At 37.4% G+C, this 121896-nt stretch overlaps 1 protein-coding gene across 10 annotated transcripts; it reads right to left on the bottom strand.

Annotated features, from left to right (window-relative positions):
- Positions 1 to 2100: 2100 nt before the first annotated feature.
- On the bottom strand, positions 2101 to 87173 carry SORBS2 (sorbin and SH3 domain containing 2). Of its 10 annotated transcripts, XM_050895339.1 has the most exons (23): positions 87122 to 87173; positions 79864 to 79956; positions 78237 to 78263; positions 77115 to 77239; positions 62993 to 63137; positions 60445 to 60620; positions 55207 to 55273; positions 54059 to 54103; positions 52660 to 52846; positions 49469 to 49583; positions 42017 to 42100; positions 39816 to 39872; positions 32960 to 33012; positions 32081 to 32268; positions 27794 to 29353; positions 24647 to 24732; positions 21993 to 22039; positions 20550 to 20664; positions 20325 to 20453; positions 18325 to 18528; positions 6486 to 6535; positions 3266 to 3372; positions 2101 to 2469 (listed from the first exon to the last, which is right to left on the bottom strand). In XM_050895339.1, exons 1-23 carry the CDS (start codon positions 87129 to 87131, stop codon positions 2408 to 2410), a joined length of 3732 nt encoding a protein of 1243 aa, XP_050751296.1. In that variant the 5' UTR covers positions 87132 to 87173; the 3' UTR covers positions 2101 to 2407. The 10 variants fall into 10 exon arrangements, with proteins under 10 accessions (XP_050751296.1, XP_050751297.1, XP_050751298.1 ...); XM_050895340.1 differs by lacking the exon at positions 42017 to 42100; XM_050895341.1 differs by lacking the exons at positions 39816 to 39872; positions 42017 to 42100.
- Between the last annotated feature and the right edge of the window lie 34723 nt (positions 87174 to 121896).

Below are 121896 nucleotides of genomic sequence, written 5' to 3'. Positions count from 1 at the left end.
AGTGTAAGATGCTCCCCAAAAATCTGTATTTTCCTTAAATCTTACTTCTATGCTGTCACTTTACAGAGGAGTTCTTGTTTTGCTTTTGTTGAAGGATTAGGGTGTGGGAACTTTTGCCAGGTATCAAGGGTTTACCATCGTGTGTTTTACCTTTGTGCTTCTGGAGTGAAGGGTGCCTCTGGCAACAGAAAAATTCTCAGATTAGCACAGTCAGTGCAGAAAGTCCATATCACTGCTTTTGCATTCAAGTGTTTTAGGGATGTCACTGAAGTGGACCAACTGAGAGCTGTGTGGGCAGTGCTAGTTGCCCATATATATATAATCGGTGTATGCTTGGTAGTGGAAAAAAAATCTCTGTACAAGGCAAAACTATTTGCATATAAGCTTGAAGAGTTAAGCGCTTTGCAACACTTAAGTAATATGTTACGTGTATTTTGAGAAATGATGGGGGAAACAGTTGTGTACTCCAAGCAAAATTTATTAGAAGTCTATTCAAGAAAAAAACCACAGAGACCTTTTGCTTGTAGGAATTCAAAGTCAGTTACCTGAAAGCCAGGTATGAAAAACCTGTATTTTTCTAAAATCGGATACAGAGTAGAAACAGTACTTTTTAAATATCACAGGCAACAGATATTTAAGTCTTCAATCATAAATGGCATCAAAGATAGGTATTAATCTCACAGCAAAGCTGCATGCAGATCTAGTTTAAAATTGAAAGCCTTTGAATATAAAGCTTTTGCCACGAAATCTGCAATAATAAAGGTATGCTTCACAAAGATGTTTCTTTACCTTTGTCTTAATGACATTTCTCAGTAATAAAGACATATGTACATTTAGATTTGGCTGGTAAACGATATTTTAATTAATAAAATTTTGCATAAAATGCTATCTTACAGAATTGCACTATCCAGATGTGCTTATGGTAAATAGAGCAAGAAAAGAAAAATGCATTGAAATGTTCTGTATGTGAAGAGGGAAAGATCAAATAAGGAACTTAATTTTTTTAAAATCAATAACCAAATGGCTCTGTACAAAAAAAGCAAACATATGTACAAAATGCTACAGAGACTACATACATTTTGATAATTTCAATCCTTTACCCATGAGAAATGCAGTAGAAGCTTTTGCCATCTATAAGGTGCTGAAGAAACCAAATCTGAATTTTTATAAAGCCATAGTCATTATCATCCTGTGCCTTAATTTCATTTGCTATTTATGCTTACCTTTGCTTATGGAAAATGTATGTTTTCAAATACTTTTTTCGTTCAGGGAAAAAAACAAAACCTACCTCTAAAATGTATCAGTTTTAATACTCGTGACTTTTTTTTTTCTGTACTAAATTCCTAAAAAGAAAGTGTAACTCAGGTTTCATTAACATACATATATATATATATAGTGAAGTAAATCAGTACATGATACTTGTGAATATTTTTCAGGTGGCTATGTTAGGAAGAAAAACCCAAACCAACAACCCTTTGCACTAACACTGTTTACTTCCTGCTTCTTAAAATTCCTGATACGTAAAAACACTAACCTCTCAACTTTCATGTTGCTTACTATGACAACATTTTGATTACAACCATTTAATGTCAGACATCAGTAGCAGGTTATTGTTGTCTATGCTTTTATCATTGTCTGTCTCTTCACTAAATCCTCTTTCCCAAGGTTTTATGCCTCTTGCACTTCTTACCTTTTAACAGAAAACACTACAGCTTTATTAGGGAAGAAAGAAAAAAGGTTTAGCCAGTACCATTGCACCCGTTCAGAACACCTGCAGTTCTTCCATTTTACGCTACGCTTGCTTGAGATTTTACAATCACTGTGCATATGTTACAACATACAAGTGCAGGCATAAAAATCTATATTATAATTTGTCATACATTGTAAACCAGTACAATAGGCGAACCTGTGATACGGCAAAGTGAAAGCAACAAATGCTGCCAAGCTAATAAGAACGTGGAAACTCAAACAATTTTTTAAAAAATAGTAAACAGCAACTTCCCCCTGTATTACACACATGCTGAAAAAATCCCATCAGACTTTATGATAGTACCACAAATGTCCAAACCAAAACCAGTTTCTCCCTCTCCCCACCCCCCCCATGGCAATTCATCTGTGTACCTGTCATCAGACTTTTCCTATTGTTTCAAGTGAAAAGACTGTAAAGCAGGGAGTATTTAAATGTTGAAACGATTCCTCTTGTTTCAGAAAAGCTTAGTTATTCACACCGTGTTCGTTGCTGTAATACTGCTGGAACAGTTTGGCGGGTGGGATGGGATGAGGATGAACTAGATGGCCTCTACTTGAGACTGCAAGCAAGAAAACAGAAGGTCAGCGTAGCATGTTTTCTAGCAGCTTTATGCAGATGTGTTGCAGAGATGCAGCATAAATAAGTAGAAAAAAAAATTCACAGCCTCTTGACATAGTTTCCAGGGAAAGTACCAAAGAATTTGGTTCTTCTCGAGGTTCCTGAAATTAGAAGCAAGAGATGAAAGATGGGAGTAACAACAGGAAATCACTATGTAAGCATGGCCTTTTAAATTTTTATGTTTAATATTGCACAAACAGAAATATCTACAGTTCTTATATTATAACTTCAAAAAGTTATTTTGAATTTCATTTGTGAGCTGTGAGTTTTAACAAATTATAACTGCAGGAAGGAAAAAGCCAATAAAGAGACATATTTGATTAAACAGGCCTGATTAAAAGCTGTGCTAAATTTTGACTTGGTACATAGAAATAATTCAATTTCAACAACATCAAGTCTATTTAAATAATTCGAATTTTTGAAATGCGGTGGACTAATTAGATGATTAAGTTAGCCACTGTGTGCATGAGGGTTTATGGAATGATTAAGCCACCTTATCTAGGCCTAGTTATGAAATCCCTGTTTGTTCAGTAATACTTGGTTCTCACACGTAGTAATTCTGTAGATGTATTCATGCGAGTAAGTTTTACGTTACCCAGTCTTTATGAAGAGAGCAGTAATACATAGTCCATTTTGTGTCACATGAGAATGACAACAGTGCTGTACAACAAACTGGGGGCACATGTCAATTTGTGTCCATCAATTCCAAAAGATACAAGTGAAAAATCACCCATTAATTTCAGTGGATTGTGGTTGGGATTTCTCCTGATAAAGCCAGGTTCAGGTTTATTACACTGAATACCAAAAATTAATTTGTTTAAAAGACACCAAGCAAAGAGGGCAGCAAAGGTCAGGAAAAAAAAAAAAAAAAGAAAAAGCAACCAAATTAAAACATACCCACAAACCATCCATCATCACATTTTTCCATCACATCAATGACATCTCCCTCTCTGAGCTCCAATTCATCTTCGTTCCTAGGAGTATAGTTATATAGAGCCTGAAACCTTAAATAGGACAAATGATGCATTTTAAAAAGAAGTAAGAGTTCTTTGCACCTTTGCTGAAGTAAAGGAGCTCATTTAAACATTACCTAATAAGTAAGACTTCTTGCAAATATAGGGGAAAAGGGTTTATTTTGCCTGGTGGACTTCAGGGCTAGGTACTTATTTTAGTAAATAAATAAAACTGTCAGAAAGGTAACTTACCAGACACTAAAGACTGGGGACTCAAGGCAAGCCTGATAGCTCCTCAACCAGTTGCTTTGAACACAGAATTCTAGGTTGTGGGTTTTTTTTTTTTTTTTCTTTTAGCATTATTTTATAGTTGAGTCACCAAAACAGAGGACTTCTGGAGGGGAGTCTGTAGATGTGCTAGCCCCTTAACCCCCCATGATCAGTACCTAAAACTGTGGCTGTGCCTTTAAACTCGGGAAAGCTGAACCTAGTGTATGCATTCTCTGCCCCAGCAGAGCAAAGTGCCACACAGCATAAGCAAGGTGCCTGCTGTCCTTCTGCAGTCGGCGGAGGAGGGTGCCCGGGCGAGTGGCTGGCACACACTACCACTGTGACTGGGGGACCTCCCTGGGCTCCTCAGTAGCAACTGCTGAGGCGAGAAGTGGCACTATAGGAGCTCCGCATGTAAAAGAGGTGCCTTCCTCTGTGGGGAAGGTGGAGAGTAATTGCTGTTTGGAAACATACAGCTGTAACCCCTTCCCTGGTTAAAACTGCCCCTGAAATATATATATAAAAATATCTCTGAGAGTGAGGGAGAGGCTGGAATCAAATCAGGGGACATAAGGATGGAAACTCAAACAGTATTCAGACACTGACTTGTACCTCCACCCTGGCCAGGGGCTACAAATTGAAGGATGTAAGGTGGATAAATGGAAACAGGTATGAGATTACTAAATTTATTATCTATCATTCCTTGTCAGCTTTTAATTGAGTTTCTTGGAATTGGAAGAATGGCAATAAACTCTTAATATGGGGAACTGAAGGTGCTTGGGCTGACAGCCCACGGGAAGTTTGCTGCAAAAGCCTGCAACTCCTGCAGAGTCAGAATCTGCCTTTTTTTCTAACCAGCTGTGCCCCAGCTATGACTGACTGCGTGTAAAGGAGCAGGGTACAACTACAGAAATTGTACAAAGGAAATAGTCTTAATTTCAAAATATTGAAACAAAACATAATCATGTCCATTTTCCCCCTCTTAACAACAGTTCACTGACTTTAAAACCTTAATGCCCTTACGCTTCCCCCAGTAAAACCAAAATAACTCCCCCTTTCGTGTGTTGGTACTGAATATTTCCATCAGCTCTGTATCATTCAGGCAAAGTTTCCATGGCTTAAATGAGATGTTTATTTCAGTAAAAAAATTCCTGCTCCTGAAAGCCCCATTTGAAAATCCTATATATGGACTGGTGCTAGGCTTAGTGTAATGATGGTCATCTTGAATAAACTACACTTATTTTTCATATTGCTGGTTTGGAGGGGGGGAAAAAAAAAAAAGACAGTGTTCCAAGAAAAAAATGATTTTAACTTAATTTCTTGTGACTGGCAGTTATCTCCCCAAATCTGAAAAGTCTAATTTTATATTTTAATCACACTAACAAAATGGAACGGGACTGGTTAGGACTGGTTATTTAAGCAACTACCTCTCGTAATTTGTGTAGCAGGAATAAGAACAATCTGTGCAAAAAATTAAATGGCAATAACATTTTCTGTCATGCTTATTGTTATTCCAGGAAAGCAGAGCTATGATGATATTCCAAAACTGACTAAATGCAGCTTCCAAAGGTACAGGAGTTGCAGATGTAATGTGTCATGAATAGGATTCAAGCCAATTACTTACTCAAATACAGTAACAAGAACTTCCCAATTAGCACTCTTTATACTTTAGAAATCTAATCTTAGTCATTTCTAGATAATCCATTTTAATAACTCCTTTGTAGTCATTTCATTCTCTCTTTGCTAATTTAAGAACTTCTTAAATATGAAAACTCTATTACCATTTACAACACTAACAGAATACATATTCAAGACAAAGAATGGTTGGTTGGCAATTTAATTATATTTCTATTTTTAATTTTAGGAATAAGTAACTTTGGTCATGAAGTACTTAAACTATATAGAACAAAATTAATTAGATAATTATTGCTTACAAAACAGAGTTAGGTGCTTCAGTATGCTCAAGAAAACCAACAGGAACTTGTGGTTTTAGTGAGATTGAAACCAAAATGTCCAATTTTCACTATATATTACCTGTGGCATAGTTATTTCGTAACTTTTTGCCCCCTCTTCTCTCTTGCCACTTCTTCAAGTGACTAACAGGTAAACTTTTAAATATTTTTAGATGCTAAGCCTTAGTTACATTTAGGAGAATTCATCTATTAGGGCACACTGCAAAGCGCTCTGATGCTAGAGGAAGAATGGCTGCTCCTTTCAATGATCACTGAAGCAGGACCCAAGTGCAAGACTGGGGGAAAAAAAAAATATCGAAACAATCTTGCACCAAACTTGCATTTTAACAGTCAGCACTGAAATAGCCTTACATGTTTTATCCCAAGTGCTTACATTGTTTGTGAAAATAAGACTTGAGATCTAGGTTCTTCTCCAGTTTTCAGAAAGGCTTTCTTGTATCTGATTTTTGAATTGCACATGTAAATTACACCAAAAAGCGTGAGCCTGTGTTCCTGTGATCAACGTTATCAAGTTATTTTTTTCTCTGTATTCACATCCAGAACTGTTTCTGAATAATTTGTGTCAAGTCAGTAAAGCAGATGAGTTAAATCAATGTTAAATCTTGAACTGGCATTCTGCTGAGATGTAAAAATGGAGAGAATAAAAAAAGTCAAGCTTTATTTTTACAAAATTGTTATCCCTTTTAAGTATAAACTATGGAGGACTGTAAGTTGGCACGTCTGTCTGAGTTTGATGCAAGTTAAACAACTAAGGCTTGGTCCTCTGGGACCTTCTTGGATATCTTCCTGCATCATGTGGTTATCTGTAAATTTCTGAAATCTCTTCATAATTGTACTTGGCAGGTTAACAAATTATTTGACGATGTGCTGGCTATTGCTTAAATGTTAGGTTTTGGTTTAGTAGACAAGAAGTATACTTACGGTTCCCCCCCACTGTGTATGTTTTCATGAGCAAGCACAGGGCGCTGTGGCTGAAATGAAATGATTTGAAATGTAATAAAGATTTATAGTCTAAGGTCCAAATAGTTGGATAGGGACATGATACATAGTTGCTTGAGAGTTCATATTCTACCTTGCGTAAAACAACAACGCCCCCCCCCCCCCCCCAACTCACAATAAATTCTTAAGAGACATGGCAAGCAACAGAAACTTGGCAGGTTTAAAGAACTTATTTTTTGGAGGACATAATAAAAACTAAAACAAAACCGTGAACTTTATCAACAGTCCATTCTATTTATAGTATAGTAGAAAGTTGGAGTAGAACCCTGCTGCCTCTTCACTGTGAAACAGAAATAGCATTAGAAAAATCAGATGCAACTGAAGAACATTCCTTGGGTGAAGTATATTTTTAGATAAGCAGAAATAAAATCTCCTATACGTAATGGCAGAATTTAGAATATTCATAGACAAACAACATACCAATTTACATTACACACACAGAGAGTACTAACTTGGCAGGCATAACATGCTATGCTTTAATTAATTCTTTCATCTCAAGGGGGAGCACAAAGCCATGCAGACTGTTGGGAGGCAAAGAGCAGAAAGAATTTTTGAAAGAATGCATGTAATTGTGTGAAAATAACAATTAACACTTGTACTTCAGAGGAAAAAGTAGTTTGTATTTCCAGTGCAAAGCTTTATGAAAGGAACTACTTTCCTTCTTAATGGAGCATTACCCACAACTAATATCCAATAAATCTGGACACAATGGAAATGAAAAATATTAACCTCCTACAGAAATCATATCCTGCTTAGAAAGACATTGACTTATACCGATTAGAATCTGGCTGGGGCCAGAAACAGCGCAGGAGCAGCTGCTTGGGAGAGCTCTTGATGTGAGCAGTGATCATATTCTCTGTTGACTGAGGATGCCCTATGGTTGTGCTGTAGAGACTGACAGTCTGACACAAGTCTGGGAACTGTATCTGTTTTGGGAGTGTGGATATCAAACACAGCTCATAGCACTTTCTTTCATGAACTGAGTAAACTGCAATCTGATCTTGAAGCCATGGGATTTGTCTTACTGCTCCATGGTTCTCTCTTTCCCAGGTTTGACTATTTCAGTTTGTCTTGCTTCAGTTTACTCTTGAAGATGACGCAGTGTTCCATGAGAGGAGGCTGTGGTAAACAACCTGAAGATATCAATTGAATGTTAAAATTCACTATGTTTTTTTTTCTTCCCCCTTCCCAACATCTCCAGATGAAACTGAAGTAATTAAATTTCTTTTGATCAGGTTTGTATGTGTACATGCAGAAAACATTGTGAACATCTCTGCTTCGTTTTTACAGTCTGTAGAGCATAATTTTAAAAAGGTGCCTAAAGATGCAGGCAGGTAGATTACAGGACTTTTATTCATATTAATGACAGCTAGGTGGGAAGGAGGTTTTCAAAGTCCAAAAAAATTTGTTTATACTCTTTGACTCTCTTCTCTCCCTCATTTAACTCTCCTCTGCCAGTGTACAAGACAGACGGATAATCTTTACTGAAGAATCCAACAATAAAGATTGCAAATTAGACAGTTCTCAGTAAACACCCTTCAACAGTTGGCTTGTCAAGTAAGAGGAGAATATTCCACTGGGTAGATTGCTTGGTATTTGGATTGGAATCTGACCTTATTCTCTGCTAATCTTTCATCAGGTCCATAACTAAGCTGAATGCCAAAGATAGTCAGAGATGCAAGAGAACTCAACCGAGGTTAAAGATTTTTCTTGCAAACAATAAAAGTCAATGTCCTAAACAATACTACAAATGATTTAATGCTTTGAACATATACCAAGCCAAGAAGAAATTAGGTAGGTCAGTATTATCTTCTTTTTCTGTATATGCTTCAACGCTTTACAATGTTTTATTGCTAGTTAACTGCTGTAGAAACAAATGATAGAAAATCAAGGTGAGTGAGGATTTTCAACTCTATGTTATTGCTACAGAGAAAACTTTGATGGAATTAGAATTGGGAAAACTAAGGTGAAGTAATCTGTGCTATGTCTGAACAGAGGGACCTTGGAGCGCGCTCTCTATCCAAATGCATTCCTCAATAGTACCCCAGCTGACATCAAGAAGCTTTCTCCCCGTTTTCCTTCCCTAAGCTCTCATTCCCATATACAGTGGCAGTGGCCAGAATGGGGACTGTTGCAAGGTCTGGCTAATTGTGCTCAAGAGAGATCATGAAATGCATCACCCTACGGGTAGCTCCTGGTGCTTAGGATTTCTAGTTTCCAACTACGGCTCAGTTCACTACACTATCCTGTTTCCTGGGAAAAATTGTAGGACCTAATCCCAAAAACATTAAAAAGTGTGCAGTCAAGTCAATGGTCCCAGTTGTACACCTGATTTTCATGCATGATTGATATGTACTTGCATATAATAGTTATGTATAGTCCTGAACACGCAAATTAGGTGTACAATTTGTGCTCTTGTAGTTTTGGAATTAAAGATATTAAAGTCACTAAACATTGACCAATACAGTCCTCTCAATATACTGATTACATGCCATTCATTTGGAGGAAACATGCAAAATTAAAATAGGGCTTAATCCCTTTTTTATGGATCTTATTCCCAGTTGGACTTTCTTTGGGATGGTGTTGATCTGCTACTACAAGAATCCTGGCCTTCCTATGATTGAATTGTCTCTCTTCAGTAATGAAGAAAGCACTGTCCCCTCATAGCTGGTAGCAAACAGAGGCCTGCCAAAAAGCCGAGACTTTGAAAAGTTACACAACCCTGCATATCTTAAATAAAAATTCAAATTTTAAAAAGGGAACCAGCAGAAAGATGATAACCTAAAATCAGCAGCAACAGCATGGAAAACAGTTCATCCTGTTATCAGTTTTAAGAGCCAAATGTTAAGAAACCAGTGCAAAGAATAATTGAGTCCTAAGAATAATTGAGTCCTAAACTGAAAGTAAAACATAACCCATAAATTCTTATTCTCATGTAGTTTAGGTTGGGGTTTTTTCATAATTTAGAACACCTTTTTGAGTGAAACACATGTAAACACTGAACAATGTGATTTTCTGGCTAGGTAAAATTGTTACAGTTATGTTACTGTTATACTACAGATATGAAGGGAAAGGCTAAAGAGTATGAGAGTCTGGAATAACAGTGCTTGGATAAAGAGGACAGTACTGAGTGAACATAACATAGCAGCAACAGAACATTTTGAAAAGAAGGACGTAGATTCAAAATCAAGAATTGAGCCTGTACACATGCAATGAAGTATAAATTTTTGACTCTTAGAAGCTGTAATTTTAGTTAAACTAGAAATGCTTTGAAACAGAGGAGTAATTTAGGAAAAAACAGTCTAAATATAAAGAACTTTGATCTCTCACATCTTGTAGCACTGGAAATACTATGCAGTACTGCAGAGATACAATACACTAATGGATTTATAAAATAAGTTTTGGCACACACAGACCTGTTGGCTTTACTCGGACATAGCACAGAAGCACAACAGGAAGAAAACACGGCATACTGATAGTATTGAGACACTTGGGCAAAAGCAAAATACTGAAAGACTAGACACTGAGCTCCTTGTCTATGGAAATGCTGTTATTGCACACTGGGCATTGAGTACCATACCCTGTGTGAATAGCTGTGACCTCTGACAGGTGAGCTGCAGGATCTCTTAGTCATCACTGGGCTACGAGGAGGTTTACCCATAACAAATATCTCTCTCTTTAAATTAGCCTAGAAAAACCACAAAAACTATGTCAAGTGAGAGTTTAAGAATAAAGCATCATGGGATTTTTGTTGCTTCGTTCATACATGCAAACTGGACATGCTTTTCTTGATAACAAAAAGCAGGTGTGTTACAAGTGCAAATAACGGTACTATTAGTATATGGTATTTTCATTGTTGCCACTGCATCTTTTTTCCAAGGGTTTGCTGCTCTGGCACATGCCCTTACACATTACAGTTAAAAGATTAATCACACACAATGTATGCAGTTGGAGTAAGAACAGTTATTGCAAGTCTATCCACTGAAGTAGCTCAGTTAATAATACAGAAAAGCTCAACAGCACAGAACAGAAATACTATCTTAGAAATACCAATGACAAATGTTGTAATTCCTTGCTGTTAAACAGAACATGGACCTTAAATTTGCATTAGAAAGCAAGTAAGTACTTGATGGAAAGTACTTCAAGGAAAAATCCTTGTTTTGTTAATATCACTATAAATCAGCTAAATATTTGTCAGAATTCAGCTCCTAAGGGGTTGTGTGTAGCAAAAGTGAATTCTCAGGGGCAGGGGTGAGTCGGAGGAAACGTGAGAGGAGTGGAGTGCAGACACTGGAAACCTTTTCTTTGGTATTTGTGACTGTTTGCCAGTAGAATGTGGCAAGACAGAACAGCCCCCTTTTAGAAGCTGAGAGGGTGAAGAACAAAAAAAAACCCCAAAACCCAAAACAAACCAAAAAAAGGATACCAAGGGACGCCAAGGAAGCAGGAAAACATCAGCATTTCTCCTTGGGAAGTGTCTTCAGAGTTCTTCCTTTGGAGGACACATCCCACCCACCAACATGGAGCAAAGTGACACTTCCCACCCATAGCTCCTTGTATTCTACTGCCCAAATCCCTGGTCATGCTTTAGATTTGAGCCACATTCCAAATATATATATACACACACACACATATACGTATGTACGTATGTATTCTTACTTCAAAAAAAATTACCAAAGTATCAGTATACAGTTTCAAGAACTCTATGAAGAACCCCCCTTCACTTGTGATATTTGAGTCCTGGAAATGTCTCATGCTCTTTCTGCTGTAGTGGTTGAGAGCAGACTTTAATTATGGATGACATCCACAAAGAGAAGAGGATAGGAACTGTCCTTCCTTCTCAAGTCCAGCCTGTAGACTAAATAGCAAGAAACAATGACAGCCAAACCCTGGCTACACTTATTTTAATCCAAAACTCTATCTTGGCAATGGAGTCAGTGTTGATTGCTGAAAAAAGTTTGCTTACCTTTGGCAGGAAATAAATCTTTATCTTGTTTTGGAAATACTGTACAAAAACTCTGTTGTCTGTAGGAGTGTATCTTACAATTTAAACAATTTTCAAATAGATAAGTCTATACTGATTAAGTTTATAAAGGAATCTGTTCCCTAGGCTTAAAAAATAATCCAGATTTGAAATGGTTTGAAAACAATAATTAGGAGCTAGAACTCTGTAACAACCCCCCAGACCTCTAGTTCTTCTCAGTATTCGGCTTTTGTGTCTGCAAGATGGAGTCATCTCCTTTGGTTACTCAGCATCTTGCTTCCTGCCATGCCCAGTGAAGAGCAGTACACTGTCTAGGAGGTTCCCAGGAGTAGATCTTTTAACTCTCAAAACAGATATTCCTTCTATTTATTTTCAGCTGGGATTAACATGCCTTGCTCAAACAAGGGCAAGGAATATCAGGGTCACCTAAAAAGAATTTCAGTGTAGATAAGGAGTTTTCTGAATTTTGTCAGTTAGGCTAAGCAAAAAGTACCCATCAAAAGCACTGCACAACTGATAAATTATTCAGCGTTGCAGAAACAAATGCAATACTGTGTTTTACCCCTTCTTTGAGGTGAAACATACCTATGCCCATGACAGATTCATGCCCTGGAAAGAACTCTTATGTCTCTTCCCTACTTCAGAAAAAAACCCCAACAGATCTGGTGGACCTTAGGACTTCTTTAAGTCCATTATGTCTGGGTTTTCCATGAACACACATTGTAAAATGTGGTAGATTTTTTTCTTAAAAATATGAGTGTTTTTTTGTCCTAGATGTAACGATCACTTTTTCTAGGATAGTTTATCAAACTTTTTATGCGAGACTCTCTTTTTCATGAGCAAATGGACTCTCTGGAAGTCAGCACTGGAAATTGACTTTGTCTATCTAGAGCAACTTTCCAGATTTCATTTTTCTGTCACAGAGCTGCAATGCTGACACAAAGTGTAGTCCTGAAGATGGAATAATCTTTATCCAGTCCTTGACTAACAGAATTGGTATTTAGAACATCACCCTCTGCAGCGGTGATTTACTGTGAAATTTACGACTGTTCTCCCACGCTTTGGATTGAAATTGAAAACCCTTTTAAACTACAAATGTTACTTAGTTTCTGCATACTTGAATATGATTCTGTTTCTTTCAATTAAATAAGTTACTGATGTCCTGGTATGGACTTGAAATAGAGTTGAGGGCTTTCTGCTTTCCTGTCACTGGTATCTCCTTAAGCAATTTAATTGTATCATAATGGTTATAGTTTTACCTTGTGTTTCATTTGAAGAAGGCCTATCTTAATACTCCATGTGCTATGTTATTTAATATTAGTAAAGGAAACAATACATCTGAAAAGATCAAACTCAGTGTTAGCCTTGCAGTTATTTAATATACATGAAGATTTGCAACAATCCATACTCAAGAGGTGCAGTTACCTTTAACTTTGGTGAGTCTTTCTCCTGCTGATGTAAGGGTTTAGAAAGGAGAGGAGGTGAGAGGGAAGCAGTGGACGGGGATGTTGTAGGAACAGAGCGAGAAGTTGGTGCCTTGGCAGAGTGAAATGGAAGGTTAGAAGAAAGGTAGAAAGGAGGATCAGAGTCTCCTGATGCTCCCACAGAAAGTAGAGCGGGCTTAAATGTTTAAGAAAAATGAGAAGTAATTGTGCTATAAAACCAGCTGTGAAGGACAAAATGCTCAATAAGGAGTCATGTAACTAACCTGAACGGTCAGAAATGTGATGCTAATTTTATTATTAGTCAGTCTACTTCTCTGGAAGAAAATTCTTTGCTCAGAAATCAAAACAAGTTGCCATTTGTGGCCACGGATTTCACCTCTATTCCTACAGTTTTCTCCTGTGTTTTTCAGGTCAAGTAAAGGTAGAAGCAGCCTGCAAAATCCTTCTAATTAATTAGTTTTACATTTGGCCTAAAACATATTGTCCTAAGTATCTGATTTACATGTTTGCGTGTGCCAGCCAAAGCAACTGCCTGAACAGTCTGTTGAAATAAGTGCTGGACAGAAAAAATCTGTTCTAAAACTTTGCCTAGAAACCACACAAACTGTGTAGCGATATTGTGGCATTTAATGGCTAGCACGCATTTAGGATAGTTCAGTGTTGTACTGTCCCAAAGAGGAACCGGGGAGGGCTTTAGGGGGAAGCATTTGTTTAACTGCCAAACATAATCTGACCTGTTGTTATTAGTCACATTCTCGTAACAGAGTCTACTATAAATATATCAGCTGGTGAAGCAACATATGTGAAGTACAAACCGCTGAGTCTCTGCAGGAGGCATGTCCCTCCCTTTGAAGGCTGTTCATAGCATTTGCTTGCTGGAGCCTCTGGTTCCAAAGGGGTGTCATGTAATGGGCCAGTGAGGAAAATGATTCACTGGCTTTTCGCATCAGAAGCTCGACGGCAGCTAACAAGGACAGAAGGGAAAGGACCAGCAGAATTGATACACCACAGAACTTACAATGGTGTATATGCCTGCTTCTGAGAAGGGACTATCCCCTAACACTGACAATTTTTATTGACTGCAATAGTATAAAACTCTGCCTGTGCACAATACAAACACGTAAATACAAGAAAAGGCAGAGAATAATTATACTGAGTAAGCTATCTGAACATAGAAGCCAGGTTTTTCAGAAATTAAAATACCTTATCAATATTCGGTGAAGTGTATCCTTCATAACATACCATGGAGTCTCCTCCACCTGCTATTGGGAGCTCTAAATTGTCATGTCCCAGATCCTCCTCTATATAGAGTCTTGTCAGTTCTTCGGTTGTGTCTTGTGCTCCTCTGTAGAAATCTGATTCTTGAGGCTTTGACTGATCCCCTATATTAACTGACAGATCTGCAGTACAGACTTCTTCATTTTCTGCAGTTGCACCTAGCACTCTGGAGATGGAGCCATCTTCATGTGGCGAAGGGATGTTACAGATAGCGCCAACATGTTCACCTTCTCTTGTAGTATCTGACAAGTCTCTAGGTACTTCGATAACTGAAGAGTCAAGTATACCTCTCAAGTCTTTATCTTTTCCCGGTTTGGTAGTGTTGCTGGTATGCTTATACGCTGTGCCATGAGATGAGCTGGCTGAAGGTGAGACAGAGGTAGATACAAGAAAGGACAGAGGAAGAGCTGTAGGAGAGCTGAGAGAGACCTCTGTATTTGGAATAAAGTGATCATCCTTAACTCGGTGAATGCTATTACCTGGGGAGATTGCTACAGATTGGGATGTTGTTAATGCCAAAGAATTGAGTTCTTCTAAGTCACAAAGAAAACTGTCTGGAGATGTTGGAGGAGGTAAGATGCACACGCTTGAAGGTGAAAAGCCAACAGTCCTTGAAAACCAGTCACTAGAGGCAGCCTGGAGATTCTTTTGATCAATGTGTGACCAAGAGGAGGAAAGGTGTCTGGAAAGTGGGGACAGTGCTTGGGAAGGCAACTTCAAAAATAAGAAAAACATGGGAATTTAAATAAATAAATAAGCATGACAGAGAACCAGGATATGAGTAGACTGGAAAAGAAAAATGTCTGTGCCATCATCTGGATTATAGGGTATCATTTCAGTGAGCACGGGTGTCTGAAATCATTACTACATGAATCAGAACAGCAGGAAAGACATTTGAAAAATGAAACTGTATCAGGTTCTGGCTTGGGGCTTAAATGTCAAACATTAAGACAGATCTGAATCATTACATTCATGAAGGGGACCTGCATTTGATCTGCTAAAGTTATGTTACTTATGGTGCTCTGTTAGTGAGCCTGTCACAGGTTATTAAATCATACAATTAATATTAATGTAATTTTCCCCATATCATTACTGTTATTTTGAGAATAGCATTTTCAGAAGTACAATTCAGGTGTCATTAAGTATTTCTTTTGAACTATAACAACTGAGGTGATTTCTAATTATCCTAATGTTAATACTTCTACTTTTTCTTAGTATTTCTGAGTAAATGTTTAAGAAACATCTTTAATACATTGCATACTTTTATTAAGGCATGAACAGCTACAGAATGCGTTTTTTTTCAAAAGTAACCCTACTAGTTCAAAATGACATCAATATTTGTGAAAGGTACATTCAATTCTAGTTGAATGTAGGCAGCCGACAATGGTTTTAAAATAGTGACAGCACAGTACACAGCAGTATATTTTGAGTACCGTTACATAATATTGATTGAAGTATCCTTCTGGTAAAAGAAACGTCCTTTTGTAAGAATGAGAGACTGGTGAGTCATACGTACACAGCATCAGTAGATATCCATTGCTTCAGTAAATACTGAAAATGCATTTTTGTTACTATTAATCCTCAAAATTAAAATTGAGTGAAAAATATTTTGATCTCACTGTTAGAATTATCCAGAATAATTAGATGTACATCTCTAAGTTATCTGGACTACTTTAGACTTTAATTATTACTTTAGAATAGGAAAATAATTTCAGAAGGCTAAATTAATGTCACAGAATAGGAAGGTTAATTTACTTACCTTCTGCTTGAGTTTTCTTGAGGCAAATAGCTTTATTTAATAGTTAGACAAACCTTTGTTACAGAGTCTTCTGTACCAAAGTAAACAGTATAGACTGATACAATGCAGTCTGTTAAAACAGACCTAGGCTGTTACAAGCAACCTCTTTCCCTCATCTTTCCTCTTGAACAAGGGCCTCTAACCTGTGGTTTTAAGGTCAATAATACTGCCGAGGAGACATTGCCATTTTTAGTTTCCCGTGGCTACAGGCTGCACTAGAGCTAAAGATACAGATGGTCTAGGCCAAGTTAAGGAGAGCAAAGCTTGCTCCTGACTTGTATTGCTTATTTATTTTTATTGCCATTAGGCCAGAGAAGTTTAGTGCAATTGCTCTAGCAACAGGGAGTGATACGTGCTAAAAAACTCCAAAGGAATAGGAAAAGTGGTATCAGTAATTGTGGTAAACTCCAGACACCTTCAGGACTGCTAAAGTCCTAGGTAATCAGGAACAAGATGTATTCTTACATGGTATTGCCATTTCTGAATACAGTTGAATTCAGAAACAAGATTTCTGTTTAAGAGTGTCAGGAAGCTCTTTTTTTTTTTTTTTAACTTATGCTAGAACCAGATGATTGCGAAAGTTTCGTATGTTACAAAGAAGGCTTCTTCCACTTTCCTCCCCTACAGAAATAATTTAGTAATAACTAACTTAATAATAGTGGCAGGACAGTTTTGTGATCTGAATATAAATGCTCTGAAGCATCACCTATGCTCAACAAAGGCTACAGGGGTTACACAAACACCAGCTTTAGCTGCAGGATGCAAGCCTGCTCCATAGAAAATGGGGAGAGAGGCATCTCCAAATACAGAGAGACAGCTCTGTAATATGGAGCACTGAAGCTGCCTCGTACTCTTGACTTGCCTTCAGGAACCTCTGGATTCCTGTAATAATAAGGGGCCCCAGCTTATGAATATCTCGGTCTACAGCTACAGGATTTGATGCTACTTCAATTCAACAGTTTTGTTGGAATGGAAGAGAGAGGAGCTAGGTCTCTGTTGTGACGTGTTCTGGAAGACCACACAAGACCTGTTCTAGCAACTATCTAAAACCAGTTAATATTGTTTAGTCGTAAGCAGTATTTTCAGAGGCCACTGTTGTCTATAAATGACATTTTTTGGTTGCTGTCCCCAAAGCTGCAAATAAATGTGGAACTTATCTCAAAGTTGAAGCATGTAAATGAGTACCAGTATGCAAGTATATGAAAGTAGAAAAGGGGACAAAACCAACTGAAATAAGTAGAGATTAATAGCAGGATAAGAAGTTTATAATTACACACAAAACCCACTGCCCATGCTGAAGAGATAAACAACAAAGGTAAAGAGGAAGATTTAGAAAAGTTTCCATCTTGAGCGTTCAAAATCATCAATAATATGTTAATGCTAATCACAGTTTGTATGCAGAAACTTTCTTAGTTTCTATCACTGCCAAAGAAGTTATGTTCCCCACACAGGTGACTGAAATCTCACGAGTGAATGATAAATTGGAATACAGGAATCTTTTTGCAACATCCTGTAGTATGATTTGTGGTGGTTATATAGACTAGGAAGGAAAAGAATTCAGAACCTACAACAGACATTTGGTGTGAAAAATTACAACTATAAAGGTCTGAATCCAAGTTCATTGACAATGTGACGACATTTGCCTCACTACTAAATGAAACAATACTGTCACTGTTGTCGTACCATTCTGAAGAACCTCCCCGTTGTACCAACAGCCAACTTCTAGAGTATGCATGGCAAAAGGAGGAAGGTTATAGTACAGAATCATTAGCTGTTCTCCTTTACTTTGAAAGGCACAGAACTGGTCTCGGCAAGCTGTGTCCCCGTGCAAACTGCCCTCTCTTGCCCTTTGCACGCTTATGGGACTGCAGGCTTTTAGGACAGCTGTGTTATGGGAATGTCTTCACATTGCACTATGAAAAGTCTTCTAGACATATCCTTAATGCTCAAATTCTGTCTGAGATTCCCAAATAAATTTTGTTCTGTTGGCTTGATTTTTGTGCCCAATTTTGCCTGGCCCTACTCTCAATAATGTAATAGCTAATGAAGAAAAGAGCAAAAATCCTGGCAGAATGTAAGACACACTTGGCTATTAAAATACTTTAATAACAAGTTAGTAATGCAATTCTACCTATGCAGGAAAGAAAATGTAGTGTACTTAATGCATAAATTATGTATTATCTTATGTTAACAAAAAAATTACAAGTCCTTCTAAACCCTCTCTAGGAGTGTTAGCAAAGAAAAAAAAATTCTTACCTTAGTTGAACTTAAATGGTGTATTCTGTCACTAGAATAGCTTTGGGGTATTGGAGGATCAGGGTAGTCATCAACACTTTTTGATGCATTCTTTTTGATGACTTCTACATAGGAAACAGGGAAGATGCCTTGTCTGTTGGTTCCTGGTATTTTACCTTCATACCAGTTTTGATCAACTTGCTTAAGAAGAATTACTCTGTCTCCCTGAAATGCATTATGAAAATTAGTTATCAGCACATACATTGTAAGTTAATTTTTTGAATAGCAGGTATTATTTTAACACACAGGAGTATTTTCCGTGCAGCGCTGTTTCCCATCAGTCTTGAGTCATCTCAATTTTCACATTTCTCCTCCCATTTATAATAACCATGTATACAACTATCATTCCAACAAAATGGGGGGGCTAGTCACGGACTGCAAATGCTATTCTTTTATCAGAGGGGAATCTCATGTAGTCTCCTACTCTTGGTTGAGGGATTAACATCTAGACTTTTCTTTGGAACATAACCTGTTTTAATTGTTGGCTAAACCACTAGCTAATACCCTAACTGTAATATGCAATAGTGACTGCTATGCTCATTTTTCCTTAAAAGTAATAAAAGTTCAACAATGAAATCCATGCAAGTGCTTTTTTATCAGTAAAATTGGAATAAGTGGAGGTAGAAAGTTAAAAAATGAGTTCATGGGAAAGATGAGGGTAAGAAGTGCTTTTCCTGTCTAAAATAGATGGGCAGTGGCTCACTTACTGTTTTTAGAGAGCTTAGCAACTAAAATGGAAAACATCAACTTTCTATTCAAACTTTTCTCTGTAGTGAAACTTCATGAGCTACCCCCTTTGTTTTATGTGATGTGCTTTTTACCATGTGTCTTTTTGTAACAAATCCTTCCCTATCAGTTTTGTGTTCTCTTGAGCTTCTGTAACTTTGTTTCTGTAGTTGATTTGTGGAGTACCCTAAAATTATCTTTAGTGGGATGGAGCAAAAGAAAACCAGTGCAAGTTAACTTTTAAAAACAAACCAGAACTGGGCTGTCAAGATTATGACCACCGCAATAAGCACAAAAGAGAATTTTAAAAAGAAATGAATCATCAAACTACCCCCAACCTCTTGTTCTCTAAGTTCCTATTCCTGATTTTTTTTTTTAAACCTCTTTGATGTTTACCAATCTCAAATGAGTGGAAAAACACCCATTATCTTCAGTGACGCTGGATTAGGCTCTAGGTCAGCGTGAAAAAACTGCATCCTTACTCTTATTTCAAAAGAAAAACAAACCACTGAATAACTTCTATGAACTCTAATTCTTAAAAAAAGAAAGTAAGAGGCAGAACTTTCCAGTGGATAAGTAGTATATACTACTTACAACTAAGTATATAATATCTGCAATAATAAAGTTCCTCTACAGCGGTAATATTCCAGTGTCTCACAAACCTCAGAAATTAAACATTTATTTTGCTCATGTGCAATAAAGTATAACCACCAGGATGTGCATAGAAAAGATAAGAGAATGTTATAGAAAGCGGACTGTTATTAAGTGAAACATTTGCAAGAACCGGTACATTCACAAAAATATCGCTGAGCCTTTTTTTCTGTATCTTTTTTTTTCTGTATCTTGTATTTTCTGTATTTTTCCATTTCTTCTATATTAAAAACCTTACCATGATAATTGTGACAGCAACAAATAATTATTAAAAAAAGGAATGGATAATTGAAGTGAAAACTAGAAATTTAGGTGGGCAGTTAGCAGATGCTTGCATATGCTTGCATATGCTCATCTACCACAATCCGGTTTACATGCACAACATATTTAAACTATTTGCAGGTAGCTCTGAAAGACTGCAAGCCAATAAGCTATTACATTAGCAGTTTCCTACCATTACATTGCTTTGTGCACAGCAAATATTGAATGCAGAGTGCACCAAAGCACAGTATTTACCTACATATTAATTCTGTGTACAGTAGACACTATAACGGTATTTTGATAAAGATAGTTCTAAACTGTACCTTTCTAAGCGATAACTCCACGTTTGTGTCTGCACTGAAATTATATTTGGCAATAGCTTCTCCAATCTCTCCAATCTGTGCAGGGGGAGGCGGCCTGGCAGGCTGTGCTTTTTCTGGGGGAAAAAGTTTCTAAGGAAAAAGAAAAACCACAGATTTTCATCATTCTGATGCAGTTTGTGGACCTATTACCCAAACTAATTCAAGGAATTAAAACAGAGAACAAACCTCGACATAAGAAATCGGGAATATTCCAACTCTTCCATGGTGCTCACCCTCGTACCAGTTTTGATCAATTTTCCTGAGGATATAGACAGTATCTCCTTTCTTAAAGGACAGCTCTCTGTAACAAATATATTTAGATCAGATGTTTACAGCTTTACATTTAACTCTTCTACCTGCATAGTTTCTGAAATCTTTACAGTTCGGAACTGAAACAGAATGTAGCAACTAAACATCTGAAGAAAAAGTGTCACAGCTGTGGTACATGTACCAGTTGATTATACCATATAAAATGAAATGAGTCACATTTATGAATCCCAGGTACTATCTGTAAGTTATATAGCCCTGTTTTACACCGTGATTCCAAGGAAGTATTACTAGTTATTACCAGAGGACTTAGTATAGGGTCTGCATGCAAGTATGATGTCTTTTGGATTGCCTGCTTAGATGCTGCTCTTATGACAGGCATCTGAGGGGTGTTTGGTGTTCTTTATGTAATCAGTAGGGAAAACTATAGAATATATCCCATGTCTCTATGGCCTATTACTACCTTTTTGCAGCAGCACAGCTTGGCGTGCTTCTGCTCTATGCATTTTTCTTTCAAGACAGCTGTTCAGAATCACGAATAACACAGGATTATGTTCTCACCATTTCTGATACTCAGGGCCTGTGATATGCTTAATGTTGGATACCAAAAAAGGGAATTATCCAAATAATTAAGAATATTTTCAGATCCTGGCCTGGGAGTTCTTTGCTGTATCATCCATTTAGTTTTTCAAGAGCTAATCTGCTGTTCTGATAATTCAAGTTGTGAGTTTTCTACCAGACACAGCTAATGTAATTCTGGTGTCAATGCTTGGCCATATCTAAAGATCATTTAAATGCCCTGGATCATCAGAACAACAGCAGGAATGAAATATAGGCACTATACTTTGACTCTCTTGTATCCTAAGACAGTGTTTCCTGATTTTGTTTTTCTTATGGACTGCTGTGGTTTGTCTTGGTATGGGACATGTCGCATCCTGCAGAGAGCCTATGTATGTTAAGACAAACAGAATGATGCTGAAGCATTATACAGAATTTTGATAAGCACGCTATCTATGACAGTATTTTAAGCATTGTACCTTGCGTAACCTAAATACAATTCACAACAAATGAAGAGCGTTCAGTGGGTGACTCTCAGGACCCATGCTCTAGAAGGCTGAAGATGCACAGCCATTCATGTGTTCAAACAAATACAATGGAGAATATAATAATTTAAGACATTTTTATTACGAAATAACTTCTCACACGGTGCTAATGCAGAGACTACTGTGACAGCAAGCAGGGTCCTCTGCTTCCATGGCATTTACTGTTGAAACTGGCTAGAACAGCAGTTAGCTGCCACAAGTGCTAGAAAGAGTTTCCTTGAATTATGAATTCTTAAATGAACAAAAGTCTTGTACTTACTTAGAAGTCTGAGCTTTAAAGTCATATACAGCTCTAGCTGGCAGTTTCTGAAAAGCAGGCAAAGTGGTTAATACATTCAGGTAGTATCGGTAACTGGTAAACATGTTTCAGTTTTTAAAAAGGTGACTAAGATCCAAAAAGAAAAGGACCTGTGCCTTACAGTGGTTCTTGCAGTAACAGGCAATTAAACACACAGCTTCCTTTTTTAAGGCAGTTAGGTGTTTCGTACTTAGTATTTTAAAACGAGAAATAGCAGCTAAATTTTAATACAGACTGCTTTGCAATTTTATGTTTAAGAGAACTACAAAAGGAAAAAAAAAGTTAACTAAATGCCAATGTGATTGTAGGCAACTAGATCTCTAGGTACAATGGAAAATTCACATGCTTAATATTCTCTAACACTTTAGATGCCACTTCTGTTAAACTTGCTATCTTTAGGCTAATTTCAACTGCAAATACTGGATCACATTTTATATATACATACAAAGGAAAAATTACTCTGACAGCTGGAGAAGGTTGGGAATATTTTAAATTTCTATAATCACATTCATAGTTTTAAGAAAGTCTGAGAAACACAGGACTGGAAGTGATCTCCTGCGTCATCCGTGCAGCTCTCTTGCTATCACAGGCAATCACATCATATCATTCCTTTCATATATTTATCAAGTTCTATCACCAAGTATCTGTAAGCTTAATGTTGTTTCAAAAATAAAACTGTAAAACAACCCTACCTCTCCTCACCTGTGTGGCTGACACTTAACTTTCACTGTTTTCAAAGCTGTGCTGAAAACACGAACTGTGATCCGACCCACGAGCCTCACTCATCTAGTGTCTGTCTCTGACAGATAACCAGCAATAGATACTTCAGAGGAAGGTGCACGAAGTGATTAGCAGTATTATGTGAGGATATTTGGTAAAGTGATTTAGTCTTTCCCTGCAAGTACTTGCACAGATGAGATGATTGCTACATTTTTAAAATCTCTCTCTAGGATATACTAGTGACTAGACTGAGCTGATTATGCTATTTCTGAGAGATACTATTTGTAATGATGTAAGGGTGCATATCTTTTTGTAAGAGGAATAAAAAAGGACACTTCTAAGTGTTGCGTTTTACCTTTCTTCCAGGCCAGATGTTCTTGACTGGGTTCTTTCCTTTCTTGTCATCTAAAGGCTAGCAAATTTAGCATACCAAGAGCATTGTCTTTGCTATAATAAAAAAGTCCCTGAAGTTATTACAGGGATCCTGTCAACTTGCATTTTGTAATACTAATACAATTTTCCATTACAGGTCTCCTTCAAATAAGATAGCCTAAATTTAAAAGCATTTTTCTGTTCCCTGCTGTTAAAAATAGTCTTTTAGATGGGAGGGGATATTCCTATCATCAACTGTAGCTAAGCCCTTTTCACTCTTTCCTGATTTTGGTACAGCTGGTGCTGTAACTACTAAAGCAAATAACAATATTATAAGAACAGTGGAGCTGATTAAATACAAAATACTTTGAAATGTACAAAATATACTGGAAATAAAGAAGCCTTTCTTCTTTCATCTTTTTAAATTACAGCGATCTTAAGAATGGCTTGTAGTGTATTTTCAAATTGAAAGATCACTTTCAATGTCACAAAATTCTTTAAAAGGAACACACAATACAGCTCCTGGAAGTTTTTTAACCTTTATTTTGTAACGAGCAGTCTTTTTTTGAAATTAGACTCTTAATCAGATTGCAGCAATATAACCATGTCAGTGGGGTGTAAGTGGATCTGAATTCAGATCCTGTAACCAGTTCTAACCTGTACCACCATTTAACAAGGTAGATGGCCCAGAGCAAAAACTTAAATATTAGCAATTAAAATACAGCACTCTTTTATGCTGCCATTATTTTGTGCAATATTTTAATAAAAATCAATGGAAAATGTTAGCAGTCTATGGTCTGTAGATGTTGGTTAATATAAATGTGCTTACTTTATGATTGAATAAAATCCCTGAAGCATGTTTGGAGACCATTTATAGTTCTAGATCTAGAAATATTCTTAAGATACTGAATGATATACTCCATTTTTTTGTGTATACTTTGTGTTACTTTAAAGGTTGCATACCTGCTTCCATTTCCTCTTCCAAAGCATTAATATAAGCAATCAGTATATAATTACAATCACCAACTGTTAGAGAAATTATAGATCGCTCTTAGAATAAGTGGTTTTGTCTAACACACTAACATTATTTTCTAAACAAAAATAATGGTGAAATACAGATGTTCTTTGTATCAGTTTTGAAACTACTGAGGCAGTTTCTTGGTGTAACGCTCTGGTTCTCAAAAGAGCCTTTCCCCAGTCACATCTGCTATTTTCTGTTCCAAACACCCACTCTGGTCAACTTTGACAGAGCCTATCAATGACTGGTAAACTTATGTCCATATCTATTTAAACATAAATAGAAGATAGAGCTTATCTTACAAAGCTTGATACTCTTTTAATTTCTTGAAGTACCAATCTCCTTAATGAAAAAGAAGGATGCTGTCCCATCTGATGATATGATCAGTAACTGTCCCTTTGGTCTGTATCATTACAGTGTCTTAAAACCAACACAAATCTTGTCTCAGATATGTTACCAATTTTCCATATGGATGTTGCTGCATTATTTATTGTTGTTTCACTACCTCTTTGTCTGTAGTTCCTCTTCTCTCCCTTGGAGTACATCGTCCCACATCAGTGAAAGCAGAATAGCTTCCAGGAGACTCCTGGTCTACTGAAAACAGAAATTATGTGAAACTACGGTAAATTAAACAAAACCATTCAAATCTGTGATGCTGCTTGGTTTCATTTAGGGGGGTGAAGAGATATTGAAATCTATTATTTTACATTTAATAGAAAGAAAAGCACATGATATGATGGCTAAAGTGCACCTTTAAAGAAAAAAAAGATACAAACTCTCAAGCAAAGGCAAAGCTGTCCTCTGATCCACAGCAGAAGAATATATGAGAGAGGATTGAGAGAGCAAAATTATGCCTCACTGTATGAGGGGATGCACCCCTACTGGACCAAATGAAAGACATGACAGCAGTACTGGCACTTCATCAGGTTGCATGAAACTGTTTCAGAATGCCAACGATATAAACACATAATTACATGCACAAAACATGATTAAAGCATGCTTCAATGAGAAAATAGTGAAGAAAAATTGTTTCCTCCTAAGTGATCTAAGATGCATTTCTACTTCACCAGGGGTACATGTTAGGCAGCACAAGGGAACTTAAAAGGATGTTATTTCATAAAGACAATTCTGTTTTAAGAGATGGAGCACAAATCATTACTCACCAATCTATGTGGCAGATTTTCTCTAAAGCACAGTTTACTGATGTTTATTACAGGATGGGGTATTATAGGATGGTGAATATATCTTTTCATGTTTTAATAAAATCAAAATCTTACACTCTTTATAGCTCTGCAAGTTGCCAACGTGAAATGAAAACAGAATGGAATTATTTCAGACCAGAGGATGAAATGAGCTGCCTCTTGACTTCTGAGATTTACTGTTTTAGTCTCCTACTGCCACAGTGATACCTGCTAGTGGAGACATATGACTGACGTTTGTCTTCCTTTGACTTCATTCACACAATCTGTTCTTACCAAGCCCATACATTTCTAAAGAACTACAACTGGAAAAAAAAGAATTGAAAGCATCTCAGCCATTATGTTGGGGTCTTACAGAAGAAAGATGTAGATGGCCTCCAGTAGGCTGTTGGCTAAGCCACAAAAACTTTAGGCTATTGATAAATACAGTGGAGGCAAAAAATGAGATAACTGTATTATTTATGTCATTGGTTGCAAGCATGCCATCACCAACAAGTATATCACAGTCCCAGTTCTGGACAGCTTTCTTGATAGGGCATGTGTCTGTGAATGAGGATCTATGCTCACTGCATAAACCTAAAGATATAATGCCTCCAAACACATCTATTATTTTTTTCTTTAAACTCTAGCAGAAAGAGAAGGACATGGGAGGGAAGGAGTGGAAACGCAGAAGCTTTAGGAAGAACGATTTCCTTTATTTCTATACAGCTCTTTGTGCAGTCAATATTGGTAGTTTTCAGTGTTTTTTGCTATGACCTTGGGGCCTCCTTGTGGATGGTGGCTGTAAGAGACACACACAGATCCAATGAAACATGAAACTTCATTACAAGTAGAGCTCAGCCATGACTGGTGCTGATGGAAGTCAATGGAATATTCTGCTGTACTCATTCTTCACACTACTTTAGGGACATTAATGTGACAGAGTGTACCACTTCCCTCATGCCAGGCTCCTTCATACCTGCAGAAGCTATTAGGAATCCACGTTTACTCTGCACTGTGGCTTTCCTTATTTTCAAGGACTGGAAAATTCTCATTTAGCAACTGTGATGTGTGACCAGCGTAATTTGCAACAACTTCAGTCTCATTGTGTAGTACTGCCTGCCAGGGTTAATCATCATCAGGCCTCAAGTATGACTAATTCAATTCTGAACTGCGTTTTGTAGCTGTTTTTTTACCACATTCTCTGTTCTCAATATGTCTATTTCAACTACTTAAGAAGAGATGGTACAGCTTCAATTCTGATTTATCTTGAAATACATATTTACTAGTGTGATACTTGCAAAAGTTACAGAAAAAGATGTGAGATTAAAATAAGATGGGTCTGATCAAATACTGCATAATTGATATATTAAAGACATGCTCTCTTACATCCATCTGTGATTTCAAGAATAGCTTTGTAATGTCATTAAATTCTCAAAGATGCTCTTTCACAGAGGACTGTATGTCTAGAAGCAGAATTCTTTAACACAGAAATGTTACCACCTAAAAAGAGAAATAAATGACAGACTTGCCAAAGACATTAATCTAAATCATCTGGGATACACTTTTGTGCATTCCTACTGTGAATCTGGTTTGCTGCTTCTAGTATTGCAAGGTTAAACTTTAACAACATTTTAAGCTCAAGCAATTTTTTTTGAGAAAAAGAGAAGCAGAGCAATGAACAACTCAAAGTAGTAACTTTAAAACCAGATCACTGTCAAGACAGGCTTTTTAAAAAGTTATACTCACCCTGACAGTTTCATTCAAGTTTTGATTATTGACAGTTTCCCTTCTAAGAAGACAGGAAATTTCTCAAAACTTCATAGATACATTAAAACTCTATGAGAAGAACTAGTTTTACTGCCACAGAAATTGGAAATTATATTGTTTGAACAGTGGAATGGAAACTTTCTAAAATGACCTTAAGGTCTATTCACAAAAAGTAATATAAAGCAGCGGAATTAGTGTATTTCCATAAGAAAATAGAATCAACTTTCTGTGATACTGGCAGAATTAACACCATTTTTGTCACTTACATGTAACAAAACTATACAGTACAACATGTTTCAGATGCAGATTTTTTTTTTTTTTTAAATAATAAAGGACGGGCTATCTGCATATTGTTTTCTGTTTGACCAGCATCTTATGATGCATGCATTCACTTTCTGTAAGGTCTTTTCCCTGGGGAAAAACACCACATTGCTTAATTTAATAACACCATTGTAATTTATAGCACTAATAATCTATTAGTTGAAATACACTGTTACTCCAGTTGTCCAGATTACTGTATTTTGTGAATAGACAGCAAATTTATGTGTCCTCATCACCTATGTAAAAATGATATCCCTTCATTAAGAATTGTGGGATGAAAGCTTCTTATAGATGACACAAAAATGGAATGAGAAAGGGTGAGAAATACAGGGAGTAAGGCTGGGTAAGTAAATCACAAGGATAGAGGAAGAAAGTTAATCCACCTTGGAAACACAGTGCACTATCATTGTTGTTAGTTGCGTCCATGTCTGGAAAAGAGGCACTAAGAGGTAATCTTCCACAATCATTCTGGTACAGTGGGCAATGGATAGCACCATCTTGAGGCAGTGGATGAAAAGGCTGGTGCATGGGACTCTTTTTCAGAGCTTTAAGAGATGAATTCCTTTCTGGAATGTCTGGAAGCAGCTCAGTAATAAGTCTGTGTAATATACTGTTGTCAGGCAAGCTTCCCCTTCTTTTTTCAGCTTTAATTTGGTCACAGATGTCTTTAAGCGCAGAATCTAGTGCTTCAAATACAGATGACTTGCATTTTTTCTTTTCAGTTTGTTTTTTAGGAGCTGCACTTTTTTTCCTCCGGAAAGGCACTGGACTGACTAGGAATGCTATCTTAGAGAGGCCAGATTCTGCTTCCTGTCTCCTTGGATCTTCAGTGGTTTCTTGTTTAGCCCTTTCATGTTTTAGCATGGTGGTGAAGCGGGTGTAGGATGCTGGGCATCGTCCTTTGCAGGAGCTAATCAGATGCCTGTGGTGGTGGTGGTGGTGGTGGTGGTGATGGCCTGATCCATAAAAGCTTTCAGATGATGTGAAGGAAAAGTGGTCAAAGTCACTTTCACTACAAAAGGATGAACCCTCTATCTGGATAAAGTCACTGAGGTCAGAAACCACTCCATCTTGATCACTGTCTGAAAAATCCATATGCGATCGTTGTGGCTCATCACTGGTCACTTCAATATGAATTGGCACCAGGGTTTTAGACTTGTAGCTCCGTTGTACCTGAGAGGGATGTCTGCCTTGATTTTCTTCTTCCAGCAAGGATTCGATAGAAAATCGCCTCTTCGCACATAAGCCATTTTTAGGAGGCTCTAGTGTAACAGTTGACAACATTTCATCACCTAGGTTCGGCATTGATTTTGACTTCTGAATTAACTTTTCAAATTCAGATATTCTGGTTGGCACCATGTCTCTGGGCACCTCTTCAGTAGAAGACTCTCTCCACCCTTGAAGAATACTTTTGTGCTGTTCTTTTTCGTACTGCAGTATTCTGGACTTCACAGAACAAATCACCTCAGAATTCATCAAGTCCTTGCGATTGATGCGGTGCATCTTTTTGTACATTTTTAGGAAACCTGGGGCATCATGTGCAGATCTGTGACGAACTCTTGACCTACTACTACCACGGCCCTCAACATATGGGGAGGTCCAGTTCATTGAGCAAACTTCTTTGGAGTCCTCCTCACATAACAGAGAGCCCATGCTTTCAGACTTGGCCTGTGCATCCGGAAAGCTATCGCGATCATCTGTTAGCAGATCATCACAGCTACGAGATTTTCTCTTCGGAGAAGCAGTTTCTTCGGTGCTGCTCCAGACTTCTGCATTTTGACGAGTCATTTGCCAGCCATTCTTGTAGCTGATTGCCCTTCTTGAATCGTTTGGAACAGCTAAATGTTGCCTATAAGTGCTACAGTAATCTAATTCGTTTGAGGTGTTGTGGTTGTGCACTGAATAACTTAAAAGGGATGGATATACTTTGCTAATATCCCCACCTTTATAATCCATAGAGCAGCATGGTAAAAAAGAGACATTAGCAGAAATTAAAAGATTCAGAAAGTTGGAATTAACATCAGTAAGTATTAGAAAGACTAGAAAAAGGACAGCAATTAATGCATCTATCAACTTAGGTCAGTACACAGGTTGCTACAGCCTGGGGCAGCAGAGCTAATAATTAAGTTATTTTCCAGCTGTAAAAATGTACTCATGATAATTTGAATGTCAAAAAGAATTCCTTATGAACTATGGCGATGTTACTCCCCCTGCAACACTCCCCCCCACCAAAGCAACGTAAGAAAACAAGCATTAATATTGATTTTGAAGCAGGTCCACAGACAATAAAAGCTGTAAAGGATTTAAAAATGAAGCCAAACAACAAATCTAGACCTCAGGCAAATATTGACTGTTCCACCTGTGCATTCTGAAAGAAGCTGTTCAGAATTTTTGAGATGAATAATGCTCAGAGAGTTCACAGCAACTGCATATTCTAAGATAATTAAGATAAAGATAAATCTTTATATAATCCTAGAATCATAGAATGGTTTGGGTTGGAAGGGACCTTAAAGATCATCTAGTTCCAACTCCCCTGCCACGGGCAGGGACACCTTCCACTAGACCAGGTTGCTCAAAGCCCCATCCAGCCTGGCCTTGAACACTTCCAGGGAGGGGGCATCCACAGCTTCGCTGGGCAACCTGTTCTAGTGCCTCACCACCCTCACAGTAAAAAACTTCCTTATATCTAATCTAAATCTACGCTCTTTCAGTTTAAAGCCATTACCCCTTCTCCTATCACTACATGCCCTTGTAAAAAGTCCCTCTCTGGCTTTCTTATGGGCCCCCTTTAGGTACTGGAAGGCTGCTAGAAAGTCTCCCCGGAGCCTTCTCTTCTCCAGGCTGAACAACCCCAACTCTCTCAGCCTGTCTTCATAGGAGAGGGGCTCCAGCCCTCTGATCACCTTCGTGGCCCTCCTCTGGACTCACTCCAACAGATATAAGATCAAATGGGAAATTTCTCCCAGTTGTTCAAAGGTAGCATAGGTAGCCCGTTCTTTCCCTGTGTGATAGCACTGAAGGGCGTGGTGTTTTCTACAGCTTATGGAGGGCAGAACAAGGCGGCTGAGGAACTGCTATGTGGGTGTAAAGGAAGATGTATCAGTTTACTGAGCCTAACCAGCATGTAGAAGAAACAATAACCCTTAGAGATTGACTTCCATAACAAAGCCTAAGTTTTCAAGCAAGTTTTAAGACATATTTTACACGCATACTAGATCTAGAAGTCACTATGAGACAAATCTGAAACTGTGGTCTCTCATACTTGCACTGAACTTTCAAAAATGGTCTCAAGTGGCAACATTCAGTTCAGGACACATGCTTCAAACAGCTGAATCTGCTTTCTAGAACAACTTGAATTTGGAACAGAAACTGAAACACTTGAGTTCAAAATCCATGCTGATCAAACAGCTTACAATGTGCTGCTGCTTTAACAAAATGGTTAATTCCAAGAAAAATTAACATTCTAGTAGGTTTCACAATGCTGGGAGAGAATTGAGTGACACAGCTAGGTCACCTTCCGAAAGTTAATTAGCTGTGGTAGATGTTCTTAAAGGAAGGATTTTCAAACACAGAAGTGTTTAAGTCATGGTAAGTGCTCATTATTGGTGGTGTAGTCAAAGGTAAATGCAGGTAAATGGAGTTTACCAACTTTTCACTGCCTGGCCTGGTACACCAAATGGATGAGTTTACCTACTTTTTAAATTACTGCTATAACACTGGGTTTCAAATACATTTGCTTTTCTATTACTTCACTCTTAATATTCCTCACTGCTTTTCTTTGTCTGACGCATTCTGTTGCAGCCTGGATATTCTGTTCTTTTCAGTGGGAATTTACTTTTACAAAGGTTTACACAGTCCCTAATACAGCTATAGGCTGATTAGTATAGCTACAAAATACAGCAATTAAATGAATAATAATAACTTAAACAGAAGGAGACATATTGTATATAGTATTACTCTGTATATTACTTCCATCGTATGTTTTACTGGAAACCTTTCATCTGGCTAAAAAAACCCACCTAAAACCCCAAACCCAAATGAACAACTGATTGAATTATCTCTTTTCTAGAGAGACATGGAGAACAGTAATAGAATGGCGAGTTACCTGGAAAGAGAAGCTAATTAGATTGTATATGCTGTACTAAATACTTCAAGGATTTACAAAATAAAAAATCAGACTATGGATGTTTGCTTGATTAAATTAGGTCCTGAACTGACAATGTCTAAGACATCATCTATAGATTTGAAAGGTCTACTATCCTGGAGACACATCTTTAATCTTATATGCTATTTGTCTTGATTTACTTTATATATATACTGAAAACAGTTTTAAAATCACAATAATCTAATAAGAGCGTAGTGGAGTTAATAAAACTTTATGGGTTTATATATTGCAGTACAGATCATAGTCTTCATTTAGTCAATTTTCTTTTGTTAGAATAAGCAGTTGAAACTGGAAAATCCTTGTTACAAATCCAGCTTTTCAGCTTAAAATTACACACGTAAGAATAAACAAGTTAGCCTTTCATGAAAGGCCCAAAGCTGTTGCTTCATATGGTATATCACCCAGTGAAGTGCACTGAGCAACAGCAGGCAGTTGCATTTACTACCAACGTATTGTACAACACATCCTCAGCAGTTTTCTGCTAACAAATGTGATCTCCTCTTACCTTTAGCTCTTGATGGAGAAGAAGGAGACGAGCTAGTTAAAGGCTTTCTAAGGGTGGTATACGGGCCTTGCATATCTGTACGGCCTAGGCTAGGCCTGTTTGCGTTCTGATCACTGTGCACCCTCTGATGACTTACAGCAGGTTCTGACTTCCTTCTTTTTCTGTAGTCACTCGCAGTACTTGCAGAACTACAGAAATAAGCAGTATTAGCAGACGTCTAAGTCTGAGATCAGAATTCAGGAATTTAAAAAGTAAGCTTATAATTATATTATTGGTTTATAGATTAAACAATGCCAGAACAAATACATCAAAAATATGTAAAGGGGAGAGGCACTGGTCTCAGACATCTTACAGCATATTTCACAGAGAAAAGCTGAGTTTCTTCTTCACCTGGTTGTCTCAAAGTTTTATACAAAATTGTTATGTCATTTTCATAGTGAAGGCTTTGAAATAAATGCATCAAGTTTTTTTTACACTACTTTTTGGTACTAGAAGTTCAGCGCAAAGATAGGAAAAAGACACCAAGAACAGATGAGGTAGCATGCTTAGGGAAACAGCACTGAAAGTGGTGCAGGCAGTAAGGTTAAATGATAGATCACTGCAGTTGAGACAGAAGCTCAGGGATGTTAGTGGAAAGACCCAGAATGCAGCATGGCTTATTTTGAATGTAAACAGTAAGTCCTTGTAAAACAAAAGTAAAATTTACATTTCAGTATCAAAATACGAACACCCTCTCCATACATCTCTCTATTTTGTTAGTAGCTCACAAGGTGAATGTTAAAATCTGACTCTTTGCAACATCTGCTGGTTTCAGATCACAAAGAAAACCCTCAGGCTGTATAATCTGTGTCTACTGAAATAATATATTGTATTTCTTACCTAGAGGGCCTGTCCAGGCCTTTGTCTGTTGAATAGTGATGATATAAGGAAGTCTGTGAAAGCAAATATATGAATCTGTTATATGTCTGTATTTGAAAAAGGGGTGACAATTTCTGCTTATCATGTTTGATTATACTTTGTTACTCTGTGACAAATCCTGTAAAAACAGACTATGATGATTAACATCCTGGGCACTCTAGCATAGATACCGCAATATTTCATGAGAATATTTATGCAGTTTTTAAAAAGCATCACTAGATTTCATTTCATGTTCTACTTCAGTAACATTTTTTCTTTTAAAGCACAGCTAAATAATGATCCAAAGTCATACTTCTCTATACCCTTTTCAAAAATAGATACAGAGCAGCTGAAACGAACTTTTACCATAAAAACATAAAAATCTGAAAATAATTCCCTCATGCGCAAGTGAGGTCTGCAGAGCTTCTCCTCCCCTCCACTTACTCACCAAAATCCCACCATCAATTATAGCCAGAAACTTTTGTAAATCCCATGATGTTTGTGGCCAGTTGCTGACCACCTTATATTCCTGGTAAGAACAGCTCTTATCACAGAACATTAGTCATTGCTTATGGAGTTACGGAAGTAGCTACTGCACGAACCCTGGAAGATGGAATGGAGTACTGCTCCATAATTTTATCATTAATACAAAGTCAACCTTAAATGACCACTAATTTTAAAACAACCATTTCATACATTTCAAGCCTGCAGTCAGAATTAAGTATGAATCTAGAATGAACTGCATGGTCCCTGGGGTGTTTCTTCATGGGTACAAAGCAGTGTCGTTCAAAAGTTAAACTTGTTTCAAGTTTCTGGCATGTTATTTCAGAGCTAACTCAATGGACTGGAAATAGAACTATCATACAGATTTGTAAGCTGCAGGAACTATTTTTCTCTCTACAGAAGCCTTCTAGACTTCCTCTGTATGGAAAAATCTGTATAGACTTTCCTCTGCACAGAAGGACTGCAGAAGTAACAGCACTCATGGCCTGCGTAAGTGCTTTTCTTGTTAGATATTCTTTTTTCCAGTGATTTGAATTGCAAGTTCATGAATAGGACTTCACCCAGATTTGTTAACTGACACTTACATATAGTTCTACAAGTCACCCGTAGTCTAAGAATATTTTGGAACATATTTCATGGGACTGTGTACTTTAAAGGACATTCTAGAGTAACTGTTTAAACTACTTTTGCAGGTGAGGCACTATAAAGACAATACAATTGTTCAGTTAGAGTTCATTTGTCAGTAGGCTTCATTATTTAAGACCTGCATCACATACCAAGTGATCCCATCAAGACACTAACTGAAGTTTTAATTTCTGGATTATACTGAAACTTATTACACTGTGAGGCAGGGAGAACCACACAAACATGATACAATATGGAACAAATGTTATCTAAAACTTGAGCTAAGATCATTCTGATTTTCTCAGTAATTTTTAACTGTAGTTTAATTTAAATGACATTAAAAATCAGGTAAAAAACCTCCCGGCTTTTGGTAAGAATGGCAGCCGAGATGTAAACAGTTAAAAGATGTTAATAATTCAAAGACTTTAAAGTTACTTTCCAGAGAAAATAAGTCCTCTATAACTTATTTAAGGTGATCTCTGCATAGGGTTTCAAAACGTTTATTTTTTCTAAAAAGAAAGTTCTTTGTGGACAAGTATTCAAGTATTTCTTCTGTGTTACTACTTATTACTACTATTATTCTCACTGTTAAATAATGTTATGTTCATAAGCTCCAGCTTGGATCAGAATAACACGCTGTATAAACACAAAGGTAGAATCCCACCCCGAGTGAGATTACAAATATGAGATAAGTGATCTATAAAGAATATGCTCACTGCAAAAACCAGTAACAGAAACCTGACCACTAGAAATGGCAGAACTAGGTTCCTGATACTTCTCTCAAGTCATACGTGCCTTAACTTGTAAAACACTGTGGCAGAATTAGCTTTAACATGCATTTCTATTAGATTAAGCATTATGAATATGAGCTGTATCCTATTAGTAGTATTTGTGCACAGCTCTTGTTCCTCTTGATTTGAACAGAAATTTTGAAGGCAACGAATTTTGAGAACAATATTCGATTGTAACGCAAACAGGGTTATGGCAACTCTGATGTTTCACCAAGAGACAGCATAGGAACTAGCCTGTAATTGAAGGAATTTAGTTTCTGGTCTATTTCAAGGCTTCTTGGTGATCTTGGACAGTTCAACATGGCATGTTTTCATCCCACAAACTGTCACATGGTTTTCATTTTGGGGGAAATCTCAAAGTAAGCACATGTCCAGGAAAAAAGGAAACTCAAGGTTTTGGTTATAACCACTTTTCTGTTTTCTTCCAATTTATTATGAAATGGACTACTGGACTAAATAATGAAACCATGACGATTGTTCCGCTTCATTGTTTTAGTCACTTGTGTGTTTAAACTTGCTAGTCTTTGCATCTGTTCAGAATGGAATCAATGAAGGACTCAGGTAATACCTCTAAGAAAGAATCATGTGTTCTAGAAGTGATGCATCTTTGCAAGGTTTTAAAGTCTCTTTTTTAATATTCCATCACCACATTAGAGGCAAAGCTGAGGCAGTTTCTCTGCTTTGCAGTTTCTCTGCTGCTGCTGCAATTCTTACCTGATGGATACTGTTAAACTGTTCCTGTCAGAGCTCAATTAGCCCCAAAGCTCTGAAACTGCTTCCAAACAACAAATGTGATTCTATTGTAATGCACTACATTGTTCTGTATGACAAATATTTTGTTTTATAATAAAATGGGAAACCAAAAGAATAGATTTGCTCTTTTTCTCATCCTTATCCTTCCACTGCTGCACTCTATCATGGATTTTCAGGTTGTGGAAACTGGTGCTCAATTTCTGGCAACATACAACTCTGTTTCAGTGACTTATGCCATGGATGAAAGAGGGGAGCTAGAAATAAAAGCTCCAAAAATTACTCTAGTGCTACGCTAAAAAAAAAGGGCCACTTGTCATGCAGTCATTTTCAGCTCATCCAATACAATCTCCAGACACATTAGAGGAGACATGATCTCCTCTATTCGTCTGCATCTCATTTAGAGTAGAGAATGACATGCATGCAACCCACAGTGTGTGCACTACAGCAGGAAGGAGAAAGTGGTATTAAAAAAGTATCAATGGCAATATGTCCACCTGCTAGGAATTACTACTGTGTTTATTCTTTGTAAATTAACATGTCCTCAGGTAACACTCATCTGCAATTTCCAGCCTGCGTATGAGAGATCTTCACGCAATCTGGGAATTAAGCTGTTACCAAGAGGAGCAAGGTGAGGTAGTGGACGTAGCACCCATTCTCAAGGAAGAGGGAAGTGTGCATCAGTGATGTCAGGATGGCTCTCTCAGTGGGGCAGGTCTGCTGTAGCAACGGCCTGTTGGAAGAAGGCTACCCACATTACTGATCATGTGCCCAGCTTCTCCCAGTGTTAGGTGTTTCCATCAGTGAAGGTTTGCCTCACTCATACAATGATATATCCCTTTCCCAGGTGGCTTTCTGTGCAGTGGTGCTCCACAGATGCTTTTTTCCAAGATCGAGAGTACTGTGGAATACAATCAAGTTTTATCACAGCATCTGATTTTTATTTGCTAAATTTGCTAAAACAAACCTATTTTTCTGCAAACATATGTGAAGTTATTTCTTACAAGTTTCATTTTCCTAGCAAAACACAGATTTCAAGGTTTGGGTTATTTTTAATCATTTGTCACTGCATTGTTCTTAGGTGATAAACAAACTATGTATGACACTTCAAAATAAAAACTGATTTGTGGATTTGAATGTGAAGAACAGAAACAGATAATTGTTGACTGAAGTATTTTAAGTACTGTAACCTAGCTCATAAAGTCAATGGACTTAAACTTTAGAGAGAAGGGGTACTGTGAAACAAAACCATACCATCTGCTCTAGGAAAGGAGTAAAGAATCAAACCTCCTTTTCACAGGCAGATTAAATAGAAGCTTGTGTTTTGGAGCCAGTTCTGTTATGGAGATGTGCTGATGATCATCAGATATTCTCAGATAGAGACTAAATCTGCTATCAGCACTTAGGAAATTATCCCTATTTTATTTCTTAATATTTGGAATGTGTATGGGGCTCATGATGAGTGCATTAGTGTTCACCTATTCTGTCTAAACAAAATACCATGGTATTTGTTTTTTAAAATATAGAAGGTATTTATTCCCGAGTCTTTACTGTTCATACAGTTCATATTTTCAAGTTTTTCTTTACATCCTCTGAAAGCTGCAAATTACTTTATGACAATTCTCCCACCACTATCCAACTTAATGATTTTAAGATAAATATCTAATATTATGAGGTCTGCCCGCCATAGAACCATAAAAGCCAGCAGCAGAGTTGCTCACACCAACAGCTAGTGTAACCACAGTTCTCCTCACATTTCTACACAAGAGAGTGAAACCAAGGCCTCAGGTCTATGTGCTTCCCTACACTATCCACAAAACACACACTGAGCCTGTTCCGGAAAACGTCAGAATCTTATTTCAAAACTGGCCACAACTATCAACCTCATCTTTGTTGACCAGTCACTGCCACTGTCTGGTACCAGCAGAGGAAGGAAACTCAGGCTCACAGGTGATCTCTGTTAAAACTGTTGCATGAGGTGATACAAACATTGCAGATTAATTGTCATTACAGGGTTTCTTGTGCAGGCGCCAACCTCTTCCATTAGAGATGGGACTGAGACCATCTGTCACATGACACTGGCCAAACAGCCATGAAGCAGTGATTGCTTTCCACCACTTGCAATGGCTCCATGGCTATACAGACCATGATGTAAATCCCAAGGGCGGTATAGATCCCCATTGCCTCCTGTGGAAGGCAATGGGTAAATCACACAACTGAAACCAAGCCAGAGAGAACTTCCTTATCCACAGCATTCCCCAGGCCATAAATAGTGTGTTAGTGATCAGCCTAAGACAGCATGAAGTGTGTGTCATGCCAAAATTGACTGCTGGGTTACTGTATGGCTTTTGCTTTCTGTCCTTTAAGATACTCTTATCACCTTGAAGGTAACTTGCCCTTTTGCCCTTTCTTTGATGCCGCCTTTGAAGTCTTTTCTATATGAAAGATACTGTATGTTGCACATTGTACACTACTAATTTTTACCACAGGTATACATTACTATATATAGGCTGTGTGGAGTTTATACCTTCTACCCAGAGGCAGAGCTGCACTGATATAGCATATAGGGGAAAGATGAAAGCAAACAGTGGATATGGTTGTTTTTTACTGCCAAGAGTGGATACCACTGTTTCTAGCTTCCCATCAGCTCTTGGGCATTTATTGACCCATGATCCCTCCAAGCCACTGCCAGGTGGCCCAACAGAACACATCTCCCCCACTCCTCCATCTCCAAAGCTAATTAGGCATCTTCCAGAATATTCAACACTGCCCTATACGGATAAAGGCTGCCTGAAAAAAATAATTAAATATTGGAGGCAACCACCCCAAACTACCAAATACAGACTTCGTTGAATACTTTGATTCGGTTCTACTCAAAACCCCATATATATATTTACAATTAAGCTGATGTTTTAGCTGTTTTCATGCATCAAGGCTTTAATGGCAACTGAAAATGAAGTTAGGAAAAGCAGGCAAAAGTTGTAAACAACAAACAGGCTTGTTTGTGTGATGGTTCTAACACTTTAACAAGTTATTTTGAATATTTCCCCTCCAGAAAAATATTTAATTTGCTGTATTTTGTGAACATGATTTATCATATTCAAAGATTTAAAAAGTTTCAAAATAAAAGTCTTTGTAAATTAAACAAAGAGAAAACCAGTATTACTTAATAGTTGTTTTACCCAGACCTCCTGAACATGATAATATTTCAAATAATCATGCTAGGACTTTTAAATTGTCTTCTTCGATATGCAGTACTCTATATACTGAGTATATATAATCTATATTAGTGAAGGCCTAGAAGCTTATTGTCTCAGAGAACTGGGCTCAAATTTCACAACCATGAGGTTTTTCCAGATTTATAGAGCTTAAAACCAAACCAGAGTAACTTGCCAACAATTAACAATTTACAGTCACAATTTGTGTTTAATTTTTGGAGAGACTATGGAAGATGAGAGTGAATCATGAACATGAATGAAGTAAAGCCACCATATGAAGTAAAGTTATTACAGGATTCTCTGACTTTTGCCCTAACACTCTAAAAATGGGGAGGGAGGCGAGAAGGAATGAAAGCCCGAGTGTCTCCCACTCAGAGTAGGGCAATGACAGCCCACTACCTGATCTTGATGCATTTTATTTGGAGTAATGACAGCAACTGTCAATCCTGCAGTTATAAATTTACAACAGGATTATTAATTGCTGTTTTACCTGATTAGCGACCTTAGTCATAAATACTTAATTGGAGAAATGATAGCTTAGCCACAAAGGCTTTCACTTGACATATAGAATTTGCAGTCAGGTATTTTAATAAAAAAGTACTACTGTGCTGATGTATTAATTATGTCTGAAAGCAATGCACTTGCCCAACTCTGAAGAAGTGGGAATTTGTCAAAGAGTTAGAGACGTATGGGCTGTTGTGTAATTCTGAGTGTTAATCTCTGAGAAGTTTTGGGGATAAGGACTCACAGTTCCTAGGATAATAAGATCAACATCCAAATGCACTAGTGATCTGGAAAGATATGAAGACAAAGATACAATGATTGTGAATTAGAAACGTCTCATAGCTGTCAGAAGGAAACCACTAAATTTTAACAAACTTAAGACATAAATGGCGAGCACTCCAACCCTTCTTCCCAAGAGAATCATCTGAACAAGAATCATTCATTTACCTCATTGGAAACACCAGAAGAACTGTCTTGAACATAGTCCAAAAGCTTTTTAGGTGGCTGCATCATAAAAGCAGAAGTGTAGAGATGAAATGGAGTAGAATCAATGGCAGCAAGGAATGAAACGTGGAGAAGGTGACACAGTTAGAAACTAAGTGTTGACAACGTCAGATACAAAGAGTGACATATATGGGTAGAATGGAAGGAAGAATGTGTAACAATATTTTTTTAAATTATGAGCATCTTAATAAAACGTTAGTAACTTTAGGTGGTAAAATTTACAACTGGAATGGTTGAATCAATACCAGCAGTTTTTAATACTGATGAGACAGAAGAGTGTAAAGCATCACAGTTACATTCTGCTGGGGAAATCTCAATATATTTTATATTACAGGAGACACTATTCTCAGGTTATCATTATCAGTAAAATATTGTTGACATATTGTTCATCAGAAGAAGGTATCTGGACTGTTTCTGCCCACCTAGAGGGAGGAATGACAAAACAGCTTGAATGGCTAGATAAAAGGAGATAAAAGGTAATCAGTGAAAATGTGATACATTATAGACCACTGGACAACAAATTAAACCCAGATATATTCAACTATTTTTTTTTATTTTCAGGTGGTATTCAATGGGTAATTTTTTTGAATGTTATGATTAAAAAAATAAAAGTTTTAAAAGATGTGGTTTGCTTTCTCTTCTGCTCTCACTGAAGTAGCGGCGAGTTCTGATTTTGGCTTATGGCTAGCTACAGAAAGGGACTAAGTCCAGGACTAAGGTACCTGGTTCCCAGAGTGCCCTCCAGGGCCCTGTGTCAAGTGCTCAGGCTCCTCATGTAGCCTGGCATGTCAGTAATTAGCATGCTGAGGGGGGCTCCAGAGAACTGCTAGCTAACAGGGAAAGATAAGAATGGGAATGTTTTAAATCCTGATACTCTCAAGCTCAAATGCCATGTCTATTTGGGATTTCCTGCCTGTGGGCAGGTGCTTTTGTTTTTTTCCGCTCAAGCTGCCCAGGATCCTGGGGAGCTATGAGAATACCTAACCAGGCTGAGGAGAACGCTTGGGTTTACCTCCCTCCTTTTTCTGAGGGGGTTTGATCTCCCATCTTCCACCTATCTGGAAAGTACTCTAACCACCGTGTTAGACATTCTTCTGGGATGAAGACATTTGTGATCCTTTTTCCTAACGATGTTAGAGAGTGTACAGGAAAGAATTTGAGCTCTGTGGAGCCAGAGAGGGTGTGTGCAAAAGCAAGAGCAGGTGCATCTCCAGCCTGGTCGTTAAGGCACTGTGCAGGCAGGAAGTGAAATGTAGTTCTCAGTCTTGCTTCGAGGACAACGTTACTGTTTTATCCTTGTATAAAATATACAAACAGCGTTTGGTGCTTACAGCCAATTAAGTCTGTGGTATTTGCAGAAGAATTGCGAGTGCCTAGGCAACCAACGGTGAAAAACTGAGATATCTCTGATGTTTAGGTGTTTCAACCAAATGGAGCTTTTCAGGTTTATAATTTTAAACATAAATGCTTGCAGTAGGACTAAGGTAGCATCTGTTTGCCCGAGTCCTTTTTTTGGACCTGGCTACTTGTGAAAATCGGAGCAACACTGAATTCTGTCTGTTCAAGCAGGTGTCCAGCTTCAAAACAGCAAACCTGTATATCTCTGTGTTCAGATACAAAATATATATTCTGCATGTATGCATATAAGAGGGGAAAAAAAGGAAAAAAAATCCCAGTATTTACTGCCATAAGCAATTTGTATATGGCTGCGTGCATTTAAATTTAGACACATTCCTTCAAGTAAAATACATGATTTGTAACTTAGCATCCCTAATGCAAACTGACTTTTTTTTCTGTTCTGAAAGATTGATCAAAAATAATCCAGCCAAATGCAAAAGATTTAGGGAGACTAGTAAAGATCCCTGTTTAACATGCAATTTGTCTTGTTCTTAAATATTTACACACTACTATTTGTATAATATGTAGTCTATATTAAAGCTATTAAAGCCACTACTCTGGCAAGTTAAGGGTCCACTTGAAAAATAATAGTTATATGCATAAGATGACTTTATCGACCTTTCTCAAAAAAAAAAAATCATATTAACTTTACTGGCATATGTTTGCTGAATTTGGTAATTTGTAAATTCCTCGTTATAAAAATATTTTTCCTAATGTTTAAATATTAATATTCTGTCCTCACTTACCGGACGTCCAAACTCCAGTTCTGAAAAGAATTTATACCAGGATTCATTTTCTAAATCTATGTCATCTGGGTTTATGCGATCAGTCTGGAGCAGTTGTGAAGGAAAAGGGAAGGAAAAGGCACACACTGAGCAAAGTGCTAGAAATGCCATGTCACTTTAACAACAAACACACAAACACAAAACAAATACGGGGAAAGGAATGGAATAAAATCAAAGAATGAAGATGGTATTTAAGATAGAGAATATTCTTGTTCAAGAGCTGTCATTGACTGGTAGCTTTAATACTTTTCTTTTTGTTGCTGTTCTTCCAATGACTGGAAGACGTTAAACATTGTAAAATTACTCTTTTAAAGCTAAGAGGGCTCTTTGACCACTTTTGTAAACATCACTGCATTACTTAAGTACATTTAATGCTACTAAAGATTCCTTGTTAAGAAGATGGTTTCAATGATTGTCATCTTCAGCATAGGCAAGAAACTGCCCATCTGATCAGCAATAAAGACATAACTTCATCAGTATTGCTTTTGGTCATTCCTTGTCTTCTCACAAAGCATGTTTATTCTGGATCTTGCTGTCTTGAAGCAAGTGCCAAGCAGAGATAGACAATATGTATCAAGGAGGCATGACTATATTAAAAAGCCACTTCAGCATATGAAATGAAACTGGTATATTTTAAATCCTATGATCAAAAAATAGGGAACAAAAAATTATGCATTCCATATTTGTTTTAGCAGTATTTTGTAATGACTTATCTCCCACAGCCTTGTTGACATAGTGAAGCATTTTTTTCCACAGTGAAATACATTGTTTTCATCTGAAAATTCTCACAGCAAAGGGATAAAGTAGCAACTGAAGATGGCATTAAGAAAATTCTTCAATGAACAGAAGAATAATTGACAGATTTATTCAAGTAGCATGAAAACATGACAGTGCAAAACAGTAGAGCTCCCAATGGGATATCTAATCAACTGTAAACTTGGCTGCATTAATTATTTTCTAAATAGCTCCAGTTCCTTTGTAGGATCTGATGCAAGCTGTCATGCAGCACAGAATTACACTGAACTGTTGGCTTAAAGATCTCTGAAACAGAGAAAGCCTCTTGTTAAAGATATTTCTGAATTTAAAATCTGGTCCTCCATAACTGTAATTATCAGAACTTAGACACTAATTATGGTGTGACCTAGAAAGCAATCCTCAACAAAGACGACAGGGTCCTGCATAAAGAATGATACTGGTGATTAAGTACGTAACGCTTTTTCCTCCTGAGTCAAGCTGTCACCAATACACCAGAGCAATCACATACAGCTATTTCTGTTTTTTTGCAAGAGATAACACTGTGCTCTTGACCATTTCAGGTAATTAAACATCTTACAGCACTTTTCCTTGCTGCCTTTGATGTTACTGGAACAGACTGCCAACTTTGCTCTATTGAAAGGTCAACAACCCTTTTGAACTACCGTGGTGCTCACATATCTATGAGCTGTTCATGCAATATCTGGACACCAACTGTTTTATAGATTTATCTTCACAATGTCCCTTTCAAGTAAGGGAAGTATTATTCCTGTGAACAGAGTGGGAAGTGAATGCCAGTGATGAACAACTTGCTGTGCTCCATAGCAGGGTTAGGAAGTGAAGCTGCTCTGGAGTTTTGCCCTTACATTTCCACCATCCACAGCCGTAATTCAGCACTACTGACGACAACTGTTTCAACTCAACTATACATATCCAAGTCTTTAGCAGAAAAACACCACTGAAATTAGTTTCATGAACTGACCAGTAAAGATTTGTGACCTTAATAGAGACTATAATTGATTCAAAAAACAACATGTGATTCTCTTCTACAGAGAGATGAAGGCATGAGAGCAAAAAATGAGATTCACAATGCAGAAGATAACTTCAACTTGATCCCCATTACCGAGAATGCTTGGTGTATTCAGAGTTTTTTGCTTACCTTAAAAAAAACCCCAAATTTAGATCTGGATAATCTGAGAAGACAATACTAAACAACTGCTTTTTCATCATTTTTCCAAACTAAGTTACAGTATGTTGAAATATTTATAGCATGTTTTCATCTTTACATTGTACCAATGAATTAATTTTCACAGAAATGTTAATATCAACAATTGGGTGCATCTATATTAAATAAATAAATAAATCCCTTGAAACGCATATGGTGTTGAAATTGTGGAGCTGTTGGCACTACAAATCCAAGCCTACTGACATTACTTGCTTGGGTGGTGAGCATCAGCCTTGTGAGCCTCAAGGTCCCCTGGATAGCAGCAGCCCCACACCTACACATTGATGGACCGGTGTCCCTTCTTGCAGGGAGCCAGAACATGCTGTCAGACCAGCTGGGCTTCCACCCAGCTAGCCAAGGAGATAAAAATGAGAATCGGATTTGGCTTCCCTTTTCTCTTCAAATACTTTTGCAATTAGCTGAAAGCTTAACCCACCCCACCCCCCGCACTTCTGCTTGTAAAGAAAAAGCTAGAAATAGTGTATTTTATGTAGTGTCTAAGTTTTTGAGTCCTCCTCATGTAGTAGTGTGCAAATAAAATGAGAGCATAAGAAAGTGTGTAAAGCTAACTCCATGCACACAAGTCCTACTTCTATTTACAGCTTGAACCGCAGAGGGCAGCAAACAAAAAGAAACTGAGCACTAAAGTCTGCAAGTTCACTGCTGCCTGGCAGTTCTAGAGAGGACTCTGCATTCACTGTGCTACCAAGATCAATACATAGGCAATTGATTTCGCTTGCCTTTCGGATTCAATTTTGCTGATAGACCTTTTTGTATTATCTCCCCTTCTAAGAGACTTAAAATGAACAAATCATTTTGACTGAAAAAACTGAACTCGGCTTGGTCTCACAAAGTACCTCCCAAACTGCTTCAATAGAAGGAAAAGCAATAAAGTAAATTCCCTTTTTATGACTTGTCAGTCAAACCAAGTCACGTTCCTGTACTCTAACCTTCACCTAGTCATTTACTAACATTTTCATTACTTGTTGAAAATATACTACTAAAGACCAGTAAGTAACTTCACTCTCTTTGCCTTTTGTATCAGATGGTCAACACAGCACTGCATCAACATACTCAAGTACTGAAGAACACTGTCATTTAAAAAAATTACATCTATAGTGTTGCATGCAGCTTTGCCTGTGCTTGGTTTGATATACACAAGTAGACATTCGCAGGTAATAATCAAAAGTGTGCATTTAAATTGGTGAGTTAAATGGTTCTTATACTATCTGCATGGTCAAATTAATATTTTGCATTTGCAAGTTCAGATACCATACTGAAGCCTCTTTGGAACGATGGACTGAGATGTCTGTTGTAAATTTGGCTTTGGCATTTTATTAGCTCTAAAGCGTTTGCTTTTCCTTTTCCTTTTCTTGGACTACTTTTAAATAGCTGTTGTAGCTCCAAGTCCACTACCAGATTGACTTAGTCTCTCCATATCTTTATGAGAAGACATATTTTTTAAATGTCATATCAAAACATACCTATATAGAATTTCTGATTTCTTTTTAAAACATGCTGAGAAATTTTTTTCAGTTGACAAAGTATTACTCAGGTAACTCAACTAACACCGAGCAGAATATTCTAATAACCAGCTTGAGATGTGAAAGGTGACCAAACTTGCATATTCTAAAGAAAATTTCGAATTTTCCACTACAGTAAAAAAAAACAAACCCCAAACCAACAGATGTACAACAGGCTGCAAGCCCAGTCTATTTCTGGTATTTGACAAAACAGTAATATTTTTTAATTTATTCTGATCATGAAATCCTCTTGCATATAAACTCAGTAGAAAATTTGTATACTGAACATATATAAAAAAATCTAGAACTAAAATTTAACCTGAGAGTTTTATCTGACTAGCATATGTGTACTTTCATGCTTAGACTAAAACACCTAATGAAAATAAAGGCATCTATTGCTTGTACCAATTTTACAAAGTCTTTCTTTACAGCAACACTAAGATTTTTCCTTGCTTGTTTTATTGTAGAAATAGAGAAATGTACATGTATGAAGGAATTACTTCACATAACAAGGTGGAAACTCGTAAAGAATAAAAATTTAACTTCATATTCATATCAGTAAGATTAAATTATTACACTGCAATTTACTTATTCATTGAAAGTAAATATCCATTTTAGGAAACAAATCCATGGTTCAGATGGTATTAGAGAAAAAGAAGAGTGTTTTATTGAACTGTAGACATTGGAGATGGAAACATACATCAGAACAACTTATATACCACCTTATCAGTGCTATGTTATTAGAAGAAATGGTAACGTTTTACAGGCTTATTGAAATAGGAAAAAAGGAGCTGCCACATCATTGCTTGGAAGACTATTCAACAGCTTAGTGTCACTTTCTTTTAGCTGTAATCTCAAAGGGCCAAACCCAAGCCTCTCCTTTTTGTTGATGTTTTATACTCTTACAAGTTCAAATTACAGAAGAAAAAACATTAATTTCCTGTTTCATGACAGAAGGCTGCTACATGATACTGCAGCTTGAAATAACACTCATCTTTTTATATCCATTACAAAGATAATCATCTATCCCTAACCAATCTATCCATTTAATGTTTATTACTAGGTCATTTTTTTTAGGTTTATTATTTCTCACATTCTTTTGACCTACTGAATAAGGATCTGCTGAATAATATTTCCCACTAAATGTTAGTTTTACACTGAATCTCATTTTATTATATTCTTCCCATGTTTCTAACCTCCACATTAATCACAACTGGTTCCAATGTAGTACCTAACATCAATAAACGGAATGCTGACCTTTCAAACCTCATCTGCCCTGTTTATTATCATATAAGGTAGCTGTAAATATTTTTTCTTTTTTTTTTTCCCCCCAGATCATTTTGCCATCAAAACTGCAATCCTGTAGACATGGAAATTATTTAATTTCAGCAAAAAAAATTTTAAGATTTGGAGTGCTGGAGAAACTCCCTTTGACTTTTTGGTCTTGGCAAAATTAATGAAGTAAGAATTTCTAGTTCGGGTGCTATAAATGTCCATCTTTTACAATATTAATGAACTATATTTATTTTTATATTCCATATTTTGATTAATATTTTCTTTCAGTATCATCAGAACAATTTTTCAGACATTAAAAATGAAATCTTTTGAGATTATCAAGATGAAAGACTTAACTCACGCAATACTGACACAGTTGAGAATTTGGAGTTTTCATCTGAATTTGGAACTAATGCATTGTTTTCAGATGTCAGCTTTGCCTACACACACGGAAAAATCTCTTGACCTACTCTGCTGATCATCCTTTAAGAAGTTGTGAGTTTTGCTTTCCATATATCATTCAATGAACACAAGGAAAGTAAATGCTTCAGTGAAACCAGATCTTTTTCTTTTTGTAACATGGTCCAAAGGAAGTATCTAAATACATAAAGCTAAACATCATCTTTATCAACAGCAAAAATTCCAGACTGATAAAACTGTGATAGCTCACTTCAACTATTTTTATATCAGTTAATAACATTACAGTAGCGTCAGCACAACTTTCATCTCTTGTATTCTACATTAATTCCTGTTTTCCAATCTTTTACAGCTCTGAATCATACATAAACAAAAAATCTCTCCATTCTGTCCATGAATATTTCCTCAGCTTTTAAAATTTATTCCACAAAGAGATGTTTCTTTGTATTTACATCAGCTAAGTCTAAACTTCTAGCCTAAGCTTCAGATGATAAAGTGTGATCTTGCCCTTGACTGATGGTGCTCAGTAAGTACAACGTGACTAAGGCTTTTCTGCATGAAAATATTTTAAGGACTAAATAAAGCTCAAAATCCAACCTCTTGATTGAGAACATCAAAAATAAGATGCATAAGCAAGTTAAAAAAAAGGATTCAGGAACAGTCAGCAAAGCTCACTTTTTTGTCGTTTCATTAGTTTGCTAAAATTGAAAAATTGTATCTATGATCATATTCATCAGCACTGCAATTCCTAGATGAATTATTTTTTTCACATTGCATTAGTAGAAAATGTAATTTATTAGAAAAGTGATGCCATTCTTGAAACATCACTGTAATTTTCTTATTTTTAACTTGAATCTGCTGTTATTCTTTGGCACTGGGAAGGCTGGTAAATGACCTCAGCGTGTATAATGCAGCCACAGCAATCAAAAAAGTGCTCAGAACAAATGCCATCACCTTTTAAATAAAATTATGTTAGGTTCATCTTCACAATAAATACTAAATCCCATTTAATTGTATTGATTAATTAGCAGTTCGTATAGAAATGCCAATTTCCTCTTTGAAAAATGCATCAGTTCTGCAAGAACTTAACTTCACAGAAACACAGCTTAGTATTTTCTAGCTAACAAAAATTATATTCCTGCAAAGACCACAAAAACACAAGGGAAAGGTGCTTAGTACAGGTGTTTCACACTGCTGACATACTACATATTCTGGAATTCAATTATTTGCTTAATTTATTTTAAATTAGTAAAATAAATTCTGTGAACAAGCATGTAATACAGTAACACAGAAGCAAATAATAATCCAGTATTGATTACATAAACCCCTTCTTTAAAACTGGACTTCCTCAACCATTTCACCCTCAAAGTAAAAGACCAAGGAAAGAAAATATTGCCATTGATATGTAACAGTTTTCCTAAAATAATGAAGTATTGAGATAGCACAAACGTAAATTAGAAAGGCTGGGTGAATGTGTCTCTCAGCAAATGAAAACTTCTGTTAATGGTCATTTTGCATGCATTAAGCATAGCTTTATCAGACATGCTTGTGAAAAATTCCATAATAGCAATCACTATTCAGAAAGCAGGAATAAAGACTTCTAATTACACGTTAACGTACACTCAGTAATCACAGAGTAATTGAGGCTGGAAAGGACCTCCAGAGGTCATCTAGTCCAACCTCCTGCTAAAAGCAGGTCTACTCAGATCAGGTTGCTCAGGGCTGTGTCCAGGTGAGTCTTGAACACCCCCAGAAATGGAGGTTCCACAGCCTCTCTGGCTCAGCCTTGACCAGTATTTGACCAAAATCTCCCTACGTGTACAATTAGGCACATCCTGAAAATGCGAATAGTTTATTTTTATGCATTAATTAATCAGATATCATATGTGCTGTTAATACTACTGAAAATGAGTGCTGGAGATGCATGCCAATTAGAAAAAGCAGTTTCCATTAATTCACAGTTCTGCTCATCATCCATTAGGTTTGCACAGTGGTGGTTTGATTTCTTGGAAATACCAGAAGATACAAGTTTAGCAAATAAGCCAAACCCACATTTTCAACACAACCATCAGGAAAGAGCAAAGACAAATTGCTGCAAAATCATATTTAAAAAAGGACCTTCAATATTCATCTAAGTAGTTGTAATCAGTAGTAAATAATAAAAAGACGACCTCTCACCAAACCTCTTACTGTATTACCCATTTCACTTATGTGTCTTACCGGTCTTTCATGTTCAAGGATTGATGACTTTCCCGGCTCATATTCAAAAATACTTCTTGGTTCAGAACGGAACTTGCGGGTATCTACCTTTCTGTCAGGGGGATCCCAGTCATTTCTGAATAACAAATACGAGCAATTGAGTTAATTTACTGTCATCGCCATCTGCTTTACAGCTCCATGCAAGAGAAACACGCAACACCAAATGAATTTCAGCATGGTTTCTCCTTCCAGATTTCAGTTGTGAAATGTCTGGCCTAGCATCCCAATGTTTTAACCACTGTATCATCTTAATCTGTTTACAGCAGGTATATTCAGTATAGCAGGAAAAACACTAGGGATATCCAGCCTATGTGATCACTCACACTTTTGTTACAACTGGTAGACCAGTTTAAAAACTTCCCTGACATACTGTGTCAAAATACCATGACATGCCTTCTCAAATTGCAGATTTCCTATACTTGTTTTATGCACTATACTAATATAGGCAAGTGGTAGATATTTTTGTCATCACACAATATGATAGTAAGTCCATATTGAAAAAGTTACAAAATTGTCTGAGACAAAAAAATGAGGAATTTTTTTTAAAAGACTGTGAAAATCTAATAGATGCTCTTTATCCTGATCTGTAGTAGAACTGCTCCTGAATATCCCTGTAAGCAGGATACCGTTTCCTTGGAAATTCGAACAGATAAACAAGAACAAGAATTTGGCAGTTGACTTTGGGACGGAAATTTATCCATTTTCTCTATAATTATAAATTTGCTTTCAATTTAATAGCACTATGCAAAGAATAAGAAGTAACCCCTACTACTCTATTTTTTCAGTAATTTACCGTGTTACATTAATAGCTACCTACACATTTTTGAGGGATAGTTAGCTAGTTACTATCACAGTGAGAGCTGCCTTTTCATGGCAGTTTTTGTAGTCACTACTCACATTGCATTTGGAAAACTGTAGCTCACACATCTTTTTATTTAGCTCTGTGTAAAATGACCCACTAGTAACTCAAAAAATGGGGGAAAGGAAAGGGGAAATCCTGTCAGCTATTGTCTGTATTTACAATAAGAAAGAGCATACACTGATTAAATTCTATCAGTTCTATCAACCTTTCTGATGTGACTTGGTTTGATGTGACCTGACATAATAAGGTACGTGTCATGTGTCTTAAAAAATTCTATGGGGTAGCTTTTGTTTACAGTATGTTTGTGAGTGCAATTTCTGGGACACAGACACCTCTATTTATAAAATGCCCTACATTTCAAGGGAAGTAGTTCTACACGGCTCTATTGTTTATCTTCACTGAGGAAAAAATCCATTTCAGAGCAGAAAAGGTTGTATTTTTTGAGGATGAACAGGAAAATAGAAGTGTTCTGATCAAGTTGCATTATCCTGCAAGTCACTGAAGAAAAAAGGATGCTACTGAAATTCTGATTCACACTCGGTTCACTTAATTTACAACGTTTACGTTTAGCCTGTAATCCATTATGGACTATGTTAATGCAAACCATATCTTGCCTCCCAGCTATAAAACTGTGATACATGTGGACCTAAGCCTCTTATGTGAGATTTTAAATACTCAGGCTTTATAGGCAATTAAAAAAAGAATCTCCCAATGGCAGGAAAAGATTGACAAGCTATAGCTGTCAGCAGCAGGCAAAGCGTAACTAACGTGTTTGGCATCCCCTGGCCTGGAGAACATAGATTTCCACTGCCTGTCTTATCATGCAGGAGATTAGAAGGAGAGGCTAAACATCCAAATTCAGTGCTGAAGCGGTTATTTTCAAGCTTGACAAAAGGAACTGTATTAGGCCTCAGCTTCTGTGACCAAGGCATTTGGCCTAGCACAGGATGACAACTCACAGAACTTCAGAGATCAAAGCTAAGCAGATCTGCATTTTGGTGCCTTGCTAACAAAATCTACGCTTCCGTATGACTTGCTAACAAAATTAAAACCTCATGGCCTTTGGGAGGTAGCCCAACTCTAACCCCTAGCATTTCCTCTTGACAATCTGCCTTCAGCAACAGGAGTAGCCAAAATCAGTAACCATTGAGCAATCTCATTTTCCTCCGCAACATGTGTATCTGCTGGATTACCTTTTGGATTGCCACTACCTACGAATTTTTCAAAAAGCCATAGTCATAGTCTTAATTTTAAACACTTAGTATGCTCTTTTCTCATATTTTATGCAAACTGCAAATTATTTTAAACTGCTTAATATAATTCAATTTCTACACATAAAAATGTTTACAATGTCCAAGCTGACAAAATGGGTAAATTCTGTTTTGTTGCTTGAGTGTAACCAAGAAAGGTGGGCTTGTGGCCACAAATGGAACAAAAAATTACCCCTTTCATATATAAAATATATACATACATAGATACACATACACATATAAACATGTAATAACATAATATTATATTAACATGCAGTATTTATGAATATAAACACTAAAGAAAAAGCTTTTTGCTTGAGCTAGTAGCTACAGATATGCTGAAGAGTCTACAGAGTTTGTGCACAGGGCACTTTGCATGTTTTTATCGGAAGGATAAGCGTTTCTTTCCCAAGTTATTAAGTATTAACATTTTTTCAGACTGGACTCTAACCACTGGGATCTGGTTTTGTGCAGCAAGTTTAAAGCTGGAAAACCGTGAGAAAACTGAAATGCCCGTTTAATCTGTAAACACTTTCTTGGTCTACCAAAATGGAGATGGAGATTTAAAAAATGGGGATATAAAGCACTTCTGAGCTCTGTGGAAACGTAGGTTGACTGCTACACCCTTACAGTTTTGCTCTTCTTTGAAATTCAATTTACAACATCATTTAGATCCTTTCTTTTTGCTACTGGATACCATAAATGGCCTTTCCTACTCAGAGACTAACTACTCAAGACAGCTCCTAGAGCACTGACTGTTCTGAAACACAAGCAGGACAATCCAGCTAATGAGAATGAAAATCTTAATTGCTCACGGTGGTATCAGTTGTAAGAATAAGCACTTTAGCACATTGAAGAAATGGCAGCACCACGCATGATGCCCACACTACTGATGAAGATTACGCCTCATCACCTGATTGTCCCTTGAATAAAGCCCTTGAAGTCATATTATTCTATAGCTGCTATTTTATCCTTTGTGATATCCTGTAATTGGATTACTGTACATACCAAGAACACTTTTTGAAAATATGGTAACTTACTTTTCTGGTGTAGACCTTTCCCTCAGACGATGTGGTGGTACTGGAGGTGGCACATGTGGAGGTGGTAAAGGGGATGAGACCTTAAAGGCATCCGAGCTACTGTCAGAAGCGCTTTTAGACAACGGTCTGTATGTCTGCGTCTTTGCAGCTGGGTGTGCTTGAGCAGAGAACGATGGACTGTAGCTACCTAATATAAAACAAAACCAGAAACAGTCACAGCATGAGAATGAGTTTTAATAAAACACAACACGGAATGCTACAAGAACCCACAGTTACTCAATAAAGCTGCAAGGTTACAAAAATGTGTAAATGCATTTTTAAATGTACATTGCTGTATACTATGTAGCTCATTAGAATACTTTTTATATATTTCTACATAAAACTACAAACACACAGATAAAGTGCAGTATAGTTAAAATAAATTAATGATTAATTTGAGGGGAGGAAAAGTTAATGGCTGTATGTATCCATCAGAACTGTTAATGACAGCCTGTTATTAATCCCCAGGCTCATCCTGCCTTTCAGTTGTTCTATGTTCAGAAGGAAGAGAAGAGGCAGGAAATGCATATTTTTTTCATTGTTTTAGTAATTACTGTTAGTCTAGGACAACTAGGCAATAGCGTATCTTGAAGAGGATCACAAGAGTCCAAACAGATCTCGAACAACTGACCCACAACAAACGCTCTCAACAGTACACAAAAAGGCAGTACGAGAGCATGTCGAATGCAACAAACACTGAAATGGAAGAATTTTGAATGGTATTTTTGCACAAGGCACTCTGGGGGTTTTTGCACATATAGTCTTTCACACTTTCAGTTTTGTTCTTGTAAATAATTTTACCACGTGGTTATAATCTTCTGAAAGACACAACAATTATATACCTATTAGATGAATATGTCTTTCTTGCTAAATAACATCAACACCAGTGCCTATAGCAAAAATGAACAGGAGCATAAAACAGTCATCTTTATCAGGCACTCTAACTGCATATTTTAAAAAAGTGCTTTCAGTACAACCTTTTTGTCTTCCCATCTATGTAATCAGCATTTGTACTTTCACATAGTAGTTCCCTTTTCATTTTGATAAGGAAAGGAGGCTGGGTTACTCACAATCACTAGTGAAAATAAATGCAAAGTAATCAGAAACTACAATATTACAATGTATCCCATCTGCAGTAAGAGGCCCACAGCTGCAATTCATTTCTGTGGTAAGAATGAAACCAAAATTGAACTTCGTTTCATTTGGGAAAAAAGGCATGAAAAAACACCAACTGAGATCAAACAAGACAATAGAAATTGTTTATATAAGCAGTATAAAAGCAAGCATGAATAGTTAACTACCCCTGTTACTTGCTGACATTAACAAAAGACTCATTTTGAAGTAAGGGAATAATTCCTACCAGTACTGTATGCATATGCAGTATTATACATGTCTGTGTCGTCATCTAGAAAAAGAAATATGCATGTTACAGTAGTGCAATACGTGCCAGTTTATCACAGCAATGCAGCTTTGTTTTTGCAAATACAAACAGAAGAAGGGTAGGTAATCAAGCGCTGTATTTCTTTTCCTCATCTCATAGGTGTTTTCTGAAGACTCTTTCTTCCCGTTATACTTACCATAGGCTATTTTTACAATCTTATTGGTAAAATGGTATCTTCTTGTCACGTCACCCGTACTGTGCACTTACTGGTTAGCACCGAATTGCAAATTACAGCTTTTTGTCTGTTCTTCTCCCTTCCCCAACCTCAATTTCTTTCTTTTGTCAGCTCTCCTCTACTAGAGACTATTAAGTTGCTGTTCCTATCACAAAAAGCAACCTCAAATATCTACTATGTGACTAGTGCTCAAAATAGATCTTGTAAGCCAAAATTTTCCTGCTTACATTTTTTATTCTCCCCCTAATTCTGTATGACCATGCCGAATACAAGCTCTACCTCAGGCAAATAAAGTCTCCTTCCTTCCGGAGGTGTAATAAGCATAATTGCCCTTTATACAGTTTCTTCACATCCTTGGTGACAATCATGGTAAAGGATGTTAAATCTAAAGCAAGTAATGTCACCAAAGCTCCATTTCAGCAAAACCAAATAAGACATTCTATGAGAAAAATGCAATTCAGACAGAAAGTGTATCCTCAAACCAGCCTGTTTACTAGCCCATGCTGTTCTAACACATGAGCTCTCCAAAAGAAAGCTGCTATGGTAGGAGATCTACAGTGGCCAATTTCTCATCCCTCAAGCTGGAGATGAGGATCACTTCGCTGAGCTCCCCAGTGACATGGAATCATACTGGTTGCATACCTATTCTAACCACTTTAATTTTTATTTAGTTTTAGTAATAAAATAAACCCATTAGAAATTTTCAGCCTTTAGCAGAGGAAAATAGCTCTCTCCACAGTAAAATCTATCATCCAATTTACCCATTTGATTTGATTCATTATCTGACACTTGGTGAACACTTGTATTTTCACACAGCAGACAATCAAAATGCAGAAAAGCGCATTTTTTAATACCACTGAGAATCACCCAGCCAAGACAAAAGCATACTTACCAGGCTTATGAACCATATGGATTTGCTTGAACATTGTCTTGTACCAATCCTTTGGCCTGTCAACTGTCTAAATAAAATACAGTTTTTAACAATTAACAAAAAAATAAAAATACCTGTGTGTACAGATCTGATCAGACATTTAATGTTATTCTGGACACAAAGTCTATTATGTTTTGTCCCCTAGTTAATATAATTATTTTCATACCATCTATTTCAAATGGTGTATTTATGATTTTCATCTAGGAATTCCTGTAACAAGTTCTGGAAGACACTGAAGACTGAGTCAGTTTTGGACTCTGATCTTGGAGGGTACAATGGTTAGGAACATAGGAATTAGTGCCGGATCAAGAGTTTATCTTCTTAGTGCCCTATATTTGACAACGATGAATGCTAGATACTTTACAGGAAAATACAAACACCTCAGCAATTACATGCGTGTAAGAAGAGCTTCTTTTGAACTCCTGGCAATTTGCAACTTAAATTATCTTCAAAATGTAATTCTTAAGTAATGCAGAAAAAGTTTGGAATACCACTGAGAAAAGAATAAAGACAACTCTATATTTAAGAGTTAATGTTTGGATTGTAAACAAACAGTATTTCCTTTTATCAGTTTTAAATTCCCTTTCCAGGCAACTTAATTTTAACTTATTTTTCTATTTTGAGAAAAGTTAATACAATATACCTTTCAATAACCACTCATTAAATTATACTTACCCTTACTTTTGTAAACTAAGCAATCCCTAAGTTCCCAAACTCTCCTCATATCAACATTTGCTCGTGCTTCTAATTGTTTTTATCTCTTACCCTTCTGCATTTCCTCTTTTGCTGCGATTTTCTTTGAGATAGGATGATAATATTTCAGAAAAGGAGATAACACAAAGGCAAACATGTTTTCAGTATTATTATTCTTAGGTCCTAAAATTTTACTTGTTCCACAGTAGTCAGAAAAGCAAAAGTTTTAATGCAGATGTTCAAAATTATCTTCAAACCTCATGGTGCACAGGGATAATTCAAAAGACCCCTCTTGATGTGCATTATCTTGCATTAGCTAATACTAAATCTGCAGTCACTCTGCCCACTCCTCTTTACCAAGAACAGTGAAAATCCACAAATTCTTCTCTACAAAATAACTGACAGATCTGAGTGTGTTCACCTGGCTCCATGCCATCTTTAGTGAGTCACACTTTTGCCCTAAATACTTGTTACAGTTACTGTACATAATTAATCTGTTTTCTTAACAATGATGAGCTCTTACTGTAAGGGACTAAGCAGAAAATGCTTCTGTATTTTGAGGAATCAATATGAGCTCTCATAAAATTGCTACTAAATGACATTTAAAAAAAAATTTGTTTAAAAGAAGAGCTGACAGTCAACTGAAGAACTCAGGGATCTGCTGGGGAAGACAGAAATTTAAGTGGCAGGTTATGCTTTTTACCCAGGCCTGCTTGCAAGAGATGAAGGAGATATAGTTTCATATCAAGATCAGGTCCCTTCCCCCACCTACCGACATTCCTGACTTCCACCAAAGAGAAGATATTCAGAAGCAGATTTGGACCATTTTAACATTGTTTCCCTAAAGGTATTAAACATCTATGCTAGCGGAACTCTGGTAAGAATAACTTAGCTGGATTTGAAACAAGTATGCTGTTTGGTGCTCCAAGATCATGTATGTTCAGAAGTTTACAGGAAAGTCCAGAAGGTCTGAAGGAATTCATGCTGATGGGCATAACCTCCGTGGTACTCCTCATTTCCCACAGCACTACAAACCTGCAATGGTCCCATGATACCGCAACAGCCTTTCTGATTGTATTGGGCCAAGAACAGCCTTCCAATAGAGCTTGAATCAGTGATAGGTGAATAGATTGGCATCAGTGCATAAATATTACTGCTATGACCCTACTGTTTGTCAAGGGACAAAGGTGCATAGATATCTCTTTGCCAGATCCTCCCTATCAGTCAGGTCCTCCACAAACCAACAGGAGGCTTCCACATAGAGATCACGTATGGAGAAGCTCCCACATGACCAGAGAAGAAGGTCTCCCAACATCTTTCTGGACATTTGAATGTTTTTCTCTCATCATCTCCCCCTCAACCCCCACCCTGGGATTTAAAGCTTCAGCCAATAATTTGGCTTTACATTATAAGCCAGACCAGATTAGTTAAGGAACAGAATAAATTCATTTTAAAATACGTTTTCTCAATTTATATTCACTAATCCCACATACCAACATTTGTTTGAGGAATTAGCAGTATTCACAATGCACCAAGCCATTCAGATGCCATCCTGCTTTACATACATTGTAATTGTTGCAATTAAATATTGGAACATGGTATCATCATATGTGAATGAACAATCAGCCAAATGGCGTGAAGAGTACATAAGAAGTATCTGCAGTTAGTACTTCGGGGAGTCCATAATCATTGCAGTATTCTAATAATCCATCAGAAAGTATGCAATTAAAGGAGGCATTTGTGACTTTCAGTGGACCTCCTGTGGTTTTTTTTCTAGCTGAAATATTACATCACTAAGTACTGAAAAGAAATCTGGTGGGACTTGATTTTTTTTTTTTTTCCATTCTTAGTAAATAGAGGCTTTTTCACTCTACAGGTTAATTTTGATTGTTAGACATGAAGCAATCATTTTGGACAGTCTAAAACAGTGAAGCCATACTGCTTTCCATGAATCTGTTTCCTTTCCTAGGACGCTGTCAGTGATAAACTCTGGTGGTGCCATTTGACTGAATGCTTTTCTGAGTGAACAGCATTTTACCCTCTCTTTTCCCAAGACTTAATTTTTAATGCCTTGGAATTTCACCATCTTTGGGGCAGGGCTTGGCATGGTGGCAGAACTTAACAATGATCTGAATTTTCAGGCTTCAGACTTGCACTTCCCAGAGCTGGCAGGAGCTCAAGTGGTATGGAGGGAATATGCTAACATGGGAGGGAGGTTCTGAGAGAAGGGCAAGGTTTATAGGAATCCTTCCCCTCTCATCAGCTTTGGACAGAGAAGGTTTGCAGGAATAGAAAGAGAAGAGAAGAGAACATCACTCTGCTTTCCTTGGCTAAACAGCTGTCACGAACCATGTTCTGAGAGTAAAGACAGACTTGGAGGAGACAACCACAGCTTGAAAAATCTCTCTACTACTGAAAAGCACTCCAAATCTGAAATACAGATACTCCCAAGTTCGTATTTACAAGCTTACCTTTGAGTAGCACAGTGTTTCGGAACACAGTGTGTATATTACCTATCACCCGTGAATCTGCATTTACTGCTTTTTTGATAGACTGTTGCCATTTTCATAAAGATGGACAAATAAGAAACTTTCAAACTTTGCATGCAATGATAAACTTAACTAATTTGGAAACTTCTTTCTCTCTCCAGATGGAGTGAGGCTGAACTTTCTGGGAGAAGATGCCTATTTGGATTGCTCACTGACCTTGGAGAATGAGCGAGTGGTATATCCTACCTTCTGTTCATGGGAAATGCAGTTATAGCACTTCTGCATGTTTCTGCATAGTACTGCACTCCTGAGAGGTGTCAAGGTGCAGCATATTTGAGTCTTTTGCTGACAACTATACCACCTTTGCTCTTACACGACTGGGGTACGCGGGGCTCAAATATACTTGTGCACATTTAAAATGCAATCTCAAATCAATATCTTGAAAACAATCTCACTTTCAGCTAAGTCCTAAGGAAGCAGAGTAAGGACACAAAGTGGCACACGAGACACACACTCACACACACATGCTAGCATAATCCTTTAACTCATATCTCATTGTGAGAATCATTTCTATAATAACAACTTTACAAGCCATAAGATATTTTGAAATTGAAACATAACAAAAACCAGAGGAAATCCAGCTGAAAAATGTCCTACTTCAAATTACATTATGTTTTTACGAGAATATCTGAGAGACTCAGACCATACAATCCAAAAGTTAAATATAGGTTGGCAGATTGCCAACTCAGTTAAGCACACTTGAGGGGGATTTCTGTTATAATCTTATATAACTGATATGCACCCTACTAGATCAATCTGCTATTAAAAAAAAGAACAAAAAAAATTACTTTATCCTATATAAAGCATAGGGACATATTTACTTAAAAAGGGGGTAGGAAGCTAGAGCATTGTTGCAAAGAAATGTCTTTTTAAAAGACTGTGATCGTATTACTTTTTATATCAAAAATAAAGCAAGAAATGCCAGAGTTTCCCCCCATTCTTATCAAAATTGTCCCCATCTTACCACTTATTATGAATTTTTCCTATTGCTTTTCTCCATCAATTCCTGATTTTCCCCCTAATTTTTCAATCCACTGAAGCAGTTATTGGCAATACAACACAGCCCCATATGTCAGTATTGGCAGAGAGAATACATCCAACAGCTGCTACATCCTTGCACTTCACAAAGACTTCACCTGCAAGGGCTCTGCCGCTTTCATCCTGGCTCCCACTCTTCTTACTCTTTCTCCGTCTAGCACAGCACTTCTTCTCCGGCTGGGAAGGCCAGTAAGCACTTCCTCTACAGACCTAGTGCAGCTGCCACTGTGCTCTCTGGACCAGCCAGAAGAGGCTGCCCTGACAGCAGACTGGAAAGAATGCTTCAGCATAGTGAAAACAAAACTCTTTAGTTCGACATCCTGGGACCGCTCAAGCAGTGACTAGTGGCAGATGATCAAAACTGCGCTAGTCACAATCAAAGGGCTTCCACGCTATTCGTTTACACGTCACTCAAGGACACAATGATTATATATTGCACTTCCACAAAAATGCTAGTCGCTTAGATTATTATCAGCACAAAACTATTCATTTCTACACTGCCCTGATGACATGAGAACCATTGCCCCAAACAATGCAGAAGCATGAGATTTTTATATATACACACATGTATATATGTATACTTACATGCATGCGTATATGCAGTATGTATAAACTTTATTTTATAAATAACAAAACAAATGCAATTACTGCATATCTCCCAAAGGCAAGAACTACAAGAGAAGCAAGAAAGAGACACAAAGTTTTGGCTACTTCTAATTAAAACTAGAAACATGAGGTTGCCCAATTATGCTCCCATCAGCATTCTCCTTTTCCGTCAACACACAATATTATATTCATGAGCTCGCTGATTACGCACACTGTATTCCACATTATATAAGACTAGAAGAATGTGAAAAACCCATTACCAACAATCAATTCATTGTATGAGTTCATACACAGATTCCCCAGAATTTCCTACCGTTCTAATTGCTGTAGGGATTCCAGATTCATCTACCGGGCCAATCCCTGCATAATGTGGAGCTTTAATGACTGTAATTTTTTTTTCTTCTTCTGAGGATCTACAGATTGGTATTGTACTGGTGGTGGTGGTGCTGCCAACAGTTTGAACATGCTGTGAGTATGTCTCTGTGGACTCTGTAAAAGTAACATGACAGAATATTGTATAATGATACAATAATCATACTTAGCAGTTATAACACCCTTCCCCATTTCAGTATGCTGTACAAAGACTGACAACATTCTTAACCACACACATATACAATACTTAAAAAAAAAAAAAATCATCTTAGCTAGGTCTTTGCCCTACTTAATGCTACATTAATAGAATTATAAACTTATTTAAGGACCAGACAGGCTATTCAACTCAGATCTTCTCAGATTAGAGGTACTTTTTCACAGCATCTTGCTCACAAAAAAAAAAAAAAAAAAAAAAGAAAAAACCCCACAAACCCAGCAAAATCTATTGAGAAATAGTGGCAGCAGCCTTTTTCCTAAAAATCAAACTCTTGCACCTTTCCTATCCATTCCTTGAAACTAGTGATATAATTTCAAAACTTCTCCCCCCCGGCCCAGTCCAGCACACCATAGAAAATTGCTGTTCTGTAAGTACAGCAATAGATTCCAAACAGCCCTCCACAAAGACTTATGTGATATGTGTTTAGAAACATTAAGTTTTGATGCATGAATATTTTTAAAAAACAAATTCTGACATACAATTTTTGTCCCTTAAAGTTATGTTGGTATGTTTGAGTGCCTCTACGTATAATCCATAAAAATGGACCTCAGTAACTTGGCATCTGTAGAGCTATCTGATGATCCACCTACAGTACTTTAGGTGAACTGTGCAGGCTGCTACTGGTTTGTGGTGACTTGCAATATTTCTACCCCTCTCCCCCAAGTCTTCCTTTATAATTAATGAAATTAATATGTCACTGTTACCATTTCCCTCTAAAATTCAGAGTCATTTATTTAACAAAAAACACCTCACTGCTGGGATGTGTCATGTGAAAATTTGTACTGCTGCAGATGATGTACTTCTTTCCTGTATGCAGGAAAGAGCTCTACTCCTTCATGCAGCATGTTTCAGTAAATTAGTGGGCTGCTATGACAAAGCATCTTTTTGTGCAAGAGCAGGTACAGTGCTTGTGAGACATTTCCACTGCAGGATAAATGAATGTAGGGAGTAAAAAGAAATATTCTAACGCTACTGGTGAAGATTACAATTGCCTTTCGTGTGACATTAACATCCTTTGATTCTTCTGAAGCAAAATATTTGAATTGTAATATAAATCAGCAAAAGGAGCTCTGGTGACTGAAAGCTCTAATTTTAATTTGAATATTTCTGCTCACTCCTACTGCAGAGAGCTGGATTTGGCATGGCTGTTTCAGCTGTTTACTCAAGTTTGAAATCCTGTAAATAATCCAGTGCTACACATATATGGCGAGGGGCAACTCTGTGTGGCAAACGTCTGAATATTTGGGCCTTTTTCCCAAAATGCATGATGTTAAATTTAGAAAACATTTTGGATTTGATCCTTCATTCTTCATAGGCCTCAAACTGAGGCCATCAGTGGGATTTTTACACGAGCAAGGAGAATTAAATCAGGCTGTTATTGTGGAACACAGAGCTTCAGCATCATACAAGGGTAAAAGTCATGGGAAAACACTTTACTTATTTCAGGTATATCCAGAACAGAATTGATAGGCCTTTAGATCAGCAAACTAGAAGCAATCAAAGAATCTAGAATTCTGGGATGTGGAGAAACCCACATATACAGTTTTTGTACTTATCACTATGATAGGGCTAGCAGCATTTGTCGAAGCTGTAAGTCTCAGAGCGAGAACTGTCACCTAATTTCCCCACACGCACAACAAAAAAGTAAACTCCAGGATCACATTCAAATTATTTTACATGTATAGTCTTATCTGAATATGCAAAACACTAGTAGAAAAAGCAGCAAGCAAATGACTGTTCTGGCATATACTGGCAAAGCGCCTTTCTAAGGCTGATCATGTATTTTTAAAAAAAATTTAACAATGCCCTACAAAAAGAAATCCATAAACAAATTATAGATTGACATGGCTTTAGGTTTTTAAAAGTCCAGAGCCCCTCCCTTTGTTAGCAGTATTTCTACTGAAGATTATGGAAGTTGCGGGGAGAACCAATGTACAAAGTTGGCCCTTGGTTTCTTAAGGCAAAATCTGAAGGGGCTGCACAGGTTGAGCTCTTTTGATATATGCTCTTTCCTCAGTAAAGGTAGTAGAAAGGTGGCAAAAGGTCACTCTTGCACACGTAAGTAATAAAACTTAACAGTAACTCCAGTTCAGGATCACTACTGTATCTAACAATAAATGCTATTATTTTTTTGCATTTACTTCCCAAGGTAGATAAATAGACAATACCTTCATTATGGATGTGAAGCACTCTGCAATTGTTTGCAGTCTTCGCTACATGAATTGGAATATGTTGCGTAATGTATAAAGCAAACATTCTGTGTGAGGCTTACCCATCATCCTGCCATGCTGCATGATAACAATGTTGGAATTGAGTGAAGCTGGTGGAGGGTAAGCTGAAGAAGGGGAAAAAGGCCTTTGAAAGTGACTCACTGGGCTGGCAGCAGTGCCAGAGTTCCCATTCACCGTGATCTGAGCCTGAGAGAAACAAAACAATATCCCATTAAACTACACACAAAGCCCTCCGACTGCCATCCCAAACAAAGAGTGATCCAAGACTGTCATCCACACAAAAATTACCAGTTGTCAGGTACCTAGCCATAATGGCATCTGCATTCACTGAAATACAAAACTCATCACAAGGGGAGCAGAATGTGTTCCTTATATACCTTGTACCTCCCCGCTTCTCTCCTTGTATGTGCTGTCTGTGAAGCATGCTGAAGTCATGGGAAGGTGACAGAAAGAGCACAGTCAAGGCAATGAAGATGGCACAAACAAGGTCTGCAGAGGTCTGACAGCAATATATAATGAAGATGGCAGTAAAAGTTCCTCTCATTGTGTGACAAATGCTGCGTGCCACAGATCACTCACTTCAAGAGACATATTCCCTTAATGCACATGCTCAAGCCCTATTGATATTAATGGGAACTTCTGTGCAGATTGAAGGCAAAAGTCTCATTAAGACTAGCTAAGGAGAGTGAGCCAAGGCTTCTTTAAAAAATGGAAGCCAGCTGGAGTGACTATGGGACGCTGATATGTAATCTATCACAATAAAAATAAATAGCACCAATAGAAAAAAACCTACAACCACAAAACAACAGAACAAAATCAAATAAATAACATGGGAAAGCTAAGTAAGCTGGCAGTATAGCAGCATCACAAGCTTTAGTCACAAGAGGTACTTTTGAAACAATCTGCTTCCCTGCCCCCAGGTTTAGAACCCCCACATCTGGGCTGTAGCATTTTTATGGGGAGTATTGCAAGGATCAGAACAGAGATATTGAGAAAGCATTGAATGAAATGAGAGGGTAGTGAATATTTCAGCAGAAAAGGGAGGGAAGCTCTCTGTAACATCTCTTCTAATGCAGAAATGTTTCCTCTCTTAATGAAGTCAAGAACCAAAATGTAAACTAAGGTGGCTTTTCTCACACCATCCTCCCCTCCAAAAGAACTTGGAGCTGTAAGAATACAAAAGCTACATGAGCTCAAAGATAGCATTTCAAGAGGTATGAAGCCATGTTTTCAGATGAGGTTCCTAGATGAGGCCAGCCATCTCTACCCTATTTCAGGGGTTCACCCATTCTCTTTTCCTGCATATTGTCTTTTTGGGAAAGCTTGTTTCTAGGGAAGGCAGGGTGCAACTATGTTCAGAACTTTACACCTTTACACTCATTTACTATGGCTTTTGTTTCTCTGAAGAGAGGAACAGAACTAGTGTGAGTTCTCTGTAGACTGGAAAGCTACTCCTATGAATTTCTGTAATAAAAAATTAAGATATTCCTGTGAGGGGCTTTACCAAATAGCTGGGTTAGACAGTAAGGCTCTTACACTAAGTAGTACACAATATTATGAAAACAGGATCCACACAAGTAGCTGATGAACATCAGTCATAAATGTATATGTGGCACATCCATATATGACATTTTTGGGTTTGCTTCTAAAGGTTTTAGAGAGGATATCAGCTCAGCTATAATTTCTTAGTTCCTAATGACTTCCTCTTTGAGGAAAGTTTCCGTGAAGGTGGCTATTGCATTTGTTTATCTGATGCATCTTGCACTGGTGAGAGGGATAGCTATAAAAGATTTGTGAAGTTTCAAGTTCTAAGGGCCTTTCCTGCCCTTGGAATCATTTGGGAGCTACTGACATTTCAGTCTGAGAATGTGATGCTTTTGCTCCAGGTGACAGAGTTTGTTCCCAGATTTTACAAGGAAGTGAAAGCTTTAAGATGACTATTCGTGAATTAGACCTTTTACCTTCCTAGGTAATCTCCTTTGTGGGAAAATAAGATTATACAGAAAATAACTATTTCACCAAAATGTACCTCTTTCCCAGTTTACTGGGAAGACAATCCTCATCTCTTTCATGCTGTTCATTTCCCTAGGCTCCTCCATTTATTTTTTTTCTCCAGTATACCTGTGCTCCACTGCTAGCAAAGCCACCTACTTCTGCTGCTAGGTAATCAAACTCTTGTAAAGATTCCTCCTAGGTGCCAGGTTTAAGCCTCCTTTAATTTGCCGGAGCATCAGAAAGAGTGGCTCTCTGGACTTCTGAATCAGAGCAGAGAAAAGCATCTATCTGGGACTGGAGCTGCTTTCTAACTTTCTCTCTGCTGAGGCAGGCAGCAAAGGGAAAGAGGTCCCATTACAAATGTCTGAGCAGTTTTGTGCAACAATGCTGCATAGCACACTCCTGGCCTCAAGACACTGAGTTAGGCTAAAATACTCAGGATCAATTCTTGAAGCTTGAGACAGTCCTGGAACTTGGGAAAAGGTAAAAATCTAATGTGTACTTCCATTTCCAAGTTTCCATTACATTCCACAATTTTAAACTACATAAACAAAAAGAACCCATGAAAATTACTTTATAAGGGAAATGTTCATAATTGGAATAGAATCAGAAAAAATAGTTTCCAAAACCAACTGTTCTCCGATTTTAACTTCAATTCTAAGCATAAGCCCAAATAAGAATTACAATTCTCATACTTCAGGTTTTCAAAGAAGCCGTAATCTGTGACTAAAAGTATGGCCAATTAACCACAGTTTTATGTTTAGCTCTGCCTTTTGCCAGGAATATTTTACAATTTTGTTGATTCAGCTCTTCCTGATACTGTTTCTTCTTCTCAGAAGATCCGCTGTAAAACCTTTTTGCCTAAGCTGTCATTAAGGACCTCAAGAATAAACAAACATCCCCAACGTGGACATAATGTCTTTGAAAGCGTGGTTCCGTCTTATGTGGGCACAGTGCTGGATGGCACAATCCTATATTACTTTTATTGTTCTCTCAGCAGTTTTCATCTACAAAACCAAGAGGAGTCTCCTCTGACAATGAAGATCATTACAGGAGTAGAGCCACTGGCAGCACACGTGTGTGTGCCACCAGCTTCCCCATCATGTTCTCATTTCATGGATACATTTATAGTCACCTGGCCCTCCTCTACAGAGGACGGGAGATGAAGACTTTTCTACACTGTAGAGGTGGGTCTTGCCAGTAGTTCAATTTCTGTGGGGCTCTTATGACTGTTTGGGGATTTCTGTCCTTTGGTGGGAGACTCATCCTTTCTCTTTGTCCATTAATGGTGAACAACTGTTATGCTCATCCCTGCCACGTCTAAGAGAGAAAGTAGTGGTCAGACCTGACCATAACATATCCCTCTACAGGGAGGCTACCCAAAAAAAAGGAAAAAAGGACGGACTGTTCACTTTAGCTTACAAAAATGGTGCTCAAAGAAAACAAATACAGTTAGCCGATTATTTTAGAAGTAGGTTAGAAGAAAATATAAATGTTCCATGCTTCCCATAGCTAGTAAATGGTCATGTAGTGATTGTGCCTTATTTACACATACCAGTCTATACTGATTATGGTACCTTTGGTTACAACTACTGGGCTGTATGCAGATTCACAGTACTGATTCTCTAAAAAAAAAAAAACAAAACAAAACCAACAACCCAACAAAAACCCCACGTTTCGGAGCTGTGTTACAACAGTTAGGAATGACAGCTTTTACATGCATGTTATTAATATTATTTTTTTTAACAGTATCCAGAGCACTGACAACAGATCATTGACTTTTCAAGTGACCATGTGCAAGTTTGGGCTCAAAATATTTTTTATCAAATAGACATTGTTTATTCTTTTCAGACTTGAAAATGATAGCATGCTGAAGTATTTGTACAAAGTTTGAACACTGTTGTGACCCAGTAAAACTTTGGTCTCAGAACATCTCTGCTTTGTAATTCAGCAATGAATTGCTCAATCTAAATGAAGGCTTTGTTCTGACTCATTTTAATCATGCAGATAATCTCAAAAGAAATAAGAAGTGATCTGGATTTGACCCAAATTCCATACCTTCTTTTCTACCCATATATGAGTGTACTAAGGTACAGAAAAGTGAATGTACATATAAAATGTTTAATTGCATGCTGTTTTTTTCCTTGACTTAACCAATAGAAAAGTAACAGGACACTTGGGTACTACAAGATTATTTATGAAGTTCACTCCTGTAAGAAACTGTGCTTAGGAGAGGAAAAGGTTAGTTAGAGGAGAGAAAAACAGATTCATGCAGTCAATGGTCATGGCTGGGGAAAAAACTGTGTTAAATATTGCCAACATTTACTATGAATTTACAAGTTATATTATTGAAATCTGTACCTCAGTATAAACCAAAATGGTGGTAGCCCAGAGGCTACAAACTCCACAAACCTGTAAGGTGCTAACAGTATTTTAAACAAACCTCTTCAAACTCTACAGACTGTTTGCTTTTAATGCATTTGGAACAGGTATTTATTGAATTTATTTTCATTTATTTTAAGCAGAGTGTTTGATACACCTTAGCTGACCATACACAACTGTGCAACAACTTGGTATCATTTTCCTATTACCAAATCTGCTATGCCAATGATTTCTTTTTAAACAACTGTTGCAAAGCATACTGTCAGACTGCGAACAAAGAAAACTACTAACGGAATACTTGTCTGTGTAATGGACTAACAGACAAGTTTGAATTCTTTTCACCTTTGACAACCTGTTTGAACAAAATGGAGGAGGAAAAAAGGAAGCATAATTACATGAGAAGTGGCAGCAGTGTTGGTTAAGGTGGTGCCATCTGACACAGCAGACATCTGGCTCAAGGTTGGGGAAGGTGTTTCAGAGCAGTCAGTAGTATCATAGCTACAAGTCTGCAGCTCATCTAGAATGGCTGTGGAGGACTCACTCACTGTGCGGGAGGAGCACTCACTCATGGCAGAATCTGTGCTTACAGAGGCTGTTTCGTTCCTGTGGATAATACTTTCAGAAGCTAGGTATGGGCATTTATATGAAAATTGTGAAAGGGCTGGGGTTTTATAAAAGCGTGAAGGCAAAAAATCATCAAGCGTTGGCAAAGAATATACTAGATGGGTGCCACTGTCTGGTGAGAAAGAGGCTCTGTTAACTGGTACCACAGGAGGAGGAAGAGGCAGTGGAGAAGCTTCTGTTGCTGTTTGTCTGTGTGTCTGTGAAGCATTTACCTCCATCACAGGGGCAGTTACTTTCTGGTTTCCAAGCTGAGATTTGAGGAAAAAAAATAAGAAAAGAAACAGATTACCAAATGAATAAAAAACTTTTCCCTTTGCCTCTTGCTGTGTGTAGGAGAATTACAAAAGTGTAAGTTTTTCAGCAGCCCGAGGAAGTTCACATTCACACGGATTAGGAAATAAATCAACCACGCTCTATATTAAAGTAGGAAAACATGAAAGAAATGAATGCATCAAATACTAGTGGAAGCAATGCCAGTAACCATAGTGTGCTAGGGATGAATATTCATAATGTACGGCATAAATTAATGATCTCAGCTGTGCATTGAGAAGGTTCACACTATTTTATAATTTACATAAATATGAGGCTAGAGAATGTCACGTTCATTTTGTTTGTAAAAGGAGAAAAGGATCTGCAAGTCTGATCTCTGTAAATGTTGCTCTCTTTTGTCAAAGGACAGCTATCATTTTGAAATTAACTGTAATATAAAGATGGGCAGGACTGCAAGCTAGATGGAAACACTAATATTGAATGTTCATATGATGTGCAAGCAATAGGTTGTGGACTTTTTTGCCTCTTGTGACTGAATACTTCTTCTCCACTGCCTCTCTAATAAAAATGTTTGGATGATCTTAGAATTTCCAAGCACCCTGGAAGCACCCTGTCAGCCTACTGGATAAGGTGTATGCATAGGAGCCTTTTCAACATTAGATGACACAAGGACTGTTAGGGTAACTGGTATAAATCTGAGGAACAACAAAGACTGGGAGCACAAGAACAGGACAGGGATGACTTCATACTGAAACAAAACATGCTAGTTGTTTGGCTTCAGCATAGTTACTTAAAAATATAAGGGAACGTCCTCATGACAGTGCTTCTGAAAACTGCCACACAATGTATGAGCTTTATGTTCTGTTATTTCAAATCAGGCACAGGACACTCGGTTTAAACTAGTCCTGAAACTGGCTTTTTGCATCTGGAACTTCTTTTTTAATTAAAGGTACATGAAAAGCATGTTGGCATCCAATCTTTGTTAAACAGCTGCACAAATCCTTCTATACTGCCTATTAACCACAAGCTTTCAATCAATTCCTGAAGTACGTCAAAATACTGCCTACTTCAGCACCAATGGTTTCACTTTTGGTAGGGCTGAGGAACTCTGGAATAACTGCAGGGGAAGAACGTTTGGGATTTTAAATTTACGTAAAACAGAGGACAGTAAGAAACCATATGCAGTAATTACTACTTAAAAAGGCAACATTTACTTATAGATATCACATTGTTACCAATAATATTATGGTTATTTTCCTATGCTCAGAATAGGCAGATGTCTTTAACGCTAATAATTCAAAAAATGTTTCAAGCCATCAGATTAAAATGCCATTTTGGAATTTTAATACAAAATCTGAAAATATCTTCTAAAGCCCTTATGGAAGACTTGGAACACAATCCAGATTGTGCTACTTATAAGAGGTCACTGGGGGTCCAGTTCTATAATTCTTGCTGAGATCAACTAGAATTTACACAAATAACCTTACTGAGGTCAATGGGACCATCCCTGTGAATAAGCATTTCAGAAGAGAATCTTAAGCATGTGAACAGATATCCATCACTTGTTCCAAATGGTTCAAAAGAACTTTTTGGCATTACTGGACCTCTGGGGTACACAAAAATAGCCAGAAGCTGCTGTTAAAATCTGCAGTTAAAACAGTGAAGAAACTCAGTCAAACAGCTTAATATCCAAATCTTATTCACAGCAATGTTTCAAATCTACGACTGAAAAAATAAAAATCTTTCCACAGAGTAAAACTGAACAGATTACTTCTTAATCAGAAAATCAATAATCGAGTGTACGACTGTAAAAGGAGATAGGATTTTTAGAGATAACTAATTTGGCAATGGAATCTTCAAAAGAACTATTAAAATAATTTAATGAAAAGCAATCATATGCAGATGTGAAACAGCCGGTTTTACAGCATAGTATATTGGGGTTTAAGATGTCTGCATTTATGTACACATATAAGAAACAGTAATTTCACCTCACAGATACATAAAGGGAAGACAGAACCATCATTCATGATGAATTTCATCATCCATGTCATAATTCAAGATCTCCAGCAAAAGACATGAACCTGGAGATCATAATGCAATTATGAGGCAGAGCCAACACAAAGCTCTGAAGTTCTTGAGACCAGATATCCTCTTAGCATCCCCAGAAGAAATGACTGAGCCAAAATATATAAATTGATCTCTAAATTGTTAAAATAACAGGAAATTTTGGAAACTTGAGAAACCTAGTAAATCTTCTGGCTTCGAACTGAGAAGATTGCCTGCATGCTTGAGAAAAGAAGGGATGGACAACACAAGAACAGATATTCAGGGTGCATCCAGAGAGCTAGTGAAATTGAGTTCTTAAATAATTAAATTCATTGTGTTTGGCAAATAATAGCTGATTTCATCAAGCCAAATTCTTAAAAAGAATATAAAGTTATCATTACAACATGGGAGAAGGAACACAGCAATTCAAGGTACTGATTCCCAACATGAAGTTTCTCAGCTTTGTAGAGTAAAACTCAAATATTCTGCCTGGTTCTAGAATTCTGTCATAGGTATAACCATCACTCTGGGAAAGAGTGGCTGAAATGGTGATTCAAAACAGCGTTATTTTTCAAAACTGATTACACCATTTAAAAAACATGGAGTGTTGGTAAACTCTAAACAGATACGTTTGGCTACTACTAATCCATATTTTTCATCACTGTGAAAAATATGAGAAGGACAAGGCTGAATGCATTCCAGAAAACTTTTAATACCAGTTCCATTCAGTGTGCTTCAGATTAGGTTTGTTATCGCTATAGCACAAGAAACGCTAGCAGAAGTCAGGTGGATTAAATGCCAAACAAGTACTTAATCAATTAGACCAATGAAAAACTAGTTAGACTACATAATTATCTTGGGTTGTGGAGCAATGCTTGAGAGAGAGAGAAATGTCATCAGTCTTGAAGTGAATTGAAGGTCTCAAGCACAGCTTTCTGCTGGTCCTTAGAAATGTTCACCTTCCATCAAATCATAAAATGTCAGGCCTGAAGAAAACAGTTGTTACCCAATTCACATGAAGTAGACATGTGACCCTAGTATGGGTTTCAAAACCAGTCACCTACCATTTTAATGCAAGATCTGTGGGGACTGGTGTGAGATTACTAATGACACCAAAGTGCTGGCCTTGCTTCAACAGTCAAGACACAGATAAGCAGACTCAGAGAGAAGTGAATAAACTCATTTTGTTAATACATAGCAGAGTTTAGTAGTCAACAATCAAATTACACCCATACGCTTGCACAAATGGGTAAAAATACCTCTGTTTTTAATTGTTAAAAGCTGATGTCAAAATCTCCGAACTGATGCTGCAAGTTATATTCCTACACCTATTTTTACTACCTAGCCCTCTTATTCTAAACTCAGCATAAGAAGGTGGAGTTCAGTCCTTGTGCAAAACCACACTAGTGATACAGAACTTAAAATGAAAAGTATGTGCTCGATTTTCTTTGCTTGCCATCTGTCCCCAAAACATTGAAACCTGTCTTCTCTCCCTTCTACAGCACTCAATATATTGTCAATACTTAACAAACATTAATGTATTAGATAAACCGATTCAGAAACAATTTTTTGAATTCCAGGCTTATTTTCCTTGATTCACTTGTCTACAGCTATAAGGCTGGCAAAAGAAACACTTTCATAAACATCTGGTATAGTAGTTTTTATTCCTCCAGGACACCAGGACGAAACCAAGTGTTCACTCATCCGTGGAATTCAAACAAACAGGACCAATGTTTTGCATCCTTAGTTTTAGAGCACAGTTTCTAGAACAAGAGGACACCTATGAACCCAGAACAAAATGAACATAAAAATACCATTCAGAAGATGCAGCTCAGAATTCTTCATCAGTTTAGAAGTTTTTCTTACAAGAAATTTGGACAACAGAATTTACCTCCATCGGTCTCATACTAACAAATACTAATTTCTCTGTTGAAATAGATTAGGTTATTTCTCCTGCATCTGCAGTATGGTACAGAGCAGTAGCATCTCTTGAGACTGTAATAATGTAAAAAACTAATATTGAGTAACTTGAATGCTTCTCTTTTCATATATATTTTTAAGGGGTTTAACCTTTCTCTGAGTAGGAGTGTTTACGAAGTGTCACTTGGTGAGTCATACCACACTTCTGCTTGCTCCTAAAATTTCAGCAGATAAGCTCTGAAATGAACTGCAAATAGGAGCACAAACATAACAAGATACACTAAAAAATATTGCAAAATTGTTATGCATGAGCTTGGACCATACAAGCTCTCTCGGCTGTATTTTTCCTTGCTTTGTGACCTAATATAGTTGTACATGTTCCCTACACACATAGATACCCACACATGCACGGTATTTCTCATTCACCACCTCTTAAGAAGTAATGATTACCCAATCTTACCTCATTCTCCTCCACATACATAAACCCAGATGCAGAGGCAGAGTTGTTTGTTTTTACAATGCCTTTCTAAATGTATTTGGTTTTTGAGAGTTTCTGTGGCAGCTTTGAACATTGCTGGCAGGCCTAATCTACAGCCTGAGAGCATCCCTAGAGGATATAGCTTAACATAACAACCTATGATCTGCATATACAAAAGTATTTTAACGGGTGTGCAAAGTCCTGTAGAGCTTACAAATCTAAAATGATTTAAAAAAATGAAAGTACTATCATGCATAGCATACTGAAAGTTAATTTGTCTATGTGAGAGAAATCGTGAACTTTGCAAATACCATGAGATATAGCGCTAAAGGGGATCATAATTTTTGGCATTAGTTAGAACAGTTGTAAGATTTCAACCAGAGATCTGAGTCAGAAAATAAATCTTTTTAGACATACAGCTGTAGCCTTTATTTCTAATTGTAGCCCATGGCATCTTGGCTTTGGGACCTCACCTGATGCAGAAGTTTACACCATCTCACCTGCTGATCTGTACTCTAGTTTTAGGTACATATTTTAACACAGAGCTAGCAAAACCCACTGGTTCCATGACTCAATTGTGATGCCAGATACACCTCTTCATACTAATGTTTAGAATTTATTTCAAATTTGAACATCAGGGATGATGTCAGCTGAATTTTGCAGGCAAGAGATCAATAAATGGATACAGTTTGAAAAGCTGGCTACATTCCTTAATGATCCCTGTGATCAACTGAAATTTTTATCATTTTATTCAAAGAAACCCAGTTGCCAGATTTCTGGTCATTCTTCCCACACACTGAAACCAAGGAGAAGGCAGAAAAAGAAGCGCAGAATTGCCAAACAAGTCACAGCTACTTTTCTGACTTTTGTCAGCTTATAGTGAAACTAAAACAGATTCTAAAATAAAAAGAAATTGCAAAATGTGTTTTGACTTTTAAAATTCTAGAAAAAAATTAGCTAGAAGATAAATTATTTTTAGTCATTCTGATTAGAGTTTGAGTATTATTCTGGATTATAAAAAAGGTATTTCCCCTAATTCTTGTTAGCTGTCATAAAACTGCTTTCTGTTCGAGAGACATTTTGATTTATCTGAGCATATATAATGCATCATATTGATAACAGGCTGAACAACTATTTTTAAGTAAAAAGAAAACATAGACGCATAAGTTGTATTGGCCACACCTACACCTGTTCTACTGTCTGACCATATCCCTTGATGCCCTTATTTAAAAGGCTTGCAAGCCTGCCTCCTATAATCTTCATACCCACCCTATCTACCAGAAAAAGCTCTTGCTCAGCCTTCATTACTATTTCTGACACCATTTCTTTACTGTGGCTCTTGCCTGAACTGACTCGTTCTACTTGACAAAAATCACTAAGTAGCAAACAGGTTCTTCTCAAGGGTAAAGCAACTTGTTTTTCTCAAAGTGTTCTAAATTTTATGTAGCCTAATAGAAGGGTTTAAGTGATAGTTTTGTCTCTAATCTTGAGAAGCACAAATGTGATTAATTCTTCTGTGCTCCCATTTGTTAATGGAGTGAATTCAAAAGGAGCATTGCAAATTGTTGCCATATAATTTCACAGAGCTTTGTTCTGATCAGAATTTCTGCTTGGGAGTTGAAGTGGGCAATTGACATATTACAACTTGTAAAACTATCCTGTAGCTAATGCAGATGCTTGTGGCTTCCAGAATAAAGACCTGGTTGAATGTGATGCTCTGAAAGAACCACAGTCTGAGAGAGCAGATGTGTTACTACTATTGACAATAGGGCTGTCAACGGACTTTAAGTTTGCATGATTGTGCCGTATTTACTTCAGAGTAGCCCCACTGATTTCAGCAGAACTAGATGAACACAAATACGCCATGATGGGATCCTTGCTCAGACAAAGCTTTGAGGCAGATATGCCTAGACCTATAGCAATCCCTACCTCCAACCGAAGGGCTTTCAAACTCAGATAAGCTGGTATATTTGGTAGATATACTAGAATAATTAACTTTTAAAATAGAAAAATCTTAACATGACTAGGTAAAGCAGAGTAGAAATGACAACATTTACTCAGAGCTCTCCTTTTGCCTAGTATGTATGTGCTGCCGCTTTATTGCTCCCAGGCTTACTTTATTTGACTCAGTAACTGTCTGAATAGCAATAAACTCTGCTCAGACTCCTCTGGTCCTATACTGTGTGCTTGATACTCCCATTTCTCCTGGATGAGATCAGTATAGTTAACAAAGAATTTTCATCTCAGTAGGCGTAGGGTATACGGGAAACAGAGGGTCTTAAAAGTTCAGTGCCTTGTGATGCTTCATGTAGAGGCCGTTGACAAAAGATTTTATCAACCCAATTTCTTTAAAAAGCGCTATTGCACAGGACACATAGGAGACAGCAGTGATTAGCCTTGCAGAAAGCACCGACTGACAAAATATATTTTTTGGTGGCCCTAACAAACTGGCAGAGCTGCATTTGTAGAAACCCCCCCAATCCTTTTCTATCCATACTTGATCCTTCCAGCACCTATGGCAGCATAATGCTTTAATGCAAGCCCCTCTAGGAAGTGCCACTTAAGCAGATGCATCACCTACAATTCACTAATTTCCTATTGTGCATTTGCGCTCCATAAAGTGCTCACAGTGGAACAAAGAAGTCTACCTTCCAGCTCGGCTGGGTTAAATTTTTTTTTTTTTTTTTTGCAATACCCTTGCAAAAACTTCAGGTTTTGTTCATTTCTGCTTTGATCCACGTGACAGGTAGTTTTACCCAGAAAACACAAGGTCTAACTTTGATAATGTAAGTATAACTAAACAGACGGTTATTAAGTGATTCATGAATGATCTAAAATAAAAGATGGAAAAATTAAATATACCACATGGTATTCTGCAGCCTGTGAAGAAGGAAGAACTGTAGACTTTTGTCCCAAATCCTTTGAAGACATCTTTGAAGTGTCTGGAGAAATACTAGGTGGATGTTCTTGGATTTCAGGCTCTGCTTTATTGTCAGGGATGGGAGCTATCTGAATGGAAAGAGATGCTGTGTGTATCTCAGGCACAGGGTTACAGGCAGGTGAGACAGGCCTTTGTGGAAATACTGGCACTTCAACAGGCTTGAGCTGTTGCTGTGTATTACAATGAATGCTACTTGCTGGGTCACGTGTCCGGGTTAATTTCAGGGTAGATATCCTACGTTTTTGAGACTGTTGTCTTTGGCCTTGATGGAGAGTAGTACTAATACCAGCTACTGTGCTTGTGCCTGCACTGGAGATTGAGGTCAGTGGTTTAATGATTTTTTGTGCATAGGACACACTTGTGTTAGATATTTGAGAAGACATTGCCTTCTCGACAGACTTCTCATTAGTGTAATAGGCAGTATCTGTGGGAAGGTGTTTAGCTGGATCAGTTGTTACTGCCTGGACATTAATTTCGTTCTTGTGATTAGTTACTCTTGCTTTCCGAAAACTTTCTTTTCTAGGGGGTGGCAGAGGTGCCTTATTTGCCAAAAGCATCCACACACAGCAAAATAACATTGAAGAAGAAACAGAAAGAAAGTAAATGTTAGCAGGAGATATAACTCAGTTTGACTTTTATCTTTAAATAAAGGAACTAGCAACTTAAGGGGCTTCATCCCAACATTGCTCAATTCAATGGACAATTTGGTCAGGTTCCCACCACCTTTTGCTGTGCAGGGCTGTACAGCTTGTGTTTAGAAAGCCAGATGTTCCATTTGATCAGAGTAAACTGGGATCAGAAGGGAGCCCACAATAGTCCATTTTCTTTTAAAAAAAATTATTACACTGAATAAGAATTATTACTGTGAAATTGTTCAGATATGTAAGTAATTTCCAAAATGTACACCATGATCTTAGATAACAAGCTATTACTCACAGGTAACACACATATATAAAACACACAGAGCCTCTTAAACCTTTGAATTAAAATAGTAACAGAGACAGTATTGACGTTGGTATGTTGATCTTTTTTGGACAGATAAATATGTTTCCAAGTTAAGTAGGGTTTTTTTAGTATGCTCTAATTATATTGTTCTGCAAAACAGGCAGAAACATTGTCTGCCTTATAATTAATAAACCTTTATCCTCAGATACTATGTTGATGACTGATGCATTTCTCCAAGTGTAAAATATTAATAAATACTCTTTGAAGTCTGGGAACACTCCCAGAAAGCTTTTATTTGTGTATGACCTACTTTTATTTAACTGGCTGTCTCGTTCATTGAAAGTAATTTCTGTTAATTAACCTGGATGCATACATACTGGGTGGAGTATACTTTATCTATGCAGTAAAACAGTTTGTAACAACCCATATGAACAGGTGATTCACACTATCTGGAAGACATCAGGACAATGTTCCATAGAGGTATCCCATCTATATATGCTATCCCCCAAGAATAACCCCCACACAAATGCCAAAGCATAAAACTTGGTGTGTTCAGTTTTACCTGAGTTGGTGATTTTTTATCCAGTAGATTTGGCCGCACGCTCCTAAAACCTTTTGCTGTAAGAGATGAAGTGCTAGCATCTCCATTCAGTGTCTCTCTACTTCCATCATTGTAAGATCTCCAAGCTTTTGTGAGGAAAAAAGAATCAAACCATTTTTTTTTTGTGATTAGTAGATCTCTATATTGCTATCATAGCAACCCAGCTATTAAACAAACTGTGGAAAAGTTTAGCTACTACACAACTGACATTGCTGCTGTTATCACCATGGAAGCTATAAGAACAGGGCTAAAGCTGGCACTTTACAAAATATTTATCTTTAAAACTTAGAAAACTCATGCATTGACAATACTGCAGTTTGATATCTCCCCATAACATTCATACAGACTATGGATTTTAACCTTGGGAGTCCTTTTGAGATGTTGGTGCTTCAGCCCCTGTATAAAGCAGGCTGAAGTACTTCCACAGATTAGATTCTTGAACTTCACAGCTGTGTCAGATTTTGAAAAACATCCCAGCTTATGTAAAATTAGTTGGTCATGGCAGTTTCACCAAATTTCACCGCAATACCTGATTAGTTGTTCCAATAATGCATCTTATTTCCAAATCTGAATGACACCTCAATTTTCCAACCAAGCAACCATGTTTTGTCTCTATCCTCAGAGCTGAAAAGCCCTCAAGGCATTGTCCAAACATAGAGGGAGATACTATCCTGCCTCAACAAGTTACAGATTTGAAGACAAAATATTGTAAGAGGCTGGGAAAAGTAACACATTATGTGAGCAGGCTGCTAAGTGGGGTGGGCAGAACTTGCAATCCTGAGTAAGGGACTAAAAATGAAGTAGCAAGTGCCACTGAAACTAAAGGTGGCAAATTAGCAGTCTGCATTCTCCCACACAATTCATTTTCTGACAACATATACTGTGTTATAGGAAATATTGCTTTCAAATGAGACCTGAATTTGAGGTCTTAACCACTTGCAATTATTATTACAATTTCAGTGGTGCTTTCCTTAAAGAATGTGCATGTATGGAGTAATGAAATCAAATAAATATAAGATTTTTATAATTCATCCACTTACATGGTATTACACTGATGCATAAATAACACAGTGTTTTATTTACCTGAATCTGGAGACTGAGAATCAGACCCTGAAAAAGAAACATCCAATATTAATTTGTGTTAGAAAGAAAAACATTATGACACAACTTGAAAAAATATGTAGGAGTCTTTGTTCAGTTACCTAATTCCCTCCTGTTACCTAAGCACACCTCAGAATATTAGACCATAGGTAACTGTGCAATGTTTATTGCACAAGTTCTACAGAAGGTTATAGTGTGCTGAGAGTTACTGTTATTTAATCACTGTTATTTCAGACAGCCAATAATAAACAAACATTTGCTGTGTTTTTTTCTCAGTAAATACTGTGATATACTACCATCTAAAATATAGATATCAAAAGAAATATAATTCCTTTAAGACGAGCAGGAAAGGTTTGATTCAAAACCAAGAAAGATGCCTACAGATTCTGTCAGGATTTTCTCTCCCCCTTCACACCAGAATGTGTGATGCTTTCTTCATCACTTCAAAGCAAAACACAGAAACCGATACATACATACTGCCAGCACAGAACAGATTTGAAATTGTAGTGGTTTTTTGGATTGCTTGTAGATATATTAGTGTTTTTTCTCCTAAAGAAACTGAAATTATGACATCTCTAAACAAATTAAAAATATTTTTAATATACAATAATTATAGTACTAAGAGCACTCCTTCCCACTGATTTTAAGTGCCACAAAGCAAGACATTAAGAGGCTTGTATTGCATGCTTAAATGATAAACATTTGTTAAAGAGTTACTAAGAAATAAGAACCCAATTTTATTAAGTTTACATATACGCAGTAATCCCAATAACCCTTCCCCTACCCTTACAAAGAGTAGTAACCAAATTTTTAATTTGCTTCATAAATTCTAACAGTTCTTATTCCTGGGGATTAGTCTTAGATTTGAAAAGATCTACAAAACAAAGACTTTCTCTTGCAATTATTTTCTGGCTCATTCTTTATTCAGCTTCCTATATTATACTTGTTTGGTGTGAACACTGCATGTTCAGATTGGTGTAAATTAGTCTACATCACTCAAGACTACTGATTTATACCTACAACTACTCAATTCACCAGTGAACCTGGGCAGCTGATACCCATTAAGATTTAATTTTGCAAAACCAGACATGCGTATTGCTAAGAAGCAGTTCTGCCTGTCTACTGAATATTCTGCATGTTTTTATTATTTTAAACATTTTTAGGAAAACATGCTTGACAAACGATTTTTTTAAAAATTAATCTGGCTTCTGACGATCATTTTGCAACACTCAGATTCTTTTCCTTTGAGAAGAGTTTTTAAAGCAAGTTGCAATAAACAAAGGTTGTAATAAACAAAACCTAATTTCTATGCTATGTTACCTTGGAAAAAACCAGGGGACATGAGACCCAAAATATGTATAAAAGGCAAAATTAATTTATAAATAACCGATTTTTCCTAAGTCTTCCTAATTTTTTTCATTAATGGCTACTAAGCATAGGCAGAGAGAAATTAAGACTACTTTTTAAAGAGCACTGTAGAAGTAACTGACCTATCAGTGGAACAGAAAATACGGTTACCCTTCTCCTCCTTGCAGAGTAATATTGCAGGAATACATAACACTATAGAAAAGCCGTTCAGGAGTAGTATCTCACTGGTTAGCGGTTATACCTGAGGCCAATAGGTTTGGAGAACTCTGAACTCTCTTCACAGCTGTTAATGTGACAGACATTGCAGCACGTTTGCGAGCGCACCCACCGCTATCTGGAAGCACAAAACAATACAGACAGCAGCCCCAGACAAAGGGAGCAAGCACATGCAACATATCACAGTGTGAGATACACCAAACATACATGAAAATAAGCATGCAGTTAGGGAACTGCTGCAAGAACGTGTAAATTTGCAAGTTTTGCAGATTAGCAGAATACATAAAATTTCACAAAGCTTTAAACAACAATAAGCCTCACAGAAAATAAGTAAAGAAAGCAATATTTAATACTTAATCCACTAGGGAAATATATACATTCTGTTACCTGAAAGACTGCTTAATTATAGCTAATTAGTAAAAACAAACAAGTAATCAAGATGAAAGATTAAACATTCCAGAGTAATATTAATCAATAATCTGCACTGTAAAATCATTTCATTGTATGCATTAGAAAGACACCATTCATAAACTAAGCTTATGTTTGATCAGCTGACAAAGTACTTTTGTTCAGTCTTTTGGATCCTTTAATCTCAAGAAACAAAATTACTAAGGATGGCATAATTTTTTTGTTGTTTTGGTAAAACATCCTCGTTCTCCCTCCTCCCCTTCTTTTTTATCTAATGGAAGATAAAAAAAATGTATGTCTGGAACCCAATAACATCCTGAGGGAAGGACTAGAAATTTAAAATCACTTCGAACAACCAGGAATGGAAAAAACCTTTCTTTTGGATCTTGTGTGACTCCTTTCTTTCCTTACTCTCTGCTCCTCTCTCACTTGGAGCTGTCATTCTGTTTTATAAATACTTTGTTATTATTAGAGGGTAGCTTTCCCACAACTTAGCTTTTTAGTAACTCTATCATAGTTGTAAAAGCAAGTTAACAAATGTTCTTCCTGATTATATTTAACTAGAATATTTTTCGGCTCTTCACTATAATTTTAATTTTCATATTTGATGTTACTTAAATTTCATACAGGGCCCCACTGAAGTCAAGAAAAACCACAACTACAACAGAGGCCCTAATGTTTTTTGTATCTGTGTCCTATGACAAGGAGTTTTATAAAATTATGCTTAAGGAAGACCTACAATCTATTAGTGGAAAGTATTTCCTATGATAGCAGTAATTTGAGCCACAGAGACATCTTTAGCCACATCTGCAAGAGAAGTGAGCTCCCGGTATTTCTTTGCTCATTCCAATATTCTCCCGAAATAGCAGAGCCCTCTGGTCACAAGTCTTGCAGGATATGCATTAAGTAGTTGTTAACGTTGGCAAACATCAGAGCCACTGCCCCAGGTGTAAGCGGTTCCAAAAACTCATTGCCAATTCCAAATCTCAAGGCAAAAGGCCAAATGATTTCAGTCAGCAATAGTTGAAAGCAATACATTACCCGCAAGTAATTATTGGTGTTGTACATGTGAAAAAGTCAATGGCTATCAAATCTGCACATTTGTTTTAGTTTGCTTACATAAATATAGAATGGCAATGGTAATGAAAATCACATTTTCCATTCTTGTATTCCCTCCCCCCCAACATACACCAGAAGTAAATCCAAGGTGATTTGATGTGTTGATACTGAGGTTCTGTTCTTATCCGAATATTGGCAGATTTTGACAGCATACCTTATTTGATTAATACAAGCCAACAGGCAAACAATTTTGTTACACTGTCACATCTTTTACTCAAAAAAGTGATGCTTTATTTGTATTTTTTCAAGAGCTACCTTCCTGAATTTCAGGATAGAGAAACTGAAGTGGGAGGAAAGGAAGACAACAAGAAAACTGACTACAAATATTTTGTCTTTGTAACTTCAAGAAATTCTGCTTCAGATTAATTTTTAATGTAACTGAACTGAGTCAGAGTTTTATACTTAGTGTACCCATTATCTAGCAAAGTGTTTGACATGGCTTCATACAAGATAGCTAAAACAGATGTTGTAACTGACTATATACATATGTGCATACAACATTTACCCCTATATATAGAAGCCCATACGCAAGTCTGTACCTGCAATAACATTCTCAGTATCTGTACAAAATAATGAGAGTCAATTAGCACTCAATTAAGACATAACCGCACAAATATACCATATTGAGTTGTGCAAAATTTCTAACAGAATACGAATGTGTGTGGGCAAGCACATATTTACGCATGATAGACTCCGTCTTCCCATCTTTGTTCAGGCCAGGCTCCCATTAAGTCAAGGGCATCATATCTGAATGAGGATCAGAAGAATCCGCATGCTGCCTCTGAAGAGGCAGTTTTCAAACAGCTTCCCTTATCTGCACGGCCTTACACAGTTGAACTTCAAGAGGCTTATTCCAGCCTGTATCCCTTTTTCATAGCTCCATCAAATTTCTAGCAAATACTAACTATATTCACCCAGATTCTTGAAGTCCAAATAACACCAAAAAGCTCTAAGTCTAGAGAACAGAGAATTCAAAAACACTAAGGGAGGCTGAATTAATGATCATCTGCTCATTGCACTTGCAAACTATAAGCAATTAATATTGCACAGCTGTTACTCAAGGAACAAATGATGATATGTGAAACAATCTACATAAAATGTATGCATATACAAAAAAAGAAAGGTGTGCAAATATGTACATACATACGCACAATTCTCTATGCTTTTGACATGACAAATTCTTCAGGAGCGAGAGTCCTGTCTTCCTAGGTACTGTTTTAACATTGAAGCAAAGGAGACCTGAATCAGCTAAGGTCTGCAGGCAATAATAGAATATGAAGTTGGGCAATAATTCACAAGCAAAACAGCTGCCTAAAATGCAAGTCCACCTCAAATCAGGGCTTAGCACGGTTGGTGCCTAGATATTCTTTTGCAATTGTTTTTTTTTTTTAGTTCCTAAATGTTTCATTTAGGAACATGGTGTGGGTTTTTTTGAAAAGGCTGTTTCACAGAGTCAGTAAAAGCAGTGGCATAAACCAAGTTGGCAAAGATGAAAGGATGGTGACCTCTTGTGAAGAGGTGAGAGAGAGCAGCCAGGGGGCAGGAAATTTTTAATAAGCTCTTACAGCTCAAAGAAGAGAAAAATGGCACCCAAACATAATGTTTGCTGACCATTATTCTATCTACTGTACTTGTGAACGGTATCATTTCCTCCTTTGTCTGCACAGTGAATTCAAGTTTAGAAGTCTTTAGACCAGGGATTCTTACTCCCTATTTGCATTCTGACCTTCTGAGGTAAACATATAGTGCTGGATCCAACAGTCCAAGACAGACAAAGATGCTGCCTCTCCATGTCCCCAGGTCCAACCAGTAGCGAGTCTGGAGATGTGTTCCCAGCAGACACATGCACAAGAGCACATGTATACACCACATACATACATGGCTGGCCACACAGATCATGGACACTCAGAGCACTCACACTAACACAGACGGCACAATGGCCTCATCCCCCTCCCCTCTCCGGCTGAGCAGGACAAAGGTCCACTAGGAGAATATATACGCACACACGTACAAGGTGGATCCTTCCAGCAACTGGGCTCAGACATTGAGTCTGCCATTCATTCCATGCCTGGACCCCAGGGCTGAGGCTCTCCTGGAACAGTCCTGGGAGGGGCCTGGACAAGGGAGGCCCTTGTGTTTCCCTTCGTTCCTTGGGAGCCCTTAATTTGGGTTCCTGCCTGCCCTTGTGCCCTCCAGGCTTGTGGAGACTGGCCTTTGATGGCTCCTGTGATGGGCCTGGGAGTAACCTGGCAGGGCAGGCTATGATTTGGGCTTCCCCTCCTGCTACTGTTTCTCTGAGCTCCTTTGTGGATGTGCAGATGAGCTTTTATCACGTAACCTAACATTGACTACACAGGTGAACCTACTATTTGGTTCTTTGATGCTGCTAAATTACAACAAATAATGATTAAAAAAGTAAATTTTTTGTAGAATGCCTGAAACACTCAAGCCCACCTAATTTGCTTTAGTGATCTAAAGCGGCTTCACAATCTATTCAGGAACTCTGCAGGGACCCAAGAATTTCTATTCTTGTCTCCCAGACAAAACGTAAGAGGTTAGTCCATGTGATGATTTCCGTTAATAATTTTAACAAACACAAAATATTTGCAGTCTTCCAGAACTGCATACTTGTTCACTCTTGGCTGTTCTTTATGTGCTTCATCTAATGCAAACAGCTAACTTGTTTAATAATTTTAAAATTAGATGCATTTATCAAGAATAATCTGTGTGAAGCTCAGCCAAAATATTTACGGATGGACACCAAGAATCTGTTTTAGCATATTAACTTGTATCCATTCATTATTCCTCAATGCAATTACCTCTCCCCCAACATCAGCTATGCATGCACATATGCAGTATGAACAATAAGCACATTTATCCTGTGTTTTAATCTGATGTGAGCTTCATGGGTAGCTCAGGTTTTCTCTGACTTAGTTTCTCAAAATGTCTCACCAAGTTAATGATGTTCATCAAATCAGTAAAGTACTTGACTTGTTGATGAAAACCCCTATATATAGTTTAAAATATTATTCTGTTGATGATTGCTTAGTCTGGGTTTAAAAAGGCACACATTCTATTAGACTACTATTTTTAAATTATGACAGCATTTGAACACCAAAAGGAACTATGAGCCAAAGTACCTTTGGTACTTCTGAAAACCTCCCCTATATCTTACGTCTATTTCTTTGCTTTTGCAAACATGTTTCATTGCCTTATGCTGTTGAATATTCCTTTGTAACATGTGGTACAGAATTAACATCAAATGCTAAAAAATCCCTCCCATATATGGTAGAGTATTGAAAACCAAAGCTCTTCAAAACATTTTCTCTGTAGACAAAAATATCTTCTGCAGCGTTCGTTGAGACAGACTGCCAAGTCTGCAGCCACAGGGAACACTGGATTAGAGGAGCCCACTCTAAGCAGTAGATTTACTTTTTCTTTTTAAAGCTGCATATATGCTAGCTTTGCCACTTCAGCAGTTACTGGCATCAAACTAGAGAGATCATTTATCTGCAGGAGTAATTAATGAAATGCATATTTTTAAAACAAACTAGTGGCAAATCAATAGTATCTGATAACCTCCAATTGCATCATGCACAAATTCCTGTTATAAAGCAGTGAAATATTAAAAAAAAAAACAAAACTGCAGCACTCATTTTATGTTCAAAGACGGCATAGTGTAAAAAAAAAAAAAAAAAAGAAAAAAAGAAACAACTAGACCAGAACACCATGCAGAACAGCTTCTACCTCAGTCACTCTCTTCCTTAGTAAAGTGATGCTTTATCAACAGATAGGTGCAAGATGTTCACTTTTACATCCTACTAACTGATTTTTTTTTTTTTTTTTTTTTTTTTTTTACAGTCAGGAAAAAATCTACATCAATGGAACTGATAGCAAACAACACATTTTTTTGTCAATACTTCCTTTTAGTGCAGCTGATAACATGCATATTAATATCAAGCATACACAAGATGAAAAATGTTTTCACTGTGTAAGTGCAGAGTAGATTAAAGTTCAGCTTACAGTCATGATATCCTTAGGTAACTGGAAAGGATTTCAAGTGCGTTCAGGTCTTTTAAGTCTGTTTTCAAGGCTCCTGTGTGATCAGAAGACTCCCAATCCCCAATAGAAGTCATTCAGCCACATAGATTACTTAAATCTTATGTCTATTTCTCTTGAGAATTTCTAGCTTACATGAAAAATCTTAGTACAACATAGAACAAAGTCATACTTCAGAGCTGCAGTAGCACAAACTGGCAATTTACCACTCTATCCACATTTTTCAAAGTAGAAGCTATAAAATGACACCTATCATATGATTTTAATTCATATGATTGCAATGCACAACGTAATCATAGTCAAATGTATGATGATTAGCTGAGTTACTTCTGAAATTACAGTTCTATGAAGCAAGCAGTATTTCAGTACTACCTTAATTATACAGACTGATGTGTTTAGGAAAGGCATCTTCACTAAAAATGCAAGAGGATAGGACAAATTTCAAATAGTATTTCCATAAATGAAAAACACACCACCCTGGTTAGCATCTGTAAAATAATTAAGAACAACCAAAACTTTTGGGAATAAACCACAAACTCAACTGAGAAATTTCATTTCTCCTGCTTATTATATTTACAAATGTAGTGGTTTCAAGTGAGCCAATATATTTAACTTTGTATTAAAAAAATCTGTCCAAGAACCTGGTCCTACTGAGTTCCAGTCATTGTCTGAGACAACGGGAAGCCAGGAACCCTGATCAATACAGTGGTCTAGATAATGGCAACCTATACCATGGAAAAGCTAATCCCTTCGCTTTAGAGCGTGCTGCTGAAACACCCAAACTGGCTTCAGAGGTAGTTCAGGTCCTCAGGTCCCACATAACACATTTTGCTTATTTCAAGTTGTCATGTCAGTTGTCATGGTGCAGCACTATGGTCAATGATAGAACTAACTGGTTTGGAAAGGATGGATATGTCTATCCTTCTGCCGCAGTTAATCTGCAAACCAGACAGTTCACTTACAGAGTATAAAGAGTTGACTGCAACTGAAAATTTACACCTGACATGAGTGAGGCCAGGATTTCACCAGCCTACTTTCAAGAGGCCTATTCTCACTTCCAGCAAAAACAGCAGCACTATCTATTGACTTCAATCATTCAGGAGCAAATATTAGTACATTGTCACAGATCATGAAGGTAACTTCCTGTAGAGTACTTCATTTGGTCAATACATCTATCGTAGCAACTTGAGAGAAAATACAAATCCCTGTAAGTCCAAAATAGTTATCCTCATCTGATTATGCAAGTGTAGCTAATAATACAGGGTAGTATTTATATGCCCCTTAATTTAATGACTGTAGAGAATGAAAACAAAGCATTTTTAAAGCATGTGCATTTTCTTAGGAAAATGTGATGCTGTAACACCACTTTTCCATAGCTGTTATGTCCTTATACTATGTATTTTTACCTAAAACATACACATACAAAACTGGTATTTACAACTTCAGCACAGAAAGCTAAACATGCATGTATATTTCACATATCCATATATATCCATACATAGAAAAACACATATGTAAATTTTACATATGGAATACAAATGCACATAAGCAGACATACTATTAAAATATCTTGCTTAATTTGAGTTCAGCACCAACTAAAGTACAATTTGTTCATGAAAATTTAAATAAATTTGGGACCTTTTCTGCTAACTAAACAACACACAAAAGTAAAGAAAAATCTCACAGAAGCAGCGTACCTGTGTTCATTTTGACACTGGAGGATTTGCTATAAAAGTCTTCAGATTTCCTGCAGAAAATAAAACGATCTATTAATTTGCACAAGACAAGAATGTGTGGTACAAAATGGCAGCAGGACTTCTCGGAGGGGTGGAGAATCACTGTGATACAAATGACAGTCCTATTTTAACACAGCTTTAATTAAATTGGTACTGCTTGTCCTTCCAAAGTTAAAGATGACCTGTCAACTTCCATTATAAGCTACTCTATTTTCAAGTGTTTAGTATCTCTGTTGTAAACATTTGCTCGGGGATAAAAAACTAGTGATTGACTTTTGGTCTTAAAACTATAAACTAAAAATTACTCCCATACAGGAATGGGGAAATATTTTTAAAGGCTGCTTATAAGCTTTATTCACTCCTTTGTGCAAACTGAAAGATATAAAGAGTAGGTCTCTGAATACTTTTTAAGCAGCCAAAGTTACCAGGTCTTTTTCAACAGTTTATAAGCTGTTTTCATCCAGTGATTTAATGTGTCTCTACAGACAACACTGACACTCTTAATGTTGCTCACTGTATTGCTATGCACAGAATCAGGGCATGTGTCTTGGCATCCACAAGAATCCATTTCAAAACTCCCAATGGAGTCAATAGGTAGGGAATAGGTAAAGTCACTATACATCAATGTGCTTTTTAAAGGTAATAATTTGCACCAAAATAATGTAAAATGCATGCAAAGGTTGAACCTCTTTATTTAGATATCCCAACTCTATACAGTACTTACAAACAAACAAATAGTAAAACCCCACAAAACCAAACTACAACTGTAGAAAAAGCATGACATGCTACATTAACAGGTGACTTTAACCTACTGATGGTATGTCACAGGACAAACTAGACAATATTTTCCATCTACTGCCAGTTTATGTCACAGCTTTATCTTAGGATCAGGAGATTTAACACCTCCTCTATTCAGGCTCTTTTAGAGATAAAAAGACAAATGCAGAAAAGGTTTCCATGGCATTCTGCATACTGGCCAATCTCAGCTGTATTGTTACATATATGCTGCCCACTATAATTTACTTTACTGAGTGGGCAGACACACTGGAGGCCAAAATTCTGAGGGCTAAAAAAAGTCATTCTCCCTCTGCAACTGTTCCCACATCAAGTTCAGGAAAAAACAAAGGGAAAATCAGAATTTTTAATGTAATACAGCTTCAAAAAGTAAATTAAAAATATAAACTGTGTGACTATGCTGAAGTTGGAAGGTATGCATGAGGGACCCGTTTTATAATGGGAGACTCAAGATACTAATTAATACAAGTAAACAAAATATTGAATCAGAATTCCAGCTCAACTCAACAGGAACCCTGAATTAACCGTACCTCTGAGGTAACATGAATATTGTTGTATTCTCTTGTATTCATAATGAGGCCAGATTCTCCACTGCTTGAAAAACTTACTGTTTTTCAGAAACTACCTGAACTCTGCTGCTATTATTCAGTCAGTTTTGTGACAAGAGAGATGCACGTTAAACTTCTTGAGAACTAAGGAAATAGATATGTAGCAGTGAATAAAGTTTTATTACATTCTTTTTATGCTGCAGCTATTAGCAAACTACCTCTGAGAATTTCTAAAAGATTTTTTAAAAATTAAAGCAAACTCTATTTTATTCATTTTTTGATAAATTGTCTTTGACTGAAATTTTGGATTTCTATAACAGCTACAGAATATTCTTAAAGCCTCAAATTCCTACAGTGTTTTCAGGCTGCTAGAGGACACACCATTTTCAAGCCTTCTTTTAGCTTGGAACTGAATCACTGATGGTACCACACGCAAGCTACAAAATGCAACATGATGTTTATTTTCAGAACCAACAAGTACAGAACTCTTGGAACACTGCAGAGCCAAAATGATTTCTAGCAGGTGGCTTTGATATATTTACATAAAGTGTCTTTAACTCTTACTCAAGTTTTAACAGACAACACTGTTTTAGCACTACAGCTTTGTCCTCCTAAGAGTTTTTCCTATCTGAACAGCTTACGCTGCATTGCTGACAGCGAGCGATTGCATACAAATCACTAACATTTCCAAATTAATCTCATTTTGCTGAAGAACAAATTAGTCTTGCATACCTGAAAAGTATGCATGTAAATAAGGCAATATAAATCGCACTCACGCAAACAGCAGGCCTTGCATTTAATACTAAAATTATTTAGAACTCTCTGCTTCTAAGGAGCTAAAGTGGCATTCAAATACTTAATGATACTGGCAGTAAGATCCAAACAAACGCAATGAACTTAACAGCCATATGCCTGAAAGCATTTTACTCAGCATTATTTCAAGCAGTCTTTAAGATCCTTACTTTGGGGGGCGGGGAGGGAGCAGGGGAGCAAAGGGCTTTTTTTCTTCTGTTCCTACTTCATTGCCTCCTGAAAATTGTTCTTTGTGAATGGGTTTGTAAGTAGCTCTAATATAGACCCCGACAGAGGCGAGATGAATGTTCCACTGGAAGCATCAGACACTCTTCACTGCCAAAAACGATGCCCAATGATCAGTTAAGCTACTCAGATAGCTAACACTGTGATGGAAGGAATGCCTGTAATTATTGTGCAGACACAAAGTGCTACCGGAACGTGTGAATTTGCGAAATCAGAGACTGCTGTGCAGTCACCTAGATCAGGCAGGTTTTCTACTAAGCTCATGCCTGATCTTAGGTGCTGAGGTAAAAGAACAGTAAGTTTAACCACAGTAGCATGCCTAACTTTTGCAGAGGGAGATCCAAGATTAATCTTCATGGCATTCTTCTATAGTTGGCTTCATCCGGCAGAGGTAACACAGTAGGAAATGAATGACTGCGCTAATGCACAAAAATGGGTCTGTCAGGTTGAATACAGCTGCAGTTACCATTGCTACAGTTTCACTAAATATGTAATATATATTGCTGTGTTATTTCTTGATAACTCCCTGTATTTCTTGATAACACTACAGAAATTACCTCAGCTCAGCAATACTTTGCATTGAGAGAGGCTACAGAAAAGACTTGTGGGAATCTCACTGACACCTGCTCTATTTTCTCCAAGAGACCCTGATAGCTCGTTGTGATTGCTTCTTCTGTTCCTGATAAATTCCGAAGTGTGGGGTGCTGCAGGGAGCCATTCTGTCACCCCTTCTGTTCCACATTTATATGGAGCTATAAAAAGGGTTAGTGAGAAGTCAAGAAAGGTTTCCCCTCCCTCAGTTTATTCATGAATACAAGATGCATCTTTACTGTTAGAGGTTTAATTCCATTATTGATCAGATGTTAGAGCACCTACAGCCGTAAGGTAGGAGCTCTAACATCCAACCAAGTATCAACTAAATAAATGAGAGCAAGTGCTTTGTGAATCAAAGCTGAAATGAGTAGTAACATGTTATTACCTGCTTGCACCTCATTCAAAGAATTAAGTTAATTATTGTTAATAACCATAATCCATAACTACCTAAGGATAGGGACCATCAGAAGTTAGAATATCCTTTCCATATAAAATTCTGGAAAGAACTGGGAGGTAAAGGAGATTTTTTTTTTTTTTTGGAAGCACATACAGAAACTCCAAAAATTATTGTTACAGCTTTATTAATAACTTAATATATTGCAAATTCCTAAATGCCACATAGGAGTATCAGATCAAAGGCATCCAAGCTCATGGATAACTTTTGGGGTCTTTCTGCCTCCTGCTCTGTAGCCGTGAAATCTAGACCCCTTTAAATCCCAGGCTTGCTAGCTGAGTAGCTAACCAGGGGGGAAACTTCAGAATCCTAGTTGCCTTCTTTCTTACACAGGTTTTGAATAGCTCTTGAAGAACAAGGTGGTAAGTTACCTTGTCTGGTATGTTTTGAATCAGCATACAGACTCTATTGCTGTTTCAAAACAAGCTGGCAGTTTCCACATAGATCGTGTCTGAAAATATTTTTGACCTATTCTACTTAATATAGCCAGAGTATGAAAGAGGCTCAAAGAGAAAATACTTATTATTACAACCCCCTTCCCCACCAACAGCAGCCCCTACAGTTATATTACAGGCATTCTTGGTGCCGAGTATTGTAGGGTAAACTGTGAGTTTGATTGACTTGAACCAACTAAATATTTTCCCCCAAGGTATTCAAGACAACTTTTGTAAGATGACAGAGATCAACCAGACAGTGTTAATGGACTAATGACTTTTTTTACCAGATTCTAAGTTACCTGCTATTTACTCCTTGCCATTTCACAAAAGATATTATAAAAAGCAGGTTTAAAATGTAGTTTTCTGATACAGTACTTATATTAATTTTAAAGCTGATTCTAGTATGAGCTCTTTATAGTTGCCACCCTTTGTAATGAATTCTACCCCAAGGACCTTTGGTGAGAGGAGCAATTGGCTTACAATACAAAGTGCAGATGGATCAACAGCAGGATAGATGTGTGTGTGATCTGGCTGGAAAATGATAGATTTTCATTGTCTTGGGTAGACAGCAGTGCCCAGATATTTGGAGAGGACAGGAGCTTTCCAGATTTGCGTGAGAAGGAGCATCAGACTTGCATTAATGTTGTGTGCCAGTTTCACAGTTTGAGCTAGAGACAGTAACCTACTTGAGAAAATATCTGCAAGATTAAGGAGACAAATCAGTTGGTGATTTTACTCCAAGGATTGTTTATTCAGTCAGTTTAAACATGGCAGGTGATCTACAAACACATATTTGTTACCAGGCAGGATTTGATATCCCAATTTCCATGTGGTAGCAAATTCTTTTAACCCATCATTAAGATTCTGCAGAGCATTCCTGCTTCTCATCTCTGCAACAGGCCAATATACTTTATATGCCAACTCATACATTCAGTGAAGGAGGGGGGGGGGAAAGTATGAAGCATTATTTCTGGAAAATAGTGAAGCTGACTATTTTATTTCTCTCAGTTTTTAAAATAAATTGTTTCAGATTTTTAGCTGTAGCAGGACAACTATGGCAATGAGAATGCAATGAGAGCTTGACAGACAGCTAAATGTTTAGATTGTGGCAACAGCGACTCACACGAAGAAACAACTGTCCCAAAGCTTCCTTGGGAGCAGAGGTCTCTCCTGCTGAGCCCCTAAGTAGAAGGAACGTGTATATGCAAATGTATTGTATGTATGAAAAAGTGTTTGATGGAGCATAGGTAGACGGTGCTTATAATAAAAAATTGACAAGGTACTGAAGAAGGTTCCACCATGTTGCAATTTCATTAACATGCAACAACAAGACAACAAAATGGCAGGGAGCCTGTACAGCAAGGCATACGCTGACCATATGCTTAAGCATATACTTTATGTAGGCCCCACAGACCTATTTCTATGCTTAATGTTAAACATAAGCATAAATATTGTTTGCCCCAGATCACATTGTCTCACTCTATAAGGAGCTGAATACTCCAGTTCTAATTAAAGTGTTTTCAGATAGACAACCAAAGAACAAAACACAGGCAGACAACTGCCATCATAGTTTCTGTAATTTTAACTTTTAAAAAGTTTTAACTTTTTTACAGGATTGTGAAGACATCCTCATGTTAAATGCAGTGTCATTGTACTCATTTTACTTATGCATATTATCTGCAAATGTACTGATCAGATCATTAAACAACTAGGATGTCTGAATATTTGTACATGGCCATAAACTTCTGCTGGAATGCAACAGATATGCTGCTAACTACGATGCCACCTAAGTGCATGATCAGGGAAATCTGTACATACAAAAGCTCTGTTTACTGGATCATCTAGGGAGACACAAAATACTGGGAGACATGTACTGGGCTGCAAAGACCATGAGTTGGTTTAACTGACCTGGAGAAGCTGAGCAGATCTGTGTTTGCAGAGATTCTTTCAGAGGTAGGAAGGGGATGGGTAGTTACCGTGCTACAGCTGTTAAGAAATTTTGGTTATGAGTTATATTCCAGTAGAAAACAGGTGATTTCTGAGCAGTGTGGAAAGACAGCAGAACAGACATGGAAGTTGGATTTGTGATTTTTGCTGTGTTTGCCAAGTTGTAATTAGGAATAAAAACCTGAAGATATTCCAACTGCCTACTAACAAACTTAGGTAGATATATAACTTACGACATATCACACATATAAGCCTACTTCCCCTAGCAAATACAATACTAACATTGTTATTCAAGGTACTGGTAAGAGCTTGTCTTGAAAAATCACAAGTGGTTCTAGTTCCCATGATGAAGAGTGCAAAGAGCATCAGGTACAGGAGAATCCACCACAGGAGTCTATGGCTGATCATTCTCTATAAACACATCAAGGGATTGGACATAACTGGAGGAAGTAAAGGAACAATGTTGGCACAAGAACTACTATTAACCATTTCATTTATCTTAAATTTAAGTTGAAAATCATAAGGAGGTTTCTATTCATGACAGTCATTAAGGTCTGGAGCACTTATCAGGAGTGCTGTGGTCAAACTTAAAACCCTGAACTTGACAAGTGTATGTGAAAAATGTGGCTGTCTGAAGGCAGGGGAATAAATCTCATGACACAGGAACTTCTTTCCAGGCCTTGGACTCTTTTCCTAATGTCATTTTTCTGAGAATGCTATAAATGTAAGATTAAGAGAAACTGGTATTATCTCCTCCTTTCCCTCTGCTTCTTCATGAAACTGAGAAAATTAACTAAATATCTGATGAGAGAGAAAAGCAAAGACTACATGTTTCTAAACTGAATGTTTCTTACAGCAATCTTTGTTATTGCATACAGCAGCAGTAGAAAAAGTTCAAACACTTGTATTTAAATTGGTATCAACTTAAAAGTAAGTCTTTCTCTCTACAGAAAAAGGTTGAAGCTTAAAATTTCTCCTGTTGTAGCATGATTTTTACTAGATATGTATTCTTTTGACTAGCTATGTACTGAAAAACACTTAAGTCAAACTTCTGCACTTCGTTCTAAATAGGTACTTGCTGTCATCTCAAAATACCTCTCAGACACTTCAATAGCAGAACATTTTCCTGAAATGTAACTGCAAGCATAAGAGGATACCAAGAAAATTGTTCAAGCTGACAACATTCTGTACATTTTACTGGTTATTTTTACAGCTGCAAAAGGAAGGAGGAGGACAGACTGCTGCTTTTATATTCTGCATCTCCTTAAAACTCTACCACTAGGGGAAATTTTATTAGTAATTCCAGTCGTGCTTGTGGTGTTTGTGATTTTTTCATTATTTTTATTGCTTAAATATAAAGAAAAAAAAAGAAAAGTCCCATTAACTGCTGACTGCAATTCACATTTCTTTCCCTTTTCTCCAGGCATCTACTACTGTTCTTAATAATACAAAATTGTAAATTTCTAGCCTTTAGTGGTGGCTATTTTTGTTCCCTGCTTTTGGCTTCCTCCTTTGCTGTTGCTTTACAGGAACTGTGTTTGTTCAAATTAACTTATTCTGTAGGCTGGAAATGATTTAAGATTACTGTATGAGAGCATATCACTGAAGTAGGTGTGCAGTAGATCAGTGTCCACAGACATAATTACAAAAAATCCACCAAGACAGAGTGCCTAAAACGCGGTACGCATCTTCTCAGTCCTGAAAGTTCCCTCGTTAGGTAAACTTAGAAGTTACAGGTGCACAAATGAGCCCCTGTCAGGTAGCCAGAGCCCATACAGGAAATGAATGCCTGTGGCATTCATTTACATATTACTTCACTTAGGGATGGGTAGCAAGGCAGTTCTGCTCAGGCACAGATGCTCAGGAAGAGATTTCAGCATCTGGAACCCCAGAAGATAGTGGTGTTCACTGTGTCCCCTAGCTTAGTACTCCAGTATACACAACCCGCCCAATTTTCTCCCTAGTGGAACAGAGAACTACGTAGCACTAGCAATACACCCGCCTTCTAGATGACTCTTTGGAAATGTAGAAACCAGTGACGGAAAAGAAGCCTGATTAGGAAGTGCCAATCATTTCACCATGATGAAGTATCTATCTTTTAGTAAATACAATATTTAGCAGTGGTACCCAGAATTCACCTTACTGTCAATCTTTCAGACATTCTTTAAAATTTTACCTCACATATTTATTGCCCAGAAGATCCAAATATTCCCATCTTTCTCAAGACATGAACCACAAGTATCATTAGAACTGTGTTCCTGTTTAAAATACATCATTTGAGGGTTAAATTTGGGTTCATTAGCCTTCAGTAACTACCAAAGACATCAGGAACTTAAGCAAGCTTTAGTTTCATCACTCATTTCCAGGACTTTGCAAATTACTGGTCACTTGAATACTTCAAGTATTATCAAATTTTCCACGTTTATTCAGTATGACAAACAATGCATTCCTGCTCCTTTCTACTAGGTATGTAATATGTACCAATTTGAGACTAAACATGTATAAATCTCCACCTAAATAGAATTCTTTCCAATAGGTGTTTTTTTCATGAGTCAATACCACTGCCAAGAGAATCAGTGGCAATAGTGTTCATTCATGAAAGAAAAATCCTTTTCTGTTTCCTTCCATTGGTTTTTGTCTTAAATATAAATATATGCTTCCCTGAACTACAGTTAGGTAATGTTACAACTAGCTAACAGAGTCAGACCAATGTGTGGGGTGATATAAGACCCCTTAATATATTCTTAGTAAGCATGCTGAAGCAGCAGGATTTGGTTTTGAACTTTTTGTAACATGCTCATAAAGACAAAAAGAATACTTAAAAGATTAACAAAGAAGATATTCACTGGAATTTTTAAATCCTTATTATTTTCTAAGATAAAAGCTCAATGGGATCACACAGGGAAACTTTCACTACCCCTACTAAGTACTTAAAACTTACAGCCAATTTTGGCCAAGTTTGACAGAGATGCAGAGGTCTCAATAACATCGAAGGCTTACAAGTTCCATGAGGAATTCCCATGGAGAATACAGACCTTATCAAAGCCAAATGGGCAATAGACCCTAGCGTTATTAGATATAAGTGAATTCATACAGGAAGGAAGAGTTAGGAGCTGCGTGTGGATAAATGCACATACCTTATGATCCCAGCCACAAAACTTCCCCCCCCCCCCCCCCAAATTTAATTTGTCTTGTTAGAGACCAGGCAATAACAAAAACAACTGAAAGATTTCTGCTGTCTAAAATGGTGCAGACTTGAACCCAAGCTTTTCCCATTATGAAAGCATTCATGTCAAGCTCTACATGGATTCTCTGATGACTAATACAGTTTGAACTCACAGAACAGCCTTGGTGTGATTCAATTCCAAAGGGTGTGTCAACATGAGGAAGTAGGAGTGACTTTCTACAGCAAAAGAGTAGGTGTTGAAGCCTGACATCCACAGAGGGGCTTGACTCCAGATCAGCTCTACTCCGGCCCTGCAGACCAGGCACCTCTCAGCAGAGGAAGCATGTCAGGCACCTTCCTTAAGCCCATCTTCCAGTTTAGCTTTGTTGGTGGGTATGCAGATCTACTCTGTGAACCCCCAATGACATGAGCCAAAGAGCAATAAAATGGGGAACGATCAGAAGATTTTAGTTCAGATTAAGGAGCATAGCTGTGAAGCAAAAGCTAGAGCAGATTTATTCACTGTTGATCTGAACAGACATAAGGTTTCTTCAGTTCTGCTGCTCAAGGAACTACTTGTAGCCTTTCAATCTTCATACTGACATATATCAGACTTCAGTGACAGAAAGATCAAGTAACAGTTGAGCAGCACTGTACTTAAATGCAAACCAGTAAGACTAACCAAGAGTCACAGCTGCCTTTTGGAAGAATAAGTTCTTTCAGCTTCTGTTAATATTAAGACTTCGATACCTTGATACCTAAATGACTCAGCATTTAGAGGCTTCAAAGCAAGTCAAATGCTATAAGCTTCTATTTTCCCTCCTGCTATAAAGCCTGCCTTATACCATGATGTTTATCTCATTAACTCCTAGCACATTTTGCCATTTCTGAAGAATCTTAGCATTGCTTTGCATAACTGCAGTCCCATTAGACACTTAACTGTTTACAGGAAAGAATTTAGCAGCAACAGTACTATGTGCTCTCAAAACAAAGGTAAGTTCCTTTATGTACAACACATGAAAAACAGAACAATCAGCTTTGCAAGCTTGTATTTGCATGTTTTGCTGACACTATATTTTGCCCTTTCCCAATGGACACAATCGCCAATTTTCATTTCAAATAGCTGCACTCTCCTTCTCCACATAATACATATCAAAATAATGCAACTTCTACTGTCTACAACACTAGTATGCACACTGTACTGTCAGCTGGTTTCATACTTAATGAAGTCCAACATGCCTCAATACTACATACAACAAAAAACCTACAATTCTTCCTAATATAAATAGCCAAAGAAAGTGACATTTCAAGGACAGAACTGAACTATTTTTTCATGCAGTCTTACATGCTCCGAGGCTTCTTTAGGCCAAGTGCCATATGGTATAGTAGATTATCCTCTGTAATAGGGCATTAACATGTGGTTTCTACACCTGGCTCTGCCATTGATTTTTGACATCATTTCACCTTTGTGCATTCAGCTTTCTCTTACCCTCCTTTGTCACTTTTGGAGAGGGACTGTCTCCACTCAGCTGTTTCCACAGACATATCAGGATGGAATCCCAGTCTCTGCTAAGATGTAGCCCTTCCTTAATGGCTGGAGGCTGCTTTGTACTAATACCAATAAACATTGATTCCTTGTATTTCAGTTGTTGCCTTCATCTGTTACTTTTTCATTTTAGATTATAAATTCTTGGGAAAGGAGACTAATTTAGATCTGTCTCTGTATGCCTTATAGAGTAATGGGATGCTGGTCCTTGATTAGAGGTCCTTATGTACTGTGATGCGTATATAATAAGGCACAGTAAAAAGATACTATAGCAAACAATGTTAAGTTAGGAGATGTCAAAAGATCAGCCAAACCAAGAGAGATTGTTTAACCAGAGAACATGAGTTCCAGGTATTTGCAATGGTGGTCAAGAAAATAACAAAGAAACCCAGTAAATTACAGAAAGATTTTTTTAAAAAATGTTGATCAAATACAAAGGAAATGTCTGAAGTTTCATTAACTATACCTGCTCACCCTTTTGATCACTGGATAAATAGCAGCTGCTAAGAGCTACCAGCTGCTAAAAGAAGACGTTAACAAGTTGATAATAAAATCACTGCAAAATTCTACAACCACAACTGTGCCAACACTATAGAAATAAAACTTTGTTATAAACAATTTTTTAAACCAGTATTTCCCAAGATTCTTACTATTGCAATTCTTTAGATAAGAATTCATCTAACGTTACCTATACAGGATATGATTTCTACTACAGAAATCCATATATCCATACAGCTATTATCTATTAGAATTTATAAAAATTGTATTTTCTGCCTGCAAGTAGCATTCATTTCTGTAAGAGCCAAATTTACAATTACCAGATTAAACTTTAGTAATTAGAGGATTGATTTCCTCTCTCTCACTTTTCTCTAGGAATTACAGATAATATATTCTTACTAATGGGGTAAAATACTAAATTATTTGGTTAAATATGTTAACCACTAATTATGCTATTTCATTACCCCTTGCTCAGTTCATGCTTTTATATGCACCTATCTGAACATATTACTCCACTATCTGATTTTCCAGTGTAGGGATAAAGCATTACCCTGTGACTCTCACTCTTGTTATTCTTCCTGCTCTTAAATGAGAAAGAAATCACTCAATGCATTGGTTCAGCATTCCAGACAGCAAAGGTCAGAGACAAGATCAGCCTTTATCAACACAAGATTGCCTCTTCCCAGTTCTGACTGTATAATAACAATGGGTTGAATAATAGATAATTCTGTGAGCCATATCATATATTCATAACAACCTCAAGAACATTTAAATGGAATTCTCATTCAGCTCAAAGAGGACATAATTGCACTGACCATACACATTCTGCAAAATTAAAAGACCTATCTCTAAGAAATACTTCTAAGTCTTTTTTTGAACCTAGCATAACCCTCAGTATTTCTTAGTGAGAAAATGTGCTCAGGGAAAACATACAGAAAGTGCCTGTACATGTACATACATACCCACATGCCTGTACCTTTCACCTCCAATCTACACATACACATAACTTTTAATAAACTATAATGAAAGAGTTTTAATGGTGTAACATAAAACTTTTGATTGCTTTAAAAAAAAACCACCCACAATTAATTTGCCTGTGTACAGAAAGAATCCTGTTCTTCCTGTAAGGAGCTATGCCATGTTTGACCATTATCCAGCATGCAGCCTTGAACCTTATTTATAACTGTTAGTTTTCTTCAAGGTTTGCCTTAAACATTGATTATTATAACAGCTATGCATGTCAAACAAATTAACTTTGGTTCACAAAGCCACTGTACTCTCACTGAAGTGACAGACAGACTGAAGATGCAGATTTCAGTAACTTTGTGTAACTGAATTGAGGGTGCTTTGGGTCCAACTGATCAGAACACTTTGAACATTAATAGTGCTAATCAAAATCCCCTTCATTGCAACAGTGGGCGTGTGTGCTTAGCGCTTTCACAGATCAGAGGTTTGTGGCAGGCATGCAGCCAATATGGAACAAAGTTAGGAATCACCTGAGAGGAGGCTGGGAGCCTGTACAGCTCTGTCAAGCATGGCTGCACAGTGCAATACAAGCTGCCTGCCAGCCAGGCACAGGTGGAAGCTTTCCGTGCTCTTCCACAATAATGTACAACACCCACTACCACAGGAACGAAGCGGCAGGGGCACAAACCAGGACGAGTATTCAGTCTCCTACTTCATTCCCTACTACCAACGCAAACTGTGTCAGCAAATGGAAGGAGGATCCTGAAGAGTCTACTGCTGACTCCAGTCCTTACCGAAACCTACTCCCGGCATCCCATGAGGAGATCCAGCTTGTGCTTTGGATGAGGCCACAGATTTGCAGAAACAAGTGGATATAAAACTATTGAAATAACTGCATCCGCACAGAGGGAACAAACTGAAGCAGCAAAGGTAGCTTTAACTGGCATTTCCTACCTGCAGCGTTCACAATACTAATGTAATTCTTTCTCATATCACCTTCTAGATTTCCTTTCCTTCTGAAAGGAAGTGGAAATACTGGAGTCTCATTATCGGGCACCACAGGGACACCTGAACCACTTTTCTAGAGTCACTAGACAAATCTCCGCCTTTTCAGCAAAGGAAGTTAGGCAGCCACAGTAAGCTTTCAGCTCTCAGCCCCAGATTCTTTCCTAGCCAGTCTTACCTTTGTTTAACTCACTTAAATCCCAGATTTTCCTGCCGCTACCCTCCAAAACAAACTCCCCCTCCCCCTGCTAGAGGCAATTTGTCACAGTCTACTGCTGTTATTCCCTCAGTCTTCAAGCCAGGCAGCCTTCTCCTCTGCAAAGACTGGTCTATAGTGGGTCTGAAAGAATAGCAAACACCGTCACCTTATTTTCAGCTCGCTCTAGCATTCATTGCAGTAGCAACTACATGAATAGTGCCACTCATTCCCTATACTACCCCTGGCACTCAGAAGCATTCAAGTACTCAATTCTAATTTTCCATTCACATGCAATGGGAATGGATTTTCAGATATTCTGCTTTTGCCAAATCTCTGCTGAGCACCTACAAACAGATTTTTCAGTGGCGCACAATTTTTGTAATGGGAGGTGAAAGTCACATTCCTAACAAAGCTTTGTTAAAGTTTATGACTATATTCCACTCACGGAGTCCAAACCTTGCTAAACTATAGGTGACCAGAATTTTTAATGCGAACAAAATGATTACGTTGTAGAATCATGACCTCTAGCTTTTGACCAGAAACTTGAAAACAGGATCTTAAAACAGGAAATGATGAATGACTTCATTAATAATAGATACTATCAGTCCACTCCACCTAGTTTACAGAGGTTAATAACACAGCTCTAAACAAAATGCTTGAATATTTTGAAGTTTTAAGACAAGGTTTGTTTCATTAGTATCACAACACGTTGCCTGTTTTGCTTTCTAAACCACCTAGTGAAATTTTGCCAAGGGTACGTCCCCAGGAGTGCTGACACCAACAGGAATCCTTAATTGACTTAGTGGGTTTAGTACTGGTCCCAAATGAAATGTTACTTCGAGGTTATCAGATTAGTTTAAAATGTACCTGCAGCAGCCGCAGTTCTAACGCCACCACAAGTGCTATTCAGGGCTCACTGTTCTGCATTGGAAGCGTCACGCAACTAATTCATGGAGTGCAAGCACATGAGATGGTATCTGTTTCACGAAAATGTGCAGATCAGTTACATGCCTTGCTGTAATACCAGCTATTCAACCTCATCAAGTGCAGTGTGAATAACTAAAAGAGGATAGATAACATAAGGGAGCATGACAGAATATTTTCCTTCATGAACTACCCCTCAGTTTACTTAATATAATTATTAAAACTATGTCCTCAGCTTAATCTGGTGTACGTAATATTTTAATGCTGTTTTTACAGCATTAGGCTTTTTAAAATTTATTTTTAAATTGACAACAGTAAGTGCCATTCCCTTAGCAGATGTTCTCAGTTCCCACACACTTAATTATAGTTTTATAACTACAGTCACCTACCATACAGTGCACTGCAGTGTGTCATTTTAAAAGCCACTGTTACTTGCTCATTAAATTCCTCTACTACATAGAGCACAACTGATTTCAGCTGTATATGCCAACCCACACTCACGTAACAAGGAGACAGGCTTCAACTTTAACACACATATTTCACATGAATGTGTACAAGCTAACATGGTGGCACACCGATTTTGCTTAGGAATGTTCAGAAAAAGAAAATATCATTAAGGTAAATGACATTCCATGATTTTAATTAACACACTGGTTGTTAAGTGGCATAACAAGTTACAGTAATTTTTCCTCTGAAGAGCTATTTCAAATAGCTTGAAAAACGGAAATTTAACTGTAAACAAGTCTCACTATCAACAAGCTAGAGAGACTGAGAAAGACGAGAAAGATTGTTACCTTTCTGTTGCTTTCACCCCCAACTGTATGAAAATCAGAAATTTTAAACAGGATTCAGATCTTCCTTATACTTATCAGTGATGGGAACAGTGTTTGCTTCAATACTGTCATGGCAGCCTGTCACCTCCTCCTTTCAGCTTAGCCATACAAAAAACCATGAGATTTTTGTCAGGAAGAAGTGTCAGGGTGCTCTAGCAGTTCTCGGTTTGCACAGCAACTTTCTGGGGTGCTTCTCAGCACTCATAAATTACAAAGGCTCTCAAGCTGAAGCTGCAGCCCAGAGATCCTCACAACAGAGTACAGCATCTTTAGAGTCACCATTTCCAGATTTTTCTGCAGACAGAAGAGTAATGCCAAGATCTGCAGAGGTAATCGGTAAATTTTCAATTATCTTGCAAATGTGGTCCTATATAGGAGATTGGCAAATTTTTTAAACATCTTTTAAAAATCATGGGGCTATAGGCATGAAAATATGGTAACTGTGGAACTTATTGATAAGTTCTACTTCTGCTCTTTTATGATTTTTATATTTAATAGTCTGGCTTATAGCAACATTATTTAGAACTCTATTTCACAATCATTCAATTCCAAAAATACATTTTTGAACTTTATTTGCATTTAAAGATGCATAAATATTCATATGAAGCAGTACAACAGAACTGTATGGCAGATGGATAGAGAAGTAAGCTTCTCCTTTCTTAAAGGACCAAACCAATTACTCAACATTTAAAGGACCAACATTAAATCAGACCTAAAGAATTTAGAGTGACTTAAGTTTCTGATATTTCTCCTGAACTTTCTGAAGGGAAAGCAAGAGGGTTTAAAACCACACTGCACTTATTTTTAAAAATACATCTTTTTCCTCCAGTAAAGGAATTGTGCTAATTAGTCTTGAAGTTTCCTGAAGTCATGAAATGGCTATTTGTGAAAAGCTGTCAAATTAATAAAGTTAATGAACTGAAAACACAATTGCTTTTTCATTCCTTACAGCAGTTGCTGGTGCTGCTTACTAAACACAGTATACAAGAATCCAGAAGCCTAAAAAAAAAAAGGAATTTTTAAAATGTAAAAAGCTATTTTAGTATCTCCACAAAGCCATCACCTTACATTTGGTCCCAGGTGACGTAAATACTTCATCTGAAGATCAGTAACATTTGAGGTAGTAAGATGTTCTTCCCCACACTTAAATAAAAAGGAATCAGAGCATTTCCAATCAAGAAACAAGCTAATTCTGAAAGTCCATGCATAAGCAAAGCATAGTATGTAGGAATCAATTTGCTTTTGAAAGGAAATTTTTTACCAAGACAGATTAATGTTCTGATTTCTTTTTCAAATAATTAAAAATTAACTGGTCTACTTCTTGAGAAACTAACAGTTTTAGAGAATAAATGATCTGTATTATCGCTGATGCATGTCTAGTTGTTTCTTCCTACTCTACACTTTTGCTGAAATTCTCTACTTCCCTTCTTTCAGTGCTACCATCCTTTTCGTACTCAGTTTTCACCAATGCCTCTAACCCCAACTCTGTCTCACTTTCCTGACATCTTATCCTCATTTCTGAAGACTGATCTCAGATAATTTTCTCCTCTCTACTTGCTCTAAGTACCATCAATGGCATGAGTTCAGCAGTTCCTAAATAAAGTCCTTTCATCTCAAAGATACGGCTGTGAACATCTCTCTACTTTCTGGTATTTTGGCTATAATTTCATCCCATTCTACCCTACCCCTTGGAAGCCTCCATCTCTTACTCAAAATCCCTTTCTTAAGCATCACCTCTGTCGCTAAAGAATGGACGTTTCTTGTTTGTAAGATTATTGCTAATGAACACTATGTGTATCTCTCTTGTAAACCTGATGAGGTCAGAATTATCATCCAAACCCAATGTTTTGTAGAAAAATGCTGTTTCATAGAAAAATTATTGTAAAAAAGAGTAGCAATTCTGGAAAATGGTTTTGTGCACAGGTTGCAAAATTGCTGAGAGGTCCTGTTTTGACCTTTTTTTTTTTTTTTTCAAAATGACATGTTTGATTTTTAGGCTAGTCTAAGTTTTTATTTAGAAATAAGTTACAGTAAATTGTCTCAGAAGTGCAACACAAACTAAGTGTTTGAAAAAATTATCTTAATCTGGTCTTTCCATTGGCAGAAATTTGACTTTGACATTCAGGTTTTGATTTGCTTAGGAAGTCAGGAAGAATTCCTGAAATTTCAAAACAATTCCTGTAAAGCAAGGTAACAATTTCCCATGCAACTCCACACCACTCTGTGGCTTTGCCCTATTATTCACCTCAATTTAAGTACTCACACAGCAACAGCACCTTGCCTTCAAGCATGTTTTAACGTAGCATTAGTTACCTTGAAGAAACCACGAGGCAAACACCAGATTTAAGTGAAAATAAGCTTTGTATTTTTTTCCTACTCACTTCTGCTCTATACCTCTTATTTATAATAACTTCTACCTCCTGGAAACAAGCTGCTTCAGATTGTTTTTTATGTTCATACTTCATTTTTAAATACCTTCTACACTGCTTCCACCTGTGGAATATATTTTGAATTTGGTATTTTTTGATATAGCACAGTAATCTAATTTAACTCATTAGTTGCTTGGGGAAGGGATGTCTGCTTTCTATGCATTTTCTAACCCATTCGTGTCTCACTGTTTTCCAGTGTAATTATTTTATTATTTCTTACTAAAGAGACATGTGTGCTCACTACTTTATAGAATAATGCAAAACTGGCTGTCTCAACACAACCACTACAATGAAGGAGTACAACAGATAAATCATTCTTGCTAGTAATTTTTATATTGCATGGTAAGCCAGCGCTAATACCGCAAAACAGTGAGTATTTTGAAAATCAACACTGTCACTCTGAACTAAAGAGGGAAAAAAAAAAGGGGGAATACATGCATTCTTAGTTTGCTTTGACAACTGCTTAATTTGATCCATTAGTGATACTGTAAAAGCAAACAACACTGCTGCATAAAATTCTTACTGCGGTGTGAAGCCTTAGTATTTTAAAACATTTATTCCATCTTATTAAAGGCATTAGAATATGCATCAGATAAAAAGAATACTTCCATCTTCTGCAATTGTTAAAAAACTCATTATGGTGGTAAAGCATACTGTACAACCAAATACATATTGTCAAACTTTTGTGTTACACACAAACATTTTGTGTACTAAGTTGGGCCACAGATCCGTGAAAGTATGAAAAGTGGGTAAAAACTGAGCAGAGGATAATAATTTGTTCTAAATTTACGTAAACTACAAGCAAGTACACATTTGAAAATGAAACCATCAGCAGCTATTAAAAATGACTGTCCAGATGCAAAACCTGCTATAAGAGGCTCCTAAGCTACTGGTAATTGGAAGTTAAGGGGAAATACTGGTGAAAGGACCACTTCAACCCTGTCTTACACTTACCTAAAACACTCACTCCTAGACAAAGTCACAGACACAGTACGTGATTAGATGGAATTGATCCAAAGCACCAGCATTCTTGTTTTGCATACATTGATGCTTGTTTGGAGTTAAGTCCTACACCTTTCTCGCAATGAAAAGGATGGAAAAGTTTGCATTTCCATTTCACCCTTCAGCATTCTAGGATGGAAGCAAGCTGTTGCACTGCAGCAGTAACAGATGATGAATTTGTTTTTATGCTTTTATTGGGGGTGGGGGAAGGGGTGACTGTGGAAGTCATGCGAAGTTCTCAAGTCTTTCTCAATGGTCTCCTCCTTTGTCTTTTCATTTTAAAGTTCTCTTGATCCTAGGTGAAATACAGCTGCAGGACAGATCCCCTTAATAGACTGAAGAATTGATTCACATAGCAAAAGGATCATGCACACCGAATACACATACTGCCCTTGAAAAGGTGCAGCAGAGAATCTGAGAAACTTAGGGTTCTCTCCTTTGTAATAAGTAAATGAAGGCAACAACACCCAAGACTACCTAGAACCTATGATAATGGGAAGCAGACATTCTCAAGAATGACCGCTTCATAAAATGCTCCCTAGCGATCAGGTCAGTGAACTTACTGTACCTCCTGAGCTTTCAGAAAGTGAACCAGCCAGTCAATCAATTAAAAAAAAAGGGCACAAAAATCAACTTTTACATAAATTGTTTTAGTGAAAATAGTCTTTATGTAAAAAAATCCTTCCCCTTCCTAATGCTAGCATTTATTTAGCACCAGTTCAAGATGTTTGGATTTATTATTCATTCTCCCAGTAAGAAAGCCTGCAATTCTCAAACAAAAGTCACATTCAAGAACACTCCATTACTAGACATGGTAGTAGATGTGGTTACACCCTTTGTGGATGTCTAAGGAAAGCTATAAGCTGGATCTGTGCTCTAGTGCAGGACTGCTCCATACTGTCTTCAGCTGAGTGACATAGCATAAACAAAAAGTACAGTGGAAGATAAGGCCTTACGAATACATCAGCAGTGAATTATTAACTAAGACCATGCCATCCAAAAACCACTGAATTTTTATGAAGTGCACAAACTCTGAAACAGCAAATGCTTCTGAATATTAAGTGAACCAGAACTGTAGGTTTCAAGAATGATTATCTGCTCCCTTGTGCCCTTGGCACTCCTATTTTATATTGAATATCCTATCGTCTCTCATGGCCTCAGTGCTGGTTGGCAAATACAATTCATCCTTCCGCTCCATCCGGCATCTTTAGAGACTGGATGATTTGCTTCAGTTCAGTAGATTTTAGAAGTACTGATACCAGATGAAGCTATGATCTAGTTAACGAGCAAGAAAGACACATATACATACCTCAGTCATATCCTCCATCACAATTAAGTGGCTGTAGAAGGCCGTTATTATGCACCCCATTTCTAGTGAGTATCAGGCAAACCTCTTCTAAATATCTGCACTTGGACAAAAGCTGCCCATGTATGGAAATGAAGAGGTTTTATGCATAAGCATATAGAACCAAATGCTGCACGTTAGATTCTTCCAAGAAGAAACTCTGCACTTATTGTAAGCATGCAGCACCAAGTCCTCTACTTTTCTGCTAAAAAAGTAAGGAAACTGTGCTTAAACTTGATGGCCTCAAAAGTCTTGCACAAGAGTAGTGTATCAGCCTCATTTAAATGGTACTCAATCAATGCTTAAATGAATTGAGAGTAAAAAGTGAGTCATCAGAGTTAATAAATGCCTATTTGGATAATATTAGCAATAAGAGAGAGTCCTACCCCAAACTAAAATGAACCATTTTCTTTAACAATCCTATAATTTTTTCTGTTAGTCCTCTAGTTGCAGCTCTTTTCTCTATCTTCTAGTCTTAGAAATAGTGAAGAATGCAAATACTTCCTGCTATTTCCTCAGCTGTTACAAACCAGTGCAGTTCAACTGAGGTCAAGGGTGCCGCTTTACTCTAGTTTAGGATTCAACCCCTCAATCATTGCACATTTATTAAAAAAATGTTTCAGACAAAAAAGCCCTGTGTAAATAGGCATTACATGCTACAGAATTTCTTTCACCACTTATGACACCGAACACAATACAGGCTTTCTTGTTTTTTAATTTAAGCCTTAAGAGACTACGGAAATACAAACTACTCCTACGCATTAATAAGTCACCTACGAGTAACCACTGAATTACATGGCTACACTTAATGTTCTTGGGTAAATCACAATTGGTAGTGGCCTGTCAACATGAATGGAGAACGATATATATTGTTACATTACCATACAGCAAATGGAAGGTGACAGAACAAATATTACAATACAAAAGTTCTACCTTTCTACCTATAGAAAGCAGATAGAGGATGTATGTGGGATATTTTGAATGCTGCCATATGAGGACTTGCTTGTAGAAGCACCACAAAACAGATGCAAGCTGTTCACTGGCTCTAAAATAATTTTTGGGTTTTGTCATTTCAGATAATTCACAATTTTGGTTTACGATACATACGCTTATAACAGGGGACCAGCATTTGCCTTAAATTCTCATACACAGAGCACGCTCAGTGATTTAATACAAGTTCTATATTCATTTTAATGCAAAAGTCTCCAAGGCATCATCTTATTATGAAATTCAAGTGACCTGTGTAAAAAATGCTGCAACTATCAACCACTATCAGAAAGCAATTTTGTCACCTTTTTTTCCATATGCATCAATTAAGTTTTTAGTATAGTTTACAAGAGCAAAATACATTGTACATATCAATGATTATCAAATCCATGCAAATTTCTTACACTGGTTTAATCTTTTGCCATTACAGAAGTACTATTTCCATACTGCCAAGTATATCTAATGGCTTCCCGACTTCACAACGTGAACACAGCCTGATTCAGAGGCAAAGCATTTTTGTTTGTGGTATCTCAAAGCAACAAAACCTATCACTCCTTTTTTCCCACTAAATATATAATTCCACAACTAAAAATTTATATTCTAAAAGAGCAAACAATGCAGTTTTTAACTGAATGCAGTTGTAGAAGTAGGTACTTGAAACAGATGAGCAAGGCTCCTGCATTGCTGCGTTCTGTCACCTTCTGTGCTTCTAAAAACCTAACCATAGCAGCTTACTTTAAGAACTTCACCTGTACTTTTAATATACAAATTCACTCTTTTTAAGAGCTAACCATTATCAGCATATCTATAAATCTGAATCAGGTCTTGAGGACTTCACTGGTAAAAATGTTTTTTTTACTGAAGTAACCAAGATTGATCTTGTCACCTGTTACATAAACATCACCACATATGCAAGCACTTTCCCCCCCCCCCAAGCCTTGTTCCAAGACATGGGACGATGAAGAGCCGCCCCCCCCCGCCCCCCATCTCAGGCTCTTATCTGTGAGAATTTTTGTACTATATATGAGCTGAGAAGCTATTTAAGAAAGCTGCTATGTCAAAAAGCCTCACAACATCTACCAAGCTAGAGGACTCTAAGAAACTTGAGATGTAGAAAGTCACAGAAAAGCAGTCCTACCTTTGCCAAAATGATACTTTTGAAATTTTTCTTATAAAAAGTTACACACCACAGGACAGTTTATAATTCATCCCCACAGTGGCGAGAAGGTTATCAAACCACTTGCTTCCTTCTCCAAGAATGCTAGGCTAGGTGAATATAAACCTAAATTATAGTGAACTGCCACACTCCAACGCCTCTCGGCTAACTATGTTTAGCAACTATTTCATTTCACAGTTTTGTATGTATGACTCATACATGAAGAGGATGGGCATTAATACCAATAAGTCGTGCTGTTTTCAGCCACTACTGTTTGGCTGCTGTAGAACATTTTGCAAGCCACTGTCCCACACAGAGCAGATTTCCTTGAAGTATGACAGCAGGAAACAAATCTGGGTGTAGCTAGACAGGCACTCATTGTTTTGAGCTTCCACTGGATGCAGAGTTAGCAAGTCGTTCAGAGGTCAGAGCCATCACAGTGTTCCGCTAGCTGAGCAGTGCTACTCTATTGCATGTTTGATTCATCTTTGCAGCTCTTGTAGCTGTTCCCAGGCAGACAGACATGGGAAGTGTTTAATAACAGAGAAGGCAGGCAGTGGTTTTATAAGAGTAATTTTCTCTGCGCTGCTTTTGATGACACCTTTTAAAAGGCATTTGAGAGGAGCCTGGAAAATTCTTCCCAGGGGAAAAAAGTGGTAATTTTGAGACATGAACTAACTCACAGTAGCCACAAGGGACAATGTGGAGCACATGCTAATGAACTTTTCACTGTATTAATTTAGACTGCTAAGGCTTCCTTTAAACAAATCATCTATAAAGGATCTCGGAGTAAATTAACCATATGGTTTTAGGTACTGGACTGCACCTCAGGGTACCTGGACCCATTTCTCAATGTGAGAAAAAAGAATCAATATGAACTCTAGCAAAGTGTCATTTTGTTAAATATATGAAACAAAGATATTCTGCAAGGGAGCAAGAAAAAATGTTTGCCAGAAATTTTGTATTGAACTTTCCGGAATTTCATGTACGTTTGGCACAAGACGACAGGTTACCAGTCTTATAAGTTTGGCTCTTTATTAAAAAAAAACAAAACCATTGCTTGAAACTTAAGTGCAGCTGCTTTTTTATGGGTCATTAGGCACCTTGGCAATACCAAAACAAATTCAAGTTCATGGAGGTCACCAGACTTGGGAAGTTGCTGTTACAGTGGAGGGACCCCTCAAATGCTGGAGGAATAGGCTGACAGGAACCTCATAAAATTCAACAAACACAAAGTCCTGCACCTAGGATGGAATAACTCCATGCAGCACATACAGTCTGGGGAGCAGCTCTGCAAAATAGGATCCAGGAACCATGGTGGACATGAACGTAAGTCTGCTGCATGCCTGTAGAGCAGTGAGGGCTACCTGCATATGAGCTACACTAGCAAGAGCATCACAAGCAGGTCAAGGGAAGCGGTCATTTCCCTCGCATCATGTCCTGGTGAGGCCACACCTGCAGTACTCCATCGAATTTTGACCACCCCAGTACTAGATGGATACTGAAAAAATGGAGCAAGTCCAGCAGAGCCTGGACTAACAGGCTTAGGGCATGGAACACACAACACATGCAGAAAGGCTGAGGGAGCCATGGATGTTCAGCCTGGAAAAGAGAAAGCCCAGGGGATCTAATTGCTGTCTTCAATCACTTAAAGAAGAGCTAGAGAGAACACAAGAGCCAGATTTCTTCTTGGAAAGGCTAGTGAAAGGACAAGGTGCAACAGACATGTTGCAACACAGGGGATTATGAATCTTGTACGTGGAAAAGTGAGCTTCACAAGAGTAGTCAAGCACTGGAACAGACCCAGCCATGCAGTCTCCCTCCTTAGGGACAGTCAAAGCTGAGCCACACAAAGTCTTGTGCAACCTGATCTAACTTCAAGATTAGCCATGCTTTATGCAGGAGATTGGACTACATGATCTCCAGATGTACCACATGACCTAATTTATTCTATGATTGATGTGATTCTCTTCATGGTTCTAGTGAAATATGCTACTACTGCTGAGTGTTTCACCTTTATTTTAAGACATGAAGTCTAAACAGAATTTAATCTTATTAGATACACAGAAGGAAACCTGTTAAAGTACAATAGTGAAATATTTTTACTGTTGTTCTTACCTCAACTTCACATGCATGATTATAAGAATATCAGCAAGTACCCTAAGTGTATAGGTCAGTTTCAAGTACATTTCAGCTCTCTTCACAGAGAAAAACGTTTTGAAAAAAAATTTGGTTTCACCAGCCATTAAGTGAACTTAACTGACATCTTCTGAGTAGTCTTTTGAAACCATGGGGCTTGGGGAGATCAGCAATGAGACATACTAATAAAAGTTACAGGTTGGGCCTGCATCCACATTTTAACTCTTCCACACATTCTATCTTTGTGCTTTGGAAATACAGGCAGGCAGCCTGTCTGAACTCGGGAAGTTCCAGAGCATCAGGTTTGAATAGCATTACTCTGCATATTGAGAGAAAACACATAATATTAAAAAACAAGGGTGGCTCTTTTGCTTTGTATTTAAAAAAAAAAAAAAAAGTCTGCAGGAGAGGAGGAAGTGGCATAAAATGACCTTGATGATCTCACCAAGAAAATGGCAGTCAGAAATAAACGAGCTTGGGAAGATGACTGGGTTTAGCTATTCTCTAGAGTGCATCCTGAACAACTGCATTGTATATTATCAGTAGAGTGAGAGTGAACATTGCAGAGATAAGGGAGAATTGCATTTTCCGTAGCTCAGTTTTAGAATATAACTTCAATGTTTCATCTACAATAAACTGTACTGGGATCTCTTTATAGTATGTTGACACAAAATTTTGATATGCACAAGCTCATTTTTGGCACAAGCTTAAGTCTATTGTAGGTAAGATGGTGTTTGTTTTTTTTTTTTTAAGAGCTGTTTTTGCATTAGCCAACAAAAATTCCTACAGAGATGTCCATGAAAAATCATGAAGCAAAAGACTCAAAATCTGTGATTACAGACTATCTTTTTGATAAATGACTACTGGCCTCTGCCACCATATACAATTCTGCCCGGACCAACATGAGTATTACAGGAATTTTAGTATTCCAGCCTTTCTGACAGAAAGGCCGTACAGACGTATCCAGCCAGAGTAAATTGAGAAAGATTCCCATTCTCCCCTGTAAAGATACATAAATACATTGGCCATGCTTATACATTAGCAAATAGCTTTTGAGAATCACGTTCAACAGCTAATTTATTACCTGACAAAGCTACCACATCATGTAAACAGCTCACAGTGCAAGTAGTAACACAGACAGGCAAATGGCCGGGGACATAACAACTGTCCTAGCTAGCTTTTCACTACGCACTTTCACTGAGCATTTGTGATGAAAGGAGCTTGATTGATTTTTGACAGTGACTATTTTCTCAGTTTCTTAATATAAGTAGCAAAAAAGACCCCACCCACAAACTGGTAGCTGAAAACAGATACAAGGCTTGAGTCAAGGCAAAACATGACTAAAACACCGGCCTGAAGTTGTCTCTTCATTTCAGTAAACACATCTAAAGCACTTATTAATTATGAAGCTAATTTTGTCTCGCTTTTTAAGAGAGACCATTAAGCCTGTTTTTAATGGGGGGATCACATTTTTTCAATCTGCTAAAACAATGCTCCAATTAAGATTAAGGGAAGACTAAACACATCACAGGTTATCACATACATTTGAAAGCAGCAAAGACAGAAATAGGTAGTTTAACGATTTTTACTTTTTCTCAGTAGAATTGTCAAATGCTTTAACTCACAGTTCCTCTACCCACCAGCTGAGATCAGTTTTGCTCATTGATGTCTGACCTGATTTGTTTTTTTCATGGGACCTATTTGCTGCCATACATTCAGCCTTTACATTTGCATTCTTCTGTTGTGACTAAGGTTATCTCTTTTCTAACAGAGAAAAATTAACATCCAAAAGCCATCCCAAATCTTCCTGACATCTCTCATTTTACATCTATACCTAGCTATCTAAAAATTGGTGGAAGAGCCAACTATTGCAAGGAACTACATTCCAAGATGTAAAAATGATACATATGTATATTAATTTGCTTCTTATGACTTAAAGGTTACTCAAGTACCTTCCTAGGATTTTCAAAAGCTCATGAACATTGACATGAATGGCAGCTAGAAGGATAGGCACCTTTTGAATATCCCATTGTGTCGCTATCTGCACCTTTAGCTAATCACATATCTTAAAATAGTCCCTGTGCATTTATAGCGTTTTAGAATAAACCTTTGTGGAAACCTCAAACATACCACAGGAGACTATCAGTAATTCTCCAAAGTTTTATTCTGTTATTGGGCTTTCTCAATTGGTCTCCCTAACAAGCACAAAATCATGCTTGACACACGTGCACTGATGTGTGTGTAGGGTTGTGCATGTTGCAGGAATCATCAGCTGTCAGCCACTCCCTGTGCAAGGACCAGGACTTCCAAAGTCCAGAGACAGTCTTTCTGATTCCCCAACTCCAGCCCAAGGGGAACAGTACTATGACTGTACCTTGCCATTCTTGTACTGGCCAGAGATGGGAGAACCACGTATCTTTGCTAGGTCCAACTTGCAATAACTATTTGGCTAAGAATCCATACACCACCACACCACATGTATTTTGTTTTTCTCTTTCAGTCCTTGCTAAGGCCTTGAAAAGCAAGTTTAGTTTCCATCCTACAATTCTGCTTGTAGGAGATCCATTGTTGTTCCTCAATCTGGAGGTGCTTTCCCCATCAAAAAGTAAAAGCTACTATTTCAGTAAGCATGCTACACACTAAGCAGAAAGGCAACATAAAGAGCCAAAGCATATTTCACACCATTCTTTCCAACTTCTCTCTTCTTCCTGGTATTATCATGTGTTGCCATTACCATCTCACAATCATGTAAGGCTTATAAAAGAAAATTTTCACCTGTGCACACTATCTTTCTCTCATTCCCTTCATAACTAGGTTACAGCTAAGTCTTTACATCTCTTCCTTCATTATGCTCACAGAGAAGAATAGATTATTTCAACATAGCCTGTATCCCTCACACTGAACCCCTCTGACTTTCCTGAAACTCACTATACTTCTTTTAGGTCCTGTCTAAATTTCATGGTAAAATTACTCCAGTAATCACTCCTTTGGTTGCTCTCCAATTCTGACTGAAAATGTGCAAACTCCTCTTTAACTAATGTTACCAGTCACAGTGATGACAACATTTTAATTCATTTAACAGCTGCTTTCACAGTAACTGATGTTTTATCCATGCTGGGTTTTTTTTTTGTAAACAAAGCACACTTTTCCCACCTAACACACTAACCAACCATGTTTTCTGATCAGCCTCTGTTGAGGGGCACACCAGAGTGGACAGTGTTCTCACCCTTTGTCACGTTTTCACACAGCTGAGCCCAACAGGGTGCTGGTGGAGAATTAAGATTCCCAGAAATCTCATCTTAAGAAAACATGTTTGGAACTTCCTGGTACAGTTAACATACACCTAGGTACTGGAGTTATTAACTAACTAGATGTAGGTCTGTCATATTGCATTGCAACATATGAAATAATTCGTCAGTATATACCAAACATTCAATTCTAACAGGATCATCAGATCATAAAACATGTCATAAAACTATAAAGCAAAGCACCTCTATTTTAAATTTTTCACAATTCCACAGTCACTGCCAGCATGATTAGTTCTACTGCCCAGAAAAGAAAACCTTTTTTCTATTTTCAGTCTTTTTAGATCTAGATCTCAGCACCTAATTAAAAACAAGAAAAATTTTAGGCAAGCTTTTTAGAAAGGCCTTGTGCTATGCAATTATCTTTTTAATGGAAGATTTTCAGCAGGGATCCCTTGTCCTTGGACTAGTCCTGTGAGTACTACAAATGCCTACTAATACCATGCGTGTCTAATTAGATGACTGTGGGTCCTATTCAGAAACATCCCCAGCCCACGTATGTGCAAATTGCTTCTTGTATGTAAACAATTGTTTCATGAGATTCATTAAACCCTTTCATTAAAATCTTTTCATCCTGCGTGTAATAAGAGGAAATGTTCAGATCATACTCGAGAAAGGTGTATCAGAAAGTCCTAGTCCCACACAATTTTAAAAGTACACACTTAAAATAAAAAGCAGGGAAGTATGTTTTGAATTTTTACTTTCTCTTGAAAGAAGAAATTAAATCAATGTAGAGGAAGGCCACAAGGCACCAGAAGCAAGATTAGTAGCCATGCCAAGATATGTATGCTTATTATTTTATAATTTGCTTTCTTTCCCAGAGTAAATACTGAATCACAGAAGTTATTAAATTCCAAGTACTACAGAAATTCTAGTGTCACCTGACTTTGCCTCAAGTAATGGAATAATTTACAGTTATTGTAGCAATTTCCAGACTTTTTTGTTTCATGGCATACAATCATTTCAGCAGACATTTTCCATAAGCAAGCATCGGCCAAGCAATGCAATGCTTTCTGACATGCCGGCCAAAGAGAGGTGAGCTGAAGGGAAAGGCAGCAAACGCTGCTCCTGCCTTGTCTACAGCCTGCGTGGCTCAGGCAGCACAGTACCTAGGCAGATTATTTCCTTTCAAAGGCACAGCAGCCTCAGCTGATCTGAGTGCTCTGACTATAGTCATCTTTGCTGAAAATCCACCCGACCCTAATAGGATAGGTAGGCAAAGAGGGTACTTAAGAGCTGGATGATAGAAAAGCCTGCAGCAAGTTTCCTTTGCTGTCTTAAGACAGATGAGGCTGTTACACATCTTATAAGCCATATCTGAAGGATACAGAGGTCCCAAAATAACCTTTGATTTCCACAGGTTCTCAAATGAGGACACTAGCTTCAAGGGTTTGTACTAATACTATGTCATGCTGCTATGTTACATTACGATGCCACAACATCACAGTAACACCGCAGTACTGAAGCTGCATCTGTTCTGAAGCAACAGAATACTGTCTCGGGCTTTGCGCACCCTCTGTTAGGCATCTTGCGGTCCCACTGCGGCTGCCAATTGTTCAGGCACAATATGTGGAATTTGCCCACAGCATAAGAAGGCCAAGGGTGAGCTTTGCTCCCAAAGTAGTAAATAGAATCAGCAGCCTAAGAACTGCCTACTTATCAATTTTAGCCTGATTAAAAAAAAGCTTAGAGTGAAATAAGAATAATTATTCCATATGACACAACAGTTTTCTGACATGAGACAATCTGCAAGAAGTTGAGAAATTAAGAAAATCAAGGCAAAGAAGAACTACTGCCTTCAGGTAATTTTTTTTTCTATTAACAACTGTGTTGATGTATTCCCTGTTACAGACATTACTATGGTGTATTCAATAGACACGGATGCTGTGCATACTGTGTAGGAATTCAGTTTTCTGATTCAAATATCTGAAGCTGTTAATACTGGCTAATACCAGACCTGTAGCAGGTTTCCACTCTTAGCTTTCTCATTTAAAAGTATTAGGGCTCTGATTCAAAGTCCTTAATATATGCTCACAAAATCCATGGTCTTCTGTGAGATGTAAACACATGCTCTTCTGCATAAGGATGGGATTATTCCCAAGCTAGAAGTAAGCATGCACTGTAGAAATCTGCTAGATTTAGGCCTAAGGAAAAAACTTCCTGTTAAACAGATTTCTAGCACTGATTTTGCATATTAGAAAGCAGACATTTTCTTCTTGCACACAGTTAACTGAGCACAGTTAGCTTATCTTAAAAGCAGCCTAAACAATTTTTTGGCTACTGTAGGAACAGGAAAAGCAGCTTTAACTCTGCAGTTTTGCAATGGAGCAAGTTCAGGGATATTTTTATACTTTCTGCTTTGTCAAGCATTTTATACACACTATTCTTTTCTTTAATTCATTCCAAAAATGTCCACTCCAAATATTTTTTCCATATCTAGCCACAAGATGTTGTTTCTTTTCTAAGAATAAACAATATTTCAGTTTACAAAAATGTCAGTCAGACTCCTTGACATGAACCTATCTTTATATAGTAAAAGCATCCAAAGCCTTCTTGTCTGGTATGTGGTTACAAAGAGGCAGCCCTATTAGGTGGGAACCTATAAAGTCAGATTTCCCTACATACCTGATTGGTCATACAGAAATTTCCAGTGGAAACCACAAGATTATTTTTCCTTTGCTTCTTTTCTTTTTTTTCCTGTTTGCATTAAATGAGAACTCATTTATATCTTTGACCCCTACCATACTGAATATGGTTGCTTATGCAAAAGAATCCCATTGATACCATGTTAAATTTGCATTTCCAGCTGGAGTCGGAGGATTCAGCCATCAGAATATTAAAAGTTGTAGCGTCACATGAGGTGGGGGGAGGGAGCTTGCAAATTAGCTGTCAAGTTGAATAAAAAGAATAATAATTTAAGAAGCTGGCAGTTACCATCTGATACCGCATTACCGATCATGCCTTATGGTAAATATTAAATTATGGTAATATTGAAAAACTGTTTGCACCTATTGCAAAATAGAAGCAATTTAAAAACCTAAACCAAGCATAATGCACCTTTGAATTCAGAAGGGTGTGACAGTCTTCCCTCTCAGAGTAATAAAAATGTTATACATTTAAAAGTTAGTAATTTATCTTAATGCTATTAAACATTTGGCACATGGTACAGCCTAATGAATGGTTTCTAAAGCCAGACAGCATGCATATTGTGGGCTATTTATGTTCATAGCTACTCTCTGCTGACGAACTACTACTAGTAGTTTTAGAAATCAAGCATTTAACATACCCAAGAAAATAAAGGAAAATTATACCAAATACTATGTAGACTCTTTTATTAATATACTTTTGCCCAAAGGCTCTCAAACACAAAACCCTTTGCTACTGGTTTACATGGTTCTGCCTCACTTCTGTCTTTATAACGTACATTAAAGGTTGTATTTATGGTAATAGGAAAAGAAGACAGCAGTTGTAGATGAGGGTGCCTGGCTTATTTGAAGAGCTGACAAAGTCATTTTCTTCAGACCCTCCCCCCACCTTATTTCACACACAAAGTATCTGCAATACCAAGAAACTTGCCACATCAATGACAAGGTGACAAAACCTCAGGGCTGAACAGGGATGGCTTGCTAAGATTTAATATTCTCTGCCTTTGATAAATTCCAAATGCCAGATTTTGTTGATACATTCACTTTTATCCAGCCTCTTAATTTGTCCTTCCTATCTTACATATAGGAATTGTTCAGTATACATTTAAATGCCATGCTCTATAGACACTTGACTATATGTTGACTGCTATTTCAAATTAAAAAAATGTTAGCAGTATACTTTTAATGAGATGAGCAAGATCTTGATGGCTGCAAGACACTCCCCCCCTTACCCTCTGGAATGGGTTAAGTAACAACACTTATAAAATATAGATGATGGAAAACTCAAGCCCTTGAGAGAACAAGATGATGGCATCATGTGTAGCATATAGGATTTGTGGGAACAATGCACATAAACACAGCTCATTCTGTAGATTTAGTATTTTTGTATTGCATACAAGTATTTTACTAGCTGCTCAAAGGATTGTTCATTTTAAAAAAGGAAAACAAATACTTATCTATAAAGTTAAGAACTGGACAATTTCTTGTGTGTCAGCTTTTAAAACTATGTGGGGGGGTGGCTTGAGCTTTTATATATGTTCTTTTGGTACTGCTTTCTATAACTGATCAATGTCATGAATATCAGATATGCTTGCGAGAGAAACCAAGGGGAACAAATACGCAGACCACTGAAAAACTCTTGCTGAATAAAATCAAACTCAGCACACAATAGCCAACAAGAGTAAACAGACAAATATTTGACTAAACTTTTACTAATAGTAACAGAGATACAGCGCTATCTGTTAATGAGACAGAGCACGCACAAGTAAATTCTCTTTAACAATAGATGTATGTGCGAGTGCCAACACCTGCTATCCAATTTCTTGCAGAATTCCCAGGGAGGCCAAGCATGTAAGTTCTGCTGTTTCTGTACTGGGATACAATCTTTAGACTGGGATTCCAAGTCACCTGAAGAACCCAGACATATAATAATTGCCCTGATGAGTTTAGTTTATCCAGCTTGCTAAGTGTATGCTTGTAACATTCAATTGCCATAGCACAGAAACCTCAAGCTGGCGCCACTCCAAACTCCCAGGTTTCTAAAGCATACCATAGCACAAACGAGTAGCATAGCTCCAACATTTTACCCAAGCACATCTTACTAGCTCGGGTATGGTGCCATGTTTACACATTGTCTGTTCTAGAACTAGCACAATTCTGCACTGCTTGTTCAGGTATCTGAACCCTCATTGTACATACACTTTTCTTCCACAGGCCCTCAAGGAATTTCAGAAATTTCAAGCTCACTGTCCCATCTAGGTTCCCTATAAATACAGCAGAGGCTGGATTTCTATACTGAAGTAAATTACGGTAGCAGCGACTTAGACCCTGGCTCTATAACAACATTTTGGAAGCAGTGTGGCCTACGTCATACAGGGAAGAGTGTCTCTGTACACTAAACAATCAGAGCAGCCTAAGAGGAAAAAGCATGCAAATGCGTCACAGCTAAATTGTAGAGCTCCTTTTTCTCTTCATTTACATTTTTCATTAAGGCTAAAGATGCAGATGTTCAACGTCTAGCCAAATTCTTTACTAAGATTGTAGAATCAAAGGCAAAGCTATGATTTTGGACAAGTGTTTTTAAAACAAACAAAATCCGCAGCTCACCCATCTTCTTGCACTGCACGACTCTCTGAAGCCAGGGAAAATTACGCATCTCCTTGCATACAGCAGAAACACCAAAATGTGTGGGAACATAAACAAACTATTGAATGATTCCATGGGTTCATAACAGCGAGATTTCATCTTAGGGTTTTGAATTTGGACTCCTCAAAAAGTATAAATGAAACTAGTTTGTGTTTAACAACTATATGCAATATTCAATGTAGTTAACTGTATGATTACAGCATCTACATGCACCCTGCAACTCTAAGTATAAAAAACATTCATAAATATTTTCCAAGGGAAATGTGCATATAAGCAGTATAATAAATCTGTACACAGCATACCAACATCAGACTTGCCTGAAAGATCACGACTACAGTCATGATTTACCTACTACAATGTACGTGGTATTTTTGTTCAGAAGACAAAGCCACATGTAGCATAGTATTGGAGAAAAGAAACTAAAACTCTCTAATTGCCTTAGGGAAATCTCTGGATACAATTATGAACTCTAATTGAGGTTTTAAGACTTTTACAGCCCAGAATGAGTTGACATGTCACATATCTTCCAGTCCAGGGACGACACACAATCACTAACACTTGATGGCTCCCACTCAGGTGAGAGCAATCAAATCTTATGGGATGGTCAAGCTCAGGATTAACCTCTCTTCTGCCTCTAAAGTGCTAAGAGATAGAAGTGGTGAAAAATGTCAAAGTAATAGGTCACCTAGTGAACTGGTGAAAAGAATAACTGAAAATCACTTTCAGTTGCTTTTTTAGAAAAAAGACCTCAGAAAGAAGAAGAGGAGTAAAAAGTTTGCTAAAGAGTGAAAGACATCACAAATTGGAAAAGCCAGATTGTTACAAAAGGGGGATACCAGACATCAAGCCTTATCTAAGACAAAAAGATGACTGGGGAAAGAGCTGATGAAGAGGTCAGGCCTGTAGAGATTTTGGCCAGATTTGTATATTCTTGGGCTAGCTCTGCACCCTGTTGAGACCAAGAAACATTTAAGAGCATATTTAACTTCACGTAATGGGATATAAGTACAGCAGTATGAGAGCCTTGGTAGAGCTCTGCTGCTGCAGCACACTCTGGGAAAATAACGGAAGCCTACACATGCTCAACAGTTATCCCTGAGAGCTCCTCAAATGCATCCAGTTGGGCCGAAGAGTTAAAGCCAATGTCTGCCAAGAAAAAGCACAGACCTAAAGCTTCCACCCAGAAGGCAGTGAGGAGTAACACTTAAAACAGCAGCAAAAACCACAGACATTACCTATTACTGTAACAAACTCGAAGATCTCAACTAACAGCACAGCTAAGGTCAAAATACACATTCAGTTCTGAAAATGGAGACAAGAAACACATGGAGAAAGATTTCACCTCTGGATTTTTTTGACTGATCTACTAGTTTGAAAAGGAGATTAAGAATCAAAATCACTGACACAAACTGAAGGAACGCATGTAAAGGGAGGCAAGTTTTTAAAAAAGTCTATTGTCTTTACCTTCTTGACCTATGTAACTTTCGAGTGCTAAGAATTTAAAGTTAATTCAGCTCTAAACTGTACTGTGATGTCAATAATTTTGTTTAAAATGACATGTTTCCATCACAATTAATGTATTACCCTGTCATTCCAGGAACAGAGGCATACTTTAAAAGATCAATATATTTTATTTCAAAACTATCCATATGATTTGCAAAAGTACCTCAGAACTGAACTTGTAAAAAGACTGTTTCAAACAGTTTTAAAGTTTTACGAGTCAGCAATTTCACATGAAAAACAGAACTGAAAAGTTAATGTACTACTCCAGAGCTGTTCCCATTGTTTATTGTAAGTTATGAACAAATCTACGACAGATATAGGCCTCAATTTTTTACATCAAAGTTGCTCTTTTCCCCAAAATTTGAAGCAACCTCCTTTGAGATGACCAGGAAGTTATCCCACAAAGGTAAAAGGCATTTCAATGAACTGTATCTTGCCAGAATCAAGTCCTACTAGAATATCTAGTATATGATTGCATCTATTCCATTAATCACTTGAAAGGATTCTCCGATCATCTCAATTTATATGTAACTTGCCAACAAAGGGTATTTTGTACAGTGGCAAATGGAAATGTACAGTTTACTTGGTCATTTTAAGAGTGATAAAGTCACTTTACTCTTCAGCTTTTA

Source organism: Gymnogyps californianus, chromosome 4, assembly GCF_018139145.2.
Source record: "Gymnogyps californianus isolate 813 chromosome 4, ASM1813914v2, whole genome shotgun sequence".
In the NCBI taxonomy this organism is placed as follows: domain Eukaryota; kingdom Metazoa; phylum Chordata; class Aves; order Accipitriformes; family Cathartidae; genus Gymnogyps; species Gymnogyps californianus.
The sequence above is the reverse complement of the archived record's forward strand: the minus strand, read 5'-3'. Positions and strand labels throughout refer to the sequence as shown.

What these genes read in the sequence shown, in the direction of transcription:
- SORBS2 (XM_050895339.1), bottom strand. An exon ending in TCCTTGAACATGAAAGACCG is followed by an intron (nt 42,101 to 49,468) that starts GTAAGACACATA and finishes CAACTGCTCCAG; the next exon opens with ACTGATCGCATAAACCCAGA. An exon ending in TTCTCCATCAAGAGCTAAAG is followed by an intron (nt 29,354 to 32,080) that starts GTAAGAGGAGAT and finishes TGGATTATAAAG; the next exon opens with GTGGGGATATTAGCAAAGTA.